The 144,179-nt window shown below is 42.4% G+C and overlaps 1 protein-coding gene across 1 annotated transcript; it reads right to left on the bottom strand.

Annotated features, from left to right (window-relative positions):
- Window positions 1-27,632: 27,632 nt before the first annotated feature.
- Msn (moesin) lies at window positions 27,633-120,345 on the bottom strand. The gene is made up of 13 exons (XM_042666931.1): window positions 120,126-120,345; window positions 62,469-62,552; window positions 46,285-46,380; window positions 44,904-45,178; window positions 42,912-42,995; window positions 41,941-42,087; window positions 40,572-40,668; window positions 38,111-38,274; window positions 33,620-33,750; window positions 33,230-33,390; window positions 30,959-31,051; window positions 30,261-30,485; window positions 27,633-29,846 (listed from the first exon to the last, which is right to left on the bottom strand). The coding sequence occupies exons 1-13, from the start codon at window positions 120,135-120,137 to the stop codon at window positions 29,682-29,684; spliced, it is 1,734 nt and encodes a 577-aa protein (XP_042522865.1). The 5' UTR covers window positions 120,138-120,345; the 3' UTR covers window positions 27,633-29,681.
- Between the last annotated feature and the right edge of the window lie 23,834 nt (window positions 120,346-144,179).

Raw genomic sequence — 144,179 nt, 5'->3', positions numbered from 1 at the left:
TTGTTTCTAAGTCTTTTTCACAACAGGATTTCTAAAGCCCCCAATAAATTGAGTGAAGTGGGCTGGGAAATTATTATCACAGTTACTTATGAGTCACATTGCTCTAATCCTGAGCACCTGTGAGCATATCACACTGTCTCCTGACAATCACGGCAGGTATGACTGGTACAAATTGTCAATTAGTGACCTTTTGGCTTGCTACTTAGTGACTTTGGTTTGTACAGAATACATCAAAGGGTTTCTCACTAATAAGGTTAAATTATCCTACATCTTTCCCAGGGATAAAATTAGTTCTTACCTTTTGCATTTTCCATTTTAACAAGCAAATTATTTCTAAGAGAATGCTCGTGATTTTTAACTGTTCATGGAATTAGTGTTTGTTTGGGCATTACTCATAGCAATGCAACATTTTCCTAAGAAAATCAGAGTAATTTGTATTTATTATCCATGTATTTTTGTATCTTTAGAAGCGAAATGCATACTCAAGCAATATTATAATCTTCAACCACTAATGGAATCATTATTTTTGCTTGTTTGGGTCATAAGACCCTGGTAATAATTGGATTTCAAGTTTACTCACAACTATAGAGTAATTAAATCTGCCCTTTAAGCTTCATATAAATAATGAATATAATTGCAGAATACCTATAAACATATTCATACTGCTCTCAAAAGAGGTCTGTCCTTATAGGAACTGGGCTCTTTGTCAAACTGATTATAAAAATGAAGTTGAGAGTCAGAACTTGAAACTGAATCTGTTTTTCTTTGGTCTGGAAAAAAGCAGGACTCAACTTCAGGCATACTATCTTTGGCTTTGTCAAGAGGTCTCACCAAGATATGGGACTCTCACCACAAAGGCAAAGAGATGCCATTGAATAGAGCAAAACCAAACAACTCTAAGCCAATCCCATGGCTCAACCCTCAGTAAAGTCCTGCACCTAGTACTATAGCATCCAAAACAGTGTCAACAGGCTATTTTGGCAGTCTTTTTACACAAGCAGGAAGCTTGCACCTCACAGAAAAGGGGATCTTCAAAGAAAAGGTTAAAGCTGGGAGTCGGTGTCTCACGCTCGTAATTCTAGCCACTCAGGAGGTTGAGATCTGACGATTATGGTTCAAAGCCAGCCCAGGCAGGAAAGTCCAAGAGACTCTTATATCCAATAAACCACTCAGAAAACCAGAAGTGGTGCTGTGGCTCAATTGGTAGGGCGCTTGCCTTAAGCTGAAGAGCTGAGAGATAACACCCAGGCCCAGAGTTCAAGCCTCATGACCAACAACAAAAAGAAAAGGTCAAGAACACAGTTCTATGCTGTACAGTAGTTCTTTTGGAAGCCAATGAAGATGAGCTTGGGCCATAAACCACCTTCGTACCTACAGGTTAAGAGTTACCTGATGACGAGGAGAACAGTGGGGAAAGATGGATGGGAAAAGGTTGATCAGCTAGTACTAAAATACAGTTAGATAGAAGCCAGAAGCTCTGGGGGTACTTTTGCACAGTATAGTTAACTATAGAAAATAATTATGTGCTATATATTTCAAGAAGCTATAGAACAACTTTGAAAGTATTGCCACAAAGTAAGGATAAGTACTGGAGGTGATAAATATTTAACCTGATGTAAACATTATGTAATATCCACATGTATTCAGCATGACTTGGAATAGCTGCTCTGTCTTTTATGTATCAAATAAAAAGAAAAAAAACTAAAAAAAAATTCATGAAAGAAATAAAACAAAATATGGTCTAAAGAAAGAGAACATCTGAGCTAGATGCTGGTTGCTCATGACTGAAATCCTAGCTACTCAGGGGGCTGAGATTTGAGTATTGTGGGTTGAAGCTAGCCAACGCAGGAAAGTGAGACTCTAATCTCCAATGAACTACCAAAAATAAAAATAAACTACTCAAAATAAACTACCAAGGGGCTAGGAAGGTGGCTCAGTGGTAGAGTGCTTGCCTTGCATGCATGAGGCCCTGGGTTCGATTCCTCAGCACCACATAAGCAAAAAGAAAACAGCCAGAAGTGGCATTGTGGCTCAAGTGGTAGAGCGCTAGCCTTGAGCTGAAGAGCTGAGGGACAGTGCCCAGGCCCAGAGTTCAAGCCCCACGACCGGACCCAAAAAAATAAATAAATAAACTACCAAAAAAAAAAAAAAGCCAAAAGTAGAGCTGTGGATCAATTGGTAGAGCATTAGCTCAAACAAAGAAAAATCTCAGAACTGTTTACCTCAAGACCAGCAAAAAGAAAAAAAAAGACCATCTGTGTTCATGAATTGGATGAATCAATATTGTTAAGGTGTTCTAACTATAACTTCCTTTATGTGTAAGATTCAATGTAATACAAGTACCCAGCAAGTTATTGTCTGACCACTTTTGGGCATATATCCAAAGGACAGCTAATCAATATACAAGGAAGATACCTACATGCCTATGTTTATTTCAGTACTTTTCACAATAGCCAAACTCTGCAATCAACCAACATACCCAACAACCAATGAGTGGATACAGAAAATATTACACATACACACACACACACACACACACACACACACACACACACGCACGCACGCACGCACGCACGCACGTATGCACACACACAGTATACCATACACTGTGGAATATTGCTCAGTCATAGAAAATGAAATTAAGGAGTGTTTTGAGGAACCTCCAAACTACTTTCCAAAGTGGATGAACAAGTTTACACTCCCACCAACAATGCAGTAGGGTTCCCTTCTGGCCACATCCCCTCCAGCATCTGTTGTTATTAGAGTTCTTAATTATAGCCATTCTAACTGGAGTGAGGTGGTATCTCAATGTTGTTTTGATTTGCATTTCTTCATGTGTCTACTGGCCATTCTTATTTCCTCTTCAGAAAAGTTTCTCTTTATCCCACTTATTTATTGAGCAGGTGTTTCTTTGAGGATTTGTTGCTGGAGAATTTAATTTTTTGAGTTCCAAGTATATTTTAGATATGAGACCCTTGTCCGTTGTATGGCTAATGAAGATCTTCTCCAAATCTGTGGGCTTTCTATTGATCTTGCTAGCTATGTCCTTTGCCATGCAGAAGGTCTACAATCCCATTTGTCCAACCTTTCTTTGATTTGTTGTGTTTATGGGTCTCTATTAAGAAAATTTCGGCTGTGCCAAGGAAACTTACATAGAGTGCCGCTATGATCCCACTTTTGGGCATTTACCCAAATAATCACAAACAAGAACAGAGTAAAGCTACCAGCACAACTATGTTTATTGTAGCATTATTTACCATATCTAAGATATGGAACAAACCCAGATGTCCCTCAGTAGATGAATGGATCAAGAAAATGTGTATATGTACACAATGGAATTCTATGCCTCCATCAGAAAGAATGACATTGCCCCATTTGTTAGGAAATGGAAAGACTTGGAAAAAATTATATTAAGTGAAGTAAGCCAGGCCCAAAGAAACATAGGATCCATGGTTTCCCTTATTTGCAATAACTAGTATATGTCTGAGACAAGCAGAAAGGTCAGATAAGATGATGTTAAGCAAAATGAACCCCAAGATAAGGATACAAGTGTTTTTTTTCTTTCTTGCTATTGTTGCTAACATATTTATAAGGTACCATGTGATGTTTTTGTTGCTTTGTATGTCCTTCCCCCAGGGTATAACCCCTGTTTTCACTGTATTTGATATTGGTATAATTTGGGGAGGGGAAGGGAAAAAAACAATTGTTTAAACAGGGATGCAGGTGAACCCATTGCAACAAAGAGATGTGCAAGACGCTATGTAGAAAAACGAACTTTACAATTTAGGCGGGGGTCGTGGGGTGGAGTGGGGAGGAAGTGTACTTGTGGAGGTGGGACGGAAGGGATGGTAGGGGAAAAACAAAGGAGGAGACAACAATGTTTAATAAGAAATGTACTCATTATCTTGCTCATGTAACTGGAACCCCTCCTCTGTACAGTATTCTCACAATAAAAAACATTCTAAAAAAAGAAAATGTAATTATATCAATTTTCAGGTGAGTGAATGAAAATGAAGAGCATGTCCCTTTGACAGCTCATTCAAGTTTGCTTTTGTTGTTTCACATGTCACAATGGACATCTGCCCATGTTATGACAGGACTTAAACCAGCCCCAAGACCTTTGGCCTTGGGCTAAGTTTACTACTTGGCACCCTTTGGACTTAGACTGAGCCATGTTATGGACATTTGAGGATCTGTAGTATGCAGGATGCCTCCTGTGGTACTTTTCAGCCTGCGACTATTCACAAGATAATTCTTTTAATACACTCCATCTTATATAAGTATATACATGCCCAATTGGTTCTATTTCTCTGGAGAACACTGACTCATACAGATTTGCTATTGAAGAAAATCAAACTTTATTCTTTCTTAATATATCCCTTACAACATAGTAGAAAAGACTTGTGAAATTGTTCCTTGACAAAAAAGACTGTGAAATGCTAAGTATGTGAGGCTACTTAATGCTGAAAGATAACATTTTAAAGCTAATTATTGTCAGTGGTATGAAATGACATAATTATTTAATTGCAATGATAAGCAATTACCAGACTTTCAGAGAGAATACACTCATAAAATTTGTATCTACTGTCCAACTATAAGTCCCTGGAAGTGAAAAACAGGCAAAAATAAAAGAATTTTCTAGAAGTGACGAGATTACAACTTTATTAAAAGAGTCCAATGAAGAGTCCAATGAATGAGAAAATTCAGGATAATAAAGGAGAGACACTATTCAGAAAAGAAAAGGAGAGGAAGAGTACTGAGAACCATGAAAGAAGCCAGGACAGTTGAAAAGTATAGAAAAGAGAAAGGTGACAGATTGAACTTGAAAATAGAAGCTTCAGTCCTAGTTTCTGCAGAAGGCAGGGGAAGCCAAAGCCTCCACAACAAGGCATGTCAGTCAACCCCCTGGCAGACTTCCAGACCTAGCTATGGGACTACTTCAGATCCTCTGCAAGCATTAAACCCCAATGTGCCTGGGGGGCAGTGGCTTACACCTATAATCCTAGCTACTGAGGTGGCTGTGATCTGAGAATCACATTTCAAAGCCAGCCTAGGCAGAAAAGTCTGTGAGAATCTTATCTCCAATAAACTACTCAGAAAAAGCTGGAAGTGGTGCTGTGGCTCAAATGGTAGAGTTCTAGCCTTGATCACAGACTCAGGGAAAACACTCAGGCACAGAGTACAAGCTCCAGGACCTGCCCAAAAAACTGTGTAGTTTTGCAGAGACAGTGACATCCCCAGCTACCATACTAGGGCCAAACTAGGCAAACTTTCATTCCCCTTATCTCGGAGAGCTGTTCATTATGAGAGAGAGCCTCCTTCTAATACTCTGCTACCCTCGGCTTCCAAAAACAAGGACAGATTACAGCTCAGGATGTGTTGAGACACACAGCCCCAAGGCCTGGGAGGTTGATGGCAAGAGGTTTCCAGAGAGGAAGAAGCTTAAACACAGGTGAACTAAAAAGTTAACTCAGTGCAAAGTTCAGTGGCTACTGGCACCATCATCCTGGTAAATGCAGTTTCATGGCCTGGGGATTATTTCAGTACCAAATCACTGAGCCCTTGGTCAGCAGAGCCTCAGGATTCTAGGGGTTACTCTATGGCTGTGGGAGTCAGCTGCCCAGCCATATTTGAGACTGACCTACCGTGGGGACTTGATAAACAAGGAACAATTGCTACCCACGATGTCCTGGGGAAACATATTTACGAGTGAAATGTCCACACCACATGGTTGTGGAGAGAGATCTAAAATAGCACTGACAACCCAAATAGTGAAGGGACTGTTGGTCAACAGCTCTGTCCTCCGTAGCTACAGCAATCCCCAGTGCCTGAGGAATCAATCAAGTAGCATGCAGGAACTGTGCAGCCCACAGCTGGCACAGTACTCCACATTCAGGAGCTGTGAAGGTTTGTTACACAGTGGAGATGAGAGCTCAGAGCACAGAACCAGAGGCTCACACAATATCCTGTAGCGTCTTCCCTGCCACATATTGGGGTCTGAGTCTGCTCTCTGCCATGAGTGCAGAAATAGTGCTGCTTTTGTCTCCACCCAAAATTTGAGAAAAAAAAATTCCTAAGAACTCATCTCAACCAACAAAAGCTAGGTGATATGTGACTGTCATCCCAGCTCTGAGGGAAACAATAAAACTGCAGTCCTGGCCATCCAAAGCATGAAGGCAAGACTCTACCTCTAACATAACTAAAGCAAAACAAGACATCCATGACACAGGCCTATAATCATTGCTACTAAGGAGGCTGAGATCTGAGGATCAAAATTCAGAGTCAGTCCAGGCAAACTTTAAGAGCCTTAACTCCAATTAACCAGCAAGAAGCCAGAAGTAGAAGAAGCATGTCTCAGATGATATAGTGGTAGTCATAAGGGGAAAAATCTATGAAAGCATAAGATTCTGAACCAGTATGCACACACACACACACACACACACACACACACACACACACACACACACACACGTGCACAGTGAATCTAAAAGGACTAGAGGAATAGCTTCAAGTGATAGAGTGCCTACTCAGCATGAGGTACTGAATTCAAACCCACACACAACTCCAAAAATGAAAATTACAGACCGATATTCTTGATGAACATGGATGTGAAAATTCTCAATAAAAAACAGAGGGCTACAATGTCTCACACCTGTAATCCTAGCTACTCAGGAGGCTGAGATCTGAGAATCATGGTTCAAAGCCAGCCCAGGAAGAAAAGTCCCCATGAGAGTCTTCAATTAACCACTCAAGCACTGGAAGTGGGTCTGTGTCTCAAAGTGGTAGAGCACTAGCATTGAGCAAAAGAAATCAAGTACAGTATCCAAGTCCTGAGATCAAGTCTCACAACCAACAAAAACAAAACAAAACAAAAAATGTAGTCATAGCTGGGCCCTGGTGCCTCACGCCTGTAATCCTTGCTACTCAGGAGACTGAGATCTGAGGATAGCGCTTCAAAGGAAAGTCCGTGAGACTCTTATCTCCAATAAAACACTAGAAACTGGAAGTGGTACTGTGACTCAAGCGGTAGAGTGCTCGCCTTGAGCTGAAGAGTGCAGGGACAGTGCCCAAGCCCAGAGTTCAAAGCCCCATGACGAAAAAGAAAATATAGTCATGCACCAGTGGTTCTACCTGCAATCCTGGCTACTTGGAAGGCTGAGATCTAGAGGATGGAGGTGATGTCAACCCAGGAAGAAAAGTCCACAAAACTCCAGAGTGCCATCTGAGCAAATGTGAATCCTTGTGTTCAAGCCCAGTACATCACAGACACACACACAAGCACACCACACACACACACACACACACACACACACACACACACACACACACACAGACACACACACCTGTCCAAACAGAATTCAAGAACACATTCAAAATAATATATACTGATCCAGGAGCTGGTAGTTCATGCCTGTAATCCTAGCTAATTCAGGAGACTGGTATTGGAAGATTATGGTTCAAAGCCAGCCTGGGCAGGTAAGTCTGTGGCACTCTTATCTCCAATTAAAAAAGCAGGAGGGGCTGGGAAGGTGGCTCAGTGGTAGAGCGCTTGCCTTGCATGCCTGAGGCCCTGGGTTCGATTCCTCAGCACCACATAAGCAAAAAGAAAAAAAAAAGCTGGAAGTGGCGCTGTGGCTCAAGTGGTAGAGCGCTAGCCTTGAGCTGAAGAGCTGAGGGACAGCGCCCAGGCCCAGAGTTCAGGCCCCACGACTGGACCCAAAAAAAAAAAAGGCAGGAAATGGAGCTGTGGCTCAAGTGGTGGTACAGTGGTAACTCTGAGCAGAAAAGAGATAGCACCCAGACCCTTAGTTCTAGCCCCAAGACTAGAAAAGAAATAAAAAGGACAAAAAAAAATCATGACCTATTAGTTTCATTCCAGTGACATAAGGATGGTTCAACATATTCAAACCAATAAGAATAACGCAGCAATGAATGGAATAAAGGACAAATTACATGATCATCTTAATAGATGCAGAAAATGCCCTTGACAAAATTTGACATTCTTGCATGATAAAGAAAAGGCTGAAGAAATTAGAAATACTTTGAACACAATGAAAGCTATATATAACAAAACTACAGCCAATATTTTACTAAATGGGGATTAACTGAAACCCTTGTCTCTAAAATCAGAAATGAGGTAAGGAGGGGCTGGAAAGGTGGCTCAGTGGTAGAGTGCTTGCCTTGCATGCACGAGGCCCTGGGTTCGATTCCTCAGCACCACATAAGCAAAAAAGAAAAAAGCAGGAAGTGGCGCTGTGGCTCAAGTGGTAGGTAGAGCGCTAGCCTTGAACTGAAGAGCTGAGGGACAGTGCCCAGGCCCAGAGCTCAGGCTCTATGACCGGACCCCAAAAAATTAAATAAATAGAAATGAGGTAAGGATGTCAACTCTCCCCATTCTTATTCAATACAGTTCTGGAAACCGTAGCCAGAGCAATAACGCAAGAGACAGAAGTAAAGGAGATACAAATAGGAAAGGAAAAAGTCCAATTATCCATGTTAGCAGATAATATGCTCCTTTATATAGTTAAAAATATCCCTAAAATACCCAAACAATCACAAACAAGGCTATACTAAAGTTACCAGCACAGCTATATTATTTATCATAGCTAAGATATGGTACCAACTCAGTAGATGAATGGATCAAGAAAATGTGATACACAGGGCTGGGAAGGTGGCTCAGTGGTAGAGTGCTTGCCTTGCATGCCCGAGGCCCTGGGTTCAATTCCTCAGCACCACATAAGCAAAAAGAAAAAAAGCCGGAAGTGGCGCTGTAGCTCAAGTGGTAGAGTGCTAGTCTTGAGCTGAAGAGCTGAGGGACAGCGCCCAGGCCCAGAGTTCAGGCCCACAACCGGACTCAAAAAAAAAAGAAAAGAAAATGTGATACACACACACACACACACACACACCAATGGAATTCTATGCCTCATCAGAAAGAACGACACCACCCCATTTGTTAGGAAATGGAAAGACTTGAAAAAAATATATTAAGTAAGCCAGACCCAAAGAAACATAGGTCCCACCGTTTCCCTTATTTGCAATAACTAGTATATGTTTAGGACAAGCCGAAAAGGTCTAGAGCTATGTACATATGACCATACAAGATGATGCTAAGTGAAATGAACCCCAAGATAGGGACACAAGTGGTTTTATCTTTCTTGCTGTTGTTTTTAATGTATTTATAATGTACCCTGTGATTTTTTTGTTTCTTTTGTATGTTCTTCTCCCATGGTATAACCCCTGTTTTCACTGTATTTGATTTTGGTGCCCTGCATCTTGTGTATATATTTTTCTAATTTGGGGAGGGGAAAGAAAATAACAAAATGTTGAAATAAGGATACAGATTGACCTATTGTAACAATGAGATATACAAGACACTATGTTGAAAACAAACTTTACTACTTGCGGGGGAGGAGTTGTGGAGGTGGGGAGGAAAGGGATGGTAGGGGGAAAACAAAGGAGGAGGTAACAATGCTGGATAGAAAATGTACTCATTACCTTACTCATGTAACTGTAATCCTTCTGTACAATATTTTTACAATAAAATATATACAAAAAAGAAAGAAATTCTGTTCCTTGTAAAAAATGGGTAGATCAAAAATTGAATTCAATCAGTATTCATTACATGCACGAGTTGAACTATCATACCAAAACTATTACAACTCATAGATGTTAATTTAAAATAAAATAAAAATGAGACCAAGAAAAAAATTCCCATAAGGCCAGACTCTGGTGACTCACATCTGTAATCTTAGCTATTCAGAAGGCTGAGATCTGAGGATCGTGGTTCAAAGCCAGCCAGGGCTGAAAAGGCTGTGAGAATCTTATCTCCAATTAATCACAGAAAAAAAATCTGGAAGTGGCTCTTTGACTCAAGCAGTAGAGTGCTAGCCTTGAGCAAAAGAGAGCTCAGGGAAAGCACCCAAACCCCAGGACCAGCAAAAAAAAAAAAAAGACTTTAGTATCCCCCCAAAAAACTTTGGGCAAAGGAGTAGGATATAAATCAACGTACAAAAATCAAAAGCTTAAAAAATCAATAGCTTTTCTACATACCAAAAAAGAAGATACAGAGAAAAAATTTCAGAAAACTATCTGATTCACAATAACCTAAGGAAAAAAAAGACCTGATGAATAAACTTAACTAAGGACATGAAAGATCTTTTTTTATTTTTTTATTTTTTGGCGCCGGTCGTGGGGCCTGAACTCTGGGCCTGGGTGCTGTCCCTCAGCTCTTCAGCTCAAGGCTAGCGCTCTACCACTTGAGCCACAGCACCACTTCCAGCTTTTTTCTTTTTGCTTATGTGGTGTTGAGGAATCGAACCCAGGGCCTTGTGCATGCAAGGCAAGCGCTCTACCACTGAGCCACCTTCCCAGCCCAACATGAAAAATCTTTACAATGGAAATTACAAAACATTAAGCAAAATAATTGAACAATACATTGGAACATGGAAAATCCTCCCATATTCATGGATTGGATTAATTTGTTAAAATATTTACAATTGAGAATTGATAAAGTCTTTAACAGAAAAGATTCAGCACACAAAGTGTTAATATTCAGAGTATATGAAGAGCTCAAAATATTAAACGGCAAAAGAATAATACAATTAATAAATGAGCATTCAAATTGAACAAATATTCTCAAAAGAAGTATCAATGTCTAACAAATACATGACTAAATGTTCAACATTTTTAGCCATAAAGGATATGCAAATGAAAGAGACATTGATATTTTACCCTACATGAGTCAGAATGGCCATCATCCAGAAAACAGACAACTGCTGGTGATGATGGAAGAGAGAATGATGAGAAGCATAAACACTACTATGAAAATCAGCATAGAGTTTCCTCAAGAAATCAAAACTAGAACTACTACATGGTCCTGCTATACCACCCAAAAGAACATGTCAACATACAAGAGAGTTACATACATACTCATGTTTATAGCAGCACTATTTTCAATTGCTAAGATATGGAACCAGCCTAAGTGCCCAACAACTGATGATTGGATAAGGAAAATTAAGTCCATATATACAATAGAGTATTCTTCAGGCAAAGAATCATCATGTTAAGCAAGGTAAGCCATGCTCAGAAAGATAAAAAAAAGATGTTTTTACTCATATATGGAATCTAGATTTTTAAATAATTAAAAATAAGTGTACAAGGGGGAATGTTTAAGGAGTACCACCAAGTTGCAAGACAGAGAAAGAATAGGGTGATGAGGGGTGAATAGTATAGAAGCATAATATGTGTGTGTGTGTTTGCAAAAAGCATAATGAGACCCACCAAAATTGTAAATTGAAAAGGGTATTAAATATTTGTGCTGAGAAAATGCCATGATCTCTTCAGTCTCTTCACCATTACTGGTGCAGAAACAGTGGCTTTTACTGCCTCTTCTGCCACTGTGCGCCACTGCTTTCCCTCTTCATGTCAGCCTGCTCTCCTTATGAAAAAAAAAAATCACAAGCAAGAAAAGACCATATGGGAAAAGCCTTTTATTAGACCCAATTTTACAGCAGTGACAGCACAGGAATGTTGTCCTGACTAATTTGAAAAGTAAGTTGAGCATACTGGTTATATAGCCAGGAGAGAGTTTATGTGGTGTGGATATAATATATAAATAGGGGATTATATTTCCACCAATCACAGCACTGTTCCAGTTCTAATGACCCCCTCCCACTTTGAATAAGAATAGCTATAAGTGTGTCTAAATTTCACTAAAAGTTCTCTTGCATGGACTGTGCCAGTCACTACCTATTGCCAAGGTAGAGAGAGTGTCTATCTAACTTAGGTGATAGTGATTAGTGATAACTGGAACAATGTCTGCCTGAAGAAGTCATTGTATTGGTCACCTGCAGCTAGTGGGATGGAATATTCCCAAACATCCATGTTTCTGTGAAGATGCTCCAGCTGGTTGGCAAAAAAGGGGGGGGGGGGGGCTATTTGATGGACAGTCAATCAAAAAAAAAAAAAGTGGCCAGGCATAAGGATGGATTTATCATCTGCCATTCGATGGTGCCAATGACTGTCTCACGCCCTTTCCCTCATATGCAAAATAAATAAATAAAACTCACTACCTTACTATGTAACTGTAACCCCTCTGTAATCACCTTGACAATAAAATTAAATTAAAAAAGAACATTGCATGCAAGGTGCTGGTGGCTTACATCTGTAATCCTAGCTACTCAGAAGGCTGAGATCTTAGGATCATGGTTCAAAGCTAGCCCAGACAGAAAAGTCCAAGAGACTCTTACCTGTAATTAACCAGCAGGGGGGAAAAAAAGCCAAAAGACTTGTAGTGGTAGAGTGCTAGCCTTGAGCAAAAAAGCTCAGACACAGCGTGAGACCCTGAATTCAAACTCCAGGACCTGCACCAAAAAAGAAAAAAGAAAGAAAAGAAAAGAAACCAGACTTCTTACATTTACAATTAAGTCTAACAAAAAACAAATGCATGCTTTACTTTGGCTAATGGATATCACTTTCAAAACTGTCCTTGGTTTGTTGTTTTTTTTTAAATAAAATATATGCAATTCATGTCCAGGTTCGATCTGAAAAGTATAGAATGCTTTTTTTGTGCACTAATGACTAGAAAAAGGCCAAATGTTTTATAAATACTCATTTGAAAATCTTGCAGAACTTGGAGAAGAAAACGGTTTTCAACTGAACCCCCAAACTAATGATGCATTTGGATTTTGGTGATACAAGGCTTCGAAAAGTGATAAAATTTGTATTTATTATTGAGCCCAATATATTTTGCAGAAATTTTTTGCAGAAATTCTTGATGCATTAATTGACCATGCATTTCAGCAACAACCCACTTGTCTGTGATGACATTCCTTCAACCTGATGAAATCCCAGAAATTTTTAATAAGTTAATGCCATATTTTTCTGAAGAAATGAGCAAAAATAACTGAGGGGTTCATTTATAATTATGTATCCAGAAGACATTAATGGGATAGCTTTAGTGCTTGATCAACAGTATAGTACTGGCCCCACCAAATCTGTGCTGTAACAGTGAGCTTTCTATGGACTTCTATGTACCTAAAACAACATAGGAACATAGCATAGAAGACATCAAAATTTATAGGAAATACACATAATGGTATATGTCAAATCATAAATGATGTTCAAAATGAGTGATATGTGGTAGAAAAAAATAAACGAAGATTATTCTCTAAAGAAAACCATACCCTAAGGGGGAAAAAGTAGTTATTCATCATAGTGCCACACTTCAAAACACAAAGTTAGTTATAGATTACTTCCATGCAATCTAATCTGTTCCTGTAACACACTTTTTCATCTCTTGTATTTTCTATTTTGTCTTCTGTTCCTCTGCACCATTTAAAACTGTCTACTTCATTTTTTAATATATGTCATTGTTATGCATTTCATCTTTACGTCCTTTCCAATGGATTCATAAATTAGGTAATGATTTAGTTTTGATTTATTGTAAGAATTTTCTGCAAATTTTACTACACAAATGTATGTTATCGTAACACCCACACTTTTTGGTGTCCTTACTGAAGTCTGAACTCAGCCCTGGGTGCTGTCCCTGGGCTTTTTTGCTCAGGGCTACCACTCTACCACTTGAGGCACAGCTCCACTTCTGTTTTTTATTTTGTTTTGTTTTTAACTGGAGATAAGAGTGTCATAGACTTTCCTACCAAGGCTGGCTGTGAGCCTAGGTCCTCAGAACTCAGCCTCCTAAGTAGCTGGGATTATAAGCATGAGACACTAGCACCTGGCTACAACATCCACTTTGTATTTAAGCATTTTGGGTGAGCATATTAATATTGAATTTTTCTCAGTAAATAAACTTTTTTTTGTACATCTGCATGTGTAAAAGATAAAATTTTCTCAAGATCTGCCTGTTACAAAGTTGAATACACATAATTACCGACCATAATGATATGTTTATATATTGTTTTAATCTATTTCTTTATGAATGTTACTCAGTTGCTCATATTATACCTGTGTGGCTATTGTTAGTAACAAGTAAGCATGTTTGCAAAATATGTGTATTATTGTTTACTTTATTTTGTATGGTAGATAATGGAATTGGTCATATTTTTCAAGTAAATCTTTTGTAAAAACAATAAATACCATTTAAAGAAGTTTTAAATTACTTTCCCCAGAATTATATTTTTGGGATTTGATCTTTTCACTTTAAGAAATTTGACCTTCATAGATTATGACATGCAGGATTGTGTCTTTCAAAAGTTTATCCCAAACTGGGCACCAGTGGCTCACTCTTGTAATCCTAGTTACTCATAGGCTGAGCTCTGAGGATTGCAGTTCAAAGCCAGCCCAGGTAGGAAAGTCCTTGAGCCTCTTATCTCCAATTAATTATCAAAAGGCCAGTAGTGGACCTATGTCTCACGTGGTAGAATGCTAGTCATGAGCAAAAATGCTCAGGGACAGCACCCAGGTCTTAAATTTCAAGTCACAAAAGTAGCACAAAATACATGTGCACACACACACACACACACACACACACACACACACACATTATTCCCGAGTCTGAAGTAGGGACAAGGCAATGACTTTGGATTAAGCAGTGGTTTTAGAGAAGAAATCATGATTTATTTTATTTTATTTTTTTGGTCATAGGGCTTGAACTCTGGGCCTGGGAGCTGTCCCTCGCTCTTCAGCTCGAGGTAAGCGCTCTACCACTTGAGCCACAGCGCCATTCCAGTTTTCTGGTGGTTAATTCGAGATAAGAGTCTCAAGGACTTTTCCTGCCTGGGCTTGGTGTCAACCGCAGTCTTCAGATCTCAGCCTCCTGAGTACCTAGGATTACAGGCGTGAGCCACTGGCACCTGGCTAAGATTTCTTTTGAGAATAATAAAATGTTCTAAAATTGATAGTGTTTATGGATGGGCAGTGTATGTTAAAGGCCATTAAATTTACACCTCAAGTGGATAATGATGGAATGTAAATTATATTTCAATAAAGTTGTATTTTTTTTTGAAAAAATACAATATAGTTGGTGGCTCATACCTATACTCTTAGGTGCTCAGGGAGGCTGAGTTCTGAGGATTATGGTTTGAAGCCAGCCCAGGCAGGAATGTACAATTATTTTCCAATTAATCAGTAAAAAGCTAGAAATTATTCAAGTGGTAGATCATTAGCCTTAGGCCAATAAAGCAAATGGACAGCACTTAGCCCTGCATTCAAGCCTCAGAACTGGCACACACACACACACGCACGTAACACACACCTACTATAGACAAAACAATTGCTTTTGGACATTTATCCAGATAAATGGAACTTAAACTTAGGAAAGAAATAAAGTAGACACAATTAGCTGTATTTTTTGTCTTTTCAAAAAATTAGACATTCATTTTTGAATAGGTGAATACTTAAACAGATTATGCTACATCCTTATCCTGGACTAGTTCTCAGGAATAAAAATGAAAGTGTGTTTGATAAAGGATGGGATAATCTCCATGGAGTCTAAAAGTTAACCCTCAAGTGTTATATAGTATATAATTCCATTCATCTAACATTTAAAAAGACAAATGTGTAGAATGAGAACAGAATAACTGTTGCCAGATGTTTGGGACAGGAGTTGGATGGATGGAGACATGGCTATTAGAGGGCAATAGGAATGACATTTACAATGGAATACTTGCGGATTTTGACTATGGGGATGGATAAATATATCTGTGATAAGTTGCATGTAATTCTGAACACGCACACACACACACATACACACACACACACAAATAGAAGTCTGAGTAAGACCTATGAATTCTTATCAAGATCAATAGTTTGGTATATGCAATGAGTCTGATTTCCTGAGAGATAACTCTGATAGCCTCTCCTTAATGTATGGGGCTTTATACTTCCTTAGCAGACCAGTGAGGTGAATGCTCCTTAGCATAAAACAGCTTTCTAGTGCTTCACCATTAGTTTTCTATGAAGGATTCATTGGTTTAAAGAGTGTTTCTGTCTGGTGCAAATGAAGCCTGATGACAGATCCTTATAACTTTGAATCAAACCTGAAGTAAAACTAAAGATAGCCTTCAGCTCTGCAACAAACCTGGAGCTTATAAGGGATGAAGCACTTTGTATTAATTACAACCAGCTCCATTATCCATTCATTTGCCCAATCTCTCCCACAGATAAGCAGTAGAAGGGAACACTTCTCTGCATAATACTCACGGCTTTGTATCCAAGGATTGGTTTATCTTCTTCAACTGCTACTCATGCACTTGGGAGGAGCTTCACCTAGAGAAATGAGTTGCCAAAGTGGGAGCACAATGTTCTGCTCTCAGAGACATTTAGGTTGTGTCAGCCACCTCACCTTACCCTCCTACTTCCTAAGGTAGCTTAGTTCCCTCCTCCTTGGTAATCAGAACTGTGTGTGTTGGGAAAGTGCATTATATGCCCAAAACATTAAGAATGTGTAGCAGGCTGGATGCTGGTGGCTCATGCCTGTAATCCTAGCTACTCAGAAGCCTGAGATCTGAGGATCAGGGTTCAAATCCAGCCTAGGCATAAAAGTCAATGAGAGGAGGTTTTTTGTTTTGTTTTGTTTTGGGTTTTGTTGTTGTTGTTGTTGTTATTGTTTTTGTTTTTGGCAGTCCTGAGGCTTGAATCCAGGGCTTTGGCACTATTCCTGAGATTGTTTTTTGCTCAAGGCAAATACTCTACCACTTGAGCCACAGCACCACTTCTGGCTTTTTTTGTTTATATGGTACTGAAGAATCAAACCCAGGCCTTCATGCATGATAGGCAAGTACTCTACCACTAAGCCACATTCCCAGACATCTATGACACTTTTTGTTGTTGTTGTTGGTCATGGGGCTGGGCACTGTCCCTCATCTCCTCAGCTCAAAGCAAGAACTCTACCACTTGAGCCACAGTACCACTTCTGGTTTTCTGGTGGTTAATTGGAGATAAGAGTTTAGGAAAACGAAACCTCAAATATGTATTTTAATGTTTTTGTTTCTTTCATGCATGTGTTTCTAATGCATTTATAAGATTATTTCTTTGTTGCTTTGTATGTCCCTCCCCCACAGTGTAACCCCCGCTTTCACTATATTTGATGTCAGTATAACATGTGGAGGAGATGGGGACAAACAAGTCGTTTAAGGATTCAGGTGGACCTGTTGCAACAATGAGAAGTACAAAATGTCATGTCAAAACCAGCTTTACAATGTCGGTGGGGGGGGGGGTATGATTGGGTGGGAGGGAGGGGGGAGGCTGGGAAGGGAGGTGAAGGGTAAACAAAGGAGGAGGCTGCAATGCTTGGTAAGAAATGTATGCATTATCCTGCCCATGTAATTGTAACCCCTCTGTACAGTATGTTCTCAAATAAAATAAAATAAAATTAAAAAAAAAAAAAAAGAGTTTCATGGATGCTCTTGCCTAGGGCTGGCTTTGAACCATGATCCTCAGATCTCAGCCTCCTGAGTAGCTAGGATTACAAGCATGAGTCACTGGCGCCAGGCTTCTAGGACACTATTATCTTCAATTAACAACTGGAAGTGATTATGTGGCTCAAAGGGGTAGAGCGCTAGTCTTGATAAAATAAAAAAATCTCAGGGATAGGCCCTGAGTTCAACCCCCCACCACCACCAGCAACAAAAAAAAACGTGTAGCAGCCAGATGGAAAATATTTCATCACCAATGCTTGAATGGAAGGTAGGTATATACAATAAATCACATGTCAGGTAAGGTCATCTGAAAAATACACTCTTTGATTCATTCCACAGCATTTTTTAAATTATACCAGTTCTTACACTTCATTCCATTACTCCAGGCAGATATGAGTTTTATGGAACATTTGTTGAGCCTCTAGTATTTGCAAAGTCTTTGCTAGACATCATAGAGAGTAAGAAAATTTTAGTTTCCATTGTTGAGGCATAAAGTATCATCAGCACTGGAATTAAATTCAAATTAAGGAAGGAATTATAGATTTGATTTTTTAAATAAGAGATTCAGAATGCATAAACTTATGTGTGTCCATGCACACAGAGCATAAAATTGATGAATTGGATGTAGAATATATTTATCTTTAACAAAAATTAATTTCATTGGTATACAAATTGTTCTTTCAGGGACTAAGAATGTGGCTTAGAGGTAGAGTGCTTGCCTAGTGTGCAAGAAGCCCTGGGTTCAGTTCCTCAGAACCACATAAACAGAAAAGGCTGGAAGTGGTCGGTCTGTGGCTCAAGTAGTAGACTGCTAGCCTTGAGCAAAAGAAGCTCATTTTTAATGACTTGATACACGCACATTGTAAGCAATGGTTAAAATCAGGGTAATTAGCATTTCTATCCCCTTAAATATTCATGGTTTCTGTGTTGGGAACTTCAAACTACTCTCCTCTAGTTCTTCAGAAGATATATAATGAATCTATAAACAAGAACCACTTTGTTGTGTTGTAGAACACTGCAACTCCTTTCTCCTATCTAACTGGGTATTGGTATTCATTACTGAAACTCGCCTTCTCTAACTGTCTCTTATCCTTCCTAGCCTCTAGTGATCACTAATCTTTTTTTTTTCTTTTTGGAAGTACTGGGGTTTGAACTCCCAATCTCAAGTTTGCTAAGTTGGCCCTCTTCCAGTAAGACATTATTCTAGTCCTGCTTTTTGCTGGTTACTTTTGAGATAGGATCTCTCTTTCTTCTTGGACATATGCCTTGACCTGAGTTCACTTAATTTAGGTTTCTCTTCTAGCTAGGATGACAAACATGTGCCAGCCTATTCAACTTCCATCTGTTGAGATGGGGATTATGAACTTTTTGGCCTTGGCTGGCCCAGAACCACTATCCACTCAAACTCAATCTCCTGTACATAGTTTAGGATGACAGGAACACACTACTATACCCAGAGGTAGACTGAGAAAGGATTTCATGAATTGGCCTCAAACCACAATCCTCTCAATCTCAGCCTCCAAAGTAGTTAGGATTATAGGTTTGAGCTACTGGTGTCCAGCTAGTGAGTACCTATATTAGATCAACAGTTTAAACTATTCTGCATATGTATGAAATGTGGTCTGGCTTATTGTGTCTGACTTATTTTACTTAACATTACTTAACGTTTTCCATTTCCATCTATGTAAGACAAGTGGTTTAACAAGAAACTGTTCCTTCATGTTTCACTCTTGTTGGCAACTATCAAGACTTTTTATGAAGCAATAAAGATTATGAGAAATTAATAGAAGGATAAACAAATAGATAAGTGAACAGAATAGATGCATGAAATAGATTCACAGTATATACTAAGTTTATGACAAAGCTACTATACCATCTGGGATCGGATGTAGAATAAATCTTCCAGAAACAAATTAATATCTATAGGAAACAAAAGAGCCTTGATCCATACTTCACACCATACATGAAAGTTCTTTCAATTCAATTTAATATTAAAGCTCAGAAAAGAATGATCTATTAAAAAAAAGTAGTTTATGTACTATGAAAGACTTAATAACAACATAATAAAAGCTATAAACCATAAAAATTGATCAATCAAACTTTATTAAATTACTTCATCAAAATACATTATTAAGAGAGTGAACAGACAAACCATGTCTGGGAGATAATATTTGTAATATGTGTATGACAAATAAAGAATTCCCAAATGTATTTAATAAATATCTATAAATCAATAAGGGAAAGACAACTCCATTAAAATTGAGACATTTTGTTGTGAGATAGCACAAAAAGTGACATCCGAATACACCTCAAAGTATGGTGAACATCAATAGTCATTGGGGAAATGCATAGGGAAAGGACAGGAAGCTGCTACTACACACCTACTAAAAGCAGGAAAATCTACACGATTGGTGAGGATATAGAGCAACTGAAAATATATGTTTCTGGTGTATAGATTGGCTCAATCATTTTGAAAACAACTACATATAAACTTCTAGCTGGGAGGACAAGTAGGGGTCACCATGTTCAACTTCCCTCTGTTAAGAAAGGATCTCATGGAGTTTTCAGCTCTGGTTGGACTAAAACTGTAGTGCTCCAAACTTAGCCTCCTGTGTAGTTTAGGATTATAGGAATATGGTATTATATATAGCTATAGGTTGATAAAGAGCCTTGTAAACTTTTCTGCCAGGACTGACCTCAAACCAGAATCCTCCTGATTTCATCCTCCAAAGTATCTAGGGTTTTTACAAGTGTGAATCTCTTTGAAAACTACTTTATATACTACTATATAGAAATATCTGCTAAACCTAAATATATCATTACTATATGATCCAGAAAGTGTACTGCTAGAAATATAATCAAGATTAAGAAGTATAATCAAAGTCTGTGAGACTCTTCTCTCCATTAAAAGCCTTAGATAAAAATGTTCACAGCAGCTGGGCACTAGTGATACACACCTGTAATCTTATCTATTCAGGAGGCTGAGATCTGAGGATCACAGTTCAAAGCTAGTCCAAGCAGAAAGTTCCAGGAGAGTTTTATCTCCAATTAAAAAGCTAGAAATGAAGCTGTGGGTCAAGTGGTAGAGTGCTAGCCTTGAGCACAAAAGTTCAAGGACAGTTCTCATACCCAGAGTTCAAGCCCCAGGACAAGCACCAAAAAAATGTTCCTAACACATTTATCCACAATAGACAAAAAACAGAACCTGACCAAGTATTTCTCAATGGACAATGGATAAACTATCCTACACTGCAGTACAACTCAGAATAGTGCAACATATATGAATGTCATACACTTATGCAAAGAAAAAAAGGCATTGTTCACTTACAAATATAACCCTAACTACTCAGGAGGTTGGGATCTGAAGATGGAAATTCAAAGGTAGCCCAGCTGAAAAAATCTGAGAATCATTTATCTTCAATTAACCAGCAAAATGTGGGAAGTGTGGATGTGCCTCAAATGGTAGAAGGCCAGCCTTGAGTGAAAATGCTAAGGGATAGCACAAAGCCTTGAGTTCAAGCCCCCAGTAAGAGCACAATGAATGAATGGACAGAATGAGCTATCAAACCATAGCTTAGTCAGTTGAGTGCTGGGATTATAGGTGTGTACTACCACACACTGCAGTACAGAAGACTTTTAAGACAGTGAAATTATTCTATATAATATCTGTGACTGGGCACTAGTGGCTCATGCCTATAATCAGGAGGCTGAGATCTGAGAGTTACAGTTCGAAGCCAGTCTGGGCAGGCAAGTCTGTGAGACTGTACAGGTGTGGCTCAAGTTGTAGAGCACTAATCTTGAACAGAAAAGCTCAGGGATAGCACCCAGGCTCTGAGTTCAAGCACCAGGACTGGCATATACACAAAAAATAATATAGCTGTGTATATATGTCCCTATATATTTGTCCAAACTCACTGAGTGCACACTACCAAGTGACAACACTAATGTCAACATGGACTCAAATGACAGTGTCTTTTCATCCTGTGTAACAAATGTAAAAATCTACTGTTAAATATTGATAATGGTAGTTCCCATACATGTGGCAGGGCAGCAGGTATATGACATATGGTTATTTGGTTTTGCTACGAGGCTAAACTGCTTTAAAAATAAGGTCTATTAAAAATAATCTTCAGGATTGGGGATGTAGATCAATAGTAGAGTACTTGCTTGATGTGTCTAAGGCCCTGGATTCAATACACAGCAATGGAAGTAAAACTCGTGTTCCACATGGTGGCTTACACTGGTATTCCCAATACTCAGAAGGGATTGAGGAAGAATTGTGAATTTGAGCCCCACCTGGTCAAGATAGTGGGTTCTAAGCTAGCCTGGACTATATCTTGAGATTTTGTCTAAAAAAATGTTTTAAAGGAGTTGGGAGAGATAGGGAGAAAGATAGAATGGGTGACATTGATCAAGATAACATTGTATTCATAAGCTGACTTGCTGAATTGAAATGCCTTTGTACTTACTTTGTTCTACGTAAAGATAATAAAATTTAAAAGAGGATGCATTGTACTCATAAATTGACATGTTGAACTGAAAAAAACACAATAAAATGTATTTACATTTTCTTTAAAAAATAAAAATAAAGGAAATCTGGGTATGGTGGCACATGCTTGTAATGCCAGAAATAATGAATGTCTGGGCTACATAATGAGAGGCCTGTCAACAAACAAACAAACAAGCAGAGTGAATCTGGCCAGAATACTTCATGAACACTTGTGAAAATGGAACAATGAAGCTTGCTGAAATTGGTTTGAGGATAGGGAGGAGAGCAAGGAAGAGGAATGGAGGGATGAGTCTGATCAAGATACATTGTATGGGCTGGAAATATGTCTCAGTGGTAGAGTGCTTGCCTAGCATGCATGAAGCCCCAGGTTCAATTCCTCAGTATCATGTATACAGAAAAAGCCAGAAGTGGTCCGGTGGCTCAAGTGGTAGAGCACTAGCCTTGAGCCCATAGAGGCTCAGGGGCAGTCCTTGGCCCTGAGTTCAAGCCCCAGGACTGGCAATAAAAAAGATACATTGTATGCATATATGGATATATCAAAATGAAGCACCCTAATAGATACAACTAATAGATACTAATGAGAAAGACAGAGTCAAATACACTATTAATACACTATTAAAAGAGGATATAATGAAATGGGTGATAATTGATCAAGATATATTGTATTCATAAACTGCTTTGTTAAATGGAAACTCCTTTGTACAACTACTCAAGATAATTTGAAAAAAACTGGGTAGGAATGGGGGAGGTATGATCAGCTCCAACAAACATAAAGTATTTTCCAAAATCCATTACTGTTTCATTTTTAAAACATGAAATAAACTAGAAATAGAAGGAGACTACCTCAGGTTTCTACACAAATCCACATGTAGAGCTGAGTGTGGTGGTACCTGCCTACTATTTCAGCATTCTGGTGGCTGAGACAGGAAGAACATGACTTCAAGACTAGCCTGAGATATAGGGAGACTGTCTCAAAAACAAACATGCAAATCCCATAGCTAGCATATTGATGGTGAAAGATGGAAAAAATCTTCACCTTAAGATTTGGAAAGAAATGTTAGGAAAATTTGAAAATAATCGTCTTTTTAAAGAGGCTCTACTGTTGCAACTTCCATTCAACATTATACTAAAGTTTCTAGTCAGGAAAGTCAAGATAAAGAAATAGAGGCTATACTGACAGGTCCTGGTGGCTGTGGTACGGAGGTCCTCTCTAATGTGTGATCTCTATCTCTCTCTCTGTCTCTCTCCCTCTTTGCTTCCTAGCCACAAGGCCTCGGGCTTATAACCAAGACTCTTTTCTAGATCCCGAGAATGAGCCACCACCATTTTGAACACAGCTCCTCCCCCTGCTTCAGAGGGACTTTCCTCTGCCACGAGCCTCAGATCTCAGCCTCCTGAGTACCTAAGATTACAGGCATGAGCTGGTGCCTGGCAGGAATGTTTTGTAACTTGGAATTTTTATTGGATTCTTCTATATAGTTTACAGTTCTAGATATATTGTCATCCAAGTTTCTTCAGCTTTTTATAATTGTAATTTTTGTATCAAGATAAAATAACCACATACCTCAAACTTCACACATTCAAATCCTAGAACATGCTCATCATCTCCTAATCAAAGGTCATATCCGTTAGCAATTACTCTGTACCATATGCCTCCCCCTGCCACAAGCCCTTAGTAGCCACTAATCTATTTTACGTCTTTATGGATTTGTCAATTCTAGACATTTGAAGGAAATGAAATCATAAATATGTGGCATTTTGTATCTGGAATCATTCACTTAGGATAATGTTTTGAAGGCTGTATTCAAAATTATAACATGAATCAGTATATTTCATTCATTTGTGACTGAAGAATATTCCATTTTATGGATATACTATACTTTCACAAACATCAGTTGAACGTTTGAGTTGTTCCCATTTGGGTGATTTTGTATGTGTGTGCTGGTACTTGGGCTTCAACTCATGGCCAAGGTTCTATCCCTGAGCTTTTTTGCTCAAGGCTGGAACTCTGCCACTTAATACAGCTACATTTATGGATTTCTGCTGGTTAATTGGAAGTAAGAATCTCACTGACTTTCCTGCCTGGGCTGACTTACAAACTCTATCTTCGGATGTCAGCCTCCTGAGTAGGTAGGGTAACGTGTGAGCCATGGGTGTGGGCTCTATTTAGGCTATTTTAAGTAGTACTACTATCCCTATTCATATGAGTTTTTGTTATGGACATGTTTTCATTTCTTTCTGATATATACCTAGCAATGGAATTACAGAGCCATATGGTATATTGAACTTTTTTTGTGTGGGTGCTGGGGATCCAACTTAGTACTTCATGTATACCAGGCAAGTGCTCTATTACTAGTCCCTACATTCAACTGTATTTTTGTTATTTTTAAGTAGTTGTACAAAGGAGTTTCAATTCAATATACTAATTTGAGCATGTAATGCACCTTGATCAATGCCAACTTTAATTTTTTGGGGGGGGGGTTCAGTAATGGGGCCTGAAATCTGGGCCTGAGCTCTTCCTCAGCTCTTCAGTTCAAGGCTAGCACTCTACCACTTGAGCTACAGCGCCACTTCCAACTTTTTCTGCTTATATGTGGTGCTGAGTAATCGAACCCAGGGCCTCATGCATGCAAGGCAAGCACTCTACCACTGAGCCAACTTCTCAGCCCCACAATGTCAACTTTTTAAGGAACTGTCAAAGCTGTTTTCCAAAGCAGGGTAATCACCATTTTACATTCCCATGACTTCTGTATGAGGGACTAATTTTTCCATGTTCTGTTCAACCCTTTTAATTGTCTCTCTTAATGAAAGCCTTTTGCTTTTGTTCAATTGCCTTTGCCTGGTGCTGGAGAACCTAAGACCTTGTGAATGCGAAAAGCCTTTGTAATGAATGAGAAGTGCTATCTCCAGTGACATGCATTTTGCTAATGTCTATCTAATGAGGTTGAGTATTTTTGTGATTATTGGCCACTGTATTGGAGAAATGTTTGTTCATATCCTTTGCCCATTTAAAAGTAAGATAGTTTGTTGTTTTGCTGTCAAATTGTCTAGTACTTTGTAAATTCTATATACTAGACCCTTACCAAATGATTTTCAAGTATTTTCCCACTCTTGGTTTCTTACTGTATAGATAACATTCTTTGAGGTGATATATAGGTATATATACCATACATACATACATACATACATACATACATACATATATATATATAGTTTTATATTTGGTTTCCTAGTTGCTGGTGCTGTGTCATTTCTAAAGGAGCATTTCCTAATCCATAGTCACAATGAGTTCTATCTTTTAAGTCTTATAGTTGTCTTATCTATTTCTGTATATTTTGTATGATAGGGGCCCTATTTCATACCTTTGTGTGTGAGAATCCCATATCCAGTTAACATTTGTAAAAAATTCTTTCCCCCACTAAATTGTCTTGGCCCTATTTTATTCTGGACTCCCAATTCTATTTAAATGTCTACTTTTACACCAGTGTATCACAATCTTGAGTACAATAACAGTGTAGTAACTTTTGGTATTGAAAAGTGGGAATATGTCACCACTGTTCTTTGTTTTTAAATTTTGTATTTTATTGTAAAGTGCTATACATAGGGGTTACAGTTACATGAGTAAGGTAATGAGTACATTTCTTGTCGAGCATTGTTACGCCTTCCCTTGTTGTTCTTCCATTGTTCCTTCCTATCCCCACCTCTTTCCCTCCCCCTCCCAAAGTTGTACAGTTCATTTGTAATATACTGTCTTGTAGGTATCATTGTTGCAATGGGTAATCCTGTGTCCTTGCTTCAGCATTTTGTTATTCCCATTCCCCTCACCAAATTAGACAAGATGCAGGGTACCAAAATCAAGTACAGTGACAACAGGGAATGTACCATGGGGAAAGAATGTACAAAGGAAAAAAAAATCACATAGTACATTTAAAACAACAAAGAAAGACCTCTTGTATCTATATCTTGAGGTTCATTTCACTTAGCATCATCTTAGATGGTCATATGTACATAGTTTTTGAGCTGTTCTGCTCATCTGATAAAATTATCCTAGATGTACAATAATTACTGCAAATAAGGGAAGCTATGGGACCTGAATTTCCTTGGGTCTGGCTTACTTCACTTAATATGATTTTTCCAAGTCTTTCCATTTCCTAACAAATGGGGTGGTGTCATTTTTGCTAATGGAAACAGAATTCTAGTGATTATATCTATATGCACACACACATGTGTGTGTGTGTGTGTTTCTTGATCCATTCATCTACTGAGGGGCATCTGGGTTGGTTCCATATCTTAGGTATGATGAATAATGCTGCAATAAACATAGTTGTGCTGGTAGCTTTAGTGTGTTCTTGTTTGTAAACATTTGGGTAAATGCCCAAAAGTGGGATTGCTGGGTCATAGGGGAGCTCTATGTGTGGTCTTTTGAGGAGCCTCCATACTTCTTTCCAGAATGGTTGAACAAGTTTAACAGAAAACTGTTCTTCTTTAAGTGCTGGAGGCTTTTTGCTGGTTCATTGGAGATAAGAGTCTCACTGATTTTTCCTGCTTTGTCTTGATTAGAAACTCTGTCCTCAGATCTCAGCCTGCTGAATAGCTAAGATTACAGATGTAAGCCACCTGTAGCCATCCCCCCCCACCCTTTTAAACAATGAACTATTTACATATAAACACCCAAACATACAAAACAGACACCCTGTGAGTTGAGGCTGAGGTAGGGATCTAGACCTTTTCACTCCCCAAGGCAACAGTACTTGGAACAATCATCAACAAAGATTCCTAATGCTTCTTCCTATGCTGATCTTCTATTGACCTAGAAATGCACCAGTAACTTTAGAAGTGAAACCTCATCTTCTGTGTATATTTGAATTTAAGACCTCACACTAGGTAGGCAGGTGTTCTTAACTCTGGGCTACATCTCCAGGCCTGATTTTGCTGGTTAACACATTGGAATTATCAGCTATGTTGCTGCCTGGGCTCCCCTACATGCAAGTAAAATTTGACCTGACAGTGTTGTCTGCATGTTAGAAACTTAAAAAAAAAATTAATGTGTGAGACATCAATCATTTAAAGGATTATAACATTTGGTAGACATATTTGGGAGTCACTGCATCAAAAGATTGTTGTGAGAACTTAAAGAGTATGTGATTTAACTTTTCCACCAAGAAGAGAACTGCCAAGTGAAGGGTACCATGTCCGGGACAACCTAAGAAGACTTACCTGATTCTCAGTTTCTTCATTTAAAAGATGAGGATAACTATATCTAGCCTACAGAACTGCCATGGTTTTTGTTGTTGTTGTTGTCTTTAGTTTTTGTGCCTGGGTAACAGAGTCTCTAGTTCCCAATACCTATCTAAGAGCACCACATGGTTAATGAAGAGCCCATAACACACTAGAAAAGTTAGCATGCAGCCACAGAAAGGGCAGTGTCTACTGTGACAATTCTATAATGGGGCTATCCTGCTTTGTTTTTTTTAAGTCCAAGATGGGGATTCGAACTCAGTACCTGACACTGTCACTCATTAGCTAGTGCTCTATCCACTGAGTGACACTGCCAACTCCTATCCTGCTTTCTTTTGAACTTATTCCCACCTGTTAAAATAGAGTAGCTCTACCCTTTCTCTCCATAGAGATAAAGTGAGGGAGAAGCAAATCAAGGATTCCAATGTGGTCTACAGAGAGGTAATTACAATAAAATGCCATATAGCCACCCACCTATGCCACAGGGAAAAAAATTCGAGTCACAGTGAAGTCTTCCTAAATTTTATTGGCACTGAAATAGAACATGGGTTGAGCATAAACCCCTCCAAAACAATTTTTTAAACCCAAAAATACACACAAAAAACCTGAATATAAAATCTAACTTTTCTCCCCAACCTCCCTGGGGGTGGGTTACTGCCCTTAAGGGAGCTAGGTTGCCCCACAATTACAGGTTTTAATTTAGCTGATACAGGGCACATCACCAAGTAAGTGTCAATATAATTCACAGCAATGCATACAAGACTCCCCAAGGTTAGTGGTGATGGGAGGGAGAAGAGGGTTGTGGGAACTTCTGGGTAGGAATACTGCATAAAAGAAAAGGACAGTCTGAGGGGACTGAACCCTGGGGAGAAGGCAAACAGAAACAATACAACCAAATACTAAGTACTTAAAAAACTGGATTGCATGACCTATAGTGACAGGTAACATCACTAATACTGAAAGCTTCTTAATGTGTCTGGCAAAATATCCTTTCATAATATAGTATATGCTTCTGAGGTGTGGAGGGTAAGTAAAGGAATGAGGCCAAAAAAATGATCCTGCCCCAAGACTAATTTCTAATAGCGCATTAGCAAGAAAGGCAGAAATCAATATCGAGTTAGATATCATTACAATATATAATACTGGTAGAAAGAAAAAGAGCACACATGAAATGGGGGTGGGGAGAGGATGCTCCTGGGTTGAGAGCAAGATGGAGGTGTGGAAGGGACCAGGCCAGAATCCCCAGAAGCTCTCTGATATATAGCTCCAAGGGACAACACAGCTGGTGACAAGACCTGGGTTAGAGGTTTGTCAGAGGCAGGGCCCAGTTACTACCTTGGACCTGTGGGTGATGGACAGGGAATATTGGGCACCTGAGAGGGTCGAGTAGTAAACTGTGGGACCAGAGGCAAGAGCTATTCTCACTACACACAGCTTCTCTTACCCACTCCCCAATAAAGCTTAATGGCCTCAAGATCTAGGACTTACCATACCAAGGCCCACACAGGTATGAAGCAGGAGCTGTAGCCCAAGTAGCTCTGATGGGAGAAGTGGCCTAGAACACCTAGCAGGAAAATACTGAAGCCAAGCATGAACATTTCCTCCTTTTTGGCAAGAGCTGTGGGCAAGGCTTGCTGAGCTTTGGAGTACTTATCTCTATTCCAGGTCTAGGAGATTTAGGAATTGGAAGGGACAAGAACAAATCTAGAGAAGGAAGCAGGGACCTGGAATTTTAAAAAAGGTATACTTGTGCCCAGATAGTTCATTTGAGACAAGCCTAGGCACCCACAAGGCAGAGGTGCAGGATCTCTTACCAAGCCCTAACCGAACAGAGGGCCAATGGCCTTCTAGGATGTTATTGAAACCTCTTGAAGGCACCATCTCTCCCATCCCACCCTGGGAAGAAACTGAGTCCCTTAATTCAGAGAGAAGGCTTATTGGGACTGAGCTTATAACAGGCTCAATCTGGGAGGTAGAAACAAGAATGACCAAAAATGTATTTATCCTCCAATCATTATAAAGCCTACATCAACTCTTAAAGGGATGGGCAGTGGGAGGCTAAATCCTAGGTCAGTTGACATACTAGAGAAGATAGCCAGGGCCTTGTCACCCTTCCCTAAACCCTGTAATACCTGGATCTTGCAAATCACAGGACTTGATGGGGGAAGGCAGTGATTGGCACAGGAGAAGGAATCTAGCTTTCAACCCATTCCACACTTAACCCCTACAAGGACCATGTAAGTGTGGGGGGTATATTTGCCAAATCAAGTGAAAAGTACATCTGAATTGGGGAAGAGATCTATTCTAATAAGCTAGATTAAATGGGACAAAGAAGGAAAAGTGGGACCCAGTGACACCATAGTAGGCCATTTGTCTACCCAGGTAAGCAGGGGAAAAGGGGGCTACGTTTGGTCCCATGGCTGCACTGAATGCTTGTCATGATTCCAGGGCTGCTTTAGTTAGTGGCTCCAGCACAGTGAGTTAGGCAAAGGTACAAGGAGTGTAGGGGGAAGGATGAAGGGAGGAGGGGTCCCTAGCGGCTGGGCAAGTACCCATTACATGGACTCAAATTCATCAATGCGCTGCTTGGTATTGCCCTGCCGGATCTGGCGCAGGGTCTTGTATTTGTCTCGTCCAAGTCGCATGTTCTCAGCATGGATCATGTCATTGGCAGTCTTCTTGGACTCATCACGGGCATTGGCCAGCTCGGATGTGAGGGCCTGTGGGAATAAAAGGGGACTCAAGGGTCAGTGGTGTCCTCTCATTTCAACTTTTAGTGTTTCCTACTCCTTTTCTCTCTTTCTTCTCTCTCCCATATGCACACAGATGCACACATAAGCACTTAGGGCACCAGTTGGATAATGAGTAGGAATTCTGTCTGACAGATACTTTCTGAATGGAACAGGTATGTATATCAGGAGAAAGTGGAGAGTAGTGCAGAGAGAAAAATTCCCAAAAAACAAAGCAGTAAGCTAGAGTCTGATCAATTCAAGTTTCATATAAATGAGACTCAGATTCCTACACAGTTCTAAGAAAGACTCCTCTGCCAATCCTCATCCATGCTGGTCTAGGACATGCCAAGGGCTCTAAACTCATTGCAATGTCTCCTTGATATTTAGGCCCCTCATGGATACCTTCAGATGCTTCTGCACACGCTCGTTCTTCTCTGCCTCAGTGGTCCGTTCCTCCTCACTGCGGTCTTTGGCCATGGCATCAGCCCGCAGATCAGCACTGGCCTCTGCCCCATTCTCATCCTGTTCGTCCTGCTCATTCTCAGCAGGCTCCGCCACATGAGGTGTACTCATGGCAGTCTTCAGCTCCGCACGGGTTTTCTCCAAGTCCTCTTGTACCATCTGAGCCTGTCCAGTGACAGAGAGAAGGACCAGCAGTCAGACCAGGTCACTTGTGGCAGCCTGTGCATGCCTAGAACAACTTGGTAAGAGGAAAGTCACCAGATGATAAAAATCATTTCATCTGCCGAATCCTTAATTTCTTCACTTGGGAAATAGGAGCAATTGTAACAAATTCCCAGGGGCACTGGGAAATTTTGGGAAGTATTTCAGAAAGCCTGAGCACTTTTCTCCCATAGTGCCTGTTGTCAAAGAATGCTGGAAGTACCTAGGTACTTGTGGCCCACACCTGTAATTCTAACTACACAGGAGGCTGAGATCTGAGGATTGCACTTAGAAGCCAGCTGGGACAGGAAATTTCAAGCACCAGGACTGGCACCAAAAATAGAAGATTGGAAGCAGGAGGGATCCAAGCCCTAAGTAAAGGAACTGGAACATATGTACTCCTCTTCACAATGCTTTGTTCTGGGTATTGAGATTACCTTTTGCTGCCATTCCACAGCCTCACTTTCCTTCTTCTGTCGGGCCATTTCCAGCTGAGAAATGCGAGCTGTCAGCTCTGACATTTCTGAAGCCTGTGGAAAAATTGTGAACCTGTAAGTGCAAGGTCTTGGTCTTCAGTGTCCAGGTGTCCATACCCCAGTTCCCCTGAAGAACCAGTAAGGGACCTGCTGCTGCCCTGGTCTGGTAACAAATCTCCATTCCAGTCCCATCTTCCACACATACTACTTGTTTTCTAAGTTATAGCTCCCTGCCTGGACTATAGGACTCCTGAAGACAAACAATGTCACTTCTCTATCCCTTATTCTTGTCCCTATCCCAAGTATGCATTCAGATGTAGTCTCAAGAAAGCTTTGGAGTGGCATTGATCAAGAAGCATTGCATTCAATCTGACATGTTGCATTGAAGCTCTTTCGTACAACTACTTAAAGGTAAATTAATTAATTGAGTAAATAATTAATGCAGGCTTTTTAGACTGCAGATTGGAGTGGCAGACATTTCCCTACTATCTGAGGATGCAGAGAACTTCACTAAGACTCTTCTCTGGACAAGTACAAGAAATGACACTCAAGCATCACAAGGCACTCTGAACAGGGGGAAAAGCTTATTCATTCCCTTACACTTTGGACCAGTTGCCCATGACAACCTCTTCCTGAGAGATAGTCTAGTTCTCTCTAGTCCCACCCAAAACAGGACAAGGGTAGAGCATGTCAAGGAATTAGAAGTCAAGCATAGGTAGCTAACATCTGAGGATTGAGGTCTCAAGCCAGCCTAGGCAGGAAAGTCTATGAGACTCATCTCCAATTAACCAGCAAAAAGCCATAAGTATAGTTGTGCCTCAAATTGTAGAACACTAGCCTTAAGCAAAAAATCGAACTGAGAGCAAAAAGCTGTGATTTCAAACCCTAGTACAAGGGAAAAAAAATAACAGAAAAAGATATTGGGACCATAAGTTTTTAACTTGTGAAGCAAAAGACACTTGGAATGAATTAATGTATGAGTACCCATCCTAGCCCCTCTCCCTCAAATACATGGGCACATGGTTTTGCATATAGTTTCTTTCAAATGCAGACAGGAAGGGGATTTCTAATCCTTGTCTAATCACAAGTGTGTGACCTTTGGCAAGTCTTTTAACCTCCCTTAGACCTAATTTCCTTATCCGTGCATGAATTTTATGTGGGTGTTAATATCATAGTCACTAGAAAAAATTAGAATAGTATGAAAAGGGAATGTGCCTAGCCTATACCATAGTAGGTACTCAATTAACTGTGAGTCTGTTTCTTTCCTCCTTCCCTTTCCTTTGCCAGGTTACCAGTTAAGATATCCAAGGGTTAGGAAAATGAATGGAAGCCGGGCACCAGTGGCTCATATCTGTAATCCTGGCTACTGGAGACTGAGATCTGATGATCAAGGTTTAAAGCAAGTCTGGGCAGAAATGTCTATGAGACTCTCATCTACAATAACTAACAGAATGCTGGAAGTGGAAGTGTGACTGAAGTGGTAAAATAACAGTCATAAGCAAAAAAGCTAAGCAACAGCATGAGGCCCTGAACTGAAGTCCTAATATCAGCACAAAAGAAAAACAAATGAAAGCTAATGGTTAAAAAAGACTGTTGGAAAAAGTTGCTGGACCACCCTGAGCTGCTCAACTTGTCTCTACATGAGCTATTTTTTTTTAATTTTTTATCTTTAAGTAGTTGTACAAAGAAGTTCCCATTCTACAAACCAGTACATGAGTACAAGGTGTCTGACAACATTGTCACCCATCGCTCCTAACCCACTCCTTCTCCCACTTTTCTTTTCTTCTTTTTTTTAAATTGAGATTAGGTGGTTACATAAATTTCACATATTTCACAGTATTGTGGAATAGTGATACTTAAAGTCACAAACATTTTAACCTTCTCAAGGCAAATCGTCATTATCATCATCTATAAAGTTTGTGAATTCTATGAGCTTTGACAATACAATTATTTCTTCCACGTCAGGTGATATTTACATTTCTTTCCTTTTGCTTAGTGTAAGCTGTTCCCTCTTTCCCTCTCATTCCTCCCTTCCCATTGCTGTCTTTGGGTTGCTTAGTTCATTTTCATCTATGTCCAGTGCAGCTGATGGGCCCCTCTGTTGTTACATGAGCTATTTAGATAAGACCTACTGGCAAGAATCAGCCTTGTAGGCAGAGGGAGTTAGAAGTAGATTTGGCTAACAAGAGAGAAAATGCAAGTCTCACAACCCAGCCTGCTGTGCAGCTTTACCAACTGTTCCTGGGTTTTCTTCTGGTCTCGGGAGGCCTGAAGCAGGGCCTCCTTGGCCTCTTCAGCTTCCTGACGTTCCTTTGCCAGCTTCTCGGCCTCACTCTGAGCACGCTTCCGTTCCTGCTCAAGTTCCAGAGCCCTACGGGTCTGTTCTTCCAGTTCTGGGCAGAAAAAAAAGAAGGCAGAAAGCAATGAAGGTCACAGAGATGAAGATAGCTCATTAGCTTCCTTCCCAGGAAGGAACTGTCTACCTCAAGGCACAGCTGGCAGAAGGCACTGAGAATGCTTCTTGCCCCATCTCCCTGATTTAGTCTGTGGCCCCAGTTGTACTACTCTATAATCTGGGTAAAGCAGAGTACAGCCAATCTTCATGGTGACACTAAGCCTCACCTTGCTGAGCTTTCTTAGTCTGTTCCTCAATCTGCTTCAGCCTCTCCATCAGTTCTTCCTTCTCCCGTTCAATCTTCTCCTTTTCCTTTTCTGCCATCTCACGCTTCTTCTTCTCATTTTCCAGCAGAGCACTGGGGGAAGGAATAGAAGAGGTGAATAGGACAGCAAGGATGCCCTGAGTCTGGAGATTTCCTTGCCCTAGGTCCTTTGGCACCTACCATTCCAACACACCCAGAGCTTCTGAGTTTGGGCCACTGTCCATTTGCTCCACATAGTCTTGCCCTTGCAATAGAGCCCTAAATCAGCTGCTCTACTGTGGATCCAATCTGTTTGATCTCAGTCAGAAGACCCAAACAAGAACTCTGGTTCTTCAAGTAAACCACTGGGTGACCTTAGTTATCTTACTACTTTGCCTTCGTTTTCAGGTTCTCTATCTGTAAAGTGGCCCTATGGGACCCTGACAAATTTTAGCTTTGCAGTCAGATGCCATGCTCAAATCTGGAGAGTAAACCTACCTTTGCCTGCTCTAAATCTCTAGATTCCTTTCTTCCCCAGTTTACTGCGTGTCTGGAATAAGCATTTGCTCATTCTTACTCTTAGAAAGTCCTCTATCCCTTAGCTACGTGTCCCCCCCCCCCCCCATGAGCCTTCAGAATATTTGGCATATCCTCCTCTCATCTCTTTCTGTTGTTTTTCTGCATAGCACTTTCTTTGGTGTCAGTCCTGGGGATTGAACTCAGAACCTAGGCGCTGCCCCTAAGCTTGTTTTTGCTCAAAGCTAGCATTCTACTACTTGAGCCACAGCTTCACTTCCAGCTATTTTGGTAGTTCATTGTAGATAAGAGTCTCAAGACTGCTGCCTAGGCTGGCTTCAAACCATCACCTTCAGATCTCAGCCTCTTAATTAGCTAGGATTACAGGTGTGAGCTACAGGGACAGGGCTATATCACACTTGTTTGTATGTGTATGCCAGTATGTAGGCTTGAACTCAGGGCTTGCATGTGCCCCTGAGCTTTCTTCCTCAAGGCTAAAACTCTATCACTTGAGACACAACTCTACTTCTGGCTTTTTGTTAGCAAATTGGAGATTAACGTCTCACAGACTTTCTTGCTTGGGTTGGATGTGAACTGAGATTTTCAGATCTCAGCCTCCTGAGCAGCTAGGATGATGGCATGAGCCACTAGCATCTGGCTACATAGCACATTTTACTCATCTCATAGATGACACAATTTGCTTAATTATTATATTTGTGTCTGATCAGTAGAAGGATAGCTTCATGAGAATGGGAATTTTTTTGTTGGTCATAGGGCTTGAACTCTGGGCCTGAGTGCTGTCCCTAAGCTCTTCAACTCAAGGCTAGCGCTCTACCACTTGAGCCACAGCATCACTTCTGGTTTTCTGGTGGTTTGTTGGAAATAAGAGTTTCACAGCTTTTCCTGTCTCAGCTGGCTTTGAACTGCAATCCTCAGATCTCAGCCTCCTGAGTAGCTAGGATTAAAGGCATGAGCCACCAGCACCCAGCTGAGAATAGGGATATTTTTTGTCATTTTTTTCACTGCTCAATAAACATGAAGTGACTAAATGGAACAGTCCTGTGTTTGTGTGCATACATGTGCATGAGTGTTATGTATTTCCTCTCTTCTTCCTATGAGACTGTGAGGCCTTAGAGGACATGTTCCTGCCAGATGCTGCTCTGTGAACCACTCTCCAATTTTGGTAATTTTTTTTCTTTGCTGGTAATGGGATTTGAATTCAAAGCTTTACTCTCTCACTTGGTTTGCTTGTTCACATCTTGTATTCTACCATCTGAGCCATGCCTCCAGCTTGACTTTTTACTGGTTAATTGGAGATGGAGTCTCAACTTTTGTGCCTAGATTGACTTCAAACTATGATTCACCAGGTCTCACATTCTTAATTAGCTAGGATTGCTGGCATGGACTACCAGCACCTGGCTAGACTTTCTTTTTTTTTTTTCATAACGTATGTGAACTTTAATGTCTACATTTTCATTTGAAGTTATTTTCAGCTTACTAAACTAGAAGTTTTCTGAGGTTCCAAACAGTTTGGAACAGAATACACACTAGAGTAGCGCTACTTCAATGATAGCCTGCATAGAAATAACCTGGAATCTTCTCAAATAGTTCATTAAGTGAAGTTCACATAATATAAAATCACTGCCCATTTACTACATTCACAATGTTGTATTGCCATTTTTTTTCTATTTTCAAAGTATGTTTACCATGCACCATGCCAAAGTAAAACCCCATATTCATTCATCAGTCACCCTTTCTATCCATCCCCCACCCCAGGCTCTGACAACCACCAAACTACATTCCATTTCTACCCATTTTTCTATTCTAGATTATTTCATATAAATGGTATCACACAATATTTAACCATTTTGTGTGACTGCTTTCACTAGGGTAGTGCTTTAGAGAGGTACATCCACCTGTAGTATATATGGCTAAATGATATTCTGCTATGGTTTAGATATGTCTGCCTCTCAAAGCTTTAGTACTAGAAGTTCAGCCTTCAATGTAATGGCATTGAGATGTAGTGAAACCTTTATGAGGTGGAACTTGGTTTGAGGTGATTAGGGTATTAGGAACTACCCTCAAAAGAGATTAATGCCTGTGCAGAAGGAATGTGGTAGGTCCCTCAGAACTGAATTTGTATTTGTGAGAGTAGGTTGATATAAGTGCGACTGGTACTATCCCTGAGTCCCACATGTGCTCCTCTCCTGTGCACATGGCCCTGCTATGTGATGTTCTCTGACACATTATGAAACAGTACAGGGCTCTCACCAAATGTAGCTGCCCAATATTGGACTTCTCAACCTTCCAAACCATGTGTTAAAATAATTTTTTTTTATGCCAGTTCTGAGGCTTGAACTCAGTGCCTGGGCACTGTCCCTCAGCTTCTTTTGCTTAGGGTTAGTGCTTTACTATTTGAGCCACAGCTCCACTTCTGGATTTTTTGGTGGCTAACTGGAGATAAAGAGGCTCACAGGCTTTCCTGCCCAAGCTGGCTTCGAACCATAATCCTCAGATTTCAGCCTTGTAAGTAGCTAGGATTAGAGGTGTGAATCTCTAGCACTCGGTAAATATTTTTTTTTTCTTTATAAAACTCTCAGCCTCGGGGCTGGGAAGGTGGCTCAGTGGTAGACCGCTTGCCTTGCATGCCTGAGGCCCTGGGTTCGATTCCTCAGCACCACATAAGCAAAAAGAAAAAAGCTGGAAGTGGTGCTGTGGCTCAAGTGGTAGAGCGCTAGCCTTCAGCTGAAGAGCTGAGGGACAGCGCCCAGGCCCAGCGTTTCAGGCCCCACGACTGGACCAAAAAAAAAACAAAAAACTCTCAGCCTCGGGTATGCTTTAGCAAGACAAAATGGATTAACACATATTCCATTGCATATATTTATAATGTTTTATTCACTGATATATTAGTAGACATTTGGACTATTTCTACCTTTTAGTGATTGTGAATAGTGCTACTATGAATGCATGTGTGCATATATTTCTTTAAATGCCCATTTTAACTCTGTTGCTACTCAGGAGTAGAAATACAGGATTATATAGTATAGTAATTCAATGCTGACCTTCTTGAAAATTTGTCAAAAATTTCCCACAACTTGTCATTCCTATTAGCAAAAACCTGGATTCCAATTTCTCCACAACCTCATTAGCCATTTGTTATTAGTTTTATCTATATTAATCAGTGTGAAGTGGTATCTCATTATTATTTGCATTTCTCTAATGACTCTAAGGAAAATATCCCTGTGCCCATTGGGTACCTGAAGAGACAATTACCTCTATCCTTTGTGTGTTTAGGGTGAGGGGTTACTGGGGCTTGAACTCAGACTGGGCACCTTACCTTACCTTGTTTGCTCAAGACTGGGGCTATACCTCTTGAGCCACATCCCTACTTCTGATTTTTTGCTGGTTAATTGGAGATGAGTCTCTCAGATTGTCAAAATGTGCTGGCTTCTAACCTGGATCCTCAGATCTCTGCCTCTTTAGTAACTAGGATTATAGCTGCAAGCCATTGATAATTGGCTTCACTTGGGATTTTGAGATGCATGTTCTCATCAGCAGGTCTGGGCTAGGGTCTCCAATTTTGCCTTTCTAGCAAATTCCCAAGTTGATGCCGAGATGTGCTGAGCCTCAAATTATATTTTGAATAACAAGGACTGTGGGCTTTGTAAAATTGTGAAGGCTCTGCCCATTGCTGCTTTAAAAACCTTGCAGAATACAGACTCAAATGCATATGAAGCCCTCACATGCCACAAATGTGCATGGAATCTCACTGGTACAACAATTGCATGAGAACATAGATAAGGGGAAATTATTACAAAATCCTCTCCTTCAGGCAAGCCTGTGAATTTCTATGCTTCTCAAGGCTGCTTCTCAGGAATGAGTATGCAATGCATGCCTGGTGCCTTTGAGAAGCTGGCTTATCCCAACACTGTCCCCATTCCAGCTCTGTAAGACCTACCGCTCCATCTGTTTCTGGTGCTTCTCCTCCCGGGCCTGTGCCTTCATCTGCTGCACCTCGATGGTGTCGGGCTTGCGACGGCGCATGTACAGTTCATGGTTCCCCATACAAAGGGCCAAGATCCGCTTGTTAATTCGCAGCCGAGGAGCATAGAAGACAAAGTCCTGGAGACAAAATAGCAGTCAAAATGAGTTTGGAGGAAAAAGAGAGCTTCTACCTTCAGACAAATTAAATTCAATCATGCCTGTAATCCTAGCTACTTAGGAGGCTGAGATATAAGGATCAGCTGGGAGAGACAAATCCCTGAGCTTATTATCTCCAGCAAAATGCCAAAAGTGGAGCTGTGGCTCAAGTGATAGAGCACCAGCCTCGAGCCAAAAAGCTTAGGGAGAGCACCCAGGATATGTGTTCAAGCTCCAGTACCAGCACAAGATAAAGAAGTATTACAAAGATCATTTATGCGAAGAACAGGCTAGCAGTTGGACTCACACTAGAATCCAGTGCTCTTTCTACCAAACCACAATTTCTTTCAATCTTTACTTACAAAAACTCTTCTATAATACTCTCAATTACAATGAATCAATTTCCTTCTCTGCTAACTAGAGATATTTCTGAGTCTCAGAGGACCTCTTTTAGAAGCCAAACAACCCTAGAAAAATACCCTAATGGGTATTAAGTATGGATATTAACCCCTCTGGATGTCTGGACTGGTCCTGGAGTCTTGGGAAAAGCATATCCTAGACCTAGCCCCTTGTGTCATTTTTTTTGGAACAAGGCAGACTGTAAATGCACAGATGAATATATAAATCCCCTAAATACTGATTGTCCTAGTTGTTGTTTGTTAAATAAGGCCTTCATCTCAGCTGGCTTTCTTACTTACCTTTTTCTGACGACAGTTGAGCACAGCAGCAATAAAAAAAAACACGTAAGAAAATCCAGTGAGTTTGAGTTTCAAACTTCAAATAGCATTGGACCAAGGTCACCAGCTGATAAGCTAGCCACCATCTCCTCTGCCAATGAATGCAAACTTCTTTCGTCTCACACAGCTTTAGGTAGAGTGGAAGAAGCACAGGGTCTCAAGGTCAAATGACCTAGGTATAAATACTAGTTGTATGACCCTGAAGAAATCAAAATCACTCCATCTTTCTGAACCTCAGTTTCATCACTGCAGTAGGTATGATGTTAGGTATGTTGTTAAATACTTGCCCATGTAGTTGAGGCTTTAAGGACATAACACAGAAAATACCATCAAGCATGGCAGCAGGGGCTCATGCCTGCAATCCTAGCTACTCAGGAAGCTAAGATTTGAGGATTGTGGTTCAAAGCCAGCCTAGGTAGAAAAGTTCATGAATCTCTTATCTCCAACTAAGCACCAAAAAAAAAAAAAAAAAAAAAAAACTGAAAGTAGAGCTGTAGCCCAAGTGGTAGAGTACTAATTTTGAGTGAAAAAGCTCAGGGACACTGCTCAGGCCCTGAGTTCAAGCCCCAGGATCAACACAAAAAGAAAGAGAAAGAGAGAAAGAGAGGAAAGAACGAAGGAAGGAAGGAAGGGAGGGAAGGAGGGAGGGAGGGAGGGAGAGATGAAGGAAATACCTAGAAAGAGGAAGGACATCTCAGGGCCAAAGAAGGCTGAATCTTCATGAAATGGATCAGGCTCAGTTAATATGGCCACTGGTTCTTGTTGGATACAAAGTACATGAGGAGAGGAACTTCATTTTACATGTCTAACTTAGCCTCAAAAATACTGTCAACTGCAGGAAAGCTGGTGTGAAGTTTGGTGAGCATGTGAACAGGACTAGACTCAAAGCATTTTCTTCATCTTAGGGTGGTTGTTCTGGAGAAAAATCTAAGAGTGCTAAGGTAAAACTATGAAAAAGAATTAAGTGTGGATGACTATCTTTGGATGTGGACTTTTCCTGGCTTTGTCCTTTTCCCACAATTATAGACCACACTTGCCCCAGTATTCTAATCGATAAGACACTTGTCCCCAAAGACAGGGATTGTGAATTTGAGTTCGACCTGGGGTAATATGCCAGCTCTCAGTTTTAGATGTCCTAATAGTGGGTCAACACACACACACACACCAAATACACAAACTCTCCACCTTCTGGGGCTCAGGAACTGGAAAGGTGAGGGTATTCTCTTTCTACCACCCTCAGAGCAGCAAATAGTACTGGCTAAGGAGCAGCACTTTGGACTTCTTATGGTGTTCACTATCCACAAAGGGAGATAGGATAGCACTTGAGAGACAGATGCAGAAGGCACAGGTAACAAGGTGCCTCTTGGCTATTTCTTAGTATTGGTATCCCCTTCTAACTGTCTCCATTTGTGTACCCTGTCCACATGCATATGCACACCTAAGTAGATGTTCTCACATTCCAGTAAAAGAGGGACAGATATAATGACATAATTGCCCCTAGCATATCCAAGCCTTGGCAAAGAACCTATCAGGGTCACTCACCGGGGCTTTTTTGTCAATAGGCTTGATGACAAATTTCTTATCATTGAAAGAGATGTTTCTAATTTCACTCCAGGGGAAGCCAATCTTGGGAGTCAGTCTGTACAAATGGAAACCAGCAGCATTAGAACAAAGGCAAGATGAGACAGACAGCGCTGTTGCCTGACTCGTATCCTTTCATTGCTAGCTCAGCTATCACATGCCATCAAGTCAATTTCCAATACTGAGGTTTTACAAAGGACTTCCTAATACCACAATCAACACCTTAATCCTGTTCCAATCTCCACGATTCATTTTGTTCCATTTTTAGTTGAGGCATGGATCTTAAAATAGTCCTTCAGCCCTATTTAACTGAGATTCTCCTATCAAATATTATAAAGGTTGGAGAGACAGCAAATAATGAACTCCAGAATTCAGAATTATGTGAAACCATAATCTACTGATTCCCATCCTCACCAAGGACACACCAAATATAAAAAACAATCAAGTGAGATAAAACTACAATAAAATTATAAGCACAAAACCACTTAATGATTACATGGAACTTGAACTTCAAATCTTGATGAGGCAAATTCTAGGCCAGAACTGCACCCTAAAAATGCAGTAAAAATTACATATATGACTTTTTAATTTTTTTTCTAACCTATATGAAAATAAGTAAAAAAATTAAAATAAACAGGTAGAACTAATTGGAAAAACACTTTAGGCCAATACAGACCAAATACTATCATCAGAATATGTAAATATTTTCTTAAAACACTGAGACATTTAATATTCTGTTTATAGTTTAGATCTTAAACATTTCCCCAAAATTCATGTGGCTTGGGCTCTAGCTAATGATATTATTGTAAGGTAGTAGAAACCTTAGGACAGAGCCTAGCTAGAGGAAGTAGGTCATTGGGGTTATACTCTTGGGTCACCATCCCCATTCTTCAGCTCTGCTTCCTGGCTTCCATGAAAGGAGCAGCTTTACTCTGTCACATGCCACAGGCTCAAAGGAATTACACCAAGAAACCATGGACTGATACCTCTGAAACTGTGAACCAAAATAAATCTTTCTTCCTTTAAGCTGATTTCTCTTGTCATTTTTGTCACTGACAAAACACATTTAATTGTTCACATTAGGTCATTAAAGTGGTGTGTACTCCGTAACGTGCTTACAACATCTCTCAATTGAGAGTAGCCATATTTCAAGTGTTCAATAGCCACATGTGGTTAGTGGCTACAACAGTGTACAGGATTTAGATGCATATGGGATGTTATAAAATCATCAGGCCTAGCTTACATTAAGTAGAAAAGACTAAAGTCTGTATCCAAAAGGATGAACCCTATATGTCAGAGCAATTCAAACTAAAAGAGGTTTAAGCGATACCTGTCATTCTGCTCATAGATGTTGAGACCCAGGGCATCGACACCCAGCCACAGCTCTGAGCCTTTCTTATTCTTGATGCTGAAATAATTCACACCATACATCTCCAGATCTTGGGCAATCTTCAGATATTCCAAAACAGCATCCTCCCTAAATGATACAGAGTAGGGAAGGGCATGTCACAGAAGGAAGCCTCTTAGTCACTCAAGGAGAAAGAGAAGCCAACTTGTTCTGTGTTTCTGATACTGTCAGGCATGGGGAAGGAGATAGAAGCTGATGGCAGAGAACAGAGAACTTACATGACTTTTGTTAAGTAAATTTATAGTTAAGAACCTCATATCTGAGGCTCCGAATAAGGAGGAAGGCTTTGATGGCCTCTGACATGTCAATTGTCATAGAAGCTATTTTCTTCTCCTCATTCATTTATGAAAACCTCTTATTTTGGTGCCAGTTCTGGGGCTTGAACTCAGGGCCTGGGTGCTGTCCTTGAGCTTCTTTTGTTCAAGAATAGTGCTCTACTACTTGAGCCACAGCACCACTTCTGTGAAAGCCTCTTTTATACAAGCACCTTTATCTAAGTTCTTATCAGAGCTTAGAGAGTATTGTTGGGAAAAATGATGAGGTTTATTCCTCAACTAGAAAAAAAATTCTTTGCAATGTTCAGAGATCCCCTTTCACCATTGTTTCTTTTTGTGGAAAGAGCTACCAAGTAGTCCAGAAATTCTCTAGGGGTCCTGAGACCTCCCCCATTTCTTTGTAGTCAAAACTTTTTGCGCTACTTAGTTGTCACTATTTACCTAAACAAAGAGCATTCCTCATAATGGTTCAAGTTGCCAGAATCACCTATATTCTCTTTCTGCAATATCCATTAATTCACCTGATTGTCTGCCTCATCTCTTTAGAACCCACTATCATTCTCCCTGCAAAGGGCAGTGGTGGGGGGAATGGGGCTCACAGCTGCTGGATAGGCTTACCTGAGCATGCCCCGGTGTTCCTCATGCCACACCTGGATCCGCTCCTCCCACTGGTCCTTGTTGAGTTTGTGCTGCTCCAGGACTCTGGAAAGACAAAGTGCAAGAGGGAAAGGAATCCCCCTTAGTCTCTAAGGCATTGGTAAACATTTACAATTGACCCATTGAGGTTGTACACTAGACTCAAATTGAAATTAATAAAGATATTAGACATAAGGAACTGCCTAAGAAGTAGGATAGCTGCAAAAACAGATGGCCAAACCAGATGATGATGAGATTACCTTCTTTGTACCTGTAATAAAAAAAATACTGTGCTGCAGTCTCTAAGCACAGTAATGTGTCATAAGTCCATGAGGACCTGAGAGGCTCACAGTTGGGATGAAACTTAAAAGAAAAAAAAAAAAAAACCAGCACATTCTCCCCTAGATCCTCCTGGGACCAACACTTTATATTTAAAAGAATGCCATTCATGGATAAGAAGACGGATTTTGGATAAAGAACAGAGAACCAAGCCCAGATCTACTAGACTATAAACAAGGTTTGCTTTAAATATGCATTGCAGGCATCATAGCAATGACTGAGAGAGTTTTACGGTACAACTAGTTTCCTTAATACACTCTGATGGGTTGTACACATGTCGCAGCTCCAATGGCATGAGGGAGCCCAGAATGATGCTTAGTTTTGCTTTCTAATCCAACAGCCTATGGAAATGAATATCACATGTCACAGAAAAAAACTCAGGGTTAAAAAAAATTCAATACTGGGAGCTGGGAAGGTGGCTCAGTGGTAGAGTGCTTGTCTTGTATGCATGAAGCCCTGGGTTCGATTCCTCAGCACCACATAAGCAGAAAAAGCCGGAAGAGGCGCTGTGGTTCAAGTGGTAGAGTGCTAGCCTTGAGCTGAAGAATGCAGAGACAGTGGCCAGGCCCAGAGTTCATGACCCACAACCAACAACAACAACAACAAAAAATTCAATACTAGGGCTGGAAATGTGGCCTAGTAGTAGAGTGCTTGCCTAGAGTGCATGAAGCCCCAGGTTTGATTCCTCAGTACCACATACACAGAAAAAGCTGGAAGTGGTGCTGTGGCTCACCTGGTAAAGCACTAGCCTTGAGCTGAAGAACCCAGGGACAGAGCCCAGGCCCAGAGTTCAAGTCCTATGACCAACAACAACAAAAAAAATCAATACTACGTGCTGGTGGTTCATACCTATAAATTCAAAAGGCTCAGATCTAAGAATGCGATTCAAAGCCAGCTTAGGCTCTTACATCCAATTAACCACCTAGAGCAAAAAAAGCTAAGGGACAGTACCAAGGCTCTGAGTTAAAGCCCCAGTTACCCTCCCCCCCCACACACACACACTTCGAGTTTCGAGCCTGGCTTGTTCTTAAATGAGCTGTGAGGAAATGAGGCAACTCAGTGCAAGTTCCTCTGTACCTCTATTTCCTAAGCCAGAGAATAAGGATAATGCCTGCTTTATTAGTTTCATGTATTGTCATAATGCCTAAACAAATCAAAAAAAAAAAAATAACAGAACTTCCAATTTTGAAGTTTACAAAAACAGAGAAGTCTGTATACTGGTTATTAATATTAAAAAACTGTTTGAGCTCCCCATGTCCCTATCTTACGCATTTCTGTTTCCCCTGTGAACTTCTGAAATAAAAGATCTAAATCAGTGAAAAGGATAGAGAAAATAAGACCAGGGAGGGGGGAAAAAAATCAATCCATCTCTGGTTCTACATAAGCACCTGTCTCCAGGGTAATGGAGTTCTGTAACCAGGCAGAGAGAAAGAAAAAGGCTTTTTATATTGGGAGCTAGAAAATAAAAAGTATGACACTATGTGTCAATATATCTCTCGGAGCATCAGAACACAGTCTTCAGAGAGACCCTAGTGGAAAGAACAGATTTGGCAGCCCCTGTGGAACAGGGAATTAGTCAGCCTTGGGCTGCAGCTCCCTTTGACCAGGGTAAAGCAAGTCAGGGTACCACCTTACCTCTGGGGCAGCAACTTGTCTCCAGCCAAGTAGCCAGACTTGTGCACCTCCTTATTAAAATCACCATACTTGGACTGGACAGCATAGGAGGCCAACAGCACAGCAGTTTCAGGTGGGCAATAAATGTCATCATTGAGAATCCCCTCCTTCACTTGCAGAAAGAAGAGGCGTTGAGTGATGTCCTGGATCAATTCCTCAGATACATCCTCAGGATAGAACTTGGCCCGGAACTTGAAGAGAAGGGGGCTTTCCTTCCGCACATCCTGTGCAGTCACCTGGGAATAGCAAGGAATTACAGGCTCTCAAAAATAGGCTTTAGTAAGCCAGACACTCATAGCTCATGCCTATAATCCTAGTGACTCAGAAGGCTGAGATCTGAGGATTGGGGTCTGAAGGCAGCCAGGGTAGAAAAGTCCGTTAGACTCTTCAATTATCCAGCAAAAACATGGAACTGGAGCTGTGCCTCAAGTAGTAGAGTGCTACTATTCTTGAGTAAAAAAGCCTTCAGTTCAAGTCCCTACTGGCACACATAAAAAAGGGAAAAAAAGGAAGCATCTATATGAGATCAGACATCAGTAGATCAGTGAGAGAAGGACAGGCTAAAGACATATCTTTAAGATCTTTGCTCAGTTTAAAAGTCTATGCCTCTTTTTGTACATCTTTATTGTTATTGTACAGAAGGGTTATAGTTATATAAGTCACATAAAGAGTACTTTTCTTTTTGCTATGCATCTCTTTTAAACAAATATAGCCCTTGAGTTTGAAAAAAAGAAAAGGATATCAATCCCTTTTTTTATATTTTTCCATACTTAGGACTAAACTCAGAGCTCTGAATATGCTCTACCATTGAGTTACATCCCCAGATGTAACAGATTCTCTGTTGAAGAATCATTAATAGCTTTGGTTTAAAATAAGTCTTGGTCCTGGACATTCTTCTTGGTAGAAGTCAAAAGGGATAGAGACCAACATCTTTGCCATGGCTAAGTTCTTTGTTCTTCTTATAAAGGTGATTAAGAGCCAGGTGCTGGTGGCTTATGCCTGTAATCCTAACTATTCAGGAGGCTGAGATCTGAGGATCATGGTTCAAATCCAGTCCGAGCAGGAAAGTCCATGAGACTCTTATCTCCATTAACAACCAAAAAACCAAAGTCGCACTGTAGCTCAAGTAGCAGAGCACTTGCCTTGAGCTGTAGAGCTCAGGGACAGCACCCAGCCCGAGTTCAAGCCCCAAGACCAACCAAAAAAAGCAAAGGTGATTAATAAACAACCCAATGACAACCAAAGCCATAAGTATCCCAGATTTACTAGCTAGTACATTATCCCTTGAGCTCATTTTGTTGGGAGAAAGAATTCTAAACCCAAAAGAGGAATAACCAGTTACCTTCTTATTGAGTTTCAACCAAGTGGAAAAACCCTTAGTGTCCTGGTACTGCAGACCAAAGAACCAAACTTCCCGCAGGCCAATTGTTTTCACCACCTGGAAAAGAAAAGCCCCCCAAAACACTGGTTGAATACCTACAGTATGCCAGGCATACTGTAGGCACAAGGTGGAGCCAATTTTGTCTCTGTCCTTAATAGGTGTTAAGAGCTCACAGTCTAGAAAGAAAACACACTCGTGCAGCAGTCAAAAATGTAATGTGCAGAATCTAAACTTTCTAAGAAGACATGATAGAAGACTATTTGGAAGCAGACAGGCCAATGAAAAGGGAGAGGGACAAGACAGGGTAATGGGGGCAAATACGATCAAAGTACATTTTTATAAGCATATATGAAAGTGTCATTATGAAACCAAACCTATGATTTTGAACAATTAAGATACGCAGCTGGAGCTGGACACTAGTAGCTCACACCTATAATCCTAACTACTCAGGAGGCTAAGATCTGAAGATTGTGATTCAAACCCAGCCCAGGCAGGAAAATCCATGAGACTGGTATCTCCACTAAAGCTACCAAAAAAGCTGCAAGTGGAGCTATGGCTAACCTTGAGCAAAAGACGCTAACCTTGAGCAAAAGCAGCTCAGGCCCTGAGTACCAGTAGCTCCTCCCACCCCCTAAAAATACGCAGGTGGAGCTGGAACTGGTGGCTCACACCTGTAACCCTAGTTACTCAGAAGACTGCAGATCTGAGTATTGAGTTTCAAAACCAGTCTTGGGAGGAACATACATGACACTCTTATATCCAATCAACCAGCAAAAAGCTAGAAATGGAGCTGTAGCTCAAATGTAGACCACCAGCCTTGAATAAAAAACCTAACGGAGGGGCTGGGAAGGTGGCTCAGTGGTAGAGCGCTTGCCTTGCATGCGTGAGGTCCTGGGTTCGATTCCCCAGCACCACATAAAAAAAAAAACCTAATGGACAGGTCCACACATTGAGTTTAAGCCCTAGTGTACACAGACACAGAGAGAGGGGGGAGAGGAGGAGAGAGAGGTGGGGGGGAGGGAGATGCATCAACAGCTCTGCATTATTTAGGAGCACTGTACCACACCAATAAGTTAGCTCTGTTACCTTCATTAAGTTTTATAATAGCTCTATGATACAATTAGGCCCATTTTGTAGATAGCAAAAATGAATTCAGAAATAAAATGATTTATTCAAGTTTCAGACAGTGAGTGGCAGAGTCAGGATTTAAACTAGTTCTATTTAACTCCAAATCCATTCAGATCCAGTGCTCTTTACCACCCCCTTTCCTCCCCCTATAGCACCATGTAGCTGTCTACTTCTACACAAATTATAGGCTTCAAGCAGAGATTATTGTGTTAACTCCTATATCCTGGTCTCCTGGCTTACTCCAAAATTTTGTCTTTATCTTTTTATGTTTACTTGCCTTTTTTAGTTTATTTATGTATTTATTTATATTTTTTTTATTTTGTAAGTTTGGGTCTTTTTTTAGTATATATTTTTATTGTAAAGATAATGAACAAAGGGGTTACAGTTACATGAGAAAGGTAATGAGTACGTTTCCTATCCAGCATTATTACCTCATTCTTTGTTTTTCCCCTACCATCCCTTCCCTCCCCACCTCCCCACCTCTTCCCTCCCCCCACCCCCCCTCGCCAAAGTTGTAAAGTTAGTTTTCAACCTAGTGTCTTGTACATCTCATTGTTACAATGAGTCAACCTGTATCCTTATTTCAGCATTTTGTTATTTATCTTCCCCTCCCCAAATTACAAAAATGTATAAACAAGATGCAGGGCACCGGAATCAAATACAGTGAAAACAGGGGTTATATCATGGGGGAAGAACATACAAAAGAAACAAAACAAATCATATAGTAAATTATAAATACATTTAAAACAACAGCAAGATAAAAATCTCTTGTGTCCCTATCTTGTGGTTCATTTCACTTAGCATCATCTTATATGGTCATATGTACATACCTTCTGACCTTTTCTGCTTGTCCTAGACATATACTAGTTATTGCAAATAAGGGAAACCATAGGACCTATGTTTCTTTGGGCCTGGCTTACTTCACTTAGTATAATTTTTTCCAAATCTTTCCATTTCCTAACAAATGGGGTGGTGTCATTACTTCTGATGGAGGTATAGAATTCCATTTTATATATATCCCATTTTCTTGATCCATTCATCTATTGAGGGGCATCTGAGTTGGTTCCATATCTTAGCTATGGTAACAACAAATCCTCAAAGAAACAACTGCATGATTAATAAGTGGGCTAAAGAGTTAAAGAGAAACTTCTTTGAAGAAGAAATAAGAATGGCCAAGTGACACATGAAGAAATGCTCAACTTCTCTAGCCACAAAAGAAACGCAAATCAAAACAACATTGAGATACCACCTCACCCCAGTTAGAATGGCTATAATCAAGAAATCTAAACAGATGCCGGAGGGAATGTGAACAGAAGGAAACCCTACTGCATTGTTATTGGGAGTGTAAACTTGTTCAATATCTCCGGAAAGCAGTATGGAGGTTCCTCAAAAGACTCCACATAGAGCTCCCCTATGACCCAGCAATCCCACTTTTGGGCATTTACCCAAATGATCACAAACAAGGCCATACTAAAGCTACCAGCACAACTATGTTTATCGCAGCATTATTTACTTGCCTTTTTTGTCAGTTGTAGGTTTTGAACTCAGTGCCTAGGTGCTGTCCCTGAGAACTCTTTGTGCCAAAGGCTAGCACTCTACTATTTGAGCCACAGAGCACCACTTCTGGTTTTTGAGTCACTTATTGGTGATAAAAGTCTCACCGGAGCCAAATGCACTTGTGGCACACGCCTGTAAATCCTAGCAACTCAGGAGGGCGAGATATGAGGATTGTGGTTCAAAGCCAACCTAGGCAAGAGAGTCTATGAGACTCTTATCTCCAATAAACCACCAGAAAACCAGAAGTGGTACTATGGCTCAAGTGGTAGAGTGCTTGCCTTGAGCTGAAGAGTTGAACAGTGCCCAGGCCCAGAGTTCAAGCCCTACAACCGACCAAAAAAGGTCTCACAGGGACTTTCTGCCCTGGCTGGCTTCCAACCTTGATCCTCAGATGTCAGCCTCCTGAGTAGCTAGGATTACAGGCATGAACCACCAGCACCCAGCCCATGCTTGCTTATTATAAGGGTTATTACAAAGGATATAGATTAACAACCAGAAAAAAGAGCTATCAAGGGTAAGTGACAGAAGGGGTGCATAGTGTCTGTGTCCTCAAGCCATCTATCTCCACTAAAGTCTACATGTTTAGCTTACCTAGAAGCTCCCTGAACTCTGTCTTTAGGTTTCACAAAAAATTGCTTACATGGGAATAACTGATTACATTATAAATCATTGGTATAATCAACTCAGCCTTTCTTTATTTTCCTTTATCTTTACAAACTGAGGGGTTTTTTTTTTTGGGGGGGGGGGCGGTCATGGGGCTTGAACTCTGGGCATGGGCGCTGTCCCTCAGCTCTTTAGCTCAAGGCTAGTGCTCTACCACTTGAGCCATAGCGCCACTTCCAGCTTTTTCTGCTTATGTGGTTCTGAGGAATCGAACCCAGGGCCTCATGCATGCAAGGCAAGCGCTCTACCACTGAGCCACTTTCCCAGGAGTAAATATCAGATGTTCAAGGCTCACATCTGAATCTTATCTTCTCAGGAGGCTGAGATCTGAGGATTGCAATTCTAAGCCAGTCGAAGCAGACAAATCTGAGACATTAGAATCTCCAATTAACCACCCAAAAAAAGTTGGAAGTGAAGTTATGGCTCGATAGTAGATAATCAGTCTTGAGTAAAAATCTAAGGGGCAGGGGCTGGGAAGGTGGCTCAGTTGTAGAGTGCTTACCTTGCATGCATGAGGCACTGGGTTCGATTCCTCAGCACCACATAAGCAGACAAAGCTGGAAGTGGCGCTGTGACTCAAGTGACAGAGCGCTGACCTTCAGCTGAAGAGCTGAGGGACAGAGCCCAGACCCAGTGTTCAGGCCCCATGGCCAAAGAAAAAAGAAAGCTAAGGAGCAGGGATCAGGACCTGAGTTCAAGCCCCAGCACTGGAGAAAAAAAGGGGAAGGGAAGAAGAAGAAGGGAAGATGGGAAGGTAAGGGAAGATGGGAAGGGAAGGGAAGATGGGAAGGGAAGGGAAGATGGGAAGGGAAGGGAAGATGGGAAGGGAAGATGGGAAGGGAAGATGGGAAGGGAAGGGAAGGGAAGGGAAGGGAAGGGAAGGGAAGGGAAGGGAAGGGAAGGGAAGGGAAGGGAAGGGAAGGGAAGGGAAGGGAAGGGAAGGGAAGGGAAGGGAAGGGAAGGGAAGGGAAGGGAAGGGAAGGGAAGGGAAGGGAAGGGAAGGGAAGGGAAGGGAAGGGAAGGGAAGGGAAGGGAAGGGAAGGGAAGGGAAGGGAAGGGAAGGGAAGGGAAGGGAAGGGAAGGGAAGGGAAGGGAAGGGAAGGGAAGGGAAGGGAAGGGAAGGGAAGGGAAGGGAAGGGAAGGGAAGGGAAGGGAAGGGAAGGGAAGGGAAGGGAAGGGAAGGGAAGGGAAGGGAAGGGAAGGGAAGGGAAGGGAAGGGAAGGGAAGGGAAGGGAAGGGAAGGGAAGGGAAGGGAAGGGAAGGGAAGGGAAGGGAAGGGAAGGGAAGATGGAAGGAGAGTGTAAGGGATAAAAGGAAAGAAATTGGATGCAATGCCCCTGCACTTAAGACTCAACCCCATTTACAATACCCCAAGCAAGAGCATTTCAGAAGACAAAGCAAGCTCTGTGGAAACTATATTTCAAAGCTATGCTGTTCCTGGGTGCTGAGAAGCTTTGTGCTGGCCCTTGTCAGACATTAGTTATAATTCCTCTTACTACTCTCAGGTTAAGAGTAGAAACAGAGAAGGTAGCTCGGTGAATTAGCCTAGGGGCCCTTTGGTTCCCTGGGCCTCCTGGCTGAGCAGTGGGCAGGAAAGGGAGCTCTGCCAGGAAAAGACAGTCAGGGTCTGTTCTCCAGTTTCTGACATCAGCATGTTAATGGTCAGGCTGTCAGCTCCACCCCAGCATGCCCCCAACTGGGAGCAGAGTTAACAGCACTAAACTGAGCCACATCCTAATGAGGTCAGGGACATTAAGCACTTCCTATCTTTTCTATTTTTTTCAGGAAGGAGATGGAAATGGAGGTGTTGGGGGAGGTCAGTAGGGAATCTAAAAGATATAACCTGATAGAAGCAAGGAAGGACTAAGAATTATGTCCTTCTCTGTGAGCAAATTTATATTTCTCTCTCTCTCTCTTACACACACCCCACACACCATACACACACACACACACAAACACACACACACACACACACACACACACACACACACACACACACACACACACACACACACACACACACCCCTTCATTACTGCCACAAAGTCTCTACTATGCACTCAAAGACTAGTACCACATTTGGCACCCAATGTTTCAGAGCCCCAAAGAAATATGAGTTCCTGGAAATGTGGCTTAGTGGTAGAGTGCTTGCCTAGCATGCATGAAGGTCTGAGTTCAATTCCTTAGTACCACATAAACAGAAAAGGCACTGTGGCTCAAGTAGTAGAGTGTTAGCCTTGAGGAAAAGAAGCTCAGGGACAGTGCTCAAGCCCTGAGTTTACCCCCCCAGGACTGACCAAAAAAAAAAAGGAAAGAAAGAAATATGTCCCCCTATGTAGCAGACTTTGAACACAAAACCACCCTGTAAGATACAGGTGCGGAAACAGTGGCTTAGAGGGGATGCCTGCAAAAACCTGAGTCCTAATGGATCTGCCTCCACAGCCTACACCACTAGCAGCTGTGTCTTGATGCCAGTCTCACAGGACCTCAGGGTTCTTAAATTAACTAGCTGCCAAACTAGAGTTTGTCCAATATACCCTAGCTATATACTGAACATGGACCACTTCTGTATTAATTATGATTTCTTAATTTCCCACTAGGCACAGACAACAGCCATCTCCCCAAAACAACAAGACACATCCCTGTGCCCCCATTTTCTCATCATAGTTTGATATCAGATATCAAGAAACCCGAGCAAAAGTCTCCAACTAGCTGTGTGCTCTTAAGGCACTATTTCCATTCCCGATTTTCAGCTTCCCCATCTAACCAATTTGGTGATGTGTTTTAAATAATATCTCTTTTAATTTATTTCATTCCACTAATTACATTGAAACTTTTTTATTTGCAAAATCTTATTTCCTACTCACCTCTTGCAGACTTGGGTAATTAAGAATATATTTAAGTGAGAGCAAGATGGCTCATGTCTATAGTACTGGCTACTTGAGAGATGAAGATCAGGACGATCATTGCTTTGAGGATAGATAGCCTGCATAAAAATTTAGGAAAACCCCATTTCAACAAGCAAAGCCTGATAATGGTGCCTCATGCTACGTGGGAGGCATAGGTAGAAGGACTGTAGTCTAAGGCTGGCCCATCCAAAAGCATGAAACCAAAAGACTCTAGCTGAAGAACAACTAAAGCAAAAAAAGAGCTGGAGACATGACTCAAGTGGTAGAATACCAGGGAAAGCTATAAGTTCAAACCCCAGCACTATTCCATACACAACACATTTAGAAACAATAAATGGGGCAAGGAAAGATGGTGATGAGAGATGGTGAGGGAAGTTCAAAGACTAAGGGCTAGGTAAGACCCTTATTCTAAGTTAACCATCAAGAGCTGCCAGCAAAACTGTAAATGGAGAACTGTGAATGCTTATACTGAAGTGTGATACTGACTTTTTACATAGGCTAGAGGGACAGATGTGAGTTTTTTAAGCTCTTGTTGTAGATCAAAGGTAAGGCTTAATTAGCAGTTGTACTAATTTTCCACAGGGTTGCAGAAAAATAGTGTATTCAGAATCAATTGGTGGGAAGGAAGTGCCAATAAAAGACCTAGTCTTGAGAGAGAGCAAGTCTCATGGAGATGAAGAACAAAAAGTTGAACCAACAGAACTCCTGCTAGGAGCTGCCTAAGAATAGAACTGGAAGAACCTAACTGTCTTTTGCCTGCACCAACAAACCAGTTAAAGAAGCTGAGAAATCCTAAAAGTTGAAGGGAATTAAGGCAGGTACAGATTGTACAGATTGGAGGACCCAGGAGTAAGTCCCTTAGTCTCTTGTACCACGTTGTCTGTTTCACAGACAATGAATGGGTAGGGAGAGGACCATGGGACTAATGCAGTTCTGACATCCAGAGTTGCTCTGAGAAGTTAGATAAATCAATAGCTAAAGCAATGTCAAAAGAAATATCTAAGGATCAGTGGGGGATTTTTCTCTCTCTATGCACCATTTTTTTGTGTGAATATACAGAAATTGAAGCATAGAATTTCCACTGCGCTAGGTTCTAGGGTTTGGAGACATAAGCAGTGTCTCTCACCCTGTGCTGAAGTTCCAAAGTGAAAAAGTCAAAACTGAAATTGAAAAGAAGGAAGCACACACAGATGACCTTTGACCACAAGTTACAAGGAAATCTCCAGTTAAAGTCCCTGGGATATGAAGAACCATTTGATCAGACCCTATTTCCAATTCTCAGAATTTAGAAATAATACCAAATTTTGCCCACTGCCAGCTAAGATTTGCACTCCAGAGGGGGAAAAAAACTCTCCTTCACAAGGTAGAGAGAAATACCTAGCTCCTTGTTCCAGGAACAAGCTCTATGATTACAGAGGACCTTTTGTTTCACTGTTGAGAAATGCCTACATCCTTTGAGAAAAATAAATTGTCTTGGTTCCATTTTGGACCCAGCCTACCAGGTAATCTGACCTAAGCTAGTATTTCTCATGGCTGCCATAGGAGAAATCCTTAAGCAGCAGAAAATAAAGAATAAAAACACTCAAGGTTTGGAGGGGGTTGTGAGATGAAGATGTAAAATGGAAAGATACATAGCTGCAAGCCAGACAGAATTTCTTTGAAGCCCCAGGTTTAGTCTTAATCATCTGTGTGGATTTTATTTCCTATTCTGTAAATAATGATTTTTAAATAATTATAAGACATGTACTGAATCATTTTCATCCCATAGCTTTATGTCACCCCCTAGAATCTGCCACATATACCTAGAGGTACTAGGAACTTCAGTCTGTAAGGTACTGGCTTAAGAAACTGAAGACACTAGGGACTAATCCTAGACTGAGCAGGCTGAGATCTGAGAATCACAGTTCAAAGCCAGCCTGGGCAAGAAAGTCTGTGAGACACTTATTTCCAAATTAACCACTAAAAGGCCAGGAGTGGAGTTGTGGCTCAAGTGGTAGAACATCAGCCTTGAGCATAAAAGCTAAGGAGCAGTACCCAGGCCCTGAGTTCAAGCCCCAGTTCTGGTACAAAAAAAAAAAAAGAAAAAGAACAAAAAGAAAAGGGAAAAAAAAGATACAGAAGCCTGTGAATTCTGGTCTGCCCCACATCACAAATCCCCAAAAGTTGCATAAAGTGGAAAACTGAAATCCAGTGGATAGAAAAGATCTAGCTCTTGAGAAAATCCTGACCAGGGCTCCCAGATGTAAGGAAGACACCCATTACTTCTCTTTTTCATGTGCAGACTGTCTAAGCTGAGGGCTGAGTAAGGTTGGGGGAGGGGGTCTCAAATCATTTCCAGAGCTGAATCTTCCCTCCTTGTATACCCCATGCATCTGTCTGAATAAACAAAGCGGTGACAGCATCAGCCACTTAAGAAGCCCAGAGCAGAAGCAAGAAGCAAGGCTGGAGCCACCAGAAGAACCACATGAGAAATTATGTACAAAACTATGTCAATGCCCTAATACCTGAGGCCTACAGAGATCCTATTATGGGATTGGCAGTTGCAGTGAACCACACACCTCAAAGCAAATCAATGTATAATGAGAGAAGTCCAAGAGGGGCTATAGACATTGTTGCATCTTCCCAACTCACTGAGGCTCCAGGGAGCAAGAGCACCAAACACCTGAAGCTAGGGTTTGAGTTTGGGGAGCAGGCAAGAGGATGGGGGTAGATTCATAGAGAACATAGTTGACAAGGCACAGAGAAAATTGGAAATGCTATCTTGCCTGGCCCAAGCCCCAAACATACTACTTCCTATAGCTCTGTGTCCTTGAGCAGAACCCACTCTCTCTTCTAAGCCTCAGCTCCTAATCTTTAAAATAGAAAGACTTATTACTATAGTAATACACATTAAACATTTTATAAAATAAAAACAGAATAAATGACATGGCTGTTTTCTGAGTGCTGGTAGCTCTTGCCTGTAATCCTACCTACTAAGCAGGCTGAGATCTGAGAATCAAAGCCAGCCCAGACAGAGAAATCCTTGAGACTCATCTCCAATTAACCACCAAAAAGCTAGAAGTAGAACTGTGGCTCAAATTGTAGAGCACTAGCCTTGAACAAAAAAGTTGAAGGACAGTGCCTAGGTCCTGAGTTCAAGCTCTAGGAGAGAGAGGGAAGGAGAGAGAGAAGAGAGAAGAGAGAGAGGATGAGGGAGGGGGGGGAAGAGGGAGGAAAGGAGAGAGGGGAGGGACAGGAAGAGAGAGAGAGAGAGAGAGAGAGAGAGAGAGAGAGAGAGAGAGAGAGGGGGGGGGGGGGCTGCTGTCCTTACTGCAAAGTCCACAAATTCCAACTACTTTACTGAGCCAAAAAGTCTTTGTGATTTCATGGTTCCCTCCAATGAAGTACCATTGTAATTCCCCCCTACTTATATTTTGTCAGTGAGAAAGACCAAGGTTAGAATGTTTGCTATGCACTAGGCACTATAATTCAGGATTAAAAAGAAAATCTTTGACATCTTTTTTTTGGGGGGGGGGCCGGTTGTGGGGCCTGAACTCTGGGCCTGGGCGCTGTCCCTCAACTCTTCAGCTCAAGGCTAGCGCTCTACCACTTGAGCCACAGTGCCACTTCTGGCTTTTTTCTTTTTTGCTTATGTGGTGCTGAGGAATCGAACCCAGGGCCTCAGGCATGCAAGGCAAGCACTCTACCACTGAGCCACCTTCCCAGCCCAATCTTTCACATCTTAATATGGTTACCATCTTACTGAGAAAATTTCTAAGATGCTAAATAAGAAATCAAAGATCATCAAGGCCCAATGCCCCATTCCATGTAATCTGAGCCTCAAGAATATTTCTTTCCTCCTTTGTAGGAGGAACACTGCAAGTGTTTTATCTATGCTTCATGTGTTTATCTATGCTTTTATAGATAAAGAAATCCTAATTAATACGGGCAGAGATGGTGTTTGCTAGGTCTAGTGAACAGTCAGTGAGGCAGTAAGTAGATGAATTAATGTATGCACTGAGATTCCATGTCTGACCCAAAGCTCAAAGACAGGAGAGGGGAAATAGAAACAAACTATATAGCCAAGACTAAAGAAGCTAAGTAGGGAAGAAACCTGGCGGATGGTTCTCAAAAATGCTACTCACAGTGGTGACATTGCCCCCTAGTGTCAACTTGGTAATCCAAGATGAAGCTGAAGAAATCAGTCTAAAATTCTTTGGCAAGCAGGCCACAGAATTCCTGTAGCAAAATGTGCTGTCTCTTTTTCCTGGCAGTGAGCATATTCATGAGAAACTGAGGTAAACTGAGGGGGCAATTTGGGGCCCCACTTTCATTTCCCACCAGGCTCTGAGCCTCCTTAAGCTATGGCTTTCCATTGTTGCCAGTTATTTATCACTTGTGCCAAGGAGGGTGCTTCCTCTCCAGTCTGTTTCCCGTCTGGTCATAGGCCAGATGACTGCTGGGTTCCAGGATGGCCTCAACTTTAGTCAATTCCTCCCAAGGAGTATACCTTCTTCCTCCCAGACCCTGGCTCCCACAAAAGAGGCCTCCTTGAATGATGGGTCTCAAGGGCCAGGCACAGTGGATTTCCTCTCTATGCCTCATCAAATTAGACAGAGGGAAGAGCTCACATCCTCCAACTGCCTATGAACACAGACCTCTGTGGATTCCCATCCTTAGGTGCCTCCCCTCACAAGAAGCATATTCTCCATTCTTTGTCTCAAGCTCAAATATTTTTTCCTGTAGCTTTCACGTATGAGGTCACAGCTCTGCCCTTTCTGACCTCACAGAAACTGACTGTACTCCTTAGAAGCTTTCTCTGAGTCTTCTCCAAGCTGTAACCGTCTCACTGAGCTCAAGAAATGTGCTGTGCGAGAAGGAGGCGTATGTTTGTTCAGTCAACGCTGTGTTGAAAATTCCCTATGGCACTTACTAACTATATGACCCAAGGTAGTTTCTTTTACTTCTCAGAGGTAGGATCATTGTAAGAATTAAATCACACAGTCATATGTGTCATCTTACCTGTCATTTCTTGTTTTGTGCCAGTAGTATGGCTTGTACTTGGGGCCTTGTGCTCTCACTTGGCTTTTTCCACTCAAGGCTGGTGTTCTACCACTTGAGTCACAGCTCTATTTCTTTTTGCTAATTAATTAGAGATAAGAGTCTCATAGATTTTTCTGCTGGAGCTGACTTTGAACCATGGCCATTGGATATCAGCCTCTTGAGTAGCAAGGATTACAGGCGTAAATCACAAGTGTCCAGCTTACCTATCCACCATTTTATATGACGGTATGGTAGCACTTCAAGTCTACTTTCTACAACTTTCCAAAAAAATACATCATTAAGTATAGTTGCCAGATCATGCAATAAATCTTTAAAACTTAGTCTTCTTTATATCTTTTGAACATCACTCTAACCTCCACTTGCTCATTGTCCAAGCCCTGGGAACCACCATGCTACTCAACAGTTTTTAGATTCCACATATGAGTGAGACCATGCAGTATTTGTCTCTCTGTACCTGGCTTATTTAAACTTAACCTGAGGCCTTCAAGGTTGATGCATATTGTTATAAATAGCAAGTTTTCCTTCTTTTTTCACTTTTAATACATTTTTATTGTAAAAATACTGTACAGTTACATGAGCAAGGTAATGAGTACATTTCCTATCAAGCATTGTTACCTCCTCCTTTGTTTTTCCCCTACCATCCCTTCCCTCCCTCCTCCACAACTACACTCCCCTGATTTCCTTCTTTTGATTGTGGAATAGTATTCCATTGTGTATACAGCACATTTTCCATCCATTCATCTGTTGATAGACATTTAGGTTGACTTCGTACGTTAACAATTGTGAATACTTCTGCAATGACGATGGGACTGCAGCTATCAACTTAACATATCGGTTTTGTTTCCTTTGGCCAGTTAGGTCTATTTAGTCATTCAATAATGTATACATATTTCCATACATCATGTTGTGCATGGTAAACATGCATAAATTTGTGCTAGTGGCTCACATCTGTAATCCTAACGATTCAGGACGCTGAGATATAAGGATCTAAGTTTAAAGCCAGCCCTGTCAGGAAAGATGGAATTTGTGACTAAAACTGAACAAAATGATGAAAAAATGTGAGAAACATTCAACCTGTCCTTGTAAAGAATGTTTAAAAGTAATTTTGAAAGTAAGCTCAAGACAAAATAATAAGTATATGATCATGCAGCAATTTGCTAAGGACATTTTTTGTTTGCAGGAAATTAATATGGTTATGAGAAAGCTATATTCTTTTTTTGCTAGTCCTGGGGCTTGAAATCAGGGCCTGGGCACTGTCTCTGAGCTTCTTTTGCTTAAGGCTAGCACTCTACCACTTGAGCCACAGTGCCACTTTTGGCTTTTTTTGTTGTTGTTGATGTGGTACTAAGGAATTGAACCCAGGGCTTCGTGCATGATAGACCAGCACTCTACCACTAAGCCACATCCCCAGCCCCAAGAAAGCCATATTCTGATCTTCAAGAAAATATAAAATATGGGTGGTATAGCACACTAACCTTAAACAAACAGAGCATAAGGAGAGTCCCCACGCCCTGAGTTCAAGCCCCACAACTGACCCCCCCAAAAAAGACAGGTAGCAGGGTCTCATACCTATAATCATAGCTACTCAGGACGCTGAGATCTAAGGATCATGTTCAAAGCCAGCCTGCACAGCAAAGAAGTCCATAGACTCTTATCTCCAATTAACCACCAAAAAGCAAAAAATGGAGCTGTGACTCAAGAGGTAAAGTGCTAGCTTTGAGCAAAAAAGCTTAGGAACAGTGCCTAGGCCCTGTGTTCAAGCCCCAAGATGATCACAAAAAAAGAAAAAAGAAAAAAAAAATCCGCACAGCAATCTGGCCAAGGCTCCCTACCATCTGGGCTTCCCTCAAAACCACACCCATATTACACAAGGCAAACCTACACCAACAAAGAATTACCAGGCCTTGTGGCTTTTCGCAGTTAATAAACTTCTTTGTTCAAGGATTTTTCTGCCCTAGGCTGTAAATCATGCCTTCCTTACCCCTCAGCAGCCATCCCCCTCCAATGCTCACAGACAAAGCTCCCAGTGTTGAGGGCAAGGATAGCGTCATTTGGGTTGGGAAGGGGAGGAGGCGGGAGTAGAATCAGGGCTTTGGGAAGGAGTGTAGGAAGGGGATGAAGTCTCTTCAGGCTCCCAGCTGGACCACAAATCCATCCTGATAGATATCCTAGCCTCTAAAGCCTCTAAACAAAGTGATACTATTGCCAAAATAAGGGTCCACCATTAGCTTAAGTATCATATGTCTCAGAGACAGCTAGGAGCATATCCAGGAAGGGAAGTCCCTCTGCCAGCTGCCTGTCCCCTCCTACACATGCCAACTCAAATGAGACATTTCCCTTTTTTTTTTTTTTAACAGAAGAGAGCTGTATGAAATCCAAAAAGTGGGAATAGAAATGGGAGAAAAGTGTCAGAGAAAAAAAATTTTGAGATATATCCAAATGTGAGAGATTAGACACTATACTGATGACAAAATTGAGGAAGGTCAGAAGAGGAGGTTTAAATAATGTAGGGAGTTAGTGACAGAGCTAGGATTCCTGACTTTCTGCCCACTGTCGTCCTTTCCACTTCACTGGGCTGTCCCTTTAAAAGCTCTATAATATAAAAGCCTGAATGCAAAGGGAGAATGCAAAGCTTAATATAACCAAGATATATTTAGTCTAGCACTGTAAGCACTGCACATTACTAATTGTAATATGTTTAAAAATTCCTCTAATTTGTATTTTCACAATTTTTAAGTATTACTGATTTTCTACACCATTCAAAACAAAAACCTTAAACTCCAAGAAGTTCCAGCTAAACCCAAACAAGACAGTCTGAATGAAGATCGTAAGCTGTAGTTCATGAATGAGACAAGAAGTATCATTCTATCGAAACAGGAACTCTCATTTACTATATTTCTACTGTATCCTGGATGCTTTACACAACAATTTCTTCCCTGTTTATATTTTTTATTGCCTTTCTTAACTATTTCTAATTTACCTTCTAGATTTCATGCAACCTTATAATGCCAGTGTAACCCGTTTTGAGGGAAGAGGAAACAAATAATCTAACATTCTTTTGTGTGCTGAATCTTGAACTCAGGGTTTTCATGTTTCCTTGCTCACAGCTATGGTACTATACCATTCCTGAGCAATGCCTCCAGTCCAACATTTTGTTTGTTAGAGATAGAGCCTCACAAAATTTTTCCTGTGTGTGTTGGTCCTAGGGCTGAACTTGGGGCCTGGGCACTGTCCCTGAGCTTCTTTTGCTCAAGGCTAGTACCCTACTACTTGAGCCATACTCTACTTCAGAGGGCATTATGACAGCCAAATTCTTGTCACAATAATCAACATAAGTGAGCCCTGGGAAAACTTATCCTGTCCTTCCCACCTCCATTCTCTCCCCTTGTATTTCCTCTCACCAGATAGAGTATTCACAGGAATAGAAATATCCCATTTGAATACAATCTCTTTCTTTCTTCTTTTCTTTCACAAACCTTAGGGAAGTTGGAGAGACTCAGAGAACAAAGAGAAAGGAAAGTGAGAGAACTTGAAAAATCTGTCAAGGTTATAAGTAACCAGAACATCCTGGATAAGTCAAATCACCAACCAGAGGCTGGTTGGGAAATAAAATGGCCCTTGGAATGAGGGTCCCAGCCTCTGGAAACAGGAGTCCTATTTTCTGCTTCTGGAAAGATAGTCACAGATGGCATATTTCCTGGGACCCTGGAAAGTTTTTTAAGAGCCAAAAGATTCTATAGCCTTTACCTGCTTATTATAGTATGCAGCACATCTTTTCTGACAGCAGAGTTGAAAGAATACCTTTTGAGTTAGATATATGAATGACCACTAAACTTATGGTGAGTAAGTACTATTTCCATTTCCATGGAATACCTAGAGGAGATTAAGTACTGCTTTCCATACATCTTCTCTAGTGAGACCCGAAGTACCAACAATCCTTCATTTTTCCCACTTTTTTGGAGCCAGACCAAAGGCTTGAACTCAAAGCCTGAGCACTATTCCTTGAGCTTTTTTGCTCAAGGCTAATGCTCTACTACTTGAGCCACAGCTCCATTTCTGGTTAGTTTCCCAGACCTTCCTGTCCAGGCTGGCTTCAAACTGTGATCCTCAGATCTCAGCCTCCTGAGTAGCTAGGATTACATGTGTGAGTCATCAGAACCTGGCTTTCTCACATTTTTACTAGCATCAGTTATATAAGTCCATATATGCATATGGTACACCTTGATCAGATTCACCCTGTCTCTCTCTGATTCCTTCCCTAACCTATTTCCACAAGCTTATTGCCAATGTTCTGTCAAAAGAAATGTATATACAATGTTTCCTTTCGAGCAGGAAGCCAAAAAAGTCACAAAAGGTCTGTGGTTTTGTGGGAGCAGAGTCAGGTTCAAATCACAGCTAGACAGCAGCTAGGAGCAATTAGATTCTGAATGTCATCATTAAAATGGAGAAAGGAAGAACTGGGTATGGTACTTCATGCCAGTAGTGCCCAGTATTTTAGAGATGATTATAAATTTAAAGTCACTAATCAATCAATCAATTCATAAACAGATGAGTGAATAGATAAGTAAGCAGATATTACATATCTTTCAGAAGTGAAAGGAGGTTTCATGTACTCATGTTTTCAGAGAACCTGGCACAGAATCATACTCCCCTTTATTTCCTTTGTTAAAGACCAAGGATAGATTAGGGTCATGGGTACAAGATGCCAACCTTAAACTTTGACTCCTTTTTCATTAAGGCTAAAGTTCATCTTGATTTTGACCTTCCTTAAAGAATCAAGCAGGAAATTAAATGCTCTAACAAGAAGTCATGAATGGATGTCAACCTTGTGATGAGAGCTCCCTTACCTGGTCAAACAGCTGCTTGCCAGTGGTGTTGGGCTGGATGGCAAACTCCAGTTCTGCATCCATTGTGGTCACACGCACACTGATCTAGGATGAGATCAAACAAGGTGCATTAGTTGTCTGGCTCTGTGCTCAATAAAGGCTGGGACAAATGTCTCTGATATCTCTGTTCAACTACAGAGGAGGAACATGGATGCTAAGAAACTGAGCAACTTAGGAGATTGGTAGGAAGAAAAGAGGGACATTTGTACAAACAAGTCATCACCCAGTCCCTGTTTCCTACAGAACAATGCTTATCAAGGCACAAAGAAGAATGCAAATCATTCTACTACCAAGAGGAAGAAAGTGTTGCCTATAGTGCTTCCCAGAAGTCCTCCTCACTCCCACAAACTAGACGCTTTCACTCCCCACAATATTTTTATCTCTGATCTAGAGTGTAGATTATATATAGATTATATATATAGCACTAGAAGATAATTGCAGGGAAAGGTTAAGGGCAGGATTAAAAAAAAAACTCAAGATGGGGACTGCTGGTTTATGTCTGTAATCCTAGCTACTGAGTAAGCTGAGTTTTGAGGACCATGGTTCAAAACCAGCCCAGGCAGGGAAGTCTATGGAACTCTTAGATCCAGTTAATCACTAAAAAGGCAAAAATGGAGCTGTGGCTCAAATGTAAGAATGCCGTCCATGAGTGAAAAACCTAAAGGACAACACCCAGGCTCTGAGTTCAAGCCCCAGTACCAAACTCTGATGCACACATACACAAAATCTACTGGGTGCCAAGCCTAGCACTTGTAAGTGTTTTAAGCTATAACCTTCACTAATTTGTATACCTTTCCTGAGCCTTAGTTTCCCTCATCTGGGAAAAATTGTGAGGGGACAGTTCGTTAAGAGATGATGTCTAAGGACCATTCTGGTGATGATGTCTATGGTTCTAATATATTGCTTTGCATTGTTAACATTTCCTGTATTTGTGTCTCATTGGCCTTCCTGGGAGAGGCCTTCCTAAGAGAGGAAGGAGGGCCTCAGTAGAATTGCTTGTGGGCAACATAGAGGTGCTACCAAGGTCATGTTGGTAGAGGGACAAAGGGTCAGAAACAGATCTAGACTGAAATTAACAAGAAGCCACTCATTGTGGAGGTGGGAGGGAAGGGATGTTAGGGGAAAAACAAAGGAGGAGGCAACAATGCTTGATAAGAAATGTACTCATTACCTTACTCATGTAACTGTAACCCCTCTGTACAGTATTTTCACAATAAAAAAAATTTTTTTAAAAGAAGCCACTCATATATCTTGGGGCACTAGAAAGCATAGCTACCACTTTACCACAGATTTCCTAACCAAGGTCAGTGATAGCAGAAATTTCATTATTATAAGTGTTTTCCTTTGGCCAAAACCTTGGCAGTGATGGCCATAACAATAAAGTGACAACAAACAGTAGCTTTTGGGTATCTAGACTTACTTCTGTCAAGATACTTCGTATGCAGTAATAACCCTTCTAACACCATTCAGCACCATGTAGACTAGAAAGTATTACCTTTGTAATAGAAATGGAGATAGAAATAAAGACTTCCCTAAAGTCATATTGCCAATAAGTAAGGGTCTGAGTCCAGGTCTAGGTCCAAACTTCATTATTCAAACCAATACTTAAATTTCCTCATACATAGTACAAAAGTGTTCCAATACAAGAAAACAAATTGGGCACTGGTTGACTACACCTTGAATCCTAGCTCCTCAGAGGCTGATATCTGGGGTTCAAAGCTACCCTGATTAAAAAAATCTGAGAGATTCTTAACTGATTAACCAGAAAAAAAGCCAGAAGTGGGGTGGTGGCTCAAGTAGTAGAATGTCAGCCTTGAGTGAAAAAACTAAGCTGGAGCTTGATGCCCTAAGTTCAAGCTCCAGTACCAGCATGCCTTCCCATTCCCCTTTAAAAAGCAACACTAAATTTTAATGACCAGGTAATTTCACTTCACTCATCTATACAAAACAATAACAAGACAGCATATAATACAGTCATATAAAATATTTATGATGAAGAATACTGCATGCTCAAAGAAAATACCTGAATAATATTAAGGAGAAACAGCAAGATTTCTTATAGTATAGTATATGAGTTCAACTTTGTAAAATATATCCATAAAGAGATGATTGGAATAATGCTCAAGTATAACTGAGGCTTGGCTTCTGAATAGTGACCTTTAAATTTAAATAAATAAATCTAACCTGTGTCTTTTAGAATGGTGACATGCTTAGTACTGCAGCTATCTACCAAAATGTAGAATTATCAAAGATGTGAATACCCAGGAAATGGGCAAAACATCAATTCTTATCAGTGTTTGAACTTCTGGGCCTTTCCTAAGCACAGGGGTCAGATAGCAGAGAAGAAGGGGCCATACAGCCATTTTTCCAGCTAAACAATCCTAATGAACACTAGACCCGGGAACAACTTTGTAAATAAATCTCACCAGGGATCCAGGGAGGAAATCTATTTCAGGATTGACAATAGGACAGGAAAAGCCCTGAAAGCAAGAACAAGTAAGGCAAATGCCCCACGGGAATAAGGCAAGGTTAGCTACCTTGACTTGGTGTTACTCTACGCTTCCTCCCCATCCAGTGACCCTTGTCAAAATGGGATATCATAAAGTATGGTAGTGGGGCTCAGAAGACTAGAACTTAGGAAAGCCACAATGCTATACTCAGCTTCAACTCACCCTTAAGGTAAAACAGGTGAACTCAAAGCACCAACGGCAAAGGGAACAGGATGGGGACAATGGGGCTTTCTAGTACCTTGGTTTACTTTTGCCTAAGGTTTGTGTCTTAGAAGTAGGTCTCTAAGCTGGGTGCCAGTGGCTTACACCTGTAATCCTAGGTACTCAGCAGGTTGAGATAGGAATATCAAGGTTCAAAGTGATCCCAGGCAGGAAAAGTCCATGAGACACATCTCAAATTAATCACCAAAATAAGCCAGAAGTAGAGCTGTGGCTAAAGTGGTAGAGGCCAGCAAACCTCAGAACTGACATTCTCTCAGTCTCTCTCTCTCTCTCTCTCTCTCACACACACACACACACACACACACACATACATACACACACCTACCTCTCTCTCAAGTATTCAACAATCAGTATCAGAAAATTCTGGATATATGAGCAGGTACCAAGCAACAGAAAACAAAAAGGACAGAGATACAAGGGCTGGGGATATAGCTCAATAGTACATTGCTGGCTTAACATATACACAGCCATAGGTTTGATCCCCAACACCACAAAAAGACTCCAATACAATTAAAATACTAATGCAATAGCTCTTAGCAAGAAAAGTCTGTACATGTTCAGTACAGATATCATTTTCCCCAAAATATTTTTCAATCCAGCTGGCTGAATCATGTATGCTAAGCCCACATATATAGATATCAGCCATATATATATATATAATTTTTTCCATGCAAGTTCATAGATTTTTCCCCTTTAAATTCTATCCATTGTTCGCCAGGAGTTTCAAGGATTTCAGGTTACATTTATTCATACTTACTTAATGTTGATGGAATATAATGCTTAAGGAACTATGGTTAGAGTAGAGCTATGGAAACATTCTTTGACCTCAAGGCACTTACTAAATAACAAAAAGACCCTGAAAAGTGCTACAGCAAAAGCAAGAAACCTTTTTGTGGAAATTAGGAATCACAGCTCTGCATGGTATTTCACTATCTATCAGAATAAGATGGATCTTAGGAAAGGGTGACTGTGGGTGACTGAGGAAGAGCAGATGCCCCAAATAGAGAATCCAATGTATGTGACAGCCTAGAAAAGGAAGCAGTGATACAAATGACCTATTTAGAAGCAAGGTTAAAGAGGACCCTGAAGTGCAGAAGCAAGAACAGTTAGGAGAGTAGGTGGAAGGCTTTCAAGGCTGTGCTTTAAAAAAAACTGGGTCTAATATATAAAGTAGACATACATAAGCATGCAATGGAGGGAAGCCAGGAGGAGGAACAGAATAAGTGGGAAATGGAACAACATACAACAAAGGGGCCCATCAGCTGCACTGGACATAGAAGAAAAAGAACTAAGCAACCCAAAGACAGTGATGGGAAGGGAGGAATGAGAGGGAAAGAGGAATAGCCTACATAAGCAAAAGGAAAGAAATGTAATCATCACCTGAGGTGGAAGAAATAATTTGTATTGTCAAAACTCATAGAATTCACAAAATTTACAGACCATGATAATGATAATCTGCCTTGTGAAGGTTAAAATGTGTTTGTGACTTTAACTAAGTATCACTATTCCACAATACTATGAAATATGTGAAATTTATGTAATCACCTATTCTCAATTTTAAAAAAAAGTGGGAGAAGGGATGGGTTAGGAAGGATGGGTGACAATGTTGTCAGATACCTTGCATTCATATACTGTTTTGTAGAATGGGAACTTCTTTGAACAACTACTTAAAGATAATAATAATAAAAAAAAAAGTTTTTTAAAAAACTGGGTCTAAATCCTGCTGGCAATGGCCAGCTAGCCTAAAGCTTCTAAGCAGGGTGGTGGACAAGTAGAACTGGGCTTTTTAGAAGAAAATGAATGGGAAGGAAACTGAGGAAATGGGAGGAACTCAAGAGACACTATAACCTTGCACTATAACCTCTAATTCACCAATGCTAGCATCTCTTGTAGATCGTGTCATAAACTGAAGTCCTGTCGATGTAGCATATCTTCAGGGCAGTGGCCAATAGTGGAGTCAAGTGCTGGCCCATAGGAATGCTTATTAAAGGGATGTGTGTTAAAGGAATGTTTCTATGCCAGGCTCTAGTGGCTCACGCCTGTAATCCTAGCTACTTAGGAGGCTGAGATCTGAACATCATAGTCCGAAGCCAGCATGAGACACTTATCTCCAGTTAACTAGCAAACAGGTAAAGCAGAGGTATAGCTCAAGTGATACAGCTTTAGCCTTGTGTGAAAAAGCCAAGCTGGAGTTCAAGCCCCAGAAACAACACATACACATACAATAGGAGATATTTCCAAAGTAAATAATTTGGTAAAGAAGGGCCATTCTGGATAGTAGAATATGCATGGAATATATACCAGGATCAGCCATGTTCTCTGTCTCATAGGAGGAGCATCCACTTAAAACAAAGGCTCTCCTAATATCTAAAGGTGTCTAGCTGAACCTATTTTTCCTAAATCTCTACTTATGGTTCCTGTCATTCCTGTGTGGCTATTTCTCTAGGGATAACAGCAGTCTAAGGTTTCCTGAATTTCATCGTGGAGACAGGTTTAAAAGAATGAAAAGAAAAACAAACAAAAAGGAACTTCCATTCTCACCACCACTTAACTCAGAAGAAAATGTGAGTCATAAGTCCAATGCCATAGGTCTGTGCTCTCCTGTTTTCTCTGTGTGTCACATTTGAGGGTAGGAGAAAGGGTGAGAACATAACTGGGGCCTAAAAGTCAATGAGGAATCCTGTTCCAAGTTCCATGTCTAGTTCCAGATGATTTGGGATTCAAATGTCGAAGATGAGCTGTGGGCACAAACACAGTGTCACGCAGGCCCACTGCTTTCCTTTTAGGTGTTGCCTCTACTCACTCACTGCCAAGATAGTAGTCTAGTTTGGGAGGCAAAAAATCTGAAAATGAATCCTGTGAATTCAACAGAAATTTTCCAAGTAGCTTGACAGAAGTAGAGGAGCAGTTTTGGGCAAGGTGGCCAGTTCAAGATGCAGTTCCCGGCAAAGGATATTTACATGGCTAAAATCTCTTCCTAAGTTGTAGTTTGGGATTTATGAAGTCATTGCCTAAAGTCAAAGGTTGTCTATAAAGGATATGAAAGATTTAAAAAACAAAAGAAAAACATTTGGGTATGATGATTTTGGAGGAGGGAGTATCATACTCTCACATGTACTAGCCCTCCCACCTCTAATCCAAAAGCAATAAACCCACTGATACTTATTGATAACATGAATACAGACACTTCCCACATCAAGCCCTTCTCTGAATACTTACAAATCATTTTGGTGGTCTACCATCCAAAGGCTCAACCAACTAGGATCACTGCTATATGTCTAGCTGGCTAGCCTGAGAAATAAAAACAAGGCAGCAGCAGCTGAAGTGCTTTAGTCTCTGGGTCTGAGCTAGCTTCAAAGAAGGGACCTTCATTTTCCTAGAGCCAATAGCAGTCTGGTAAGCAGTAGCCTGGCACAGCAGGGGAATCTGGGTTGGTTTGCCTTATCTGCCTTGTGCCACTAAATTATATAACATGGCTCTTTCCATAAGAGAGGGTTAGATTGGAGGGAGGGAGAGAAGGAAGGAAAAAGGGAGGGAGATAGAAGGGAGGGGAGGGAGAGGGGCAGGTCTGTGAGAGGGAGGGAGGAAGGGAAGGAGGAAGGAAGTAGAGGAGGAGGGAGGCCAGCAAAGAGGAAGGAAACTAATCCCAAGATAACTTGTTCAAAGCATGGACTTTCAAGATGGAGAAGATGGAGTATTACTGTCCCCCACCCAATAGAGGAACAAATTTAAGGACACAGAGGCAGGTAACAGAAGGATGGAATTGAACTGAACTCATACTGAATGCCAACTATATGCCAGGCCCATCACCCACAGTTTAACATCTCTGAAGCCACATTTACTCAGCCAACAAGTGGTGGAGGCGGGTCTTCTGGACATTCCAGGAACTCCTTCCACAACTCCACCCACCTCTCCAGTCATGCTGCTGATTTCAGCCTTCAGACACTACCTTGCCAACTGTTTTGGCCAAGGCCCAACATTGTGGCACAGGAAGCCTGGGTACATCTGGAAGCACTGCTTGGGAAGGCCCCCTTTCCCTCACTGGGGCAGACAGACCTTGTGAGTCATCCGGGTTCAGTGACCTCACCTCCCACCTGCTGTCTCCTGTTCTGCAGGGGGGAGGGGGGGGGGAATGCCCATCCCCTCTGGGCTTGCAGTGGGGCTGCTACTGTGAAGATGGCAATTACAATTATGGGAAGGCATCCAAAGGAAGACCAAGCCTTACTAGGGCAACATTAGAACTGAGACTACTCGCCAGGGTTCCCAAAACCACTTTCATCAGCCTGGAACCCAATCCCTACTATTTAGGCAGTAGCACCCACCATTTCCTGCTATCAGGGCTAGGACGAGGGTAGGGCAGGGCAAGGCAGGGCCTCAACTGCCTTGCTTCTGGGGATGAGAACACTGCTTCAAGCAGATGTTTTCCATAAGAGGAAAAACAAGGGTTGCTTTGCATCTCTGGCCTAAGAGCTGTTCTCTCCCTGCAGCTCCTCCTGCTCCACCCCTTTCACTTCAGAACAAGTCAGCCTCTTTCTTGTTGACTTGGAAATGGTACCTGGTACAGAATCTGTTCTGACTTCTTCCTGCCAACTGCTAGGTCTTTAACACAGCTAGTAAGACCTGCAACCTGCCTAGAGTTAACCTTTCCTATGCCTGTACTTTTCTTTTTCTTCTTCTTCTCCTCCTCCTTCTCCTCCTCCTCCTCCTCCTCCTCCCCCTTCCCTTATCCCTCCCCCCTCCTCCTCTTCTTCCTCTCTCCCCTCCTCCTCCTTCCACCTCTCCTCCACCCTCTCCCCCCTCTCCCCACTCTGTGCCAGTAGTAGAGTGTGAGTTTAGGACCTGGCACTGTCCCTTAGCTTTTTCACTCAATGCTGACACTGTACCACTTGAGCCACAGCTGAGCTTCCAGCTCTTTGCTGGTTAATTAGGTAAGAGTCTCACAGACTTTTCTGCTTAGGCTGGCTTTGAACCATACTCCTCAGATCTCAGGCTTCTGAGTAGCTAGGAACAGACATGAGCAATTAGTGCCTGGATCCCCTACAATTTCTAGAAAGGAAAGCCACACCCATCCTACCCATACCTACACCTTAATGGGTCAACACTGGTTCTTCACTCACCCTTAGTACACCAGTAAATGGTGGAAACAAGGTCTCCTTTCATTTACTTGGGCTTAGCTCCATACTCCAAAAGGTCCCAAGAAGCATTTCAACTGAGAGGCTACAGCATACTAGAAAACTCAGTATTGCTCTTCCAATGACCACATCTGGAGCACTAACCTCAAATGTGGAAGAACAACTCAGGGCAGAAGCCAAAGCTGGAAAAAAAAAAAAATCACGAAGTTCTGGCGCCTTAGCAAGCTACAACTTCATCAGTCCAGCCTTAAATGCATGACCTTCTTTTTGCTCAACCACGGTCCTGAATAGAATCCCCTCTTATTTCTCTTCACATATAAAAGCAAGGAAGGAAACTAGCTCCCTAGTGTCTTTCTACACTTAAGAATCTCTCTATGAAAAACAGCTCAACTGTGGGACACTAGTGGCTCACACCTGTAATTCTACCTACTCAGTGCTAGCCTTGAGCAAAAAAGCTCAGGGGCAGTGACCAGGCCCAGTGTTCAAGCCCCAGGACTGGTACCAAAAGAAACCAAAAAACAAAAAATAGCTTCAGTTCAAAGTAGGAATAATCATCGCCTCACCCTAGCTCAGCACTGGTTCTCAGGAACATGGACTGCCCCACAATGCCCTTAGGATGGCCATTCACCCTGTTCACATTTCCTCATTATTTCATATAAGAATCACATCTGGCTTCTCCTTTCTGAATGTCTCATCTCTGTTCTTCAAAACAATAAATAATTCAGAATTGCAAACTGTCAGAATTGAAAGGGACCTCAGTGATCATGACTCTAACCCTGAAATATATGTTCTAAAAAACTGGCTCAGGGTCACACAGAGAGCAGAAGTTAAAAAACAAAACAAACTGGTTCCTGGGGCTCATGTTTCTAATCCCAGCTACTTGGGAGGTAGATATTGGGTGACAGCCATTCAACACCAGTCTGAGCAAAATGTTAGTAAGATCCTATCTCAACAAACAAGACTAGTACCTTGGTACACACCTATGATCCCAGCTACAGCAGGAGGCTGTAGGTATGAGTAGGATGGTCCAGGCTCTATTGGAAATATAACTAAAGGAAAAAAAAAAGATGAGAGGTGTGGCTCAAGACCCTGAGTTCAAACCCCAGTACCATAAAAAAGCCCTCTCACTTGTACTTGGGAGTATAGCTCAGTAGTAAAATGGTTACCTAGCATTCATGAAGACTTGTGTTCAATCCCTAGCACTACAAAGAAAAAATAATACCGATTCTGTTTTTATCACCTATTTAATAAGCAACAGTGACCTGTTCAAGCCCCTAGTACCAGGGCTTGAACTCAAGAGACTATGCTCTTGCTTGGCATTTTCAGTCAAAGCTGGTACTCTACTACTTGGGCAATGCCTGAACTTGTGGCATTTTACTGGTTAACTGGAGATAAGAGTCTCTTGGATTTGGCTAGCTTCAAACATAGAACCTCCGATGTTTGCCTCCTCAGCAGCTAGACTTACAGGCATGAGTCAGAGGAACCCAACCAACCTGGCTTTTGTAGATACTTCATTAAGATACTCTGGATCACAGACTATGTGAAAGAAGCTAGACTAGCTTGCTTCCATGAAAAACCAAAGTGGTTGGGGTGGAGGCATAGCTCATCTGGTAAAGTACAAGCTAATGAGCAAAAGTGAGCATCAGACAGCATGTTCAAGCCCTGGTCTTAGGAGGAAAAAAGGAAGGTGGCACTCTTGGAAGTCTATCTTTCACTGAGACATTTACTGCCTCTAAATCATAACAACATGGAGGAAAAAAGCAGAGAAGAATAAGAATGAGTGTACATCCAGGCAGCTAAAATAGGTAACTTTAATTCCTATAAAACTCAAGGGTATTGAAACAAAAAAGGAAGAGAGTCCAACTTAATAAAATATAGTCCTCAAATGGGAGAAGCTGTTCTCTAAGCTACACCCAGATGTGCTTCACACTCAAATGTCAGCTTCCTGCTTCACTCAGCTTCCTGCCTGCAAGTTTCACAGGAAACACTTACTTGTACACTAGAGACACAGACCATTTTGGATTGCCTTAAGATGCCAGCTCTGCCCAGGGCACCAGAAGAGGGCTCTGTTCCCTCTGTTCAGAAGTACATCCCAGCACCTCTAACATCACAGTTCTGAAGCACACTTGGAGCTTCCCCAAGTCTCAGCTTGGCTTCCATCAGTTGCTCATGGTAATCATCCTCAGCCCTTTTCCCCTGCATGCTAAAACTGCTGAAGCTCAGTTCGATCAACTAGAAAAGGGTAGGGAGAAGTTTATGGGCCTATGCACAAAGCACTGTTTTCCACCCCAGGACTAGACTGTTGATTTACTATCTACCTTGTCAGATGCAAACAGTAAAGCCCAGTATCTTAGGAATCCACAAAAATATACAGAACTAAAGACTTGGGGGGTTATGGGTGTGGTTCAAGTGGTAGAGTGCCTGCCTAGCAAGAATGAGACCTTAAGTTCAAACCCTAGTACCACCAAAAAAAGAGAAATCTCCACTAAAAGGGGGAGAACATAAAGAATTCAATGCATATTGTACAAAATAAAGACGAATGAGTGAAGAGATGGGTAGTGGAAGGATGGGAGAGAATGCGGATGGGGTGACAGTGATCAAGATATATTGTATTCATAAACTGCTTTGTTAAATGGCAACTTATAATGAAAGGAAATCAAGAGAAAAAAGAATAAAAAGAAAGAAAAGGGAAAAGAAAAGGTGAAGGGAAAGGAGAAAGAAGGAGGAGGAGAAGGAGAAGAGAGGAGGAAGAGAAGAAGAGGAGGAGGAAGAGGGAGGGGAAGGGGAAGGGGAGGGGAAAAGGGGAGAAGGACAAGGAGGAGGAGAAAGAAAAAGAAGAAGAACTTGAAGCCCTTGTCTAAGGAATAATGGCCTCATCTCTTTCTCTTTTTTTGCCCATCATGGGGCCTGAACTCTGGGCCTGGGTGCTGTCCCTCAACTCTTCAGCTCAAGGCTAGTGCTCTACCACTTGAGCCACAGCACCACTTCTGGCTTTTTTCTTTTTGCTTCTGTGGTGCTGAGGAATGGAACCCAGGGCCTCATGCATGCAAGGCAAGCACTCTACCACTGAGCCACCTTCCCAGCCCCTGGTCTCATCTCTTTCAAGGGCCAAGTGAGGTACATCGGGTAGAAGCTTTTTAATCTGATTTTCTTAAAACTTGGTTTCCAGTACTGTGAATATAGCTCAGTGGTAGAGTACTTGCCTAGTCTGCCTGAGGCCCTGGATTCCATCCCAGCATTACCAAAAAAAACAAAAAATAATCTCAATTTCTGTGTGTGTGTGTGTGTGTGTATGTGTGTGTGAGAGAGAGAGAGAGAGAGAGAGAGAGAGACAGAATTTAATAGTACCAACTTCACTACAGGTTTATTAGGAGATTTAATTTAAGTTTATGGACAATGTAAATACTTGCACACCATAAATAAAATGTGATGGTTGTTAAACTCCTCCCCTTGGAGCCAGATTTTTAATAAATAGCCTATATGCCAGAGATGATTTAAAACAAAAGTTGTTGGAGCTGGGCTTATAGTTCTAGGTATTAAGGAGACAGATCTGTGGATCATAGTTTGAGGCCAGCCAGGGCAGAAAATGCCATGGGACTTTTAGGTCCAATCAACCTAAAAACTAGAAGTGGAGCTGTGGCTCAAGTAGTAAGCATAAGCCTTGAGTAGAAAAGCCAACCAAGAGCTTGAGGCCCTAAGTTCAAGCCCTAGTATCTGGGTACACACACATGCACATGTGTGCACATGCACATACATATATACATACACTTACACAAAAAAAACCCTGCCTAAGAAGACCTCTAAAGAGTCCTTCTAGTAGAAAAGATTCTCCTTTTGGGGGACAAACTCTGAAGGTAATTAGATTTCTAACTGGTTTCACCTAAGTACAAAGTTACACAGACTCGTATCACTGTATTATTTGAAATGCATTGTCTTATGAGGGATGGGAAATTCCTAAGAAGCAGAGTCCTAAGGGAAGACTGAACACAACATAAGACCTATGCTTCCTTACCCTTTTCATACGCTGCCTGATCTTCCTTCCTTATTCTGGACTCTACTGGTCACTTTATTTTTTAAAACAAATTTTATTGTTATTATAAAGATGATGTACAGAGGGGTTACAGTTACATTAAGTCAGGTGAATAGTACATTTCATTTTTGTGTTTTCTTTCCATCTTGTTTGTTCATTTATCTGTATTTGGTAGAATAAGGAGAGGCACAGAAATGGAGGGACAAAGGGTGAACACATGCAGCAGTGGTACTTACTAGACACTATGTTGGAAATGAGCTATACAATTTGTGGGTGGGAATGGGAGGGGAAAACTGGGAGAGAGAGGGGGAAGGGGTAACACTGTCCAAAAAAATCTACATCACCTTTATAATAACAATAAAAAATTTAAAGAAGAGTACATTTCTTTTTGGACAATGTCACCACTTCCTTGCTCTCTCCTAGTTTACTGGTCATTTTCTCCAATCTTGTCCCACCAATATGAAAAACTCGTGCCCCTGAACAAAAACCCTCCAGGACCTCTAAACCCCTCCAAGCTAATATCCTAAAGATTACAAACAGGGTTACAAAATGGCTTATCAAACTCACCTAGAGGTAAACGGATTACATTGTCTCATCCACAGAGATTTATTACATCAGAAATAGAGCCTAGGCACAGGAAGTTAAGAGCCTCTGAGATACTTCCAAGGCCTGACCAGATGTGAGAGTCTCTGGCACAGATTACATAGTTCCCTAAGCCAACCAGACTCTCATAGGCTGGTATTAAAATGGCTTTCAGGGGACTGGGAAGGTGGCTCCGTGGTAGAGTGCTTGCCTTACATGCATGAGGTTGTGGGTTCAATTCCTCAGCCCAACATAAGCAGAAAAGGCCAGAAGTGGCACTGTTGCTCAAGTGGTAGAGCGCTAGCCTTGAGCTGAAGAGCTAAGGGACAATGCCCAAGTCCAGAGTTCAGGCCCACAATGGACAAAAAAGAATTTTAATGGCTTTCAGATTAGATATCAGAACTGGTGGTTTGACAAATGGCTCTGTAGAATTGAACACAGCCCACATCAACAGGAGATCAAGGATATAGCCAATCCTGCTAAAGCCTCCAAATCCCTCTGTGCTGAGTCTTGAGTACAATGATTATGCCTGGCTCTCCCTACCAGGAGTCCCACAACCATAGGGTAAAGTATTATCTCAATAGCAGGAGAGAACAACTGAGTATAAAGATATACCACTGCCAGTAAGTAACAAGACATGGACTCTCAAATCTTAACCCATTTGTAAAATGGTCATAATGATGCCAACCTGTCAAATGTTGTGCAGTGCTTAATGAGGTGTTTCCCAAAGTTAACTGATCAAAAGAATCATTTGTGACAATAGTCAAGAAACTCAGATTCTTAGATTCTGTCCCTAGTTTACTAAACCAGATTCTCTAGAGTCTAGGAATTTCTATTTCTACAAGAGCCCCAGGTGAGTCTTTTGTCTGGGAAGTTTAAAAGAAACATCTCCTGTCACAGATGTTGATGTCAACATAGGAATTGTAGGTCTGATCCTCTCAAATGCTTTCTGGCTCAAGATCTCAATGGCGGAAAACATGAGGTTGGGACCCATGGATGCAGCGTCTGCGGTCTCTATCCATGAGGAGGGAGGAAGATTTTGGAACTCTAATCAGACAGCTTAGTGTGCCAAATGTTTGGGCTGTTGTCCAGAGTGTTCAACCATCTTCCTTTCTATTTAAGAAGCAGTGGGAGGAAACGGCTGATACACATACTTCAGTAGTCAAAACTCATTGATCAGGGCTGGGAAGGTGGCTCAGCGGTAGAGCGCTTGCCTTGCATGCATGAGGCCCTGTGTTCGATTCCTCAGCACCACATAAGCAGAAAAAGCCAGAAGTGGCACTGTGGCTCAAGTGGTAGATAGCCTTGAGCTGAAGAGCTGAGGGACAGCACCCAGGCCTAGAGTTCAGGCCTTATGACCGACAAAAAAACTCATTGATCAAATGCTCTAATTAAAGCCCTAATCAGAGCCCTCTTCAGGGCCTCGCGCGCGCGTGCGTGCGTGTGTGTGTGTGTGTGTGTGTGTGTGTGTGTGTGCGCGCGCGCACGCTCGTGCGCGCACCAATCTTAGGACTTGAACTCAGGGCCTGAGCACTGTTCTTGAGGTTTTTTGCTCAAGGCTGGCACTCTATCACCTGAGCCACAGCGCCACTTCTGGCTTTTTCTGCTTATGTTGGTACTGAGGAATTGAACCCAGGGCCTCATGCATGCAAAGCAAACACTATACCAGTGAGCAACCTTCCCAGCCCCAAAACTTTAAGGCAATGTATGGCACTTTAATGCCATTGTACCTTTCGAAGATGCTCTGGGAACTAATGAAAGAAAGGAGACATGGTGAAAGGATGCTGTATTCACATACTGCTAGGAGTAAGTTGTTGGAGTGGAAAGGGTAGGAATCTAAGACCGGGTTGACTAGTAACAATGTAGTAGAATCAGCTAGCACTAGAGCTCATCATGCATACCTATCCCCAACTCCTCCACACCAAGGGAGTTTGTGTTTGCAAACTTACACCAGGGGAACTGCCAACCAGGGCAAATCCTGGTTTTGCCAGAAAGTTGATTAAACATTTATATACCCAACCGAGATACAAAACATATGCAAGGTAAACATTCATGCGTATGTGTGTGTGTGTGTGTGTGTGCGCGTGTGCATGTGCATATGTGTGTGTGTGTGTGTGTGTGTGTGTGTGTGTGTGTGTGTGTGTACACAGTACTGGGGCTTGACCTCAGAGCCTTAATCTCACTTGGCTTCTTCGCTCCAGGCTGGTGTTCTACCACTTGAGACACACCTCCACTTTTGTTTTTTCGGTAATTAAGTGGAAGCAAGAGTCTCATGGACTTCCCTCCCCAGGCTAGCTTTGAATCAAGATCCTCATCTCCCAGCCTCTTGAGTAGCTAGGATTAGAGGCACGAACTACCAGCACCCAGCTCACACTACTCTTTTCTTTTTTCTTTTTTTTGGTCGGTCGTGGGGCCTGTGCTGTCCCTCAGCTCTTCAACTCAAGGCTAGAGCTCTACCACTTGAGCGATAGCACCACTTCTGACTTTTTCTGTTTATGTGGTGCTGAAGAATCGAACCCAGGGCCTCATGCATGCAAGGCAAGCAGTTACCACTGAGCCACCTTCCCAGCTCCCAGCTCACACTATTCTTAAGTTTTCTTCTCAAGTATCTGAAGAGATCCAGGGCTTTGAAGGGGGATTCTAGGCTATTTCAAATCCCTAAACCTCCTAAAGTCAAGAAGTAATAATACCTACCTCAAAGAAAATAATAATAATAATAATGCCTTCCTCAAAGGAAAAAAAACTATCTGGTATGTAGTAGATGTTTGATAAATTTCCTTTATCATGAAACCTGAATAGCCAATCTAGATTCTTCCAGGGCCTCTGGCCCAGCCATATACAATAATCTTACCTCCATTTGTTCAGGGATGTACTGTTTAAAAGACACTCACCTGAAGCCAGGTACCTGTGGCTCACACCTGTAATCCTAGCTACTCAGAAGACTGAGATCTGAGAATCATAGTTCCAATCCAATACAGGCAGGAAAATCTGTGATACGCTTATCTCTAATTAACCACCAAAAAAGCTGTAAATAGAGCAGTGGTTCAAGTGGTAGGCCATTAGCCTTGAGCAAAAGATGCTCAGGCACAGCACCAAGGCCCTGAATTCTAGCCCCAGTACCAACACATACACACACACACACACACACACACACACACACACACACACGCACGCATGCACACGCACACACACTTGGCTTATATTACATGTACTCACTCCTTAGACTCAACCCTGTATGAAAGGCAGGACAGAGACAACCATCATTTTATAGAAGGGAAAGATGAAGGTTCAATGAGGTACAAAGCAATTTTTTTCAAATATAGAGACTAAACTAGAACCAAGGTTAACTGTCGGTACACTGATGTTTACATTTTCCAGTTTCTCATGCTTAAGGTTAACAAAAGGTTCTTCCAAAGGCTAACTTATTACTTCATGCAAGTTATCTAGTGGCATGTGTCCTCAAGGATTTAGGATGCTACAACAGGGGCTCCCTTGAAGATGGGAGAAGACAAAGGCAATAAATGGGGGGAAAGTCCCTGTGTGCAGGTACAATTAACTGGGAACAGCCAGTCAAGAACAGTGATCCAAGGATTGGGTCTAGGTTTGGTCCCAGGAACTCTGGGATGCTCTCATCTAAGTCTGAGCATCCCCAACTGTAATTGTTCAGACTCAGCTATAGTCCTATCTCAGTGTTTTTTGACATTTTAACCTGTTTTTTGGGGGGGGGGGGGGGTTTGTTTGTTTGCTTTGCTTTGCTGGTTACAGGGTTTGAATTCAAGGCCTCACTCTTGTTCAGCTCACTTGCTCACCACTCCACCAGTTTTTTGTTGGAGATAAAGTCTTACATATCTTTCGGCCCAGACTGGCTTTGACTGTGATGCTCTAAATCCCAGCCTCCAAGTAGATAGGATTTACAGATATGAGCTACCAGCACCCAGTAAATTTTTAACTCTGTGTGTGTGTGTGTGTGTGTGTGTGTGTGTGTGTGTATGTGTGTATGTGTGTGTGTGTGTGTGTGTGTGTGTGTGTATACCAGGGCTTTGAACACTGGTTTGAACTCAGGGCCTCTCACTCTCATTTGGCCTTTTCACTCAAGGCTGGCACTCTACTACAAATTGGGACAACACTTCCACTTCCGGGTTTTTTGTTAGTCACTTGGAGAGAAGAAGCTGTTGAGGGCTGGTTTTGAACCATACTCCTCAGATCTCAACCTCTCCAGTAACTTATTACAAATATAAGCTACTGACACACAACAAATTTTTAAATTTGAAAGCCAACTTTCTGCCTTATAGTCTCCAACAGAACATCTCACAAAACTTCAAAAGATTAAGTATGTAAAAGTAAAGCTGTTTTGGATAATGAACAAGCTACACAAAGTAACCTGACTAGTTTGCAACAACTAAACTAACTAGACTGACAGTTGGCAAGAGAGAGAAAGAGTTCTAGATCTAGCCTTTTAGAACTGTATTCATCCTAGCTCTGCCACTGAGTTCCTAATAGAACTCTGTGGGCTCTCAGGTTCCCCACCTGTAATATGAGGTGCTTAGACTAGTTGGCTTTCAAAAGGCCTGTCCAAGAGTCCTCTTATCTTCACTGTAAAGAGTGGACCATGGGCTGGGAAGGCGGCTCAGTGGTAGAGTGCTTGCCCTGCATGCATGAGACCCTGGGTTCGATTCCTCAGCACCACATAAGTTAAAAAAGCTGGAAGTGGCGCTGTGGCTCAAGTGGTAGAACGCTAGCCTTGAGCTAAAGAGCTGAGGGTCAGTGCCCAGGCCCAGAATTCAGGCCCCACGAACAGGAAAAAAAAATGAGTGGACCAGCATCAGCAAAGTATTGTCTCCATATCCCAGAGAGTCCCCTCAGTCTCTGGTGACTCTGAACTGAACTCTTCAGGCAGTTCCTCAAGCACTGGGTGAATGGTGGCTGGGCGGCTGGACGGGTGGGCAGACAGGCAGGAAGGCGGGCGCCCCACCCTCCCTAGCACAGGAAGCTAGCCACATCCTCTTTTCCCCACCCCAGGCAGCACATCTCTAGATGTCCCCAGCAGAAGCATTGGGGGCAGGGAGAAGAGGGTGGGGCTTAAGAGGAAATTGAACATGCAAATCACCTCAAATGTGCCAAGGTGCCATCAGAGGAGGAGGCAACCAACTGAGACACTGAGAAAGAGCAGCAAGGCACCCAATTGTCTCCTTGGGGCCCAGCTCCCCAAGAAAACATATGCCACTGAGCTTCTACAAGGCCAAAGAGCTCGGCCTCATGTACACAGGTGTTTGCCAATCATTTTCAAGGTAAGAATACAAACATACCAAGATGGGTACCAGTGGCTCACGCCTGTAATCCTAGCTACTCAGAAGGCTGAGATCTGAGAATCCCAGGGAAGTCTCAGCTTCTTAGCTCCAATTAGCTACCAAAGAAGATGAAGTGAAGCTATGGTACATCACTAGCATTGATCAAAAAAGCTCAGGGACAGTGCTCAGGCCTACGACCAGCACAAAACCAAAACAAAATGAAGCAAAAAGAACAGAGCCAAACCATGGATAAGGATGGGATATACACGAGTGAACACTTTGAGAATACAAGACTTCTCTATGTCTCTCAAAGCCAAAGAAGCAGGCACCAACCCTCATGGCCTCACCATCAGCCCACTTTCCCACCAACGGCCCCATACCCTGTGACTGGGGCCCAACCCTCCCCACATCCTGTTCTCAGAGAACGTGTGGCTGCCTGGGGAAAGATAATGTCATTACCACACTTCCTCTCCCTAAAGGAGGCTTTGGTTGACTAGGGAGGGAGCTGGAGTTCTCTGCATGAAAGGGTGTAATAAATCTCCCATTCTCACTGATAGAGACAGGAAGACTGATTAGCTGGCTTCCCCCTTGAAGGATCAATGCCTCTACAGACAAAGGGTGATGGTCCAAAGTACTTCCAGAAAAAAGAATTTTCTAGAAAAAAAATAACAAATTAGCAACTTCTCTTACATTTGGAGATGGGAAAACCATAGCCCGGTGTTCTTCCATGACTAGTGAAGTAGGAGATGCAAAAATACAAATTATATTTTTAAAAGGTTCCCAAATGACACTCAAGTCTCACTACACATGAGTTTCAGAGGCGAGTATTGGCATTTCTTCTACAGCAACATGATGGCATAGAGTGAATTGTGCGCTTTGGAGAAGAAAAATTACTTTAAATTCATAGAAACAGCCTCCCTACCCCCAACTCAGAGAAAGGCTGTTAAGGACTTAGTACCACACATTACTCCACGTTGGATCTCTTTTCATTCCTCTCTATCCAGCTCACTCCCTGGCTCCTCTTTGTCTTCACTTCTCAGCTTGTAAATATAGTAAAGAATGTGGCTGAACATTCCATTGAATATTCAGGGAGGGCCTCCTCAGCCCTGCAGGATGAGAACTTGGAAAGCATATGTCATTCCTCAGTACTGCCTCAGTGTGTAAACCTTCAGTGCTTTCGCTGGGACTTTGCATGTTACTCTTAAGCAGAATGTCCCCACTCCCACCCAGCCTGCTGGCACCTGCACACATAACCTTGGTACTTGTTGAATTCAACTCCTGCCTACATTAAGGAATGAGAGGGTTTTTTTGCCCATCCTGGAACTTGAGCTCTGGGCCCAGGCTCTGTCCCTAAGCTTCTTTTGCTCAAGACTACTGCTCTACCACTTGAGCCACAGCACCATTTCTGGCTTTTCTGAGTAGTTTATTGGAGATAAAAGTCTCCCAGACTTTTCTGCGCAGGCTGGCTTCAAACCGCAATCCTCAGATCTCAGTCTTCCATGTAGCTAGGATTCCAGGTGTGAGCCACCGGTACCCAGCTTATGGAACAAGATTTATACGTTAAGCCTTTACAAAACAAAGACTCTCAAAGGCCACTCTTGCCAGCCATGATGGCCCATGTCCATAATTCTAGCCAGCCCACCACTGAAGAAGGAAGCTGAAACAGGAGGATCACATTCCAGGCCACCAGCCTATCTCAAAACTGATCTCCAGTGGATGTGCTAAAGTCTGTCTCCATTTATAGCCACTGGCTCATAATCTTCATTTTTGTATGACTACCATCCTGGAGGCAGTGGTACAAAGAGACTAAATAATGTCTCACGCTCTGTGAATCTAGAATTGTTTCTGTGGTTCTAGGATTGTTTCTAGAAAAGTCCCTTCTAGGGAAGGTGAGACTGGGAAGGAAGAGTGACAGCAAGAGAATAGGGCTGCCAGGTTAATAGTTTGGGTCCTACATAGCTTGAGATAACTTCTCTAGAGGCTGCCTTTGTTATTTGTTTTCTTTCCTTTCTTTTCTTTCTTTTTCTCTATCTTCTTTCTTTGTTTTGAGTTGATAAAGCCACAGGCTAGCTACCAACTTGCTGCAACCAGTAAAAACTGTTGAACTTACTCAGCAACAGTACCAGAAGCATTAGCACCCTTGCCACCACAAACACTCAACTTCACGGCCTCTAAATGCTACCCAGCCCCGTCAGGCACATATCAGTTTTTTTTTATTGTGACAATACTGTACAGAGGGGTTACAATTACATGGGCAAGACAATGAGTACATTTCTTATCAAGCATTGTAGCCTCCTCCTTTGTTTCCCCTTCCCATCCCTTCCCATCGTCCCCCCTCCCCACCCCCCACATGTCAGTTTTTGAGTAGAGCAAAAACTCATTTTCCCATTGCCCCAGCTTTGGTCTAGTTTCTTCAGAAAGGGGCAGGGAAAAAAGGCCCATTAGAGTCTCGATAGAAATAATCTAGTAGCTTCTTTAATGACACAGGTCAACAAACATTATCATATAATCAAAAAGTTCCCTTAGGACCTGGAAAAACAACCTACCTCTTACCCACTTCAGATGTTTCAAAAAGGATTCTCATCTCTGACACAAAACATCTATCTACACACATACTGGTTCCAAATTAACTCTGTTACCAAACACTCAATATGGACCACCCTTTGAAATGATGATCAGGATGAGGATGTGGGGGTGAAGGGGAGGCAGAGAGAGATACAGAGACAAACAGACGGACAGACAGACAGACAGACAGACAGACAGACAGACAGATGGAAAGAAAATGTTTTGAGACAAGGTCTCACTATGTGCCCCACCTCAAACTACAGATCCTGTCTTCCAAATCTCAGATTACAGGTGTCCATCATCACACCTGCTTGAAATTTTTTTTGGGGGGAGTCCGGTCATGGGGCCTGAACTCTGGGCCTGGGCGCTGTCCCTCAGCTCTTCAGCTCAAGGCTAGTGCTCTACCACTTGAGCCACAGCACCACTTCCGGCTTTTTTTCCCTGCTTATGTGGTGCTGAGGAATTGAACCCAGGGCCTCATGCATGCAAGGCAAGCACTCTACCACTGAGCCACCTTCCCAGCCCCCTGCCTGAAAATTTTTGGTGGAGGGAGGTGATATGTATACCCTTGAAAGAGAAATTAACCACTCCATACAGCAATGGCAGTGATAAAGGTAACTGGAAGCTTCTGTGAAAACAGAAAGGCTTCCAAACCCAGCCGGTTTCTAGACCCAGCAGATATCTAGACAGATTTCTATAGAGAGAGCTGACATGTCCTGGAGGATAAAGTAAGATTGTCATAGGAAAAAGGTTAAAAGAAAAAGGGAGCTTGTGGTATTCTGGATGGAGAGACAGAATGTACAAAGATACAAGGCAAGAAACACAGTGAGTACCTTCCAAATGCCAAAGAGAAACATGGAATAAATCAAAAGCTCTCCCAAAGGCATGAAGTTAAAAGATCAAGGCCTCCTTTCCCAGCTCCCTGACCTTCTTACCAGAAATTATTAAAAGAGAATAAATTGGAGGAGACCTTTTCACCAACTTGGTATTTGGTATTAGCTTATCCGATTTGAGAGAGAACAAAGTATTGCTCAGACAGAGACAGAAATACCTAAAGACAAAGTGAGATAAGGTAGGCAAGTACACAAGACACTGGGAGGAGGCTGACTTTTCCCACACCTCCCCTGAGCTCTGCGAGCCCTCCTTGCCCTAGCAGACTCATGGGAATCACTCTCCAAATCTGACACAGCCAGCCCACCACTCTCTCAATCCACACAAAGAATCTAAACATGTAGAGAGATAGAGCTGGAGGGGTGATCAGATAAGATTTCCCTGTACCACATCTATGCCCCACTAAAAGAGGAAGTGAAAGCTACCAACACAACAAGGGCCTTGGGTGGGAAGTCCAGGCAGACTGGCTTCTGCTAGGGGTGGGACACTTCTTAATTTCACAAACTAATTTGTCCTCTTACCAGTAAGGTTCTTCTAATAATTTTCTACTAGGCAAATCTTCCCTCCTTCCCACCCCATAACCATCTTCTCTACTATGGTTCTTATACCCCTCTACTCCCCCCACCCCTCAACTACCTCATCCTGGGAAGTTCAAGGGTCCCCAGAGCTAAAGTTCCTCTTTCCAGAGTGACAGACACACCCACACATATCCTCTGACTGCCCCACCTCTACCCAATGAGCAGAAGCAGAAGCAGAAGGTATGGAGGAGGTCATTAAAAGCTAAATCAGTCATGGGCATCACGGTTTGAAATATCCATTTCCTCATTTATTTTTAAAAAATCATACAGGCCAGGCACTAGTGGTTCACACCTGTAACCCTAGCTTATCATGAGCTTGATCATGAGATCAAGGTTCAAAGCCAGCCCGGGCAAGAATGTTCATGAGACTCTTATTTCCACTTAACCACCACCAAAAAGCCAAAAGTGGTAGAGTGCTAGCCTTGAACAAAAACAGCTAAGGACAGCTCATGCAGAGTTAGTGGAGCCCAGAGGGCACACTTAGAAATTAGAGGCAAACTCTAACCAGGGTCCTAAAATTCTGATCTTCAGTTCTTAAAAGAGGGCAAAATAATGGAGATATTTAGGGAAATTGGACACTCATCAAGTCCTTCCTATCTGCTAGATATATCCTCATATTCTCCAACTCTATTTCTCTCATAAATCCCACTGTAGTGGGTCTCCTTACTAACTGTAACTTTAAAGATGGGAACTAAGTGTCAGAGAAGTTAAAGAACCTTGCCCAGGGTCATGAAGCTCTAATGGTAGAGAATTATTCTAATAATAGGGCAACTTTTTTAACTCATAGCCAAACTCTCCCTTCTCTCAAATCACATTGAGTAATACTGACCAAACCTATGCCCACAAAGACATGGGATGACCTAAGCAACTCTACTGTGGATAATACCATTCTTTTATTATGTATACCAGTACTCAGGCTTGAACTCAGGGGCCTGGGAGCTATGTCTTAGCTGTTTATATTTTGTTTGTTCTTTTGTGTTGTAGCTTTGGAGATAAGAGTCTCAGACTTTCTTGGCTCCAGCTGGCTTTGAACTAAGATGCTCATACCTCAGCTTCTTGAGTAACGAGAATTACAAGTGTGAGCCACCCAGCAGTCACCATTAATTGTCACCTGAAGATCATTTAAGTCAATCTCATTCTTGGGACACCTACAAGTGATTTTTGCATATTCAGCACTGCTCTTCCACTATTGGGGGTAGACTTTCAGGGCTTTTGGAACACTAGGGAAGGAAGAAGAAGAGAAAAGCCTTGATGACTGCTGTTCATTCCACTGTGCTTAGGTTGCATGACCAGGGACTTAGCCCAGTTTTTCTGTCTGCCAGGCCTACTAACATTCACCTAGTAGGTGCACATTTACAGGCCTAGATATGGCTAGCTAGAGCAGGTGGCTAGGTAGAGCAGGTGTAGCAGCAAGGTGAAGTGAAGGTTTCCCAAGGCAGACTTGAGTTGAGTCCTTTTACATGTTCTCTACAGGAGACTGACTTGGCCTTGGTACCACATTGTCTTCCACTTCAAGATTCCCCAACACTCAGCATGATATGCATGTTCTAATAGGTATGCATTCCTATAAACACACAATAAGTTGGGTGCCAGTGGCTCACACCTTTAATCCTAGTTACCTGGCCAACGGAGACCTGAGGATCAAGGTTCAAGGCCAGTGTAGGCAGGAAAGTCTAGGAGACTCTATCTTAGTTTACCAGCAAAAAGACAGAAGTGGGGCTCTTCTCAAGAATGTTAGCTTAGAATGGGAAAGGCTAAGGGAGAGGGCCCAAATCCCTGAGTTCAGGCTCCAGTACCAATAGGCATGCATGTATTCATGCACATGCATGCACACACACACACACACACACAGATACACATGTACATACATCCAAATAGCATCATAGTCTTCCTCCAAAAAAGTATCCAGGATTCCTTCTCTTCAAGGTGGTCCCATAGCAACACAAAGGAGATAGCATCTCAAACAGACTGGTTGGATTTAAGGAAGCCCAACAAAGTCAGGGATGGATGTGGGAAAAGAAACAAGAGACTGCTCCATACTTCTGGAATTGTCTGGTGAGTAAAGCTTTGGACTTGCGTGTTTGTGTTTACAAAACTCCATAATTACTATCAACAGCAGCTGCACATTCATCAGATTTGGGGCCATCTGGGATGAAAAGCAGTGTTGCAAAGAAACAGTGAGCTGAAGGAAAGCATCATCTATCAGGTTTTTTTTCCACTTCAAGGAGAATATGAATAGTAATTTTTTAAATTTTATTTTGTTGTAAAGGTGCTGTACAGAGTGGTTACAGTTACATAAGTATGGTAATGAGTACATTTCTCATCGAACATTGTTACCCACTCCATTTTTCTTTTTTTTCAGTTAAGCAGATCTAATTTTTTTTTTTATCCAGCACATTTCTGTGCTTCATCTATTTACTATTTAATTTTTTATTGTAAAGTTACTGAACAGAGGGGTATCAGTTACATGAGTAAGGTACTGAGTACATTTCCTATCAAGCATTGTTACCCCCTCCTTTGTTTATCCCCTATTATCCCTTCCCTCCCTACCTCCCAACCCCTCCCCCCTAAGTTGTAAAGTTAGTTTTCAACATAGTGTCTTATACATCTCATTTGTATCCTTGTTTCAGCATTTTGTGATTTCCCTTTCCCTCTCCAAATTAGAAAAATGTATATACAACATGCAGGGCACCAGAATCAAATACAGTGACAACAGGGGTTATACTGTGGGAGAACATACAAAAGAAACAAAAAAATCACATAGTACATTAAAAACAACAGCAATAAGAAAAAACCTCATCTGAGAGTTCATTTCACTTAGCATCATCTTATATGGTCATATGTACATAGCTTTTGACCTTTTCTGCTTGTCTGGTAAGATTATCCTAGACCTATACTAGTTATTGCAAATAAGGGAAAACATGGGACCACATTGTTTCTTTGGGTCTGGCTTATTTCACTTAATATGATTTTTTCCCAAGTCTTTCTATTTCCTAACAAATGGGGTGGTGTCATTCTTTCTGATAGAGGCATAGAATTCCATTTTGTGTGTGTGTGTGTGTGTGTGTCACATTTTCTTGATCCATTCATCTACTGAGGGGCATCTGGATTGGCTCCATATTTTAGCAATGGTGAATAATCCTGTGATAAACATTGTTGTGCTGGTATTTTTCCTTTGGCCTTGTTTGTGGTCATTTGGGTAAATGCCCAAAAGTGGGATTGCTGGGTCATACCACTCCTTCATTTTTCTCCCACTATCCCTCTCCCCTACTCCCACTCCCCCTCCCACCCCCAAGGTTGTAAAGTTCATTTCCAACATAGTCTCTTTTGAGTATCATTGTTGCATTAGTTTACCCTGAGTCTTTGTTTCACCATTTTGTTATTCCCCTTCCTGGCTCCAAATCAGATAAACCTATATACAAGACACAGGGTACCAAAATCAAAAACAGTGACTACCGGGGATAAATCAAAGGGAAAAAGAAAAAAAAGTACCTTGACAACTACATGATCAACAACGAAAATTCTAACCCCAGATACCTATAACCTCCAATTTGGTGCCCAAAGAGGAAAAGTAATTTACTTATTACTTAATAATCAACATGGAGAGGATTTAAGATCTGCAACAAGTAGTATAATAAATCAGAATTGAAAGGCCTATAGCATGTCTCTAAGGAGGTGACAACGAAGGACTCCTAGGTATGAGAGTGAACTCTGGCCAGTGCCATATTGGCCATATGGTTGGATGGTAGGGTCTGGCATCTTCATGCTGGGGGAGGGAAATGCCCCCTACCCATCACCTGCCTCCCAAGTGATGGGTGTGCCCAGAACTGTGGAGGCAGGGGCAGGCACTTGGCCTGGGACTGGGAGTTTCCTGTGGATCCACCCCGTACTCGGGCCCTACTTAGGCTAGGACCAGCCCCGCCGCCATTACACCATACCACGTGTGTCTCTGTGGTTGTCTCCTGTGTCCTATCTCCTGGCTTGTCTCCAATCATCATGATGTCCCAATTCATCTCTCCATTAGAGGTAAATTGGATTGTTGGTATTGTGTTTGTTCTTTCTTTCCTCTCTAGCATGTTTCTTAGCTGTGTTATGTGTATTTGGGGGTTAGCATGCCTTTATAACAATTGGCTATCTGCAGCCTGCTAACTGTATAATAAAGACTTTAATATTCTATATTTCAAAATGTGGCTTCTAGGATGATTCACCTTACAACAAAAGAAAGGAGTACAAGCAGGGTGTGGTAGTGGAATTCATTTTCAACCTAGCTACTGGGGATGCTGAGGTGGGAGGATTGCTTGAGTCCATGAGTTTGACATCACCCTGGATGACATATCAAAACAAAACAAAAGACAAAATTTGAGTATAGGATTTGGGCATCAGGGCTCACACCTACCTATTCAGGAGGATGTATATCTGAAGATCATGGTTCAAAGCCAGCCCAAGCAGGAAAGTTTGAGACTCTTATCTCCAATCACCAAAAAACTGGATATGGAGTGGTAGAGCACCAGCATTGAGCAAAAAAGCTTAGAGACAGAGCCCAAACCCTGAGTTCAAGCACTATAATGGCGCATGCATGTGCACAAAGTTATAGAATAGATTGGCAATATAAAAATATAGCCTACCAACGGCTGAAAAACTGTTTCTGTGGGCCACATATGGTTTCTGTCATATATTCTATTTCTTTTTTCTTAATAATGTTTTTACAAGGTAGAATCTATTCTTACCAAACATACAAAAATATATAGTTCCCATGAATAGGTTTTCTAATTCCTAAGCTAACAGCTCTCTTCACATTCTACTTTCCAAAGAGTACAGCAAGGATCTTTTATCTGAAAGCTAGTCAAAGATTACTAACCTATATACAAAGTCCTCATACACAGTACCATACTTCCTTCCTATGCAAAGGCATCGAAGAAAGTAAGTTTAGATCATCTTCCCTCAAAACTCATTCACATATCCAGGAGGCATTGGGTCAAGCTTATCTGCCCCCACCCACCCCACAATAGCAGGTCCCCCAGTACAGGGTGTGATGCACAGAGTGTAAGGTCCCCAGGCCTCTGGCTCAATTCCATGACCTTGGAGAGCAGTGACAAGAAAGGTACCTCTCCCAGTTGGCCTATTAAGGGATCAAGAAACAAAGAGACATATAGGTTACCTTTTCTACCTCCCTTCAGAAAAGGTTTGGAGAATACAAGGAAATCAAGTTGGAATGCCAAACTCAGTGGAAGGGAAAGGTTAAGAAGGAAATTAACATCAACCACAAAACCCTAAAGGTTAAAAAACTCCAAAAAGCTAGATGCTGGGGACTCACATCTGTAATCCTAGCTATTCAAGAGGCTGACACCTGGATCACAGTGTGGAAACAGCCTCGGCTGAAAAGTGTGTGAAACTATTATCTCCAATTAACCAGCAAAAAGCTAGAAGTGGAGGTGTGGCTCAAGTGGTAGAGCACTAGTCTGGAGCAAATAAGCTAAAGGACAGTCATTAGGCCCTGAGTTGAAGCCCCAGAACCAACACACACACACACACACACACACACACACACACACACACACACAACACACACTGCTCCAACAGCAGAAAATAGGGCATGCAAGCCTTTTTCTCTAGATCTAGGATGCTGACAGTCTGGTTAACAGTCCTCTCAACAGGAACTAGAGGAGAAGCCAACATTCAGGAATGTGTTCTCCTGCTAATCCCTCATTGTGGCTTTTCACACTTGCCCTTCCTACAGAAAAAAAAGGATGCCAGACTTAGTAATTCACTACCATGTTACTAATACCTAGGAGGCTAAGGGAAGAGAACCATATACCTCAGGCTAACATGAACAACACAGCAAGACCTTGCATCAAAAAAAAAAAAAAAAAGCAAAAGACAGCTGGGCACCGGTGGCTTAGGCCTGTAATCCTAGGTACTCAGGAGGCTGATATCTGAGGATCATGGTTCAAAGCCAGCCCGGCAAGAGTGTCCATGAGACTCTTATCTCCAATAAACCACCAGAAAACCGAAAATGGCACTATGGCTCAAGTGGTAGAGAGCTAACCTTGAGCTGAAGAGTTGAGGGACAGCACCCAGGCCCAGAGTTCAAGCCCCACAACCAACAAAAACAAAAGCAAAAAAAGAAAAAAAGAATAAAAATAAAATGTGTATACAGAAACACATTCACATTTGAAAAAAATTAATCACTGCTAAGAACCACAAGTATAGCTGAATGGTTCATGCTTATAATCCTACCTATTCAAGAGGCTGAGATCTGAGGATCCTGGGTCAAAGGCAAGCCTGAGCAACAGTGCCCTTGAGACTTATCTCCAATTAGCCAGCAAAAAGCCAGAAGTGGAACTATGGCTCAAGTAGTAAAGCTCTAGACTTGAGCAAAAATCCTAAGCAAAAGCATGAGGCCCAGAGTTCATGTTCCAGTATTGACACTAAAATAAACTAAAATATAAACAGTGGTAAAACAATCAGACCACACTGTGATATTGAAAGGATCCTTCACATCCATGCCAGAGGACCACGTGGAGGCACACAGGCACAGGAGAAAGATTACTACAAGGTTTATTAGAGGAGCCATATTTGCCCAAAGAGAGTGCATGGCAGTCTCCGCTATAGGAAGCAGCAGAGTCTGGGGGGTAGGAAGTAAGTTAGATGGGAGTTCAGGTGGGTCTGGGCGGAGAAAGGGAGGGGCCAGCTGTGTGGTGGGAACTCCAGGGTAGGGAAGGGGTTCAAGTCTGGGTGGAGCTGGGGCATAATGAAGGTGGGCATAATGCTTACAGATATGGTGCCAGGCCACATGAGAGAGTTGATACACTCCACAAGTACAGAAGCAATAGGGACTGGGGATTAGTCACTTGATTGCTTGTCCCACTCCCTGGACAGGTATAAAGGCCACCCAGCTACATGAAGCAGAGAACAAAGAAAAAGCAGTCCTCAGTTCCAAAATACCCTCTTGGACACAGGACAGGGGCAGCCCAGCACTTCCATATAGAACTGAGGAGTGAAGTCACCAGTTCCTTAGGCTCTTACTCACCAACTGCCTGCAATGTTCCAACTAACTGAATGCCTTGATGCCCACATTACTCACCTCCCATCCTTTCCTGTTTTCCACCCCCCCACACTCACACATAACTGGCCTGCACAAGCCCAGACTGAACACAATCTCTGAAGAGAGCTACTCATCTCCCTTGGGTCTTCTTACTTGGAACTCCACCCTTTCCTCTAGCACTTGTGGTTTGGAGGCTATATATCTCCTCTAGGCTCACTCAGTTTAGAGGATGTCCAACTGAGCTGTTAAGACAAACTTTTCCAGAGCAAAGAGCTCTGAACAATCTTAGCTCACTCAGTTCAGCTGTATTCGTACTGTGTGGGTATAGGTATAGGATTCCCCTTTTTCGGGTTCAGTTTTCATGCAGGTAAACAAGGAAATGCTCCAAGTAGAAATATATTGATCAACTTCTTCCCAGTACTGGAATCCTTTAATGATGTCAGGCTGGATATTATAGTGCATAACCTATAATCTTAGATACTTTGGTTCTGGAGGTAAAGGTTAGGAAAATCACAACTTAAGGACAGTTAGAGAAAAATGTTAGTGAGACCCCATCACAAGAAATAAACCAAGCATGGTAGTGTACACCTGATATCCCTGTCACATGGAACATATAAATAAGAAGACCATAGTACAGGTCAGTCCAGGCATAAAAGGACGAACCACCTAAAAAATAAAAGCAAAAAGAGCTGTGGAAAATGGCTCAAGTGGCCATTTCAGGGCTGGGGGCATAGCTGAGTGGTAAACCACTTGCCCAGTACATGAAAGACCCTGGTTTGATACCTAGCAACACACACACACACACACACACACACACACACACACACACACACACAAATACTAATGCCCTCAGCCCTAACCCATACCAATCAGAATCCCCACGTACTTCCATAAACTGGCCAAGACCAACTACATAAGCAAGCTGAATTTCCCCCAGGCACACCCTGTCAGGAGACAGGGAACCCAGGTTGCTTCCCTTACTAGGAAAGGGTGAGGCGGACAGGCCGGGTGCCAGTGGCTCACACCACACCTATAATACTAACAACTTAGGAAGATGAGATCTGAGGATCCCAGTTCAAAGCTAGCCCAGGCATGAAGGCCCATGAGGCTCTACTCTTCCAAACTTATAATCTTTTACTCAATTAACTACAAAAAAGCCTCATGTGGAACTGTGCCTCAAATGGTACATCACTAGCCTTGAGCAAAAAAGCTCAAGGACAGCACCCAGGCCCTGAATTTTAAGCCAGCCACACACACACACACACACAGAGAGAGAGAGAGAGAGAGAGACAGAGACAGACAGACAGACAGACAGACAGACAGACAGAGGGGCAGCTCAACCAAGTAATCTCCAGCTTCATTCTAAGGTCACCAAGTTCATGAGTTCAAATCCTCCCTTTATCTTTTCAGTACTGAGAGATCAAACCTAGGGCTTTGCACATTCTTGGCCAGTGTTCCACCACTGAGCTACATCCTCAGCACTAATCTACACCTTTTCTAAACATCCCATAAAATCCACTAGAAAAAAATCCAAAATGTATCCGCATTAACAAATCTAGCCCAGCACGTTTTACTACCAAGCAAACATCATAACTGTTCCTTCCTCTAAAGGGTCAGTCCTATTCTGCCACTGAGAACTGGGTTTTCCATTTGTGGCCTGACTTCAAGGACCACCCACCCTACTCAAAGAATATGGTGACAAGTAAGCTGCTCTTCCAGTGTCCACAACCTTCAGCTGCTCTGGTGACACATTCCCATGTGATGGTGTCACATTCCTGTGGGCTTATCAACTGCTTGTGACCAGGAACTGTACTAACCCATCTACTTCCAGATATCAGTCTGTCGCCTGCTTCTGGTGGCTGTTCCTGCAGAAAAATCTTTTTTTTTTTTTTTTTGGGGGGGGGGGGTTGTCCAGTCGTGGGGCCTGAACTCTGGGCCTGGGCGCTGTCCCTGAGCTCTTCAGCTCAAGGCAAGCATTCTACTACTTCAGCCACTGTGACACTTCCAGTTTTTTTCTTAAGAGTCTCACTTTGGGGGGGAGGGGAAGGGAAAACAAAGCTTGATAAGAAATGTACTCATTATCTTGCCCATGTAATTGTAATCCCTCTGTACGTATTTTCACAATAAAGAAAATTACAAATAAATTATCTCACTGAAGAAGAAAAAAAAGGGTCTCACAGACTTTCCTGCCTGGGCTGGCTTTGAACCATGATCCTCAGATTTCAGCCTCCTGAATAGCTATGATTACAGGCAAGAGTCACTGGTGCCCGGCGAAGAAACCATTTCTAAGATGTGTGTTACCACTCCCATTGTTAGGGAAGTGGAATATAATCTGAATAAATCACAAAACTTAAAAGCAGGAATAGTCTCCAGAGATTTACCATAACCAACTTCTTCTAGAACATACTAAAGAAATGAAAAAAGTTAAGACTGCCCTTAGAAGAAGCTGGGGTTTTAACTGTAGTAGAGAGCATGCTTAGCACATCTTAGACCCTGGTTGATAAAGATCGCCTAGGGAAGTTAGCAGTAGAGCCAGACTAAACTACTGAACTTCAACTATGTGTGCCTATCGAATGATTCTATAACACTCCTTCTTCTCTGAACAAGAAACTTGTTGAGGTCAGGCATGATGATGCATGTCTCTAATCCCAGCTATTTGGGTAGTAAGGATCAGGAGCATCATGGCAGAAGGCTACAGAGAACCCATCTGAACAACAAGGCAGGTAGGAAGCATTATTAAAGGGCTGTGGTCTGAGGCCAGGGCAGACCCACCTTCCCTTAAAGAAAGTGTAAGACTCTAAGAAAAAAAAAAAAAAACAAATAGGGGCCCAGTGCAGGTGGCTCACGCCTGTAATCCTAGCTACTCAGGAGGCTGAGATCTGAAGATAGCAGTTCAAAGCCAGCCCGGGCAGGAAAGTCCCTGAGACTCTTATCTCCAATTAATCACCAGAAAACCGAAGTAGCACTGTGGCACAAGTGGTAGAATGCTTGTCTTGAGCTAAAGAGTTGAGGGACAGCACCCAGGCCCAGAGTTCAAGTCCCATGACCAACCAAAAAAAAAAAAAAAAAGCAAAGGGGACTGGATGACTCAAGTAGTGGAACACTTGCCTTTGCAAGCACAAGCAAGGCCCAGAGTCAAAACTTGAGTACTGCTTAAAAAAAAAAACAAAAAAATACTCATGTTCCTGCCAAGGTACAAATAAGACTCTATATAGGTCTATGCATGTAGGTGCACAGCAAAGCCAAGCAAGTTATTGGTTCAACCAGGTGGAAAGTGCAACTAGCCTTGAAGGCAGTGGTCTGACACTAGCAAGAGGGTTAACACAGGAAGCCAGCTGCAAAACAAGAGTCAAGCGAGGCCCTGAGCAGACAGAACACAAACAACTTAACAGGTGGCCATCCCCACACAGCCTTTAACTGCTAGAATTCTCGCTAAACTTCATTCTTTCCTATAATCTTTTAGAAGAGACACTAAAAGGAGGCTAGCAGCTAGAATGGGAAAGGACCCAACTGTATAAAGCCATGGTCCTTGTGAACCTCAGAACTCTGACCTAACCATGATGAGAGATTAAGTCCAGGCCTTTATGGCACACACTTGTCTCCATTTTCCACCCTCCATGCTGTACATAATCTAAACCCAGGCCTCTCTCTGTAACTCATTGGTGGAGAACTCTTTGCAGAGTCCCTTATCCTCTTTGAGGCCTCAGTTTCCCTATATGAAAATGAAGAGATAATTCCTAATTTGCCAACTGGAAAGAATATAACATAAGAAGTTTTAAAAAGTGAGGCCAGGGGCTTTACAAGGACAAAATGTATTACAAATATGGACAATTCAAAAAGAAATGCACTCATTATCTGACTTAGGTAACTGTAACCCCTCTGTATATGACTTTTTTGTGCCAGTCCCAGGGCTTGAACTCAGAACTTGGGCACTGACCCTGAGCTTCTTTGCTCAAGGCTAGCACTCTACCACTTGAACCACAGTGCCACTTCCAGCTTTTTCTGTTTATGTGGTGCTGAGGAATCCAACCCAGGGCTTCATGCATGGTAGGCAAGCACTCTACTGCTAAGCCACATTCCCAGTCCCTGTTTATGACTTTTATAGTAACAGTAATAAATAATAAATAAATATGGGCCAGGTGTTGGTGGCTCACACCTATAATACTAACTACTCAGGAGGTTGAGATCTGAGGATCGTGGTTCAAAGCCAGTCCAGACAGGAAAGTCTACCCCTCTCCAAAATAATCAGCAAAATCAGGGCTGGAAAAGTGACTCCAGCAGTAAAGCACCAGTGATCCTAAGACCCAGAGAGTTCAAACTCGAGTGCCACCAAAAAAAATAAGCAAGGAACACTGGAAAATAATTACAGAGCAAGACCACAATACCACACTCTGTAAAGGAGTTCCTTCAATTCACAACTGACTGAGCTATTTTAAACTAACTGAAAAGCAGGCAGCTGCCCCTAAACTTATAACTCCCTCCTAGCTTCCCTAATGCTACAATTTCCTTTTCTGGGCTGTTCAACAGCTAAAGTTTCCAGAGGATCTTGCCCAGAAAGGGCTCCAATGGCTCTTTTAACGTTTCTTTTCAGGCTTGGTTTTTTTTTTTTTTTTCCTGCCAAAGACTGAATCCTAGTATGGAGAAGAGAGAAGTACCCAAATCCCTTCTGAATACAAGTCAGTACAGGGCACAAGTAGAAATGGTCTTATCTGCCTCCAAGGTTTGAAGGGCTGCCTCCCAATTTACAGCCTGACACAGTGGGTCAGTGAGAATACAAATGACTTGGAAAGCATATCCCTATCCAGTTCCTTGCACCAGGGCATAGCCACATTAACCACTTCACTTTGGATACATGGGACTCACTTACATAAATAAGAACAATCCTCAACATCATCATCATCTTATTTGAACTAACCCTTGGGAGAGTCAACAGAGTTTGTATTCCTTAAGCTCACATGGCTTGGGGACAGATACTCCACAGGTAGCTGGAACAAGTATATTTTGTTATGAACACTTGAGAGTTGATTATATAGCAATGCTTCATTGGTCCCAAATGGTCTATAAATGACCTGTTCCACAAAAGTGAACTTTTCCTGATATCCAAGGTTTACCCTTTTAAGGATTATAACCATTCTTAATGGTGAACTATAAGTATTTCATTTAATGACACACTCCACTGGTTTTGTCAACACAGGTTATTAAAACATGATTGAAACTTTTCTGAGCCCCTGAATCCTGCCTACTTTAGTTTTCTACTAAACTATCCACCAAGTACCAGCGGCTTATTCCTCTAATCCTAGCTACCCAGGAGGCTGAGATATGAGGATAGAGGTTTGAAGTTAGCCCACAAAGCAAAGTCCTTAGACTCACCTCCAACTAGCCAGTAAAAAGCCAGAAGTGAAGGTGTGGCTCATGTCTAAGTGTGCTAGCCTTAAGCAGAAAAAGCTGCTCAGAGTGTGTGACCCAGCTCCAGTCTGTAATTGTTGCTATTCACGAAGCTGAGATTTGAGGATCATAGTTCTAAGCCAGCCCGGGGAAGGAAAATCCATGAGAACTTTATCTACAATTAACACCAAAAAAGCCAGAAGTGGAGGTATGGCTCAAGTGGTAGAAGCTCCAGATCCCGAGTTCAAGCCCAAGAACTGGCAAAAAGAAAAAAGTGGGGGCAAGACCCTTTCAAGCCCTAGTACCAATGTGTACACACACACACACACACACACACACACACACACACACACACACACACACACACACACACACACACACACACACACACACACACACACACACACACCAAAATAAACAGTTGAGGACTTTCTAATGTTACTCACCTACTTTAAGGAGGTTTACCAGTACCATTCGCACTTTACCAATGGGACAATGGCAGGTTCAAGCAGATTAAAGGATTTCCTCAAGGCCATGACCAGTAATTTGGAAACACAAAGTTTCCACAGTAGGTGCCTGGTGATAGGTGGCATCCAAATCCTGCAGAGCGCCGGTAGCTCATACCTGTAATCCTAACTACTCAGGAGGCTGAGATCTGGAGATCTCAGTTGAAAGCCAGGAGGGGAAGGAAAGTGCGTGAGACTCTCATCTCCAATTAACCACCAGAAAACTGGAAGTGGCACTGTGGCTCAAAATGGTAGAGCAATAGCCTTGACCTGAAGAGTTGAGGGACAGTGCCCAGACCCAGAGTTCAAGCCTCACAATCAACAAAAAAAATCCTTAAAATCATCCCCTTTTCCTCTTTTGAAAGCTGATCTTAGCTTTCCTGTCCTTGGCCCAATAAAGACTCAAAAAGCTCCAATCAGTTGCAGGTAGCTTCCTGTTTGTATAAAGGTGAAGGGCAATAATGCCTACAGTAGTATGTAGGTCCAGCCTCACCAGGATCAACTGCTGATGCTGGAGTCTCCAGGATTAAAGGCAGGTGAAGCAGAAGCTCTGCTCCACCCACTGTGGAAGGCTGGGAACTAAGAAGGAAAGAAAAGCAATTCTGTTAACTCTGCTTCTCCTCCCCTTGCTTGACTCCTTCACTATGATCAATATTCAAAAAGCTGCAACAAGAGATTCAGAGGAACAGGGTCCCAGTCATATATTGCCTGGATATAAACTACCCCAAACTGGCAAAACCATGGGACAGGGAGAAGTCACATTATGCACAGGAAGGTGACTTACCTGACCACCAATCACTCCAGTGAGATTGTTTAGACACACATGAAAACATAGAAATCTATAGAAATTTGCTAAGCATGGAAAAGGAAGCAGCCTTCGTCATTCTTCATCCCAATAGGAGGATATATAAAGCGCACTTACTTCAGTAAGCTTTCTATCCCAGGTGAGTAAGCCCCTCCAAAGCTCTCCTTGTTTTCCACTTTGTAAGAGTACAGACCATTTCCTCATGTAAGTTCTAAGTATTCTCCTCATTTGTGAGTTTCCTTCCTAATAAGCTTATCCAGAACTTACAATGTGATTTTATAAAAAGATGAGTACTACCTACTAAGGAAAAAGGCAAGTTGCAGAACAACACAGCTTAGTCTTACATACATGTATAAACGTTTATCTGTATAGATGCATTAAAAATAGTTCAGCAGGGTGTCAGTGGATTACCCGTGTAATCCTAGCTACACAGGAAGCTAAGATATGAAGATATGAGGATTGTGATTCAAATCCAGCTGGAGAAACAAAGTCTAAGAAGGAAGGTCCAGGACATTCTTCAAAGAACCAGCAAAAACCCAGAAGTAGGGTGTGGCTCACATGGTAGAACACTATCATTGAGCAAAAAACTAAAAAAAAAAAAAAGTCAGAGAGCAAAGTCTTGAGTTCAAGCCAAAGTAGTGGCACAAAGAAAAAAAGTCATTCATCTAATTGACTAAATTAGTTAAATTTGCTTCTCTCTGTAGAGTCAGGGGCAGAAGAAAGAGACTATATTTTTTTTTCAGTTTTGACTTATTCCCTACAGTAAGTATGTACTGATTTCATAAAGAAAAAATTCAAAATCATAAAGTTTCTCTTTAAGTCTTCCCTACAAATAAATACTTTGTCAACATTGTTAAGTGTCCACAGCTCATCACTGTAAAAACAGAAAGTCTTTTCAGACAAGGTGACCTTCAGAACTTATTACTGGAAAGCATACAATCTTACCAATAAGTCAAAATGTACATTTCAAAAGTGCTGGACACACCTCTCCTTCTCTCAGAAGCAAGTGGAATACAATGCCCTTATACTATCCCTAAAATACTTTGACCAAAACATGCCCACATCTGCAAAGATATGCAACTGTGAGCCCTTAGGCAGCCTCCCTCTTATTGATGCTGGAATAGCTGGTGGTGGCAGGAGCAGTAATAGTAGGCAGCTTTTGGGTGTCTCAACATGATCTCCAGGTCTTCCTGCTATCTTCCCTGATCTGTGTCTGGCTCTGCTCACCCATGAACAAAAGGCCAACAACCCAGTCTCTAAACATCAGGAGCACAAACCTCTTAAGGATTAGAATTACCCAATGCAGCCCTGCCTAATGGGCATGCCATAATGAGCAGTACACATTAAGAAAAAATAACCTGGCCAGGTACTGGTGCCTCACATCTGTAATCCCAGCTACTTAGGAGGTTAAGATATGAGGATCACAGTTCAAAGCCAGCCTGGGCAACAAATCCGTTAATTAATTAAGTAATTAATTAACTTCAATTAATCAGCAAAAGCTGGAAGTAAAGCTGTAGTTCAAGTGGTAGAGCACCAGCCTTGAGGGGCAAAGCCAAGGGACAGTACCCAGGCACTCAGTTCAAACCCCAGTAACAGCCCAAAACTGGGTAGTGCCTCAAATATGTACCTAACAGCCAAACTCTGGGCTACTTCTCAAAGGCAGACAAAAATATTCGCATGGCTACCTGTTAATCCACTAAAAGCTTTGATTCAAATATTTCCCCTCAGCATGAACACTACTGTATTGTGTAAGACATGGAAAAATGGAGTGGAAATTGACTGAACAAGCTGGCCACTCACAGATAAATGGGGCCCTCCACAGGGTACAAGAAGGACAACATCTTCCCACTCCTGCCACTACCCAGCTCTATTCTGCCAAGACCCAGCAGGATCCACCTTAGGTAGTTTCCAGTAGACAGACCAATAGGATTGTTACTAGGCTCCATGGCAGACCTACCTAAAGGAATCTTAGAAGGCAATTCCAGCTTGACAAAGGTGCATTTACCAAATAAAGGAGGCACTGATTGCTCATTCCTATAATATTAGCTACTCAGGAGGCTGAGACTTGAGGATCCCAGCCCAAAGCCAGCCAGAGCAAAAAAGTCTGAGACTCTCAGCTCCGATTAACCACCAAAAATCTGGAAGTGGTGGTGTGGTTCAAATGGTAGAGCATCAGCCTTGAGCAAAAAAGCCAAGTGAGAGTATGTGACCCTGAGTTCAAGGCCCAGTACCAGAACACAAACAGATACACAGACATACAGACACACACACACACACTCACACACACAATATTTGGTGAGCACTTACTTTTTGCCAAGCACTATCCTGGCTTGAGGGAATAAAATGAGTAGTTGGAAACACTATCTCTTCTCTGAAAGCTACGTTCTACTGGGCTAGTCTAATATAATGGAAAGAATATACTCCTGAGAGTCTTAGCTATAAGACCAGCTTCTTCTCCTTGCTAATTATATGACTTTGAACAATCCCCTTCCAATTCCTCCACAGGCTTGGATTATTTGCTTCTTTTTATAGTTGGTGTGTGTGTGTGTGTGTGTGTGTGTGTGTGTGTGTGTGTGTGTGTGTGTGTGTGTTGGTTGGTCATGGGGCTTGTGTGTGTGTGTGTGTGTGTGTGTGTGTGTGTGTTTTGGTTGGTCATGGGGCTTAAACTCAGGGCCTGGGCGCTGTCCCTTTTGTGCTCAAGGCTAGCACTGTTACCACTTGAGCCACAGTGCCACTCCCAGTTTTATGGAGTAGTTAATTGGAGATAAGAGTCTCATAGAGACCTTTCTGCCCCGGCTGGCTTCAAACTGTGAGCTTCAAACTCCTGAGTAGCTAGCATTACAGGCATAAGCCACAAGTGCCTGGCTTTTATAGTAATTTTTTGGTAGTGCTGGGGTTTGAACTCAAATCCTGGTGCTTGCTAGGCACAAACTCTACCTATTTGAGCCATTTCCCCAGCCCAGGTAATTTTCTTTTTTACAAAAAGGCTTTTCAAAGCAGTCAAGACAGCAACAAGAAGTGATTGGTAATATTAAAACACAAAGCACATGAGATCAACACAATCTACCCAAAGACCTTTGAGCCACAAAGTGGTTCACACCTGTAATTCTAGCTACTCAGGAAGCTGAGATATAAGGATCTTGGTTCAAAGCCAGCCTGGGCAGGAAAGTCCATGAGACTCTATCTCCAATAAACCACCAAAAAGCCAGAGGTAAAGCTGTGGTTCAAGTAACAGAGCACTAACCTTGAGCACAAAAGCTTACAGATAGCACACAGGTACTAGGTTCAATCCCCAGTACCAGCACACAAACAAAAAAAAATACCTTTCAAGACAGGGGCCAGTGGCTCAGTGGCCTATAATCCTAGGGTGAGATCTTAGGGTCACGGTTCAAAGCCAGCCCAGGCAGGAAAGCTCATGAAGTGTGAGTAGTTTATTGGAGAAAAAGCTGGAAGTGGCACTGCGGCCCAAGTGGTAGAGAGCCTTGAGCAAAAAGAGGTTTAAGGTCAGCACCCAGGCCAAGTTCAAGCCCCAGGACTGGCAAAAAAAAGACCTTTGAATTTGAATTTAGACTAGAAAGTTCAACATGAGCTATTTGCCTAAAACAGATGGAATGGGCAGGCCTCTAAAGAGTGTATAATCAGAGGTAAGGACAAGGTAGTACCTCTTTTCTTCCCTGGTCCCTTGTGGCCATTCTGTGTGTGTGTGTGTGTGTGTGTGTGTGTGTGTGTGTGTGTGTGTGTGTGTGCGTGTGTGTGTATGTGTGCGTGTGTGAACGTGTATGCTTGTGTGTGTGTGTGTGTGTGTGTGTGCATGCATGTGTGTGCATGTGTATGTGCACGTGCGTGCCTGCCAGTAGTGGCACTTAAACTCAGAACCTCAAACTCTCCACAAAGTCCACTAAGATGACCTAAAAGTATTAAAGAAAGCTTTCAGGGGCCAAATCTCATAGGTACAGTGCACACAAGGCATACATGTGGCTGTAAATTCAATCCCTAATGTGAGGAAAAAGAAAAAAAAAGAAGTATTAATGGTAGAAATAGAAGAAGAAAAAGAAATCTTCCACTACCAGTGGAAGAGACGTCTGTTATTTCAAGAAGAAACCAAAGGCATATACTAAAATACAAAGACATAAAAGGTCTGGCTTTACCACAATTAAAAAAAAAAAGAGGTGGCCGGGCGCTGGTGGCTCACGCCTATAATCCTAGCTACTCTGGAGGCTGAGATCTGAGGATCACGGTTCAAAGCCAGCCCGGGCAGGAGAGACTGTGAGACTCCTATCTCCAATAAACCACCAGAAAACCGGAAGTGGCGCTGTAGCTCAAGTGGTAGAGTGCTCGCCTTGAGCTGAAGAGCTGAGGGACAGCGCCCAGGCCCAGAGTTCAAGCCCCACAACTGACAAAAAAAAAAGAGGTAAAGCTTACTTGGGAAGCCTTGAACCTACACAACTACAGCACACAGATTCCTAGAAAGGGAAGCAGGATGGAACCCGCACAAAAGAGCCCTTCCTGCATGCCATGCTAAAGGGCTCAGATTTTCTTATGTTTACTGGCAAATGCTGGTAGTTATCTCAGTGTTCCTCAAAAGAGAAATAGTTAAATTTTGGCAGAGCTGTTGGATGGAACTTTATAAAGCTATTAGAACACTCATTTAAAAAAAAATCTACCCAACCTTTCTTTTTAAGTGACATGTTTCATAGAGAAAAGCAAGTAGAATTTTGTACATACATAATTACTGCACCACAGCAACTAAGATACAAAGATGTGACAAGAAATATAAACAGTAATTGCCATGAAGTGTTGGGCTTATGAAAGATTTCTCTTTCTATTTGCTAAATACTATCATATGTTAAGTTTTATCAAAATGCAAAAACCTAAAAATAAAAAAAAAACACTTCATCCATTTGACTCCAATAGACCCCTTCTGCTTCCTCCAACTGATTGCTTACCCTCACTCAGTAAAATGTCATTTTGGCTGGGTGCAGAGGCTCATGTCTGTAGTTTTAGCTACTCAGAAAACAGAGACAAGGGTCATTGTTCAAAAGCCATCCCAGGCAGAAAAGTCTATTAAGAACTCTTATTTCTAAATAACCAGCAAAAACCCAGAAGTGAAGGTATGGCTCAAATGGTAAGAGCCAGTCTTGAGCAAGAAGCCATGCAAGAGTGCAAGGCTCTGAGTTCAAGCCCCAAAACTAGCACCCAAAAAAGCCATTTTGATCTGCCACCTGTACTAGCACCTTTAACAACCCATGTGTAGACCATAAGAAGAATGAGAAGCTATACCTCTTTCAGTGCCCATAGACCACTGCAGCTCAATGCTGACTTTGCAACTTGCTCCCACCCAATGGCACTGTTCAGCTTTACCCAACTAAACCTTCCTTCTCTGCTAAAACTGTTCTCTGGGCTGGGAATGTGGCTTAGTGGTAGAGTGCTTCTCCTAGCACACATGAAGCCCTGGGTTCAAATCCTCAGTACCATATAAACAGAAAAAGCTGGAAGTGGCACTGTGGCTCAAGTGGTAGAATACTAGTCTTGAGCAAGGAAACTCAGTGGGCAGTCACCAGGCCCTGAGTTCAAGCTCTAGGACTGGCAAAAAAAACTGCTTTCTGATCCTGAAGGGAGGGAAACAGGAGTTGCTGATTCTTTTCTATTTCCCACACCCCCTACTTCACTGTGTGGGGCAGTGTGGGATGGGCTCAGAGTGGGTAAGGCTCAAGTTCATAGAGATCTAGGCAGCTGAGACAACCTAGGAACCCTGACTCACACACAATCACTGGGCAAAATGACAGCAAGAAAGAGGAAAGGCAGGAAGAAAAAGAAATATAAAAACAGTGATAGGAATTTGCTTATGTTGAATCAGCCCAACAGACCCTCACAAGAACTTCACAATTTCTTCTCCTCTATAGGTCCAACACCATATTCACAAAATGAAGGCTTTATGGCAAACTTAATGCTAGGTGACAGGCAATAAGCACCAGGCACTCTCATTTGCTCCTCCTAATCCCACATCACCTAAGCTTTCTCTATACTAGGGTGGCATAGACACAAATGACTCACACAGAGGAAAGGGAAGGGGAGCTTAGCAATTTAAGACTAAGCCAAAAGCAATTTCATAGCCACAAGGAGAAGGATGTTGTGGGGGGAGAATAGGGTAGAGGAAATCAAACCTCATTTATACTTAGTTTGGGTTTGATGGAACAATGACCAATCAAAGAATCTTCTAGGCTTCCTGGAATCACCAATGACCAAAAATAGCCAGCAACTCTAGTTTGTAGGCTGGACTCCAAGGCCCCACCCAAGGCTCTCAGTCAACAGTTGTTTCCTCAAGCCACAACCTTCACACAGTTCTTGTATCTCCAGAACAGAGCTCAGTAAAATAGAACAGCTTACATATTGATAGCTAAGGGAGAAAATGACCTTCTATGCCATTCTAAGGGGCAGAGTGCAACTTCTCTGGTCATTGCTGTTATATACTTTCCAAGACTTCCTTATATACTTTCCAAGACACCATTACTAACCTCTTAAAGATTAAACACAAGCTGAGGGAATAACTCAAGTGGCAGAGTTCTTGTCTAGCATGTACAAAGCCTTCAGTACAAACAACGGCACTGCTAAAAACAAAAAGACATAGCCGGGAGCCAGTGACTCCTAGATACTTAGGAGGCTTAAGATTTGACCATCACGGGGCTGGGAAGGTGGCTCAGTGGTAGAGTGCTTGCCTTACATGCATGAGGCCCTGGGTTCAATTCCTCAGCACCATATAAGCAGAAAAAAGCAGCAAGTGGCACTGTGGCTCTAGTGGTAGAGCACTAGCCTTGAGCTGAAGAGCTGAGGGACAGCACCCAGGCCCCATGACTCACAAAAAAAAAAAAAAGATTTGACCAGCTAGGTTAGGAAATTCAATTAACCAGCAAAAAGCCAGAAGTGGAGTTGTAGCTTAAGTAATAGAGAGCCTTAAGTAATAGAGAGCCTTGAGTGAAAAAACTAAACAAGAGCTAATCCAGACTTCAAGCACTAAGAGAGCAGAAAGAGAAAGAGATGAGTGACTGCCAGTGTGGCTTAGTAGTAGAGTGCTTGCCTAGTAGCCATGAAGCCCTAGGTTCGATTCCTCAGTACCACATAAACAATAAAAGCTGGAAATGGCGCTGTGGCTCAGTGGTAGAGTGCTAGACTTGAGCAAACAAAGCTCTAGGACAGTGCCTAGGCCCTGAGTTCAAGCCCAGGGACTGGCAAAAGACAGAGAGAGAGAGAGAGAGGGACAGACAGACATTTGAAGACAAAGTGTCCCAACATTTAAGTGTCGAAAGCTCAGCTCTGCTAACCTAATCTCAGCAATGGAGAAGTACACAGAGGAAGCTTAGATATAGCCCAGCCCACTCAGGAAAGCCAAGTGAGAAGGCTAAGCATAGAGCAATCACACACCAAGATATGGAGAGTTACCAATTGAAAGACTTTCTCTATTGCAAAGGAATAGTTTCAGATGTCAAGAGTCATAGCCCCACACCATCCCCACACACTGAACCTTTTCCAGCCAAGCAAGACCTCTCTGAGGCAGTCAGAGATATAGCTAAGAAGCTAGAAAGGGGAGATCAAGCTGGGTCAAGAAGGCAAAAAGAGATAAGAAAGCAGGGCGGAGAAATCATAGTCATTCCAGAGCTCTCTCAAACTCTCTCCTCCCTCATTAGGGCTCTAACCAAGAAGAAACATTTTCAGGTAGCATTGCATAAACTTGAATTATTCCCAGTACTACAGGAGAGCAGACTAGTTCTTGAAGAAAGAGGGGTATACTTGAGGGGGGAGAAAATAACCAAATAAGGCCGACTTGACTGGTAGGAAATCATCAGGAAAGGTTCCAGAAGCTGACGTCTCAGGGAGGAAGCCTTTAGTCATCGGTTTCCTTTGGTAACTGGCCTAGGGCCAGGAGGCAAACTCCCAACCTTAGGAAAATGCCCAGGCTATGGCAGAAAAAAAGACAACGAGACTGAATTTTCCCCAGACTCACCTCAGGCCCTGCCTGAGAAGCTCTCCAAGTACTCAAAGCAAAGATATATAGTGTAACACTCAAGCAAAATGGCTGATGTTCTTGCCAAGAGTATGCTAGATTCCATCATGGTCCCCGTACTAAGGAATCTTGAAAAGGAGCTTTACTTGTCTGATATTGCTGGTATTTTGGTATTGAAAAAAAGGTAAATCCAAAGACAAAAGACATTGTGTGGCTAGGAACTAGTGACATATCTAGGCCTTGAGTTCAAGCCCCAGTATTAGCATTAAAAGAGAGAGAGAAGCCAGGCGCCAGTGGCTCACTCTTGTAATCCTAGCTACTCAGGAGGCTGAGATCTGAGGATCGTGGTTCAAAGCCAGCCCGGGCAGGAAAGGCCATGAGACTCTTATCTCTAATAAACCACTAGACAACCAGAAGTGGTGCTGTGACTCAAGCGGTAGAATGCTTGCCTTCAGCTGAAGAGCACAGGGACAGCACCCAAGCCCAGAGTTCAAGCCCCACGACCAACAAAAAAAGAGAGACAGAGACAGAGAGATCAAGTGACTTTTGGTCTCAATAATAGAAGTTCTGTGAGTTAGTCTCTCACAAGTGTCTATGATGGTTGTACATGTGTGTATATATGTGTATGTGCTGGTCCTAGGGCTTGAACTCAAGGCCTGAACACTGTCCCTTAGATTTTTTTTGCTCAAGGCTAGCAATCTACCACCTGAGCCACAAATCCACTTCCATTTTCTTTTAGAATAGTTTATTGGATATAAGAATCTCAGACTTTCCTGCCCACGCTGGCTCTGAACCACAATCCACAGGTCTCAGCCTCCTGAGTAGCTAGGATTGCAAGCATAAGCCACTGACAACCAGCAGTATCTACTCAATTGTAAATCCTTGAAAGCTGAAAAGACTTGTACAACTTACCCAATGATACTTACACTAGCTGGCTGTTATCTTGACACCCACCCTCCAATTCCATACCACAAATTAGTCACCCTTAGTTAAAGATTACAGCAGGTAAGAGCCTCTTGGTACACTTCAAACACCCAGCCTGATTTCTGAAGAGGTACTAGACCATGGGTGAGGCAAGTTCGACCAAAAAACTAAGATCAGGAATTACCTAAACTATCTTACCATGAAAATAGTAAGACCAATCATTCCTAAAGTTTAGGGATGCCAGAACTAAAAGAGAAAGAACAAAATATTAACCAACCCTAATAGTTAGCTTTATTCTCCTCACATAGATCCCTATCACCTCCCAACTATATACACAGAAAAAGGCATTTTCAAGATTATACTTTGAAGTCAAGCGTCGATGGCTCACAGCTATAATCTCAGCTACTTAAGAGTCCGATATCTGAGGATCAAGGTTCAAAGCAGTCCAGGCAGGAAAATCCCAGAGACTCTTATCTCCAATCAACCACCAAAGAGTCAGAGAGTGGAGCTGTGGTTCAAGTGGTAAAATGCCAACCTTGAGGGGGAAAAAAAACTCAGGAACAGCACCAAGTATGTGAGTTTAAGCCCCAGTATGAGCACAAAAAAGACTATACTTTGTTTTCAATAACCAAAATGCTCACAGGTCAACTCTTCTCTCATTTAACCTTGAGTATGTAACAAATTCCCAAAAAGCTTATTGGGGATGGGAAGAAATAGTAACCTTCAGGGCTGGGAAGGTGGCTCAGTGATAGAGTGCTTGTCGTCCATGCATGAGACCCTGGGTTCGATTCCTCAGCACCACATAAGCAGAAAAAAGCTGGAAGTGGTGCTATGGCTCAAGTGGTAGAGTGCTAGTCTTGAGCTGAAGAGCTGAGGAACAACAACGTCCAGGCCCAGAGTTCAGGCCCCACGACTAAAGAAAGAAAGAGAGAGAGAAAGAGAGAAAGGAAGAGAGAAAGAGAGAAAGGAAGAGAGAAAGAGAGAGAGACAGAAAGAGAGAAAGAAAGAGAGAAAGAAAGAAAGAAAGAAAGGAAGAAAGAAAGAAAGAAAGAAAGAAAGAAAGAAAGAAAGAAAGAAAGAAAGAAAGAAAGAAAGAAAGAAAGAAATCACTGATCCCACGAATTCCCTGACACATACTACAGTACTAAGAAAGTATGGAGCCATTCACCTAAACAGTAGCCTAAGAGCTATGTCAGCACTTACATTATGCCATTAACAAGTTCATTGATTGAAAGGAGCGTCAGACTTCATGTGTTTGCTATCAGACACAAACAGATATAGTATCAAAATCACCTAAAAGCCTTGTCTACAAGTTTCAGGCACAAATGCTGCAGCTAGGCCCTGTCTAGAAAATGCCATAGTCTTCCACCTATCAAAATTACACACTGAGGGGCTGGGAAGGTGGCTCAGTGGTAGAGTGATTGTCTTGCATGCATGAGGCCCTGGGTTCGATTCCTCAGCATCACATAAGCAAAAAAACTGAAAGCAGCACTGTGGCTCATGTGGTAGAGTGCTTGCTAGCTTTGAGCTGAAGAGCTGAGGGACAGCACTCAGGCTCAAGCCTCACAACCGCCAAAAAAATAGAAAAAAATCACACTGAGAACTCTCTTCCTCATCACTTCCCCAAATACCTCACAGTAAAGCCCTGGGTCCAACTGTAAGCTGTTTCCAGCCTGCTGACATAAAGAGAGTGAGTCTTCAATGAACTTTACTTTTCTCATCAGTTTATCTTAAATGGAAGCATGAAAGAAGAAACTTCTCCCAGACCTGCTTGGCAAGAAAGACATCTCCCCTGGAAATAACCAACACCGCCAGCCTGCCTACATTTTAGACCAATTCACTTTCAGGAGGGCCTTAGCCTACGTCTACCTGGCTTACAGGCCCACCTAGCCTATACTCATTTACCTAAACTCTATTCCTTTTCTACCTACAACAGCCACAGCCACCCAAATGTACACAACTTTAAGGCTCTGTTATTGTTATCAAAATGTACAGAAAATGTTGTTCACATATGTTTCCAACTGTTTTAAAGTGAATTAGTGAGAAGAGGTAGTTCAGGCTGAGACCTGAGGATCCCAGTTCAGAAGTCAGCTCAGGAAGACCAATTTGTGAGATTTTTACCTCCAACTAACTACCAAAAAGCCAAAAGTGGAGGTGTGGCTCAAGTGATAAGAGCGCCAGCCTTGAGCAAAAATGCTAAGGGACAGTGCCCAAGCCTTGATTTCAAGCTTCAGAACTGGCACCAAAAAAAATGAATTATTGCTAAATCCCCAATTAAAAAGAAATATTTGAAAGTACAGCTGTTATGTGTACTCATTTTACTTATATTCCTTACAGGATATAGTACATTATAGAAGCCACCCAATCAATGATGAAAATTCAGCTCTTTGCTTTCTGTTTTACCCTTCCTACCTAGCAGAGGGCAAGACATATCAATAATAAGCAATTTGTTCATAAATAATTATACTAACATTTTTTCAGTACATATACATCTATCAGTATATATACATACAACAATTATGTCAGTAATAACTATTATAACTAACATCAGGGCTGGGAAGGTAGCCAGTGGTACAGTGCTTGCCTTGCATGCATGAGGCCTGGGTTCGATTCCTCAGCACCACATAAACAGAAAAAAGCTGGAAGTGGCACTGTGGCTCAAGTGGTAGAGCACTAGCCTTAAGCTAAAGAGCTGATGAACAGCGCCCAAGCCCAAAGTTTGGGCCCTACGACCGATCCAAAAAAAATAACATCAATTCAGAATTATTAGATGCTAGGCACAGTTCTATGCATTTTATATAAATTGCCTCCAAATCCTTATAACCATAGGAGACACATATTATTATCTTCACTTTACAGTTGAGAAAATGGTGAACAAAATTTAAATAACTTAGCTGGGCACACTGTCCCATACCTAAAAACCTTTCAGCTTTTATATTTTAGGTGATGATACCAAGCCCAGAAAAGGGAGGGGATTGGAATGAACTGGTAACAGGTTAAAGCTAAGTCCAACGGGGCTGGGAAGGTGGCTCAGTGGTAGAGCGCTTGCCTTGCATGCCAGAGGCCCTGGGTTTGATTCCTCAGCACCACATAAGAAAAAAGCCGGAAGTGGCGCTTAGAGCGCTAGCCTTGAGCTGAAGAGCTGAGGGACAGCGCCCAGGCCCAGAGTCCAGGCCCCATGACTGGACCAAAAAAAAAAAAAGCTAAGTCCAACTTGCCTGCCCAGGATGGATATAGAAGAGGAGCTTTAAATACCTGCCTTCTAAATGCACTCAGTGCCTGGTGCTCAGTGGTTTGTGAGGGGTGGGGTGTCTGTGTGTGCCAGTCCCGGGGATGGAACTCAGGGTCTACACACTGTCCTTGAGCTTTGGCTCAAGGCTTGTGCTGTACCACTTGAGTTAGAGCACCACTTGCGACTTTTTCTGAGTAGTTTATTGGAGATAGAAATCTCAGGACTTTCCTGCCCAGGCTGGCTTCCAACCACAATCCTCAGATCTCAGGCTCCTAAAAAGCTAAGATATGGATATAAGCCACTAACACCAGGCTTTCTTTTCTTTTTATGCTAGAACTGGGGCTGAACTCAGGGCCTTGAGCCCTTACTTGGCTTTTTCCGCTCAAGACTGGCATTCTAACACTTGAGCCACAGCTCCATTTATAGCTTTTTGCTAGTTAATTGGAGGTAAGAATCTCATGAACTTTTTCTCCTGCCCAGGCTGGCTTCAAACCAGCATCCTCATATCTTAGCCTCCTGAGTAGTTAATATTACCAGCATTGAGTCACTAGCTCCACATTTTCTAACCCTGAGATGGAGGTAACTAGATCATGAGTGTTATGGTCAATGAAAGACAGGTTCTGAGTGTGTAAAGCTGACCTCAAAGGCTTCTTTATATGGAGATAGTTTAGGCTCTGATCTTGCCTTGAGAACTCTTGTTGCACTTCCTAGGTAGGTGTTCTACTTTGGCTATAAGGAATGCCAGGTATGAAATGGACACCTGTTACATTTTCCTGCTTGAGAGTAGGCCTTGCTGTCCTAAGAGTCCTTATAGAGTAGCTATCTCTTCTCCATATACATAGCTAGAGGGAATAGGCATCTTGTTAGGGATTATGCAACATTAATAACTAGTATTGAAAGAGGAATTTGAACCAGGCACCAGTGGCTCACACTGTAATCCTGGCTACTCAGGAAGCTGAGATCTGAGGATCAGATTCAAAGCCAACCCCAGAAGGAAAATCCCTGAGACTCTTATCTACAGTTCATCACACACACAAAAAAAAACTAGAAATGAAGGTGTGGCTCAAGTGGTAGAATATCAACCTTGAATGAAAAAGGTAAGGGAGAACACCCAAAGCCAGAGCTCAATCCCCAGTACTGACACAAAAACAACTTGAAAAGAAAATTTGTTCTCACTATATGTGGGATCCTCCTCCCTCTGTCTCTTGGGTACTAGAAGTATAGACATGTGCCATCATGCCAGGCAGAACTTGGCTGCCTTGGAAGGCACAGGCTTGCTGAGAATTAACTCCATGATGATCACCTTAACAACATAGCTACAACGGAGTTTCCCTAGCTTCTGCTGTAGCAGGTTCAGTGAGTGGGTGAGCTAGCTCTTCAACAGCCTCAGAACGAACTTTCTTCTCTTCCTACCACTCACTCAAATTCCCTGCATTTTTCTTTGTCATCATCCCCCTCCCCCGCCTCCTTTTTGATAGTACTGGAGACTGGAGTTTGAACTCAGGGCCTTATCCTTTCTATGTAGTCCTCGCCCTTTGGAATTTTCAGATCTGACTTCTAAATTCTGACTCAGGGGTCCAGCTTGACCCATCTCTTAATTTAGAAAAAAATTATGGTACTTTCCATTCTAATTTGGTGACAGTATTTGATGCTATAGTAACCATCTGAATTCAAACTAGATAGAGTTGCCTAGCCTCCGTCTTACCACTCAACTTTAGCTCCTTGTAAACCAAGTCTGTGGCAGGTAGCTAGCCAAAAAGTTACTTTTCAGGCCTTCAAAGGAAGGAAGCTTACAAATCAGTGCCAGTGCACACACAAGTAATATCCCCTCATCCTAGCTATTTGGGAGGTAAAAATTAGGAGGACTTTGGTTTGAAATAAGCCTGGGTAAAAAGTTCAATAAGGCCCCACCTCAACAGAAAATGTGAATATGATGGCACTGTGCCTGTCATTCAAGCTACTGCAGGAAATGTAAGTAAGAGAATTACAGCTGGGTGTTGGTGGCTTATGCCTGTAAATCCTAGCTACTCAGGAGGCTGAGATCGGAGGATCATGGTTCAAAACTAGCCCAGGCAGGAAAGTCTGTGAGACTCTTATATCCAATTAAGCACCCAAAAACCAGAAGTGGAGTTGTGGCTCAAGTGGTAGAGTTCTCACTAGCCTTGAGCAAAAAAGCTCAGGGATGGGGCTGGGAAGGTAGCTCAGTGGTAGAGCGCCTACCCTGCATGCATGAGGCCCTGGGTTCGATTCTTCAGTACCACATAAACAGAAAAAGCCAGAAGTGGCACTGTGGCTCAAGTGGTAGAGCACTAGCCTTGAGCTGAAGAGCTGAGGGACAGCGCCCAGGCCCAGAGTTCAAGCCCCACGACCAACCAAAAAAAAAAAAGAAGAAGAAAAAATTAAGTCTGAAAAAAGCTCAGGGCTCAGGGATAGCGTCCAGGCGCATGATTGACATGTATGTGTGTGTGCGCATGCACACACACAAGGGGGGGGGGGCGTGAGAGAGAGAGAGAGAAAGAGAAAGAGTCAGTCCAAGATGACCTTTTCAAAATGAGAGGTCATATATCAAAATAACCATAGAAAAAGGGCTAGAGGTATAACTTAAGTGGTAGATTGGCTCCCTGGCAAGCATGAAGCTCTGCATTCCAACTAACACTCCAAAAGAAAGAAAGAACATGCAGTAATGCACATATTCTAAAACCAGACTCAAATCTCAGCTATATGATCAAGTAATTGTGTAGCCTAAGGCAAGTTACCTATTTTATGGTCCTGGAGATTGAATCCAGGGCCTGTGCATGGAACATAAGCACTCATACTAATGAGCTACACTTCTTGACCTTTTATTACTTCTCTTTTTTCTCATTTGAGACAGACCTTGAACCCTAAGTTCTGTGGCTCAGAAACACAAATCTTGAGAAACCTTGACCATTCATAATAATTATCTAAGACTGTCCTAAGTACAGATACTTTGATTTGGTGTGCCCTAAAATAGCTAAGAGGGGGGCTGGAAAGTTGGCTCAGTGGGAGAGTGCTTGCCTTGCATGCATGAGGCCCTGGGTTCGATTCCTCAGCACCACATATGCAGAAAAAAGCCAGAAGTGGTGCTGTGGCTGAAGTAGTAGGGCACTAGCCTTGAGCTGAAGAGCTGAGGGACATCGCTCAGGCCCAGAGTTCAGCCCCCACAAATTACAAAAAAAATTAGCTAGGAGGGTTGTTTATGTCCAATATCTACCACATCTACCAAGTTCAAAAGAAACATAGACTTAACCTAGTAGTTTCCTGACCTTTTAACAGAACAATGGGGGTACCTTTACAATACTGGCAGATAGCTACTGGGAATTGAAAGAAGAAATTCAGGAAAGTCTATAAAGTATTTATGTTTGTTTAGAGCTCTTTAGTCAACTCACAGAATTTATAACATTTTTTTTTCTTCAGTAAGGAAAGACACAGACATCCCTTTCCAAGAATATTCAAGCCAATATTCTTGTTGGATCTATTCATGAAACAAACCAACTCTCAAGTTTAAAACTTTCTACTCTGCCTTTGAACAAAGAAACATTAAAAGCATAGGGGGAAAAGAAGATACAGCTTAGCAAGTACTGTTTCAACTTTGTATCTCCAGCACTACCTGGCACATAAAAGGCCTCAGTTTTGAAGAATAAGTATCAGAAAAAAGGAATATTCTAAGACTGTGCCATCAAGGCTGTCAAGAATGTCATTACTAGTCAGATACTGGCTTATTCCTGTAATCCTAGCTACTCAGGAGGCTAAGATCTGTGGATCAAAGTTTGAATTCAGCCTAGACAGAAAAGTCCATGACACTCATCTCCAGTGTAACCAACCAAAACCCAGAAGTGGAGCTGTGGCTCAAGTCATAGAGCACCAGCCTTGATTTGGAAAAGGTAAGGGAGAATGCCCAGACCATGAGTTCAAACCTCAATACTGGCAAAAAAAAAAAAAGAACAGCATTACTGGAATGGTCCTTAATGTCTACCTATTAGTGGTACTGTTCACTCATGACAACTTCAAAGCACTGACGGACTAAAGAAAGAACTTGCCTGAGGGTTTGCTTCATCAAGACCCTTCTAAGAGAAGGTCCTCTTACAGGGAAAGAAGAAAAATTCTCAGTTCAGTTTTACTTTCCATTTCTCAGCACCAGCCTCCCAATTTCATGTAATTCTGAACTAACTTCAAAGTTATGGCTGCTGTCCCACACATTAGAACCTGAGATTGAAAAGTTTTCAGCTCTATCAAGCATGAAATGGGAGGAGAGATGAACAGTAAAGCCAGTCAATTATGAAAAGACCAGCCCCATCACTTGACCAATGGAGTGCCCCCAAAGAAGACCACCTTTGTACTCTGTTTGTTGTTTTGTTTTCCTACTGGGACAGAAGAATGAAGTGCAGTGGTGTGGAAAAAAGATTGTGAGTTAAAAGGCACACGATAAACTCAATTCTATCTTGGAAAGATCAGAGACAGACTCAATTTTATCTTTGAAGATCAGAACACTTCTGGCCCTGAAAGGCCCAACCCTGATAGTGTTGGAAGCCAGGTCTTCTCCCCTCTGGGGAGAAGATTCCACTGGGAGGGGACTCCCAGTAATATACAAAGGGACCTAAGACAGGCTGTTGCCAAGCAACACAATTAGAATAGAATTCAGAATAATTGTGGCCGTCATTGCAACTCATCCAAAGAGAATCCAATTTGGAGACACGATGACCTCTAAATGTCCCTTCAAGTTCCACCATTCAGTAAGGTAGTGACTGCATAGGGGCCACAGTAGGGGGGGGGTGTTACAGGAATAAAAGAGAATAGAAAGTGAGCATATTCATAGTGAATACCACCCCTACACTCACAGAGCAACCTTTCCCTTCCCAAGCCAAAGAGAGGAAAGATTAGCTGGTGTCTTACAAGGTCCCACCAGGTATGTCTGGCTCCACCAGCCCCTCCCATCCCAGAAGACCATTCACTGACAAGTCCAAAGGAAATGTCTGAGATGCTCTGTGTCTATCACCTATACTTTACAAAGTGTTCAATGAGAGCTGGGTGCAGTGGCTCATGCCTGTAATTTAGCTACTTAGGAGGCTGAGATCTGAGGATCGAGGTTCAAAGCCAGTCAGGGCAGAAATGTCCAAGACAGAGTCTTATCTCCATTAAAGTAATCAGAAAAAGGTGGAAGTGGCATTATGGCTCAAGTGGTAGGTAGAGTGTTGGCCTTGAGCACAAAGAGGCTCAGGGACAGAGCTCAGACCCTGAGTTCAAGCCCAAGGACCAGCAGAAAAAAGGGTTCAATAAACTGGAGCATCTCTCTCATACCACCTCCATTCCTAATCCTTTGCTCCACCTTGAAGACTACAGGCAAGGCTACTTCAGGGGTTAGAAGACTGTAGATTCTGCTCCCTATTTGCCAAGTACCACTTTAGTGCCACTTCAGTGGCTCAAGCAATGCTAGGAATGGCAGAAGAATAAATAGTCCACATAGCCCGTTAAAGTTTAGCTGAATACAGACTCAGGAACCCTCAAATTCTTCAAGGATCCAAGTACTATGTCTAACTCATATACACAGCAACATCAAATGACCACCTGATCACCTTTCCTTACCTGTTGATCTAGAACAAAATTCAAAGACTGACCCACTAACTAAGATCTCGGATTCAAGTGCCAGCCTGACCACTGGCATGCTTTACGACACTAGTCCGACTTCCCTTTCTAAAATGGAGGAAGACTTTAAAACTCTAACACTTAATAAACTGCTTACTTAACCAAATCCAAACCTCCAGAACATCTAGAAAATTCAAAACCTTGTTTTAGGGACTTGAGAGAAGCCCTTCCCCAAAGACTTTGAGATCTTTAAAATTAAAAGGCTAAAGCAGAGTAAGAGTGAGAAAGCTTTTTTATTTCTTTTTTTTGGGGGGGTCCGGTCATGGGGCCTGAACTCTGGGCCTGGACACTGTCCCTCAGCTCTTCAGCTCAAGGCTAGTGCTCTACCACTTAAGCCACAGCACCAATTTTGGCTTTTTTCTTTTTGCTTATGTGGTGCTGAGGAATCAAACCCAGGGCCTCAGGCATGCAAGGCAAGCACTCTACCACTGAGCCACCTTCCCAGCCCCAAGCTTTTTTTTTTTTTATAACTGTCATATCATCAGAAAGTATAGATGGCAGTTCATAAGATTTCCCATTCTGGCTAATAAAGCAGATTCAGGAAACTGGCATCCAGAGGCAGAGTCCAAGAAGGACATGTTTTAACAGATTTAATGAAGGCTGGCCTAACTAGAAGAAACAGCTGGTGAGGAAAATGAAACTGACTGAAAAAACTGCAAGCCTGGTTCCTGCAAATGAACAGGTTTGATTTTTTTCCACTACCTTCCTATCAGTCACATTTTAGAAATATCCTAAAATCCACCCTTGAAAGAGTGAAAATAGGAATTCTTCCCTCTACTTGAAGTTACTGGCTAGCATTCACTGAAGTAGGGTGTGCCCCTGAAGGGCTTAGCATTAGAATAACAAATGAGAAAAGTAACAAGAGGTACCCAGTGACACTCCCAGATCTTTCCAGGAGACAGTATAAATGACCACGTTGTTAAATTTGCACAAATTACCTACTTCCTTTAATTTGCAGATTATTAAAGCCTGTGACGAGCAAGCAATTGGTTTGGGTTGGTTTGGGGCAAGAAAGGGAACTCAAACTTCAAAAACTCAATCACTGGTTTGGGGTCAGAGTAGGGGCTCAATGGGGAAAGTGTCAGAAAGTTGAACACCAACCCTGGCTCAGTCACAAAATGCCGTGTGTGTGTGTGTGTGTGTGTGTGTGTGTGTGTGTGTGTGTGTGTGTTTGGGGTCAGAGTAGGGGCTCAATGGGGAAAGTGTCAGAAAGTTGAACACCAACCCTGGCTCAGTCACAAAATGCCGTGTGTGTGTGTGTGTGTGTGTGTGTGTGTGTGTGTGTGTGTGTGTGTGTGTGTGTGTGTGTGTGTGTGTGTTTGGGGTCAGAGTAGGGGCTCAATGGGGAAAGTGTCAGAAAGTTGAACACCAACCCTGGCTCAGTCACAAAATGCCGTGTGTGTGTGTGTGTGTGTGTGTGTGTGTGTGTGTGTGTGTGTGTGTGTGTGTGTGTGTGTGTGTGTGTGTGTGTGTGTGTGTGTGTGTGTGTGTGTGTGTGTGTGTGTGTAATACAAGGGCTTGAACTCAGGTCTCAGCTTCCTGCAGTTAGGATTACTAGGATGAGCCACCTGTGCCCAGACCATGCACTCTTAAGAAGGTGCTTTCCAAATCAGGCACTAGTGGCTCACACTTATTATCCTAGCTACGTAAGAGGCTGAGATCTGAGGATCATAGTTCAAAGCCAGCTGGGGAAAGAAAGTCCATGAGACTCTAAATCTCCAGTTAACTACCAGAAAACTGAAAGTGACGGTGTAGCTCAAATGGTAAAGCATTTGCCTTGAGGTGAAGAACTCAGGGACAGCACCCAGGCCCAGGGTTCAAGCCCCAAGACCAAAAAAAAAAAAAGAAGAAGGAAGGTGCTTTCCAATAGGACTAAATATTCTTTCCTTTTTTGGGGGGGGAGGGTCCAGTCATGGGGCTTGAATTCTGGGCCTGGGTGCTGTCCCTCATCTCTTCAGCTCAAGACTAGCGCTCTACCACTTGAGCCACAGCACCACTTCCAGCTTTTTTCTTTTTGCTTATGTGGTGCTGAGGAATCGAACCCAGGGCCTCATGCATGCAAGGCAAGTGCTCTACCACTGAGCCACCTTCCCAACCCCTCTTCCTCACTTTATGATGGTTGTACTATATAGTCTGAAGTATCATTCAGGTTAAGAGTGTATGGTCTTTTTTTTTTTTTTGCCGGTCATGGGGCCTGAACTCTGGGCCTGGGCACTGTCCCTTAGCTCTTCAGCTCAAGGCTAGCACTCTACCACTGGAGCCACAGCACCACTTCCGGCTTTTTTCGTTTATGTGGTGCTGAGGAATCGAACCCAGGACCTCATGCTTACAAGGCATGCACTCTACCGCTGAGCTACCTTCCCAGCCCAAGAGTGTATGGTCTTAATAAGTATGTTTTCCTTAAAAGTTTCCACTGGAGTTGAACAGCATGGAAAACTCTCAAATGCTTTTAGTCTACTAAGATTCTGTTCTCTCAATACAACTTGATTCAAATTTCAGTCAATTTGCATAAAAATTCTTTCAGTACTCAGGTATTTTCAGTACTTCAGACCTGCCTCCAAAGTTATATTTCAATCTCTTTCTACATTCAGGGTAAGGGTTACTAGGCTGTCTTTTTTGTCACTTTTGCCTGAGGCACTTTCTAGGCCCCTCAAGTTGTTTAAAGGCAGGAAGTCTCAGAATTGAACTATGACACCAGTAGGGAAGAGGTCACAGAACAATCTATTTCAGAGATCCATCCAACTGCTTGGGCAAAGCTACATGTGAAGAAGAGACAAGAATCAATAAGAAATGGACCCAAAAAGAGGCTGCTGCATGATCTCCACAATCCTCTATGTTGGCAGAGTCAGTAGGGTTTTTCCCCCTTCCTTTGGGGAAACCACTCTTTCTGACTTTGCAAAGGGAAGGGTTTGGGAAGAAAGCCTGGAAAAGCCCTATGTTATAAAACCATGGGCAACTTGAAAGAGAGAAATGGTGAAAGCACATACTTGTCTCAAAGTTCGGTATTTCAGAAAAAAGACAAGGCTCTAGAAATACAAGAATGACATTGGTAAGTGAAGCTAAAATACAGCAACGTGGCAAGTAAACCTCAGCATGTGCCCAAAGAACTGCCTCCCCTTCCCTAAATCTCTTCTCATCCTAGGGGCCTTCAGCCCTTCTCAAGGCTACTCCACTGTTTCAGGCTTAGGTAATCTTGGAGCGATGAGACAGGGAGTATCGGCTAGATTAGACCAGCCCAACAAGCTACTGGGTCTAAGAGACTCAAGCCAAGGTGGTAAACTAGCCCTACTTCAACAAGGGAAGGGCCCCAGCCATTTGGAATGACTTGCACAAAAGCAAGCAGAGCTCATTAGTCAGGCACACCCCTCCCCCAACCCTCCCTTCTGGGCATCCGGCCCCCCTAGGCCTCACTCCCAGGAGGCTTTTGCTGTTCTCAGAAGAGCCAGTGACAGCGGAGACCAGATCTCCAAATTAACCACCACTCTAAAAAGATGTGATTACCCCCCACACACACATACACTAAAGACAACACCTCCCTGAACGGGTCTGAAGTGGATAGATTAGTATGAAGTCGTGGAAAGGGCAGGGATTTGGTGAGTGAGGAGGCAGGAGAAATTGGTCCCTTCCCAGTAGCTTGGCTAGGCCTCTCCTCAGAGTGCTGCCTATTGAAGTGCTGGCCCTACTGGTTGAGGGCGATCTTCCTCTGCATCTCTGTCCTCAACTCCTATTGGGAAACAGCTGAAGCCTCCTGGGATGGCTGTGCGAAAGAGGGGGGGGAGGTGGTTGCGGGTGGCGGGATCCGCCCTAGGCAACTCCCTCCTCCTGGCTTCTGAGTTCCCATGGCCCCACTTGGAAAGTAACAGCCTTGGCCCTGAAAGGCGCCAATTTCTGGATTCGGAAAAGTATTCCCTGGACCAAAGTCGTTTCCTTCGTGCCCACTACTCTTTAGGGAATGGAAGGGACCCTGGGCCCGCAAAGAAACCTTTCCTCACTGTCGCAATCCAGACGCAGGGAACTGGAACGTAACAAGCTGCCCCCCCCCGCCCTATTCACACTTGTAGACTGGACACCCCCTCATCCCCGAGGGCACGCTAGACCACGAGACCCGCCCCCCCAACTCGTCTCCTCTCCTCCTCCAGCCATGGCGTAGGGCACAGCGTCCCAGTCGGGTTCGGTGGCCGGCCAAGCCCGCAGCCAGCCGCACAGGGCTCAAAGGACTAGCGAATACCCTTAGGGCCCACAGCGCCCATCCTCAGCACTCACCGTTTTGGGCATGGTGGCAGCAAAGGCAGCGGAGTTGCTGAAGTTTAGCTAGAAAGTATCGGGCAGCACTGAGCACGTAGTACACACTCGGATGCAACTCGGGGGGTCGGGGTCTCGAATTGGGTCCCTCGGTAGCGTCGGGGCGACTGCTTGGCTTCCTGCTAACGGGCCACGACTTCACAAACCCCACCCAGGAAAGAGCCGCCCCCGTTGCACCGCCCGCTCCTTTATGTGGCCCGGCTTCCGCGCCGCTCCCCGCCCTCGTGCCCGCCTCCTCGCCGGCCGCCGGCCTCGCCCCGCCCAGCCCGGCCCAGCCCAGCCTAGCCATTCCGGCCACGTGGGGACCCCCAGCCTAGGCCCCGACCGCCCAAAGAGGCTTTCACCTTCAGCTCAAGCCCACCCTAATCTTCTCTCAACCTTTCCCACCTTCCCTAGCCCACCGCTTCCCGTACATCTGGCCCCATTCCCAGTCATTGCGAGAGCCGACCATGGGCCACACCCTGGCAGATGCTTACACAGACCCGCCTACCCCCTGCAACTTTCCACGGATCGCCAGCTCACTGTCTTATCAAAGCTGTTCAAAGTTGTCCCTCTGTAGGCATTTCTGCCTCTTAGAAAAACTTCGGAGTGTATCGGAAACTCTTTCATTTACTTCCCACCCATGGATCTCAGCTCTGCTTTCTGGGGCCACAACAAATCCGAAACAGCTCCTGAGAGATGTAGATTCCCAAGTCCCCAGGAAACTTATCTTGACCAAACCATCAAATCTCCTCCAACACTTCATGTATTCTCTTCTGTAGAATTCTTTTCCCATCATATTTCCTCTTCTTGCTTGATCCTTGTTTGTGTGTGTGTGTGTGTGTGTGTGTGTGTGTGTGTGTTTATTTGCCAGTACTTGGACCTTGGGCTCTCAATTGGCCTTTTCTGCAAATCTAGACCTCTACTACTTGAGCCACACTTCCACCTCTGCTTTTTGCTAGTTAATTGGAGATAAGAGTTTCAAGGATTTTTCTGCCTAGCACTAACTTCAAACTTGATCTTCACATCTCAGTCACTTTAACTAGAATTACAGGGGTGAGCCAACAACACCCAGCTGGTCCTCATTTTCATCAAAATTGAAATCCCTTTCTGGATATTTGACTTCTAATCATTTTTCTTCCCTTAACTCTCAGTCCCTACTACCCTCCTCAAATCAATGCTCTGGTCTCCAAGCCCTTCCCCCAATATATTTACATTTTGTTGAGGCGTAAGTCCCCCGGGGAGATGCTTGCATCAGGTCTGTAGGTTCCCTCTTTACCATTTGTCAAGGTCACAGAATCCCAGGACCACAGTGCTGGACACTAGCAGTCATTTGGTTAAGTCTGAATCTGAAAATGATTGGTCCTTATCCTTTCCCTTCTTTGCACAGGCAACTGTGCAAAGGTATGATTTGAAAATCTTTTTCATGTGTGCCAAAACTAGGGCTTGATCTTAGGCTCTCACACTCTCACTTGGCTTTTTCTCTCAAGGCTGGAGCTCTACCACTTGAGCCACACCTCCACTTCTAGCTTTTCTCTAGTTATTAGGAGACAGAGCCTCACTGACTTTTTTTGTCCTGTTTAGCTTCCAGCTACAACCCTCAGATCTCAGGCCTCCGGGTAGCTAGGATCACGTGTGTAAGCCACCACCTGGCCCAGCTTTGATTCAGTACCTTTGTGATGTAAGACATCCCATACATCACTGATGGTCAGTCAGTATGAAGTGGGACAGGGGTCAGAACACTTAGGCTCTACTTACAATTCTACCATTATCTCAACCTGTGACCACTCACAGGTTGGTAAGTCCCTTTCTTTCTCTCATCTTGTTTCCCCTTCGTCAACAAAAGCTGAACTACTGGGTTTCCAAGGTCTTCCCCCCTCCCCTCACTCACACACACACACACACACACACACACACACACACACACACACACACACACAGATGCAAATGAAATATGTTTCTACATTTCGTAGGAAAATAGGTGACACTAGTAGGGTTGCATAAGGTCTTGCATTTATTCAGGAACCAACAGTCCTATTTCCGCTTCTGCTTTCCCAACTTAGTGTCTATGAGTCATTGTGCCTCAGTTTCTCTCACTGTGCCAAGATTCCTTGATGGATGCTAGAATAAACAAAGTTCCCTGCCAAGACCATTTCCTCAAGCTGAGCATTTGTCCCAAGGAAGTACAGCACTTACCAGAAAAGCCTCAGAAGCTAGGAGAGTGATAGCAGCCAATAACATGCTTTGATAACATCATGGTCCTCTTTTCTCAGAAGTTCAAGGAGCTCACTGATTCCTTTTCCATTCATGATCCCCTAGAGTCTACAGGGGCCCTGGTACTAAGTTAAATGGCTAAAGGGAAAAAAAAAGAGAAGCTGCTTAGAGACTCCAACTTTCTGGAAAGTGGAAATTCCCTGTGCATCATTCACAACCCATCATGTCAACACCCTTTTGTGAGTGTGCAAAAACAATTTGTTGTATGTGAACAAATACAACAAATGGATAGTGTAACAAGCAGGTAACCACAGTACTAAAAGAGAAAGAAAGCACAGGAGTCCATGTAGGGAGGAATGTGTCCAAGGCTGGGGAAGGGGTAAGGAAGTAGGTAGAAAGAAGGGCTAAGGCCCAAGCACTAGTAGTTGACACAGTAATAAAGGATACAAAGAGCTCAGATAAGAAGCACTAGTAGTTCATGCCTTGAGTCCTAGCTACTCAACAGTTTGAAATCTGAGGATCACAGTTCAAAGCCATCCTGGGCAAGAAAGTCTGTGAGAGTTTTATCTCCAATTAACCAGCAAAATGTATATATTACATATATATATATAGTATATATGTAATGTATAGATTGTGTGTGTGTGTGTGTGTGTGTGTGTGTGTGTGTGTGTGTGTGTGTGTATGGTTGGAACCAGGGGAAATAATAATTCCCTTCTCCCTCACTTTGCCAGACAGAAACTGGTTATACCAATTACACTCAAGCAATGGTGTCTAAATATTTGGAGCCTAGACTTGAAACCCTCTGAAAGGAACCCATCTCAGTCATCTCCCAGTTGGAAAAGAAGAGAAGCAATGATGGTTCTGTCTTGTTTTTCAAGATAACCAGGGAAATATACTTTTGTTCCCTAGCTCTTTACATAGCACTCCATACCTAAATAGCCAGAATTTCTGACCTCCATCACAGCCCACCTCTTACTGTTTTTATGTAATTTGAGGTTAATCATCCTAGGACCAAATGAATACCCGCAAATAAATTTATTTATTTATTTATTTAGCTCCAGTCATGGGGCCTGAACTCTGGGCCTGGGCACTGTCCCTCAGCTCTTCAGCTCAAGGCTAGTGCTCTACCACTTGAGCCACAGCACCACTTCCAGCTTTTTCTGCTTATGTGGTGCTGAGGAATCGAACCCAGGGCCTCATGCATGCAAGGCAAGTGTTCTACCACCTTCCCAGCCCCATAAATTTATTTTTGTACGAATACTGGGGCTTTAATTCAGTACCTGTTTTTTTATTGGTAGTGTTTGGTTTTGCTTTGGTTTTTATCTTCTGGGGGGAAATAAAGGAGGGGTGAAGGAAGCAGGAAGAAGGATAAACAAATGCAATCATGTTATTAACTATACACTACATAGAAAATGACCTATGTAAACTTGTGGGCAGGGATGGGAGAGAGAAACTGGGGGAAAGTAAAGAAATGGGTGGCATACAACATTATAATAACAATGAAAATATTTTTTTAATTTGTTATATTATCTTTTAGCAATTGTACATAGGGCTTTAAATTTAACAAGTTAGTTTATGAGAACAATGCATCTTGATTAATATCACTCCTTCTAGTGTTCTTCCCCATTTTCCCAACCCCACCCATCCCATCAAGTTACTTGACTCTATTTTCACATATATGCATTTAATACAATGACTATATCCTCCCACCCTTCCTCTCTCCAGTCATCTTTTTCATTCAAGGCTACATACAGCTCTACCACTTGAACCACAGGTCTAGTTCTGGCCTTTTTTGTAGAGATAAGAGTCTCAAGCTTGGGCTGGCATCAAACCACAATCCTCAGATCACAGCCTCCTGAGCAGTAAGGATTATAGGTATGAACTGCTGGCACCTGAATCATCACAATTAGGTCTGGACAGAAGAAAAATTCTATTAGTGTTTGTAGAAAGGAAGATACGGAAATAAAGGCTAATGATCCACACATAGGTTGATTATCCTAGGAGAAGTGACAGATAGAAAGGCATTAGAGGGTTTTGATATTTCAAGGAAGGACAAGTCATTTTGCAAACAGAACATCTAGATTAAAGGCAATGTGAGCAGAAATTGCTTAGGCACATTCAGGCTCTGAACTGCAAGAAAGCCAAGAGCATCCTTTTAGGGACAAGACATATGGAAAGAAGAGATTTGACCTGGACTCTAAGCCCAGAGATAATTCCAGAGCTGCAGCAAATGTGGACATCAATGTCAAGGGAATGGCAAATAAGAACTGCGCAAGGCTGATTTATGTGAAAGCTTATGCCATGCTCAAGAATGAAATGAAATTGAATTTGTAATCACTTCCCCATATATTGTCCCCACCCTAAATCCAAGCTCACTGCTGTATAAAAGCATTTACATTCTAAATGCCAATCCTCCTTCAGAGGAGAGGTGATAGGAGACAGGAACTAAGTGGGGAGCAGCTCTGAATCCCAGAGACACTTTACACAAATACCTTCCCACACACAAGGCATTGTATGGCAGCAGTTGAAATTTCTTCATCACTAAGAACTTTTGGAGGGAACTTTTCATTCTCATCATTATTGAGAAACTCTTCTGCACGGCCAAGTTAGATCTCTTCTGCTGTCTTTAGTACATTTGCCCTAAGTTGATTGTTAAAGAAGAAATAAACTAAATCTATGAGGCTTTTCCTCTTCTCCACTCAAAAGAAGACAGATATGCCAGACACAAATGAGGGCAAGTAGCATCTTCAGGCTGAAACTCTGAGGTATTCCCACTTGCTTCCTACCCCTAAGGTTAGTAGCCCAAACATTTGACTAGTTATGGGTGCCTTCAACAAACAAAGAGAATGAGCTGGCAACACTGCTCTTCCTAGCAGTAAGACACACACACACACACACACAAAGGAGGATAGAGAGAGGGAGAGAGGGAGATAGAGAGAGGGGGAGTGAGAGAAAGGGAGAGAGGGAGATAAGAGAGAGGGAGAGGGACACAGAAACAGACACAGAGACACAGACAGAATGTATCTTGTGATACAATATCATTGAGAACATAAAATGATACTTTTTTTTTGTCAGTTGAGGGGCTTGAACTCAAGGCCTGGTCCCTGTCCTTGAGCTCTTTTGCTCAAAGCTAGTGCTCTGCCACTTTGAGCCACATCACTTCTGGTTTTCTGGTGGTTAATTAGAGATAAGAGTCTCAATGGAGTTTTGAGTCACAATCCTCTGACAGCCTCCTGAGTAGCTAGGATTACAGGTGTGAGCCACTGGCCTGGCCCAAAACTGATACTTTTAACCATTCTGTGTTTTACTCACTTCTTAGAAATAATAGATTTTGAGTGAAAGGAGAGAAGATAATGTTGATGAGGCATCTACTATGTGCTGGATGTTAGCAAGGCCATTTCTGTATCTAACTTAATGTAGACCTGGCAAGAAAATCTAGAGACAACAATGGCAACACTGAAGGTCTGAAGACCAAAGTGGCTTTACCCAAAATTCTCACAGTTTGTTGACAGTGGGATGAATCTTAACCTGGGTCTTGTGAGTCCAAAGTTCCCCTTATTTCTACCATCCTTAACTTGTGACCATTTTACTCCTGAGCTTCGAGCTGGCACACTGAGGAAGGACATGTATTTTACAAGGCCTATCACCCTAATACCATAGTGGGCAGGCTAGACAGCTGGAGATAATGGGTGCATAACAATTAACAGCAGCGCAATGGCATCTCACCAGTACCAACTGCCTGGGAATATTTATTATTAATCACACTAATGGACCGCAGTAAGAGGGCAGAGACTTTCTACATGGCTTTTTCTCTAATAAAGTTAGAAGCTGTTCCCAGCCAACTGCTAGTAACTCCACTTGAGCCAGTGTCCTTCTAAAATATGAAATTAGTCCTGCAGAGCAGAAAGGGTCTCTTAGTAGAGTCATTAGCTATAAGGCCTGCCGTCCCCCAACAGATGGGTGACCATACACATGACCAGCCTGCATGCACCTAGAGGGAAACCAGACATAAGTCCCTTCATGAAGCAGGTGCAGTACACATGCATACACCTAGAAGGACAGTCCCCATCCTGCCACCCTGCCCATGTGTGCATCAGTGCTGGTGCCAGGTTGTAAGCAAGTTTGGGTGAGGTATGCTTGTCTTCTCCCAAGAGCTCTGTATCTGGTGGTTGTACCATCTATTGTGTGTATGTTTACATGGTGTCATTGTGTTTAATTCTTCTTTGACTGTTGCTGTCAGTCATTAGGCCCTACTCTGTCTGTCTGTCTGTGTGAGCATCTCCACTGGCTATACCCTTATGTCAGTCCTCACTGACTCTGACCTGAACTGTCCCAAGAGGCTCCTCCCTGGTTTCCCTGCCTCTAGGCTGCCCTGCCCAGGTCTTCTCTACATGGCCAGCCAACACATGATCACCATGATGATGATCTGAAACCGCAGCTTTCACCTGTGCTCAGAGCTGGTAGGTGACCTGCACCCCAACACACATGCACCTCCCTTTTCAGCCTTCTTTTCCTCCCACAGCTCCTCAGCACTGGAGCCAGGCTGCTCTCACCACATGTACTTCATCATACTTGCTCTGGTCTCTGGTTCCCAAGGGGCCTCACCTGCACCAAGGCCACCCTCAGTCTTTCCTCTTCCTTGTGCTATCTGCCTCCCTATGGCTGTTCCTGTAGTGCCCACAATTGGTTCCTAGTGTTCATCGGGCCTTCCTTCCACATCCTGCTTTGACTTGTCAACTCTTGCTTTTGTGTAAGTGTGTGTGCCAATACTGGGGCTTGAACTCAAGGCCTTGCCTTCTTCTTTAACTCACAGTTGGTGCTCTACCACTAGAGCCACACATCTACTTTCACTTTCTATGGGTTAGTTGGAAACAAGAATTTCTCAAATTTGTCACCTGGGGCTGGCTTTAAACTATGATCCTCAGATCTCAGCCTCCTGAATAGCTAGGATTACAGACATGAGCCATCAGTATTGAGGGACTTACTTTTTCTTTTTTTCTTCTATTCCAAGCTGGGCTGTGGCTGCTCCCATAAAGAGAGTACATCTTAGAGGGGTGCTGGTGGCTCACAAATGTAATCCTAGCTACTCTGGAAAGCCTGTGAAACTCATTTTTAAAAACTACTCAGAGTGAGGAGATAGGAGGGAAGGGATGGTAAGGGGAAACAAAGGAAGAGGCAACAATGCTTGATAAGAAATGTTCTCATTTCCTTGCTCATGTAATTGTAACCCCTCTGTATGGTATTTTCACAATAAAATAATAAAATAAAAGATAAATAACTTGCCCAAAGGGGAAAAAAACTACGTAGAACAAGTCAGAAGTAGTATTGTGGCTCAAGTGTACAGCACTGTACAGTGCTAGGCTGGAGCACAAAGAAGCTCAGGGACAGCACCTAGCCCCTTAGTTCAAGCCCCAGGACTGGCAAGAGAGGGGTGGGTAGCACATCTTGTGTTCCATGCAGAAGGAGCCTAACACAATTTCAGGCATATTTCTTGGAGCTCAGGAAAGACTGCTCTCAGCCTAGGCCTAGAGGAGAGCTGTATCTACCTTCTCATTTCCAGCCTTATGGGCTTGTTAACATGTATTATGTCCAGACTTTCCAAGGAATCAACTTCCCTGTCATACTGCAACAACTTTTATGAAACAAGACAAATGGAAAAGTACCTCGGGCCTTACTTCCTGTTAGCAAAATGAGCTCCCTTCCCATAGCTTAGTACACTCCTTCCCCTCTCCATAGCTTAGCATGCTCCCTTCCTAGGCAACACCAGGCCCATGTAGTAAAAGCAGTAAATAATCAGCCTCCAACTTCCTCTACCTTGGGATGGCACTTCTCTGGGGTAGCTACCACCATATAAGGCAACAAGAGCCCTTTAACCTTCAGGTCTGGGTAGCTGCAAGGTCCCTTATCTACTATTTGGACAGCAGCCATAAAGCCTAGTCCAACATGATGAAGCCCCTGGCCATCACATCCACTCCAGAGTCTCCACCTCCTAGCCCCTTCTAGCCCCTCCTAAACCTCCTAGGTTATATAGGTCACCTCAGACAATAGCTGGTGCTTCTTCTCACTTCTCCCTTGTGAGCGGGGGGTCTTGCCAGCCCCTTTCCTGGCAATAAACCTTTCTTTGTTCTCTGTACCTGGATTATCTGCATGGTTCTCTGGCAAAGCCTAATTTACCCTATCACTTCCCCTTCTCTTCTGACTCACAACAGCACATACACTGCACTAGTTCTCTTCCACATTATCTTGCTGGGGTCAGTTATATCCAGCTCACAGACATTATAAGGCCCACAAAACCATCTGGTACGTGACAGGGCAGATATGTCAGCTACCTGAGGCCTGTCTGCCTACATTTATAATTTTTTACAATGTTTTTTATCAATGATTTTATTAATATCTAAATGGTCTTTGGCAAAATAAAGGCTCACTACTCCTATAAGAGGAATACTCAACTATGTCTAAGTATTAATGTAATGTGATAAAGAAAACAAGCTGGATGCCAGTGGCTTAGACCTGTAATCTTAGCTACTCAGAAGGCTGAGGTCTAAGGATCATGGTTGAAGCCATCTCAGGCAGGAAAGTCTGTGAGACTCTTATCTTCAATTAATCAGCAAAAAGCTAGAAGTGGAGCTGTGGCTCAAAGTGGTAGAGTGCTAATCTTGAATAAAAGAACACAAGGGGGGCTAGGAAGGTGGCTCAGTGGTAGAGCGCTTGCCTTGCATGCATGAGGCCCTGGGTTCAATTCCTCAGCACCACATAAGCAAAAAGAAAAAAAAGCCGGAAGTGATGCTGTGGCTCAAGTGGTAGAGCACTAGCCTTGAGCTGAAGAGCTGAAGGACAGCGCCCAGGCCCAGAGTTTAGGCCCCACGACCGGACCCCCCCCCCAAAAAAAAGAGCACAGGGATCCCACTCACCCACTCAGGCTCTGAGTTCAAGTCCTATGATTGATGAAAAGAAGCCAGAAAGAAGTTCATGGACTCCCCCTAGGCCCTGAGTTCAAGTTCCAGGACAAGCATACACAAAAAGACAAAGAAAGAAGTCCAAATATTCATCACAAAAGGGTTGATTAAATACATTATGGTAATGCTCATATGTACTCAGGGGCAAAGCACTTATTTAGTATGTGAAAGGTTCTGGATTAAATCCCAGCACTCCCCCAAAATGATGCTATATCCAATCAATAGGATACTGTTCTGCCTTTTGAAAACAGAAGCTACTGTGAGAAGAGGCTTTTTCTTTTTCTTTTTTGTCAGTTGTGGGTCTTGAGCTCAGCGACAGCTCCCAGACCCAGGCACCAAGGCTGAGAAGAGGCTTTTGAAACCGGTTGCCAATGGCTCATGCCTGTAATTCTACCTACTCAGGAAACTGAGATCTAAGAATCCCAGTTCAAAGCCAGCTCAGGCAGGAAATGCCATGAGAGTAATCTTCAATTAACCACCAAAAAGCTGAAACTTTAGTAGGTATAGATCAAGTAGTAAAGCACCAGCCTGAGTGAAAAAGCTGAGACGGTGCACAGGTCCTGAACTTCAGCCCATCACTGGCACAAAACAGAGGCTTTTGGTTTACTCTTAAGTCATAAACTCATATGAATAAGATAATCCAATTAATGAATTTTAAATACTCAAGTGTTCACACACATGTTCATAAGTCTCTAGTAATGGATAAAGATGCACAGGAAACAGATAACAATAGTTATCTCTGAAGAGGGTACAGGAATTGAAGAGAATAAAGAGAGTTTTTACTTCTTAGTGTGTAGGTTTGCATCCTTTAATGTATATAGGTTGGGCAAGAAAATCAGGATCCAAAAAGTTTCTAGCAAGCTCAAATAACAGTAAAGCTTAAAAGTGAAGCAAATATAGAGATTATACTTGAGCTGATCTCATGAGAAAAAGATGGTAAACATGTGGCCTACCAGAAGGATGACTAAAACCATCTCTGAGGCTGAGCATGGTGGTTCACACCTGTGGTCTCAGCACTAGGCAGGCCGAGACAGGAGGATAACTAGATTGAAATCAGTCTGAGTTGCAGTGAGTTCCAGACCAGCTTGAACTATGTATCAAGACTGTGTCTCAAATACATACATACATGCATATATGTCTGAGGTTTTACTTGACAATAAATTCCATATTTGATAGCAGTGGGCTATGGCTGCCAGGAGAATTAATTCAGACCTGGAAGGCTACTGTGTATGGAGAAATAGGCCAATGTCCCTTCTTCCCTAGTCAAACACTGGTGTTAAGAACTCTATCATGTGCCTGTGATCCTAGCTACTCAAGAGGCTCAGATCTGAGGATCATGGTTCAAAGCCAGCCCAGGTTAGAAAGTCCATGTGACTATTATCTCCAAGTAACCACCAGAAAACCAGAAGTAATGGAGCTGTGGCTCAAAGAGCCATAGCACTAACCTTGAGCAAAAAAATATACTCAGGGACAGTGCCCAGGCCCTGAGTTCAAGACCTACGACCACCACCACCAACAACAAAAATATCCCTATCATTCTATGGTTCCAGCTTTAATGGCAACATACATCCAAATCTGTTTTTAGGGAACGAGGTGGTTGGGAAAGGGGATGGGACCCAAGTTACATGTGGAACAGTTGAAGGAGTTGATATTGTTCAACTAGAGAATGGCAAAATTGAGAATTATTATCTACATAATTATCTGTATCTTTGGGACAGAGTTAGGACCAATGGGAGAAAGCCACAGAGCCATATACAGGAGAAGCAATAGCTGTTCAAAACTAGAGAATGTTACTCAGGGTGACATAATTGGAGGTATTCAAAACAAGTTGGATGATCTCACACTCTGAGAGGTTGAAGAAAAGAGTCCTTCACTCTGAGAATATCTGAAATCAATATGTTAAAAAATGCTACTCAGAGGGATGAGATCTGAGGATCACATTTCAAAGCCAGTCTAGGCAGACAAATCCATGACACTCTTAGTTCCAATTAACCACCAAAAAGCTGGGAGTGGAGCTGTAGATCGAGTGCTATAGCATCAGCCTTGAGAAAAGCTAAGGGACAATGTCCGGGCCCTGAGTTTAAGTCCCAGTACTGACACAAAAAATAATGATATCTAAACAGAGACCAGAAGGACAACAAGCCAGTCATACAAAGAGCCAGAGGGAGAATTCCAGAAGAAATGGCCAAGTAGAAGGAGCAGCATTGTGACTCTTAGATGGAAAAAGATAGAACACTAAGCAGGAAGTAGAAGTAGTGCAAGTCCAACTTTGCCTAGGAAATGGGAGAGAGAGATTGGTGGCAGAAAAGTTTATGAAAGTAAATGATCGCATGGCACCTGTGGTTCACACCTATAATCCTAACTACTCATGTTGCTGAAATCTGAGGATCCAGGCTCAAAGTCAGCCCAGGCAGACAAATCCAAAAGACTTTTTATCTCTAACTAGCAAAAAGCCTGAAATTAGAGACATGGCTCAAGTTGTAGAGCTCTGATTTTGGTCAGAAAAAGCCAAGTGAGAGCAGGAGGCCCTGAGTTCATTGTCAATACTGGTGCACATGCGCACGCGCACACACACACACACACACACACACACACACACACACACACACACACACCAAAAATGAGATAATAAATGAACACATGTGATGGAAGGAAGGGGTCTCATTACTTCCATCTCTACCCCTCGTTTAATCTATGAGGTCAGAGTTGTGGAGGTGGGAAGCAGCTCCCCTACGCCAGCAGGCAAGCCCTTGATGTATGCTATGCTGACATAGTCCCCTGAAAATGGGGACAACTCAATTGTGGAGGACCAGACTAGTGGCTTAGGGACACAGCCAGCTACTGGGTGGATCCAGACAGGCCTTTGGCCAGAAAGCCAGAATGATCTCATCTTCATGGCAAACAGCATCAATCAGGAGGCCTGGTACTAAGCAAGTTCCTAAGGGATTAAAAGAGAAAGCAAGTTCCAATTCTTTCATTCAGGAGCTTTTATCAGTGATCTGGAAGACTTGTTGCATGAGGGATAAGATGTTCCTCATTTCCACATCACCTTCTGGACAAGACAATCTCACATTCCTCCTGGGTCTTAGATCCTACCTTGAACTTAGGCCAGGCTGGCTCTCAGCAGAAACACAACTCTTTACATTTCCCTAAAAACCTTTCATCTTCTATTTTCAGGAGATGTCCTGAAACCATCCGCATCTGCAGTATAGGGTCATTCATCTTTTTTAAATTGACTTTCTTGATTCTTATTGCTCTTGTATCTGGAGACCCAGGGGAAAAGAATGTGGAACTGGGAGTCAGGAGTCAGTTTTTTTCCCTAAGCAAGTGCATTCACCTCTCTTCATCCTATTTCCCTCACATAAAATACAGATGTACAGCCTAGCTGATGGTAAAGGTGTTACATTTTAGGGTTCTGGTTTCTATTTTCATCCTTTAATAAAAATATGAAAGAGGATGGGTGCTGGTGACTTATGCCTATAATTATAGCTACTCAGGATCCTGAGATCTAAGAATCAAAGTTCAAAGCCAGACTAGGGAGAAAAGCCTGTGAGATGCTTATCTCCAACTACAAAGTCAGAGGCTGGAAATAGAAGTGTTACTCAAGTGGTAGAGAGCTAGCCTTGAGCAGAAAATCTAAGCAAGAATACAAGGCCCTGAGTTCAAACCCCAGTACTGGCATAAAAAGATATGAGGTACAGTTAGGCAGTGATGAAAGACCATGTTCAAGTATTCAGTGGTTGTATCAGTTAAGCACAGGGTTCTTTGTCTTCTTCCAAACATTCTGAAACTCAGAATGGCTGGACATTTTTGGACCCAGTAATTATAAAGCACATGTTAAGGCTTTGTTGACCTGAGGAAAGTAGTTGGGTGTAAGTGACTTAAACCTGTAATTTTAAGGACGCAGGAGACTGAAATCTGGGAGATAGTGGTTTGGGACCAACCTTGGCAGAAAGCCCATGGGATTCCATCTCTAAAATAACCAGCAAAAGGTAAGGCTGGGAACATGGCTTAAGTGATAGAGCACCAGGTACAAGCAAACAAATAAGCAAGGGTGGAGCTCTGAGTTCAAGCCCTTCAATTATCACAAATAATAGCTTCCCCTTGGAGAAAAGAAAGCTGAGGAGTTTGAGTGGTGTGCCTATGAGGGAAAAGTAGAAAACAGCCCATCCTCTATCACTATGGTATCACACTGGCAGCACCTCGTCATTTAGAGTCACAGGGGAAGACTGGGAACACACACGACTGGCTTTGAGGAGTATTTATTTATTTATTTATTTAATTCTATTTCATTTTTATGTGAACCTGGGGCTTGAATTCAGGGCTTGGTTGCTATCCTTTAGCTTTTTGAGATGGCACTCTATCACTCCAAGCACACTTCCACTTCTGGCTTTGTAGTGGCTCTCTCACTAGAGAAAAGAGTGTCACAGATTTGTCTGCCTGGGCTGCCTCTATCCTCAGATCTTAGCCTCCTAATTAACTATGGTTACTGTTGTGAGCCACCTGTGCCCCACTCTAAGGAATTTAAATCCTGTGAGCCCTCTTCATTTTCTACCACTGAGATGTAGCTGGTGATGGACTAGCACCCATATGGATACATGGCTGGGCCACATATAAAACAGCATCTTTTTCACAGCTGGAAGAAGGTGGAAGGCTTTATTTTATTTTATATTTTTCAATCTCACCATATAGTTGGCCTTGAACTCATGATCCTCTTGCCACAGCCACCTGAGTATCTGGGCTTATAAACATAAGTACCACCAAGCCAGGCACTGGTGGCTCACACCTGTAATCCTAGCTACTCTGGAGGCTGAGATCTGAGGATCACAGTTCAAAGCCAGCCCCGGCAGGAAAGTCCGTGAGACTCTTATCTCCAATAAACCACTAGAAAACCGGAAGTGGCACTGTGGTTCAAGCACTAGAGTGCTCGCCTTGAGCTGAAGAGCTGAGGGATTGCGCTCAAGCCCAGAGTTCAAGCCCCACGACCGACAAAATAAATAAATAAATAAATAAATAGGGCTGGGAATGTGGCTCAGTGGTAGAGTGCTTGCCTTGCATGCATGAGGCTCTAGGTTCCATTCCTCAGCACCACATAAGCAAAAAGAGAAAAAAGCCGGAAGTGGCACTGTGGCTCAAGTGGTAGAGTGCTAGCCTCGAGCTGAAGAGCTGAGGGACAGCACTCAGGCCCAGAGTTCAGGCCACGACCGGACTCCCCCCCCCCCCAAAAAAAAGAACTTGAACTTGGGTTAGCTATCTCCCCAGGTGCTGAAAAACCAACTAGAGCACAACTAGTTCCCAGAATAATATCCCTGCTCAAAAAAAAAAAAAAAAAAGATGTTAGTACATCCTTCCAGATGTTACAGAGTTCAGGCCCCATAACCGGACCCAAAAAACAAAAAACAAACAACAACAACAACAACAAAAATAAATAAATAAATAAATACCACCAAGGCCCAGCATGGGGGGGGGGGGGGTCCGATCGTGGAGCCTGAACTCTGGGCCTGGGCGCTGTCCCTCAGCTCTTCAGCTCAAGGCTAGCGCTGTACCACTTGAGCCACAGCGCCACTTCCAGCTTTTTTTTTCTGCTTATGTGGTACTGAGGAATGGAACCTAGGGCCTCATGCATGCAAGGCAAGCGCTCTACCACTGAGCCACCTCCCCAGCCCCCTCTAAGGATCTTTGAAACTTGCATTTGTCTGCTAAAGTAATGTTGGAATATTTTCTAGTCTCAGACTAGAAACTGAGAAAACTAGGATGAAGCAAAGAGAAAATAATTTCTGGAAGGGGCTGTGAAAGATGGTATTTACTACATTATCAAGCCTACTTGTGTTGGGCCAAACAAAACACTGACAAGCAAATGCACACTTAAGTAGTCAAGTTTGGGAACATTTGGACATCACAAGAAGACACTGGCACTGGGCTGGGAAGGTGGGTCAGTGGTAGAGCGCTTGCCTTGCATGCCTGAGGCCCTGGGTTCGATTCCTCAGTACCACATAAGCAAAAAGAAAAAAGCCGGAATTGGTGCTGTGGCTTAAGTGGTAGAGCACTAGCCTTGAGCTGAAGAGCTAAGGGACAGCGCCCAGGCCCAGAGTTCAGGCCCCATAACCAGACCCTCCCAAAAACAAAAACAAAAACAAGAAGACACTGGCACTTATACCCACATAAACATAGCTATGATCATTCTCATTGTCCCTCTGTGTGTCTCCTATATCTCTGTGTCTCCCTCTTCCTCTCCCTCCTGCCCTCATGTTCCAGTACTAGAGCTTGAACTTAGGATCTTGTGACTTGTTTGGCTTTTTCACTCAAGGCTGGTGCTCTAACACTTGAGCTACACCTCCAATTTTGGCTTTTTGGTGGATAATTAGAAATAAAAGTCTCTGGGGCTGGGAAGGTGGCTCAGTGGTAGAGCACTTGCCTTGCATGCATGAGGCCCTGGGTTCGATTCCTCAGAACCACATAAGCAAAAAATAAAAAGCCAGAAGTGGCACTGTGGCTCAAGTGGTAGAGCGCTAGCCTTGAGCTGAAGAGCTGAAGGACAGCACCCAGGCCCAGAGTTCAGGCCCCACGACCGGACCCCTCCAAAAAAAAATAGAAATAAGAGTCTCACAGACATTTCTTCCTGAGCTGTTTTCAAACAGCAATCCTTAGATCTGTACCTGCATAGTAGCTAGGGTTATAGATATGAGCTACCAGTGCCCAGTGATCCTTCGCTTTTATCTATGTGCATTTCAAGATGTACAAAACACTTGCAATAGCTAACATTCCATAGCCTTCTGACAACAATCCTTGGAAAGGATTACTATTATTTCAATTTGGACAGACAATGATGGCTGTTGACATGACTTTAGGTGCCTAGTAAATGTAAGGTTCTAAGTTCATACCCTAGAACCACTAAATTTGTTTTACAGACAAGGAAACTGAAGCTTGGATTAACATGTTTATTTATCTAAAATCATCCAACTAATGGATGACAAAACAGAACAAAACAGGTCTTCTAATTACGAATTCAGGTGCACTTTCTCTCCCTTATCTCCAATCTGTCCTACATATATGAAAATTTCAGGGGTTAGAGAGATAGCTTAGTTGATACAGCACTACCAGTGAGAGATAGAGTCAGGTACTGACTTCAAGTATGTGCATGTGTATGAGCAAAAGTGTCAGGCACCGAGTTTGACAATGTGTGTGAATGACATATGTATATCATTTTGATCTATACTTCTTTCATGGCTTAGGCTGCTAACACTTCTACATATACCTTATTTGCCATTTGTCCTTCATATTTTAGAACTATTCAATTTATTACTTAGATTATTTCATCTCTTATTTATTTTTAGCTCATTATATATTCTGAATATTAAGTATAATATCTAATAAACAACTTGAAAAGGTTTTCTTCCATTAAGTGACTTGTTTCTTCACTGTGGTGATTGGTCCTTTATTGTTCAAAAGCTTTTTTGCTTTGATGCAGTGTCATTTGTCAGTTGTTACTCTCATTACTTGGGCGATGGGAGAAAAATGACTCTTTTTCCACTTGAAATATTTTTTTGCTAGTACTAAGGCTTGAACTCAGGGCTTCTTACTCTTGTTTAGCATTGTTGCTCAAGATTGGCTGGTGCTCTACCTCTTGAGCCAAACCACACTTGTGACTTTTACTTGGTTAACTAAAGATATGAGTCTTTCAAATTTGCCTGCTCATGCTGAATTTGATCCTCAGATCTCAGTCTTCTGAGATGACAGGACTAAGCCACCAGTGCCAAATTTTAAACAGCATTTCTTATTCATTCTTTTTTTATCTTTTGTCAGTCATAGGGCTTGACCTCTGGGCCTGGGTGCTGTCCTCCAGCTCTTTAGCTAACCCTAACCCTAACCCTAACCTTACCACTTGAGCCACACGGCCACTTCCGGTTTTCTGGTTGTTAATTGGAGATGAGTCTCATGCACTTTACTGCCTGCTGGCTTTGAACTATGATCCTTAGATCTCAGCCTCCTGAGTAGCCAGGATTACAGATGTGAGCCACCGGTGCCTGGCTCTTCATTCTTTCTAAAATATAAGATCCCCCACCAAACCTCTCCTTATTCTCAGTCTTAGAGATTTGTTTTCTTGACGGCACGTAGAGTTTTCAATAATATATGTTACATACTCATTTACTTTAATGTCTATCTCTCTAAAGTAGGCAGAATATTGTTCCCCAAAGAGGTCCATATCTGAATTTTCATAGTCTATGAATATGTTAAAATATATTACACAGAGGATTAAGATATCCAGTTAGCTTAACTAAGAATTAAGATATCCAGTTAGCTGACCTCAAGGTGGGGATATTAATCGTGATTGCACAGATAGGTTTAGTGCAAATCATAGGGATTTTGTAAGGGGAAAGTAAAAGTAGGAAGTAGCTGAGCACTGGTGGCTCATGCCTGGAATCCTAGCTACTGGGAAGGCTGATATATGAGAGTCATGATTCTGAGCTGGCCCAGGTAGGAAAGACCGTGAGACTTTTTTTTTGTCAGTCATGGGGCCTAAACTCTGGGCCTGGGCGCTGTCCCTCAGCTCTTCAGCTCAAGCCTGGTACTCTACCACTTGAGACACAGCACCACTTTTGGCTTTTTCTGCTTATGTGGCACTGAGGAATTGTACGCAGTACCTCATGCATGCAAGGCAAGCACTCTACCACTGAGCCATCTTCCCAACCCCATCGTGAGACTCTTATCTCCAACTAACCACCAAAAAGCTGGTAATGGAATTATGGCTTAATTGGTAGAGTGCCAGCCTTGTGTGAAAAAGCTAAAGGATAAGGGAAGGGGTGACAGTGTCTAAAAAGAAATATACTCTTTACCTGACATGTAATTGTAACCCCTCTGTACATCACCTTTATAGTAACACTATGACTTTTTAAGCTAAAGGATTTTTTCCAAGTCCTGAGTTCAAGCATCAGTACTGACACAAATACACACACAAATATTGGGAGGCCCAAGAGGAGGTCAGAGTGATACAACATGAAAATTAGACCTGCTTTTTCTGGCTTTGAAAAATGGATGACGGACCAGGTACCAGTGGCTCGCACCTATAATTCTAGCTACTTAGGAAGTTTAGAACTGAGGATTGCGGTTTGAAGCCAGCCCATGCAGAAAAGTCCATGAGAGTCTTATCTACCACCAAAAGCCAGAAGTGAAGCTGTGGCTCAAATGATAGAGCACTGGCCTTGAGCACAAAAGCTCAAGGACAGTGCCCAGGCCCAGAGTTCAAGCCACAGGTCTGGAAAAAAGGAAGAAAAAAAAAAAAGGAAAATGGAGAAATGGACCAAAATCAAGAAATGCAGGCAATCTCAAGGAACGGGAAAAGTCAAGGAAATAGACAATCCTCTAGAGTTTCCAAAAGGAACTCAAGTATGGTAACCCATTTGAGACCTCCAAAAATATGTTTATGCTTTTTTTGATCTTGTCAGTCATATGTAGCCCATATAGGCCTGAAACTCATTATCCCTGTCCTTCCCTCTGTTTCTCTAGTTCTGAGATTATAGGTGTGTGCCACTATGTCTGGTAAATTTGTGTTACCTTAATACATTAAGTTTGTAGTGACCACAGAAAACTATTATACTCTTTTATCAGCCCATGATTTTGATGTGGGCAGAACTATGGCTGTTCTGCTCACCATTCACAGCCCCAGCACCCAGTAGAACAGTATGTTGTCAATATCAGTTAGTTTAGATAAGTAAAAGAAGCAGATAAGTAAAAGAAGCACAGGAATGCTTTGTACTCCTCATTCCATAATGCCTCTTAGGTTGGGTGGCTTTTCATCTAATAGAAGAGAGAACTTAGAATCCTGGAAGCACCTACAGAATTTATCCCTCAGCTACCAAATTTTTTGTTGTTATTGTTCCAGTTTTGGGGCTTGAACTCAGGGCCTGAGTGCTGTCCCTGACATTTTTTTTTTGCTCAATGCTAGCATTGTAGCACTTGAGCCACAGCGCCCCTTCTGAAATGTTGATGGTTAATCGGAAATAAAGAACCTTGCAGACTTTCCAGCCTAGGCTGGCTTCAAACAACAATCTTCAGATCTCAGCCTTCTGAGTAGATAGGTATATAAGCATGAACCACTGGTGCCCAGCATCAGCTACATCTTTTATTTTTCCACAGAAGGAGCCATGTGGTCTCTATATCAGAAGTCTATTTATACACACAAGAACATACACATTCTCTCCTTTCTATTTACATAGGAACACATGCACATGCACTCCCCTCCCCTACTCAGATCCTGATTCATACACAGATCCTGACTCTCATCCAAAAATCTTTTCTATAGCACCTGGTGTGTGCCATGTACAATGCCAGGAGTTTGCTCATATGTTACTTGTGGATGGTGGCAGTGACAATCTGTTTCCCCACATTTTATTCCTTGTTACCTCATTTACTTCTTGCTTTGGCAGGGTGGGCAATATTCAGAATCCTTATAAAAAAGGCTAAGAGAATGTGTGAGCCCTGCCTAAGATTTAATGACTAGTGTATATGAGAGCAGAAATTAGTCAGGTGTGGGTGGCTCATGCCTTAATCCTAGCTACTTAGGCGGTTGAGATCTGAGGATGGCAGTTCAAAGCCAGCCTGGTAGGAAACTCCATGAGACTCTTATTTCCAATAAACCACTCAGAGAGCAGAAATTAGAGGTGAGCTCTCCAAACACCAAAACAATTATTGTATGTACATATACATATGTATATACAAATACATATATATTTAAACAATAAAACTCTATCTCTATATAGAGTGCCAGTTCTGGGCCTTGAACTCAGCCTGGGTCCTGCTTGTCCTTGAGCTTTTGTGCTCAGAGCTAATGTTCTACTACTTGAGCTACAGCTCCACTTTCAGTGTTTTTGGTGGTTAGTGTAAGTGTCTCACAGACTTCCTGCCTGGGAGAGCCTTGAACCTTGATCCTCAGCTCTCAGAATTCTGAGTAGCTAATATTACAGGTGTGAGTCACTGGGTGCTCAAGAGATTTTTTTGGTCAGTTATAGGGCTTGAACTCTGGACCTAGGTGCTGTCTCTGAGCTCTTTTGCTCACAGCTAGCACTCTACCATTTTGAAGCACAGTGCCACTGCCAGTTTTCTGGTGGTTAATTGGAGATAATAGTGTTGCAGACTTTCCTGCCTAGGTTGGTTTTGAACCACAATCCTCAGATTTCAGACACTTAAGTAGCTAAGATTATAGGCGTGAGCCACCAGGATCTGGCCCAGATTAATATTTTTGTTGATGTTTTGGGGCCAGTCTTGGGCCTTGAACACAGGACCTGAGCTTTCATTTTTTTACTCAAGACTGACACTCTACCTCTTGAGCCACAGATTCAGGCTTTTTTGATGGTTATTTTGGAGATAAAGGTCTCACAGACTTTCCTGTCTACTCTGACTTCATACTGTGATTTTCTGGTCTCAGCTTCCTAAAGAGCTAGTATTACAAGTGTGAGCCACTAGTGCTGGGCTTGTTGGTATTTTATACTTATTACCTACCTCACTGCTCCTTTAAATATAAGCCCACAGTTTATACCTATAAACCACCTCTGGAGCATTGTACCTTCTCTCTGCTGAAATGACTTACCTTGCTTTTTTTTTTCCATTATGGTAATGCTATTTTTTTTCCAGTTGTGGGGCTTGAACTCTGGGCCTGAGCTCTTCAGCTCAAGGCAAGCACTCTACCACTTGAGCCATAGTGCCACTTCCAGTTTTCTGATGGTTAACTGGAGATAAGAATCTCATGGACTTGCCTGCACAGACTCCCTTTGAACTATGATCCTCAGATCTCAGCTTCCTAAGTAGCTAAGGTTATAGACATGAGCCACTGGCACCCGGCTTATGGTAATGCTTTATTAATAAAACTATAGATAAAATACCCCAAATAATTAACAAATAAATAAAACATGGTATACTTATTGAACAAAAACTCATCTTAAGGAAAAATGGACTACACGTTTTTTTTTGGGGGGGTCCGGTAGTGGGGCCTGAACTCAGGGCCTGGGCGCTGTCCCTCAACTCTTCAGCTCAAGGCTAGCGCTCTACCACTTGAGCCACAGCACCACCTCCGGCTTTTTTTCTTTTTGCTATGTGGTGCTAAGGAATTGAACCCAGGGCCTCAGGCATGCAAGGCAAGCACTCTACCACTGAGCCATCTTCCCAGCCCGGACTACATATATTTGTTAATCCTGATTTCAAAAATACAGTTCAGATCTGGGCACTGGTGGCTCATGCCTGTAATCCTAGCTACTCAGGAAACTCAAATCTGAGAATTGCAGTTTTCACCTTACTTTTCAGTAATTATTTTTTTCCTCCTTTTCTTCCTGGTGAAAAGAAGCAGCAAGTTATGTAGAAAAGTCACAGGACTTGGCATCCTGGCCTAACTGTGACTACTCACTTCATAGCATACATATAGTGTGATCTTGGGCAGTTCCCCGCCCTCTCCCCCCCTCCCCCCTCGCCATCCACCACCAAGTCTCATTTTTCATTTCTAGCCATCTCTCTCTCTCTCTCTCTCTCTCTCTCTCCCTCTCTCTCTCTCATTAAATGTAACTGAAGTAGGGCTTGATAACATAACTGTAGAGTTCCACTTACTCAGAAAGCTGAGGCAGGAGGATCACTTAACATTAGAGTTTTCAGGCAAGCCTAGGCTACACAGCAAGACCCATTTCCCCACCCCAATTACACTTTGCTGAGTATTTGATGTTTATTATTATTATTTATTGTCAGTCATGGGGCTTGAACTCTGGGCCTGGGCGCTGTCCCTAAGCTCTTCAGCTCAAGGCTAGCACTCTACCACTTGAGCCACAGTGCCACTTCTGGTTTTCTGGCAGTTTATTGGAGATAAGAGTCTGACAGACTTTCCTTCCTGGGCTGGCTTTGAACTGCGATTCTCAGGTATCAGCCTCATGAGTAATTAGGATTACAGATGTGAGCCACCTGATCCTGGCTTAATGTTTATTATTAACTCATTTACTCTGTAACAGCTTCACATCCTAAGTATTATTATTATCCCCTATGCTATAGAGGAGGAAACTGGGGCCAGGGATGTAGCTCAAGTGATAGAGTGCCTAGCAACCCCCAATATCTCTTGGATATTTACCTAAAATATTACAAGTCAGGATATGGTGAAGACACTTGCACATCTATTTTCATTGCTGCACTATTTACAATACCCAAGCTGTGGAAACAGCCCAGATGTCCTACAACAAATCAACAAATGAGTAGATCAAGAAAATGCGGTACATATATACAATGGAATTTTACTCATCTATTAAAAAGAATAATATTATGTTATTTGCAGAGAAATGGATGGACCTGCAAAAAATTATGTTAAGTGGAAGCGCAAAGAGCTTGTTCAGTGGTGTATGTCTTATCTTATATGTGAAAGCTAGATCTAAAATACAGCATTCGTGATAATGTATACAAAGTATCATGCATACAGACAAACAGGCTAAAGGATGGTACACTTAAGGGAGGAATCCAAAAGTGTAACTCCTCTGAACAACTAATGTATTGTTTATGAAAACAAATACCAGGAAGTAAAAACACATTCTAGGGAGGTGGGCAGTGCAGGAAGGGTACACAAGAATGGAGGGAGGGGGCTAGGAATGTGGCTTAGTGGTAAAGAGCTTGCCTAGCATGCATGAAGCCCTGGGTTCAATTTCTCAGTCAGTGCCACATAAACAGAAAAAGGCGGAAGTGGCACTGTGACTCAAGTGGTAGAGTGCTAGCCTTAAGCAAAAGAGGCTCAGGGACAGTGCCCAGGCCCTGAGTTCACAAGCCCCAGGACTGGCAAAATAGAAATAAAAAGAATTGGAGGGAGGAAGGGTGAGCAAATGTTGTCCTTATATTCAAAGTTCATTATTTTAAAAATGAACTATATAACTTGAGGCTAGGGATAGGAGAGGGATTAATGAGGGAGAATAAAGGAAGGGGTGATATTGATCAAAAAGCATTGTACTCATAACCTGACATAGAATTATAACTACTTTATACAACTCCTTAATAATAAAACTTTAAAAAAAAAAAAAGGAAGAAAGGAAGAAGCTGAAGCTAAGAGAGAAAAAGTAACTTATCCAAGGTCAGTAGCTCTGGAACATGGTAGGTTATGTACCCAGATAATCTGATGCAGGGCCCAGACATTTCAGTTTGGGTTTGTTTTGTTGGTAGGTATTGAACTAAGGATCTCACTGAGCTAAAAATTCTTATTACTGAACTACAACTCCCACACCAAACTTTCAGTTATATTTTCTTTTTGTTGTTCTATGTTCTTTCACATATAACACACACACGTATATATACAAGTATGCACACATTCACACAGTTCATATATACTTTACTCAAGTTACTCCCATATGATTTCAATATGTACGTTTCTCCCGAATTCATATTGAAATATAATACTGAAAGCAACAATATTGAGCCAAAGGCACTCAGATGCCAGTAGTTCACACCTGTAATTCTAGCTACTAAGGAGGCTGAGATCTGAGGATCAAAGTTAGCCCAGGCAGAAAAGCCTGTGAGACTCTTCAATTAACTATCAAAAAGTTGGAAGTAGAAGTGTGACTCAAGTGGTAGAACACCAGCCTTGAATGAAAATGCTAAGCAGGAATAAAAGGCCTTGAGTTCAAGCTCCAGTACTAGCACACAAACAACACAAAAAGATGAGCTGGCTGGATGTTGGTGGCTCACACCTGTAATCCTAGCTACTCGAGGCTGAATTCTGAGGATCATGGTTCAAAGCCAGTCCAACCAGGAAAGTCCTTGAGACTATTATCTCCAATAACTGAGAAAACTGAAAATGTTGCTGTGGCTCAAAGTGGCAGAGCACTACCCTTGAGTAAAATAACTCAGGGACAGCAACCAG

This window comes from Dipodomys spectabilis, unplaced genomic scaffold (genome assembly GCF_019054845.1).
Source record: "Dipodomys spectabilis isolate Male_0828 unplaced genomic scaffold, ASM1905484v1 ptg000370l, whole genome shotgun sequence".
In the NCBI taxonomy this organism is placed as follows: Eukaryota; Metazoa; Chordata; class Mammalia; order Rodentia; family Heteromyidae; genus Dipodomys; species Dipodomys spectabilis.
Note: the sequence above shows the minus strand (reverse complement) of the source record. Positions and strands in the feature narration are given on the sequence as shown.

Bases quoted from the DNA above. Each gene is read 5' to 3' on its own strand.
- Msn (XM_042666931.1), bottom strand. The intron at 46,381-62,468 runs GTAAGGGAGCTC...TTTCTTTTCCAG, and splicing joins GCAAGCAGCTGTTTGACCAG to GTGGTGAAAACAATTGGCCT. The intron at 38,275-40,571 runs GTGAGTGACCCT...TTTTGTCTCCAG, and splicing joins CTATTGACAAAAAAGCCCCG to GACTTTGTCTTCTATGCTCC.